Consider the following 111,264-nt stretch of genomic DNA (forward strand, 5'->3'; position numbering starts at 1 on the left):
GTGTGTGTGTGTGTGTGTGTGTGTGTGTGTGTGTGTGTGTGTGTGTGTGTTGTGTGCCTTCAAGTCATTTCAGACTTATGGTGACCCTATCATGGGGTTTTCTTAGCAATATTTGTTCAGAGGTGGTTTGCCATTATCTTCCCTTGAGGCTGAGAGCATGTGACTTGTCCAACGTCAGGTAATAGACTTTGAGTGATGAGTCAACACCTAGGCAAATCCAATTCATCCACTGATTCTATTCTAGTCATCCAAAGCAAATGCATATATCTAATTACTGTATATACTCATGTGTAAGTCTAGAAATTTTAGGCAAAAAAGTGACCCAAAAAACCTGAGTTGACTTATCTATGGGTCAATGTAAATACTGTATTTTAACTCTTATTAAAAAAGGAACTGTCCCCTGGTAAAAGTCAAGAGTGTAATCTCTCCTGGAAGCACTGCCTTCTTTGTACTCTCTATCTATTTAGTCTTTAGTGTGATCACATACAGTTATGCCTGCTGGAATTTTGTAAATTCTTTGTTTTCCTTTCCTTTAAATCCTTTGTTACATGCCCTTAAGTCTTATTGTCAACTTAGCCATGGGTCATATCAAAATCCATAATTTTGGCCCCAAAACCTGCCTTCGACTTATACATGAGGTCGTCTTATAGTCGAGTATATATGGTATGTATGGATATTCAATACTATACATTTGGGAACTGAAGGAAACTGTAATTTTGGAGGACAGAGTTCTTCTCTGGGGAACAATGCCTTCATCCCTCCCTCTCCTAAGATACATCCATGCACCTGGCTCTTTCCCATTACACAGTTATAGCACTAATAATTAATAATAATAATAAATTTTATTTGTATTTTTCCACCTCTCCCAATGGATCGAAGTGGGATTACAACCATTAAATTGCCTTATAATGACAATATTATCTAAGATACATATTATAAAAACTGTAAATTGTCTAAAAATTACAACAATAAAAACAATAAAAAATTATTTCAAATATTCTATTACGACCAGAAGTGGGATTTTCTTCACTTCTTTACAGAAGGTCAGGTGGGTATGCTTGCCAGAAGAGATCCATCTTTAATGCCTTCTTGAAGGCATCTAAGGTGGTAGTAAAATGGATCTCTTCCAGCAGGTTGTTCCATAGCATGGGGCCCATGGCTGTATATGCTCTATGGGAAGTAGTTGTTAATCTGACCTTTGGATAATCTAGTAAATTCTTCCCAGATGTTCTAAGAGTGCGGGGCGGATTGTGTAGAGAGAGGCGTTCCCTCAAGTAACTCGGGCCCAAGCCATATAAGGCTTTAAAGATAATAATCAACACTTTTGTACTGGGCCCGGAATCTAATCGGCAGCCAGTGAAGCGATTTTAGTACTGGTGTTATGTGGTCTGACCTAGGTTTTCTGGTGACCGGTCTGGCTGCTGCATTTTGCACCAGTTGAAGTTTCCAAACCTGGTACAAAGGTAGCCCCATGTAAAGTGCATTATAGAAATCAAGACAAGAGATTACCAGTGCAAGTACCACTGCTTCAAGGTCCTTTTGGTCCAGGTAGGGTCCAGTTGGCGTATCAACTGAAGTTGATACCAGGTACTTCTGGCCATCACATCTACTTGAGATGATAACTGTAGAGATGGATGCAGAAATACCCCCAAACTGCGAACTTCGCCCTTTAGGGGATGTGTGACCCCCGTCCAAGACAGGTTGACAAATCTCCAACCCTGGACCTTGGGTACCTATCACGAGTACCTCCATTTTCTCTGGATTCAGCTTGAGTTTGTTTTCCCTCATCCAGCCCATTACTGACTCTAGGCAGGCATCCAGAGGACAGATACCATCCTTAGTCACTGTATCAGTCGGAGACATAGAGAGATAGATCTGGGTGTCATCGGCATATTGATAACACCATGCTCCATGTCTCCGGATGATCTCTCCCAGAGGCTTCATGTAAATATTAAATAGTGTGGAGGATAGAAAGGCACCCTCAAGGTCGCCAGATGTCAGCTCTTTTTTACGAGAGCAGCTGTTCTCCAGCCTCACCATCTGGAATCTGCCCGAGAGATAGGAACGGAACCACTGGAGCACAGTGCCCCCGATACCTAGCTCCCTCAGGCATTCCAGAAGGATACCATGGTCGATGGTATCGAAAGTTCCACTTTAACTGCCATGGTTCCATCCTATGGAAACCTGAGTTTTGCAGCTGTTGTTTTGTGCCTTCAAGTCACTTCTGATTTATTATGACTACCTATCATGAGGTTTTCTGGGGCTGAGAGTGTATGACCTGTCCAAAGTCACCCAGTGGGTTTCGATGGCCAGGTGGGGAATCAAACCCTAGTCTCCAGAGTCATAGTACAACAATCAAACCACTATAACGCACTAGTTTTATTGGAAATAAGAGCTTTAAGCAAAATACATTGGCATAAAATATGCCTTTTGAGCCATGCAATAAGGCCTGATAATTTTGTTGAAACTGAATTCAGTACTAGAGCTGAAAGAGGTTTTTTCCACTCTCGTTTTATAGAAAGGTAGTATATAGGTGTAAATAAATAAATGTTATTTATTTATTTATTGCTTTTCTTCTGGAGCATCCTCCAGGATGGCTCACAAGACAAATCAATCAAAAGCTAACTATACTTTTAAAGTTAAAAAATCATCACATTAAAAGATTATAAAATGATTAAAAGGCATTCTAAAATTAAAAGTAAAGCACACATACCCATGAGCAATAACACATTGAAAACTTGCTTAAACAGAAAGGCCCACTTATCTATATATAATGTTATATTATATGCAGCATTCTCCTTAATGTTATATTATATGCACCAGGAGCCCTGGTGGCACAGTGGTTAAATGCTTGTACTACAGCTACTCACTCACAAACCGCAAGGTTCAATACCAGCAAAAGGGCTCAAGCTCGACTCAGGCTTGCATCCTTCTGAGGTTGCTAAAATTCGTGCCCAGATTGTTGGGGGCAATTAGTTTACAATTTGTAAACTGCTTAGGGAGTGCTTAAGCGCACTGATAAGTGGTATAGAAATGTACTTGCTATTGCTATTGCTATTTATAATTCTATTATATTAAACTATATTATACCTTGTTTGTTTTTGAACATGAAATAGTGCTCATTTATTGTGAGCAACCTATCGCATTCAAAGGATGAAGAACTGAAACAGCCTTGGATCCTGTATGGATCCAAGGTGGGATATAAATCAAATAAATAAATAAATTTAACCATGTCTGTCCAGAAGTACCACCACTGAGCTGAATGGGGCTTACTCTTAAGTAAGTGTTCATATGATCCTAAGCATTCTGGTTCTATAGTCATAGCTGTGTCTTCCCCAATTAGTCATCTCTTCCACCCTCACAAGAGCCACCCATATTTCAGCAACCCATCAGATTAGAGTTGGTGTTTCACAATTGCTCCATTTTGAGTATCCTGCCAGCCAGTGTGAGGAATTGAGGTGAAGAGTCAGATTTGATTATAGATTTCAGTAATTCCCAGAAGAGCACATAGAGAGGAACACCTACTAAAGAGCTCCTCCTTGCCCCTCCTTAGCATTTGGCCTAGGGTTCCACAATCACTTGGAGCATTTCCATTCTTTGATGTATGAGAGGGAGGCACAACTACTACAGCACTTGTGCCTTGATGATATTCAGCCACTAGCAATTTTTTTTGTTTTGAATAATCTGAGGGAGCATGTTATCCAACTCATATAACTATTGCACAAATGTGTTCTCTCTTGCTTATGCACTTGCGCGTGCCACGCACACACACCAGGCTGTGCTAGAAAAAAAATCTAGCATTCACTTTGAAAGCTTATTTTAATCCTCTCTGCCCTCTGGAGTATTACATGTACACTATAAAGCAGAAGTAGTGAGTGTATGGTCTTTCATTTTTGGTTGCACTGCAATTCCCATCAGCCTTAGTCTACATAATGGGGAGGGATGCTGAGACTTATTCCTCATCCCTGCTATGATAGGTAGAGGTGGAAGCTGTTGTTAAGAAGGGAAACAACAGACTCTTGACTGCAGTAAAAGTCAGAGATAAAGCCATGTTAGTTTGAAATATCAATAGGCAAAGAGATCTTGTAGCACCTTTGAGACTAGAAGCCTTATCACATGACAAAAGAAAGCCGAGAGGCCATGAGAGAGAAGCAGCTTTCTCCTTGCTTCTTTGCATGTTGCTGAAGCACTTCAGTTCTCTTCCTGAGGTAGACAGTTGTAAAAGCATGTCTTTTGTTGCCCTGAAAAAATCCATTTGGCAAAAGGTATGCTTTTACAACCAACTTCCTCTGGAAGGAGAACAAAAGTGCTACAACAGCATGTGGAGAGGCAAAGAGAAAGCCACTTCTCTCTTGCTGACTGTTGTCTCCCTTTCCTTATACAATAAGGGCCTAATTGTGTGAAAGAAGTTGTAACACAAGCTTTTGTAGACTTGTCTACTTCCTCTGAAGCATGACCAAGGTTTTGAAAGCTTATGATACAACCTCTTTCAGATAGTCTCAAACTGCTATATGATCCCTTTGCATGAAGTAAAAGTGACAAAGACAATTTTTGAGTCAGGTAGATTTGTACAGCAGCTTAGAGCCTCAACAGACCAGCATAAAGAGCCAACCTTGGGGCGGAGTGGGGGCATGCATACGCATACCGGCCACACTGACACCAGCCCCATGCTGCTCCCACGCTGCCCAACTGACTAGACAGCAGGCAGCATCATGCCATGTCTTGTGCTGTGCTGAAGAAACAATGAAAAGCTGCCGCCGCCGCAGCAACTAAAACACCCTTTCCATGGCACAAAAAGGAGCTGCTTTTTTGCAGCTCCTTTTTGTGCCGTGGAAATGCTAGATTGGGACTGCAGTGTGTAATTGCTGCAGCTCCGATCCAATGACAAAAAAGGCGGGTGCAGGCTGCCCCTTAGGATCAATCTGTTCAGCCCCTTAGTTACCACAAAGAGGACATGGGTGTGCATGCATGCAGATATTCATTTACACCAACCATCTCATGTATTAGAGCATCTGAATCTCAGTCTTCACCGGAAAATATATCTGAATATCATTCCCTCTAAAATTTCAGATTTAAACCAGCAAAGGTGTGGCCAAGTAGCAGCGGGCTGCAATTAAGATGGCAAAAATGAGGAAGAGCACATTTTCTTGGAGAGGCTGCGGCAGTTTGCTTTTTCCCAAGCCTACTGAAAAAGTCAAGACTCCATCTTCCTCTCCTTCTTTCCTCTGCTGTGTTAACTGAGTACAAAATATTTTTGCACTTTGATCTCAGATGGCAGCAACTGAAGTAAGCATAGAACAAAGGGATAAAGTAGGAGGAGAGAGAAACTGGGACATTTTAGAAGCAGCTGGAAAAGTGGAAAGCCAGAGGATTAATCAGGACTGTCCTTACCAAACCAGGACAGTTGGAGATTACAGAATATCCAGCATCAACTGCATTACTCTTAAACTAAGAGGCAAATACTTTACAAATGTGTTTGCTGCAAGAGCACTCTCAGTTCGATTCAATGCGTATTTATTTGGAAATAACCCTCACTGAGTTCAATGGTGTAAGAATACCCATGCTGGATCAGGTCAAAGTCCTCTCTAGTCCAATACTCTGTCCACAGAGTAAGTGTGTTGCTCATGGGAAACTTGTCAGTAGGACACAAGTGCAACTGAACTCTGTTTAACAATTATTTTCCTGTCAGTTTGCCTCGGTCCCTCATTTAGTTGCTATTTTCTTCCTACAAGTATACATAGGATTGCAACTATCAATTGGAGAATAAATTACAAAGATTAAACTGTTACAGACATGTCAGCTAATTACATGTAGTGCTAAGTGCATTCTAGGGAGAGGCCTCTATTATTATTATTATTATTATTATTATTATTATAGCACTCTAGATTTGCACAGCGCTATACATAAAAAAATTAATATATAAGAGTAAACCTGCCTATGGCGTACAATCTAAGAAATAGTAGGATAATACATATAAAATATGTAACAATATAAGAAATAGTTCAACAAAACAGGCAACAAAAAGAACATCAAATAGCAAGTGATAATCACACAATGCCTGGGAAAGCTTCTCTGAACAGGATGGTCTTCAACTCTGTTTTGAAGCTGGTTAAAGAAGTGATGGCCCTTGTGTCTCGTGGGGGAAGAAGGTTCCAGGAGTGAGGGGCAGCAAGTGAAAAGGGGTTTGCAGAAGTTCAAGAGCTGTGTCAAATCCTCATGTATGAACTGAAATTATGGATAAAGCCCACTCACCATGTATGGTGGCTCAACAGAAGATGGATAAATTATTCTTGAAACACAAAGAAATCAAACACTTGGAAGGTTTGATTATTATATAATTGATATATGACATGTTGGGCCATGTTTGACAGGTTCCATATTTTGCAGGCTTGGACTTGATCTTTGTAATCTTGTAATCAGAGTAGAACACCTGTGCAGACCAAACACTTACCAAAATGTGGAGCACAATTAAACCTACTTCACACCGGACTTTCTTCTACTGTATTTAGAATTACACCTCCACAATCCAGAAAAAAAAGTAGCAACTCGGCGATGTGATGTCATTCCATTCTATTTATTTGTCAGAAAGGATGCACAAGATCCCTTATGGGGAAAAGAATGCCGCAACAGACATATGTTAAAAAGGAAGGATTGCTGATGGGAAATATGAACAGGAGGTGGCAGACATGACAAGTAAATTCCCAAAGCTAAAGGAGCAGGGTTAGGGCAAAGTAAGGCAGGTGTTTCGTTTGGCCCACTTAGAAGATGTGTAATAGACTAGACTGGTTTTGTCAATCTTTAATCTCTCCCTTGCAAACTAAATCCTTATCCAGTTTCATAACCCTTCCCCTCCTGGCTCCTCCTATTTATTGCTTCAAAGCTGAAGGTGTGCTCCTGCTGTTCCCTACGCCCATCCCTTGGGAAGGGAGTGGGTCTTTGTTCAGTCATCACAGAGGATTTCTGAGTTCATAATACACTTTGGAGGGATGGGCTGCGAATCTGATTAAGGGCTGGGTTTATAAAGGAGTCCTGGTGTCATATTCTCATGAGATAGGATTTCCATATGCTACTTGGAGCTCTCTACAGCTAGACTTCTGCAAAGGGTGTTTGGGGTCTTGTGTTTTGTTTTTGGTTGGAAGTGAATTGCAAGGAAGAAATTTGCCACATTGAACCAGGGAACCAGATGGTTTCCAGGGTGGGTGGGTTGTGGGCAGGGGCCGGGGAGTGGAAAAGGCAAATGGTGTGTCCTTGGTGGGGTGAATAGGAAAGCAAGGCTGGATGCTATTGATGCAAAAATGTACCATTGTGATGTGACAGCAATAAACAAGAAAGGTAATTTCTCTGGAAAACAGGGCAGGGCATGTGTTGTGGGCATAGGAGACAGGATCCAAAATTATTAAAAAGAAGGAAAGTCCCAAATTTTATTTCTGTTCCAAAATTTTGTTCATCCCAAAATATTTTCTGTCTAGTCCTGTACAATCAGGGATTCCTTATACCAGCTCCTGAGGGTTGGTTTATTTCGATTGCTTGGTAAAAAGAGGGATAGAAATAAAAATTTTATTTATTTTATTAACCCAGTATAAAATCAGAAGGAACAGAAACAAAACCAGAGACTTTTTAATCAGTCTGGATGCTCCCTAAGTACATTCTTGCCCCCACCATCTATTTCCACACAGTCAGGTTGGCTCTCCACTCATATTCATGCATCAGCTGCATTTACAACAAAAACAAACAAAGAAAAACAAAAAAAGGCATTAATTCACAGTATCAGATATTACATAAAACCAGAGCTGGGAAAACCTATATCTTTTGGAGGGAATACACCCACCCACCCCACCCCCCCGAATCCCATAGTCAGCATGTCCATCTGTTTGAGGCTGAGGGAATCTGGGAGTTCTAGTTCTAAACAGTAACTTTTTCAAGCATTACAACAAACACCGTGCAGGTTTGAAGTCCACATAGAAATTTCTTTCCTTGGCATTCATGTGTTTATAGCATGTACCTGAACTATTGGCAAATATCTCATCCTTGTCATGTGCCATGGTTCCCCCTCCCCCCCGTTTGTCATCTGTATGTTGGTTGGAGAAATTTCTTTTAAAATATAAATAACTAGGAATTCATATAGCCCCAAAAATGCATGGAAATACCCAGCTAACTAACTCCTTGCCACTATGATTGATTAATCTTTTTGCTAAACTAGATGTCCCATGTGGTTCCTTCCACTTCCAACATTTTATAATTCTATGGTTCTTTGATTTCTTATTGTTTTCATGACAGTAGAATTGGGCTTAAATGCCCTAAAGGCACCAGATCCTGTTGTCTTGGAAGTTAAGCAGGATAAGCCCTGCTTAGGATAGGAAAACACCAATGAATATCAGCTGCTGTAGGCTATATTTCAGCAGAAGAAACTGGCAAAACCACCTCTGATTAGTTTTTACCTGAGAAAACCCTATGAACTTCATGAGGTCACCATAAATTGACAGGCAACCTGCAGATACACATACACACATGCAGCAGTGGTTTTTAGCCTGAATATTGCATCCCATAAAGCAGTGATAGTGAACCTATGGCATGCGTGCCAGAGGTGGCACTCAGAGCCCTCTCAGTGGGCACACATGCTGTCGCCCTAGCACAGAGTTTGCCAGAGTTTCTTACTAGAAAGCCAGAGTGACGTGGCACTTTGCGATAAATAAGTAGGGTCTGGGTTGCAGTTTGAGCACTCGGTCTGTAAAAGGTTCACCATCACTGCCATAAAGTATCCTGTGAGTGTTTCTTAACATGGGCAAGTACTTCTGTTACTTCCAGATTTGTGGCTTACAACATGCCAATATTCCAGTCACACACACCTTGCGTTAGTGATACCATGTAGAAATATGCTTGTGACCATGGCTCACCATGTCATGAACTCTCATCTGGAAACCATTGTTCTTAGAAAAACTAAGGTAGTTGTAGTTATTTTTAGAATGAAAGGTAAGGGGGGGGGATATAAAGGTTATGTGTCTTCTGTTCCTTCAAAACATTCATGTTCTCCTAATTGCTACACAATATATTTTCTCTTCTGGTAGTGCTGTTATGCCCAAGATTGTAAGGGCAACCTGTTTATCCTGAGAGCGTGTGATGAGAACCTCTCCCTCCGTGGACCTATTCACAGCAAGGCTGAGAAAGACATTGAGACACCAAATTTGGTTTTAAACACCATGCATGTAACATTTATTGAATCACACAAGTAACACAAACATTGATTATCAAGAGCTCTTTCACTCACACATTCATACAATACTTACACACACTTTCCTTCCGCCGAACATTGATCAGTTGTTCTCGAAGGCTGGGGATGACACCATTGCCGCGGTAGATGCCAACAAAATGGAGATGAAAGTCCAGGGTCTTTATACTTTTTCTTCTCTCTGGCTTTTGGCTGCTGAAGTCTTGCAATATTGCAGCCCATTACTCAACTTCCTCTATTTGGGAGGACAGACAGGTTGTTCAGATCAGTCCGTGTTCAAAGCAACTCGTTCTGTTCAAAGTTCTCCATTGTCCTGTCAGTTCCTCATCATGGCGACTCAGGAGATAAGGTTCTTCCCGGTCATGGTTCGTCACACCTGGACGGCACCCCGCTTCAGCTTCCAAGTTTCAGACTTTCCTCGCCTCAGTTGCCAAATACCTTCGTCACATCAGTGCTTTGCGCGGAACCATCTTGTTTGTTCCTTTAGCTATGTTTAAAGCACAATTCCTTGGTTCTTCGGTTCTTCAGCTCTGGGTTTAAGTCAGAGCTCACTCATTCGTCTTACAGTGCTGCTTACTCCAGATATAATTTCATATAAACCAAGGAAATTTTCTACAAAGTTGTGCAGAACCATACAGAGGCATGCTTGCAGAACATTTAATAAAGTCCTCTATAGCAGTTGTTTGTAACAGAGCTGCTTACCTGAACAGGTTGCTCACCTGTAACAGTGTTTCTTCGAGTGGTCATCTGTGAATTCACACAAATGGGTTATTCTGCACCTGCAGATTGCCAAGAGATCTTGGAGCACCCCTGCCACGATTGTGTCCATGTCATGCAAGACAGAAAACCTCTATCAGGTGACACCATCTGGACCAGCTTGGCTTTTTCAACAGCAGAACTCAGCCATTGTAGCAGGATCACAGACGACCTTCGCACCCCATCCATCTTCTTCCCCCACAGACAAGGAGAGTAAGAAGATAGACAGTTTGACCAAGAGGTTTTATGCCTCTGCAGCTCTGGACATGAAAATAACCAATTATGCTACATGCATTGGAGCCTATATTCAGCTCTTGATGGAGAAGACGGACCCGACCATCAGCGAGCTCCCTGATGACATGAAGAGACTGGTTACTGCCCTCCATAATGAAGCTCACTTGGTTGGAGGTCAGCAAATTATCTCAGCTAGGCACTCCACTGATTGTGCCTCCAAGATTTTGTCGGGATCTATCACCCTCAGACGCTATGCTTGGCTTCCTCTGACCTCACTCCACAGGACAGATCGGCCATAGAAGACATGCCCTTTGACAACTCTGGGTTGTTTAACCAAGAGACTGATGAAAGGCTTAATTTCTGCTACAGGATGAAAACAGCAGCAAAGAAGCATGGCATATCCTCATCCTCAGCACGGTCACTGCGTCAGAGATACAGTTCTCAACGCCCTTGTTATCCTCCACACCAACACCAGCTGTATCAACAGCAGGAGCGTCAATACCAAGCTTAGGACAGACCTGCCCAGCGTCAGACTTCCCAGTCTTCTTCTGCCTCTTCTGATTTCCGACAACCTTCTCAGCCTAGATACCAACAAGGCTATAAAAAGGAGGACACTTGAGGCAAGAAAAGATATTGAAGTGTTCCTGCACACTCCATCACCATCTTCGGTGATAGGTTAAAGCCATACTTTAACACCTGGGCTTCTATCACCTCTGACTCCTGGGTCTTAGACATTGTTCATAGGGGTTATGCCCTTGAGTTCAAAGAGCTCCCACCCACTGGAGCTATTCTTTCCACCGTCCCCTCGGACACCCTTCTCGATGAAGTGTGTACACTCTTGACAAAAGGTGCCATTGAACCCATAGACCGCTCTCGGGCTCGATATTGCTTTTTTCCAAATACTTCACCATCCCGAAAAGGGACTCCGGTCTTACACCCATTTTGGACTTGCGTCAATTAAACACCTTTATTGTTTATCGCCATTTCAGAATGGTAACTCTTGCGTCCATTTTACCACTCTTACAGAAAGACTCCTGGTTCGTGACTCTAGATTTGAAAGATGCCTACTTTCATATTACGATTCAAGAAAACTATCTGAGGTTCCTTGCCTTCACCATCGGGACCAAAATGTTCCAATACAGAATTTTGCCGTTCGACCTCTCCACAGCTCCGCGAGTGATCACAAAAATGCATGGCACCAGTAGTTTCCTACCTCCATCAACAGGGAATCACAGTCTTTCCCTACCTGGACGACTGGCTCTTCACGATTCCATCCTGAGATTCAGAACATCCACTGTGCTCTGCCTCTCTTGGACTCCCTCAGTCTCAAGATCAACTTGGACAAATCAAATCTGACTCCTTCCAAACAAGTCAGATTCATTGGGACAGTTCTTAACTCCAAGACTTCCATGGCATATCTGCCACAAGACAGGTTCCAGTCCCTTCACTCAGCGGTCCAAGCATGTCTTCCACGAAGACGCATACAGGCCCATCTTATTCAGGTAGCCCTGGGACATCTGGCCTCAACCACTTTGTCACCCTGTGGGTGAGACTCCATTTGAGACCGTTCCAATCCTGGTTCCTTTCTGTGTTCGATCCCGTGCGGGACTCTCCCTCCAGGATGCTCACCGTTCCGAGACCAGTTCAAAGATCACTACGGTGGTGGCTACAGCCCGACAACATGTGTATCGGGATGCCTTTCTTGCCCCCGCAGCTGGACATCACTCTCACGACAGATGCCTCTCTTCAAGGTTGGGAGCCCACACCTTGAACTTCACCATCAAGGACACGTGGACGACAGAAGGCTGCCTTCATATCAATGTAATGGAGATGCTGGTGGTGGAGAAAGCACTCGGAGCCTTTCAATCACTCCTCTCTGACAAGGTAGTTCTCTTACTGATGGACAAATCAAACACCACCGTCATGTACTACCTCAACAAACAAGGCGGCACAAAGTCCCAGACCCTGCTGGACATCACTCTCAGAATCTGGGACTGGTGCATCAACCACAAGATCCTTCTCCAGTACATACACCTGCCGGGAGAAGAAAACAAACTGGCAGACCAGCTCAGCAGATCTCCCAATCCTTGCCATGAATGGCGTCTCCTCCGGACATGGTTGCCCTTCTTTTCCAACTGTGGGGACAGCCAACGATCAACCTCTTTGCCTCACCTCTCAACACACAGTCTAACGTTTTGTTCTCAAAACTGGGCTCCAGGTTCATTAGAAGATGCCTTCCAGCTCAAGTGGACAAAGGGACTGCTTTATGCGTTCCCTCCCTTCCCTCTCATCACGAAGGGAGTGGCAAAGATGACATCAGACCACTCTGACACAATCCAGATCACCCCGTGGTGGCCAAGGCAGTCCTGGTTCGCTCCTCTGTTGCATCTCTCCCCAGGGACTTACCTCTAGCTGGAGTTCCGTCCCAACCCACTGTCCCTACACAACAGTCTAGTTCTTCATCCCAACATGGAGACCCTCCCATTGGTGGCATGGAGGATCTTACCTTAACATCGTTACCAGACAACATTAAAGATGTAATTTTGGCATCCCAGAAGCCTTCAACACAGAAGGCTTACCAATACAAATGGGACAAGTTCCTTGCTTTTCTTCAGGACAAAGACATCCCTCCATCCCGAGCATCAGTCCTGACGATCCTGGAATTCATGATGTCCCTAGCAGACGCGGGACTCTGCTTGACTTCTATCAAATGCTTCCTCTTGGCCATCTGCTCTCGCTACCACTTCGAGGGCAGGCCTTCTCTTTTCAAGGACCCCTTGATAAAGAGGTTTCTCAGGGGATTCAACAATCTTCATCCTCCACCCTTGGTACTGACATTGGCATGGAGTTTGGACTTTGTGCTTTCCTGCTTGGCATTCAAGCCTTTTGAACCCATGGGCACCATAGACTTGAGATTGCTGACCTGGAAAACAGCTTTCCTTGTGGCCATCACCTCTGCTCGCTGGGCGAGCGAACTGTGTGCCTTATGGGTTGACCAACCTTATCTTCGTTTTAACAGAGACAAAGTGGTCCTCTGTACCGATATCAACTTCCTGCCCAAGGTGGTGTCGGCTTTCCACATGAACCAGGACATTGTGTTGCCAACCCTGGCCCCGAACCCAAACACCAGCTCCATGCCTTGGATGTTCGTAGGGCATTGGCCTTCTACCTGGACAGAACCTCGGGTTTGAGGCGCTCCGAGCAGCTGTTTGTTTGCTACTCGGAGGCCAAGAAGGGACTACCTATGAATGCACAGAGGTTCTCGAAAAGGGTAGCCAGCACCATCCACCTCTGCCATGAACTATCAGGTAGAACTCTTCCAGTTCGGGCCCATGCAATGCAGGCGGTAGCTGCATCCTCTGCCTTTTTGACTGGGATCTCTTTGGAGGATGTTTGTAGGGCTGCTGTCTGGTCCCAGCCACTGACTTTCATCAAACATTACAGGCTGGACACCAGAGCCAGACAAGATGCAGCCTTTGGGAGGGCAGTGTTGCTTTCTGGATTACATTGACTAAATGTTGTTTCTTGCTTTCACTTTCAGGTGAAAGTGACAGTTTAAACAGTTTGATGACTGACTTATGCACTGCATATGGTCCACTTACATGTTTGACAAATGACAATGACAAGTGCACTTTGATATGCATATCTTTATTGTGGTTAATAAATTCAATTGTTGAACTTGACAACCTGTGTCATGACATTCCCTCCTCCACTGACCTAAGCTTGTCAGTCTGAACCCAGTGATTCGCAGAGACCATGAAGAACAGGTTGCTCACCTGTAACAGTGTTTCTTCAAGTGGTCATCTGCAAATTCACACAAACGTGCCCATCCTCCCCTCAGTGTCCTGCTCACTTTGCTAACTTTGCTGTTGCACCTTGCACGGCTTATTCGGAACTGGAAAAGAGCGGGACCGTTAGGGGCTATATATGGGGTGGGCGGAGCTACCACCAAAAAGTTGCAAACTAACTTTTACCCAGAGATTCTAGAAGTTTCCGAGCATTCCTGTGCAGGCGCAGAATAACCCATTTGTGTGATTCGCAGAGACCACAAAAAAGAAATATACAATAGCAATTGTGTGTGGAGGAATTAAATTGAACTTCTGGCTATGTCAAGGAAGTTCAAAAAACAGTTCATCTTTCCTGTCCACTGGCCACTCCACCCTTCAAATGCCAATTTGATGTGAATTACCAAACCAGTTCTGAAGACTAAAACCATTCCTACCATTCAAATGTGTGACACTTGTCCATTCTGGAAACAGTTATGCTGTAAGATTTTTTTTTTTTAAATCGCACGTTGTCCAAAATATATAATGCAACAAGAGATGGGAGGCACGGAAGCACCATGGATTTTACTATTGTATTGTGTGGATTCAGAGTGAGATGAAACTGTAGCAGGAAACTAGTCTACTGCAGTGTAGACTGTTCCATACTGTTGCTAAAACTATGTGTTGAAATTTTATGCATAGAAGGCCTAGAAATAATTCCATATGAAATGTAGCTTGCCCGGAGCATGTAGTCTGCTTTTATTTATTTTTTTAGTGGCATATAAATGTTTGGAAATACTGGTACCTACTAGACTAGAAAACCTTCTATGCCAGGTCCCATTGTATTGTTTATTTGTAAGTGGCCTCCATGTGCTGCTTCTTTTCCCTCAGCTTGCTCCATATGCTCACTTCCTAGCTGATTTGATGGCTGTAGGACTTTGACTTGGTTAGTAGCTGGTCTAAAAAGAGTAGAGATGCGAGTGGCAGTGATCGGTATCAGTGGAGGGAAGACATGAAAATAGGGAAAGGTAGTGGTTGCCAATGGAGTGTATGGAGCCACAGAGGACATAGGGCAACAAAGAATGATAAAGAGAGGAGGGAAAAGAGAGGACTGAGAAAACTAGTACACTGGTACCCCGGGTTACGAAATTAATTCGTTCCGCCGCCGCTTTCGTAACCCGGGATACTTCGTAAGCCGAATAGCCCATAGGCGCTAATGGGGAAAAAGCCGCGGCTGTGCCGCGGCTCCATTTAAAACAGCGCCGGGGTTTTTTCGTAACCCGAAAAAACCTTCGTAAGCCGAAACAATAAATCCCTATGGGATTTATTCGTATCCCGAAAATTTCGTAACCTGGGTATTTCGTAACCCGGGGGACCAGTGTAGATTCAGCAGGAATTTATTTTGGCTATTAACTTGGGAAAACGTAGTACGGGCTGGCCTTATCTGTTGTGGGATTAATTTTAGAGTAACATGTTGAGAAATGATGTTTGAGAAATTAATTGGCTTTTATAACATTAATTATTTCATCTTTGATTGATTGATTGACTTATTGAAGTGGATGTTCAATTGGCAGCTAAAAAGAGTGGGATCAAAGGACTGGTTTTATGTTACTAGACTCAGACTCCATCAGTAGATGGTTATCTAGCAGATAGAATCTATCTTCTCAGTTTCCTGGACCACGTTACCTGAAATGTAGTTTCACCAGTTTGGCTTCTGTGAAATGGGTGTTTTGTTGCAGTAATAAAACTTGGGAGAGGTCATACTGTTATGGCAGTCATTTTGAGACTGGTTATAGCTTTCACCTGCAGCCATTTTGTGCAGACTTTGGAAGAAACACGGTACAAGCAATGTCATGTTACTTTCAAGGGTAATGAGAAAGCAATTATGTTATTTTTGTGAGATTGTAACATCTAGTAACAGCAATTCCTTTTAAAGTTGAAAAAAATAACTTGTCATTTCTAAAATGCTGCTGCAGGGGTCCCTAGGGTTGGCCATGATGTATTTTTAAGTTTATTTTTTTAAAAAGAGAAAGCAACTAAAAACTAACACAGCACACTTCAATAATTAATGTTAATGGGTTACTAATAGCTGAGTAGTGAATTATTTGTCATAAACAAGTAGGTCCTGATATTGTGGCTGTGACCACCATACTCTGTAAATATTCTAGATGTGGCCAGGACTAAAAAAAAGTGGGGACCATGGTTTAGTGCTACAATAACTGAGTTTGTGAAATAATGCTATCCAGCCCCTCTGCTCCTGATGATCCTGATGATATATTTTTATTCATGGTTATCAGTGTTGTAATTGGCAAAACTGTCACTAGCTTCAGGAGATAGCCTAACAACATGTCAACATGTCACCTACCTAAGCACTACAGTTACTGCGAGAAGCCAACATCCAGTAGTTATCACTGATTGACTGCATCAAGATGCTGTAGATACAGGATTTTCTCGATAAGATTTGTTGAGAGGAGTTGCTTTTGCCACCCTCTCATGCTGAGAAAGTGTGACTTGCCTAAGGTCATCATGTGGGTATCCATGGCCAAATGAGAGTTCAAAGCCTGGTCTCCAGAGTCACATTGCAGCATCAAACCACTACACCATGCTGACTTTAAATACTTAGCACACCATCCACCTCTTCTTTTAGACAGAAACTATAGCCTTCTTTTCAAAATGTAATATTTTAACTGCTAAAAATACTGATAGGTATGAATGAGTTAAAATCAAATACATCTGATGAAATAAACTCAGTGTACAAAAGCTTATGCTAGACTTCTTTCTCTCAGTCAATCTCAGGTGATTGCCTTTCTCTGATGCTGAGAGAGCATGACTTGCTCAAGGCCACCCAGTGGATTCCATGATTGAAGAAAAATTCAAAGTTATCTGTAATAACTTTCTTGTTTTGCTTTGTAATAAAGGCATAACAGTTACAGTTCAAAAGAAATGTAGGGAGTAGAAATGACATGATTCTTTTGTTGTAGTTAATTAGGCTTCTAATTACTTGTAAAACTGTCTTTAAAGGTTATTTGAGAGCATTTTAAAGGCATTGGGAGTTTTAGTTGATCATCTCATTAATCCAAAGTAACAAAAAGGGTAAAAAAGAATACCACAATGAGCCACTAAAATTGCTCTGCAGTACTACAAATTAGCATAGTAACAAATTTAAACAAATTAGCAAGAAACTTTGAGGGCTTTTCAACAAGTTATATACTATTCAACCTTCCAAGATCTAGGAGAATCCAAGCATATCCTAATAGTTTCCCCACTGTACATATTTTTCTGGCCATAGACATCAATTTTAGGACTCTTGGCTCTTCATCAAGACCTGAAGCCATCCTAGCACAATCTGAATGCTAACAGACCTAGGACTCCATTACTCCACTCCAGTGGTGGCCCAAGGCAAGTGGACAGTTCTGTAGGAATACTGTGTCTTGTTCCATTTATATGTTATCTAATTGTAGCCCAAAGGGGAAAATCTGGTAACCCAGTGAAAGCTATTATATTGCTTGTCCAACTGCTGATATTAATCTAGACTATTATTTCAGGTTCTGCAGGTTTGGAAGAGCCCTTCCAGGAAATTGAGCTAGATTGCTCCTCTTATGAATCATTTTATCTGGGAGAGGGATCCCAGGGAAGAACACCCAAACTTGAAAAACAGTGAGGAAAGGTTTAGCTCATGTTCAAAAAGAAGTATTTGAATCAGTCCACAACCCAGACATCTTGTAGGGAGAATAGTATGTCCTTGGTCCCTACCATGCCTGTACTCAATGCATCTATGCCTGTACTATTTGAGGCAGGTGCTCCACGTGGTCTTGTAAATACAGTCTGGATTGTTTTTTGGAGGAAATTACAGTGCTCTTTATTACTTCTTAGTTGCCTTGGTCAAGATATGTGACCTATTCAATAGGCAAACTGCAATAAGAACTGGTGTTAACATGTGAGGTGAATTTTTTAGCCAAACATGCTTAAGATGCCACAAGGTCTTTGTCAAGTTACCATAATTGTGCTTATAGACAGGAAACAAGATCCATTGTAAAGAACAAGAAATATTTAAAGGCATGTTTTAAGAACAGGATTGTTATTTTACTTTTCCAAACCAAACAGCTACTTAATATTAAGGATATTTCTCTTATTTTTTTTAATTAAAAAAAACACCATGAGAATGTTAACACAGTGTAAACCATTTTATTTTATTTACAGGATACTTTTTTCTTGCTTATAAGCATACCTGGTGTCATTTGAAAGTCAAATTTTTCCATGGCAGTATGTACAGAATAAAATATGAACTAAAGGTGACTAAATTATACTACTGTCTTACCAAGTTTCCCCCAACAACAGTATCTGAAAAACAATATGCTGACTATACCTGATGGAAAAAGAAAATAATACATTGAGTCTTAAAGATAAACACAGCTCTCAATTAGAGTGTGGGTTAGGAAAAAAGTCAAATTGATTTTGCACTATTTTTAGATTGCAACAAAAGATCTTCCACATCTTCATCTTTCAAGAATTTATGAATATTTTCATGTCCAAACATTATAGCAGGGAACCAGCCTGATTGCCATGTGACTGAGATACCAATACTGGTAAAGAAATGTTGAGGCAAATCTTTACTTTAAAAGGCAAGACACCTTTGCTAAATAAAGGCAACATTTGCCTAGAACAGTACTCCATATTTTAATTAATACATTTTAAACTGAAGTTTACATATCACTTTGCACTCCATGTTTTCTGATTATCAGAATTTGCAAAAGCAGAGACATCCAAGCCTTCACCATTGCTGCACTGCTCATATAAAGTCTGAAATTAAAAAAAAATCAATCAGATGTAATCTCTTTCAAACCACTTTTCAAAACTTTTCAATATTGGGACCTTTGACTTAACCCACTTCTTTTCATCTGTAGATGAAACAGAGCCCCAGTACAAACATCTAAACCCCACGTTCACTATGCCCCTCTTTCCCTAACAGATATCATTTTCTCTGGTCTATTTCCTGCTCTTGCCATTACCCCTTCAGTGGTGAAGATTAAACTCAATCTACAGTAACTGAAAGACAAAAATTATTGTTGTTGTTTTACATAGGCAAGCCCAAAGTGTGACAAAAAACTCTGTATTTAAAACCCTCTGAATTTAAGATACCGTATATACTCAACTATAAGTTGACCTCACGCATAAATCAGGGGCAGGTTTTGGGGAAAAAAATAGGGATTTTGATAGGGTCTTAGAAACCTTCTTCTACCAATGCAGCCTAGATGTCCCCCTCAGGAGACAGCTGAGGTGGGAAGGAAGCTAGAGAGTTGAGTATCCACCCTTTCGCCCCTCTGCAGCCCAGCTGTCCCCTCGGAAGACAGGCTGGGGATGAGGCTTGGGGATGAGGGCTTGTCTTCTCTCCTCCTCCCCACCTTGGCTGTCCTCCATGGGGCATCTGGGCTAGGGACGAGACTTGCAGGGCGAGGCCTTGCCCTCCCTCTTCCTCCCAACCCTGGCTGTGCTCAGACATACAGACTGACAGACTGGGCATAAGGCTTGGGGGACAAGGGCTTGTCCTCTATCCTCTGCCCCAGTCTGGTTGTCTCTCGAGGGACAGCCAGGCTACGGATGAGGCGGGGGGGGGGGGGGGCCCCCCCCCCCCCCCCCCAGCCCCGCTGTCCTTTCAGGAGACAACTGGTTTGGAGAAGAGAGCATTACTGTACTGACCTGTGTATAAGTTGACCTAGGGTTTTTGGGTCAATTTTTGGACAACATTTTCACCTTACACACAAGTATATATGGTAGTTCTCTTGATTTGGGGGGTTCTTCATGCAGGCAAGAACTAAGACTGTTTTAGCTGTATATCTATGCTCACAATTTAAATCCGTACAAAGGTTTGTGTACCTACTGTGAACTGCCAATAATGAATACTGTTCCCCAAACTACTACTGCACATGACAAAATGCAAAGATCCCGCTGCTTTTCAACAGGCATTCTTCCTTAATTTTAGCACACTTTATCTTTGCTTAATCTCAAGAACTGTACCTGTGGCTTTTTATTTGAACAAGCTCTCTTAAGGTCAGATTCTGGCAGAAAATGTGGCACATAAATCCCATTGCTAGTCCCAACCCATTTATCAATAGCTGTCTCAACACTTATATAAACCCCACTGATTCAACAGCAACTCTATTTGGGACTAGCAGTTGGACGAACACCAGCAGTTCCTATGAGTAGATGACAATGTGGGTTTCAGCATACTGTTCATATTCATATATTGTTGACTCAAAAAGAATGTATTAAGTATGTTCTTTCCCCCCCTGAAACTAGACTGAAATTATGAAATAGTTTCATATGTCCCCTTCTTTTTTAAACTCCTTGGAAGCAGCTAACCTAACTGAAGAATGAGAGCTGCAAAATATTTTTGGAGAATGAAAGGATAGATTTTCTGAAGTAACACTTAACATCTTCTACAAAGAAATAAATGTACTTTGCCAACTCGATAGTATTTAAACCACTAATAAATACCCAAAACAACTTAATCTTTACTCTCTGAAGTTGCCAGCCACAGATGCTGACAAAACGTCAGGAAGAAACTCTTCTAGAACATGGCCACAAATCCCGAAAAACCCACAAAAAACTATGGATGCTGGCCATGAAAGCCTTCAACTTCATAACTTATTCTTGTTTAAGCGGGTATAAGGTTCTGCAGGTTTAGTGGATTATGTTTCTGTAGTGGGCAAAGTGGAGTATTTTTTATTTTATGATGGTGTAAATTTCATTTGATTTGTTTCCTTATTTTTGAAGGCTTTCTGAGCAGGTATCTTTCCCCTCCTATACCATGCAAATTTCTTTGGCATTCACTATGCATATATCACACCACTAACCTCCCTTCCTTCTAAGACCCGTCACTTTAGCAAAAATGCATTTCTTGATCCAGTCAGTATTCCTTACACCCTTCACAACTACGCAATCCATAATACCATTCCTCATTATATATTTGCAATACCCAGTGGCCACACAGTTCTCTTGTCCAAACTAGACAGAAAAAAAGGCATCAGTTCTATATTCCCTAGTGCTAAGGGTTCACAGACATCAGGTTATGAGAAGCAATGCTACTGCTTAAAATATTACTTACTCTAGCAGCCCTAGAAATGGAATTTGGAGAGTTCAAGCCAACAAGATGACCAAGGATACGTTTCATTTCCTCTGTTGTTCCTTTTTTACCTGAATGCCCTAAAAGAATTTAAAATTTGATTATTCTTGAAAGGTACAGAGAGTGTTTTTCTGCTCAGCTGTCAAAATCAAGAGTATAAATAGAGAAAAATAACTTTTATATAAAAGAATTTCTGAAATTAAGTGAAATCCACTTAATGTAATAAAAAATTACCTGTTTGTGAATTAGCTTGGATATGCACATAAGGATGAACTAACAATTCTGCAACTGATATCCTTTGTTTAGGATTCCTTACCAAACAACACTGAGGGGAAAAGAAAGGTAATTTGGGATGAATCTGAAAATAAAACCTAACGAATTTTCAGTTTTTGGAATTATGTTATAATTACACATAATTTAGTTTCAAATTTTACATATGATTACAACTATTTTACACAACAAAAACTCTTTGCTTGCAATTTTAACATGGACTGGATTCAATAACCATCTACAGGACAGGACTCAGTTGACACACTATGTAAATTAAAACTGCAGTTATTTCAAGTAACTTGGCTTAGCTTGGCTGATTGTACCTCAACCTATTAAACCAAGTTAGTCTTGCATCTTCTGCCCACAGACCTTTGCAATCCCTCATGTAAGCTGCAGTCACATAAAAATGAATCTAATTCATCGCCATTTGAACTAAGAACAATTGCTTTTAGCACTGGCACAAGCCAGGACTTTGACCAACTTCTAATGATAGATCATGGATTGTTCTGAACATGGCAAGCCAGGTTTCCTGGTTTGAATAAAATAAAAATTTATGATTCAAACTTTCAGTTTTACTGTAGTTCATAGAAAATTTAACAGCTAATGATCTATGTTAAACAGGCAAAAGGCACATGCACATCTTAATGTAAAATGCTGAGATAGGATTGCCTGAACCAGGACAATGTATTCAGAGTAGCTACCACTGCTAGTGCCAAGGAGGGCAAAGTTCTAAGGTGCAATGGCATACTAGGGAGGAAGGTATTAGAAGAATGGTAAGGTGAGTACTACTATTGCATTAGAACTGACCTCCTACTAAAGTTTCAAAAGACATCTCATTTCCAAAAACAAGGAAGAAATTATGGAGATTGCAATTCCTTACTTCTTGTACACCAGGCTGGGGAAACTCAGGCCCTGAGATCTAATCAGAACCTCAGGGATTTCTAGGGGGTGACATCCTCCATTAAGACACAATTTTTGTTAATCACTCCTCTCCCAATTTGTAGCAGGCTGAAATGTCTCTACTAAGCCTTAAAATTACTGACAGTAAAAAGCTTTAGGCTAAAATATGCTTTTAGTTTTGAAATGACTCTTTTGATTTTGGCCTTGTGCACCGGTGGTATACAGCCCCTGAGAACTGTTCTGCAATTTAATTTAATTCAACCTTCAGGATGAAAGCAGCCCCCAGCCTTGTTGTATATACTTTCCTGTACAGCATGGGTAGAGAGGTCATTCAATTCTGAGAAATAGGTGGCCTCCGGCTCTGGACAACTATGTAATGACACCAACGACATCATTGAGCAGAGGACACTCCATATCTGGTATAAGATCCCAATCTAATTAACAAGACTTCATGCACCCAGTGCACAATCCTGTACATTCCCTTCTGTTACTGTCAGACTTTCTCCTCGGCATCAACAAAGAATTTTAAAATCTGATTACAGTGGGCAATTTTTGAGTAGTAGTCAGCATTGGTAGTGCTTCCCTCCCCAGCAATGACTCCTCCCTATGCTAACATTAGGCTCTGTAAACACATGAATGCAATGTGTTTTTGAGGGAAGCTGGGGGATCTCTTTAGCTTTCATCACAGCTGCTGATAGAAAGAAGAGATTTTTAAGGCCAGGAGCTAGGGCTTCACCTGCTTTGGCCAACATTTCCTTATACCCTCTAGGTATATGTGTATAGTGTTCTCAAAGTGCTAACGAAGTGAGACAGCAAACTGCTGCAATTTTTTTCAGCAGCCTTTGCTTAGATTACAATGGAGTAGAGATGTTAACCAGTACAGAAGTTGACTACAGCTTTAGTCAACTACTGTACACAAATGTATTTTTAGTATACGCATGGTTAATGACTACTTTACTTTTATTCAATTTTACACCATCATTCCTTCAACTTTCCTCCCTCTGCAGACACAGACTCACATGACAACTCTTTCACGTATGTCATTTCCCTGCATATGAAAAACCTGATTGTGAAGACCAAAAAATCCAGTGTAATTTTCTATATTCATCTAAGTTATTTAACCACGTAAACCGCCACTGGCAGTTAGAATTTGTAGCTGAAATGCAGGTTTGACTCTTAAGCTAAGACCATCTGCAGCTAACCCCTTCAGTACAATTCACTTTTATGATATAAATTAGCTATACTAGAGTGTGATCTTCAACACTATATATTAGCTACTAGGAAAAGATGTATGTGTATCTGTTTTTCAGAATCTCACATTGGAACTAGCAGAGAAGAGCCAAGAGGACGATTAAGAAATATATGATGCCACATATTTCTCAACCCTTCAAATGTAATCAGCACATAATTTATAGTTTGTGATTTCATTTTTAAGACATCAATATTTTAAAACTTAATGCGACTTAAAGTGCCATTTTAGAATAAATGCAAGATGTAAATCAAATAAAGAAATATGTATATGTGGAAGGGAACTCAATACATGTAGAGGTACATGAGCTTGACTCTTGAAAATCAAATGATGAGTAAAATTTATGGAGCACAGACCTATTAAACTTCAGGGTTTTTTTTTGGGGGGGGGGCTTGACAGGGAGAGATAATGGGGCATAGGACAGAATAGAGGAATTTCAGCACAGAATAAGTAAAGAGATAGTACAGGAAGATCTGGTTAATCTAAACGAATATAAGTCTCCAGGGCCAGATGAACTACATCCAAGGGTATTAAAAGAACTGGCAAATATAATATCAGAGCCTTTGGCAATAATCTTTGAGAACTCCTGGAGAACAGGAGAAGTCTCAGCAGACTGGAAGAGGACAAATGTTGTCCCCATCTTCAAAAAAAGAAAAAAAGAGGATCCCAATAATGATCGTCCAGTTAGTCTGACATCAATACCAGGAAAGATTCTAGAGCAGATCATTAAACAGAGAGTCTGTAAATATTTAGAAGGCAATTCCATAATCACAAAAAGTCAACATGGGTTTCAGAGAAACAAGTCATGCCAGACAAATCTTATCTCTTTCTTTGATAAAATTACCAGCTTTGTAGATGAAGGGAATGCTGTGGATATAGTATATCTTGATTTCAATAAGGCCTTTGACAAAGTCTCCCATGACATTCTTGCAAACAAGCTTGTAAAATGTGGGCTAGACAAGGTAACTGTTACATGGATTTGTAACTGGTTGACAGGCTGAACCCAAAGGATGCTCAACAATGGCTGCTTTTCATCCTGGAGAGAAGTGACCAGTGGGGTTCCACAGGGGTCTCTCCTGGGTCCAGTGCTATTCAACATCTTTATCAATGACTTGGAGGACAAAATTGGTGGTATACTTATCAAATTTTCAGATGACACCAAATTAGGAGGAGTAGCAAATACCCCAGAGGACAGGATCAAAGTTCAAAATGACCTGAATAGACTAGAAAGCTGGGCTGAAGCTAACAAAATGAAATTCAACACGGAGAAATGTAAGGTAATGCACCTAGGGCGGAAAAATGAAATGCACAGATACAAGATGGGGGACACCTGGCTGAATGAAACTATCTGTGAAATGGATCTAGGAGTTCAAGTAGACCACAAGTTGAACATGAGTGAACAGTGTGATGTGGCAGCTAAAAAGGCCAATGCAATTTTAGGCTGCATCAATAAAAGTATAGTGTCTAGATCAAGGGAAGTAATAGTGCCACTGTATTCTGCTTTGGTCAGGCCCCACCTGAAATATTGTGTCCAGTTCTGGGCACCACAATTCAAAAAGGACATTGAGAAACTGGAGCATGTCCAAAGCAGGAAGACTAAAATGGTGAAGGGTCTGGAAACCATGTCCTATGAGGAACGACTTAGGGAGCTTGGGATGTTTAATCTGGAGAAGAGAATGTTAAGAGGTGATATGATAGCCCTATTTAAATATTTTAAGGGAGATCATATTGAGGAGGGAGCTAGCTTGTTTTCTGCTGCTCCAGAGAACAGGACCTGGAACAATGGATGCAAGCTCCAGGAAAAGAAATTACACCTCAACATTAGGAGGAACTTCCTGACAGTAAAGGCTGTTTTGACAGTGGACCACACTCCCTCAGAGTATAGTGCAGTCTCCTTCCTTGGAGGTCTTTCAACAGAGGCTGGATGGCCATCTGTCGGGGATGCTTTGATTGTGATTTCCTGAATGGCATGGGGTTGGACAGGATGGCCCTTGTGGTCTCTTCCAACTCTACGATTCTATGTCCCCTTTGCAGGATTTTGGACAGCTCCTGCCCCTGCCAGAAGCCTGACTCTCCTCAGAGAAACTTTTTTGGAAGGCTACCCACAAATTGGGGGAGTGTGGGTGGAAAGATCCCTTCCCACAAACTTCCTTCTGCTCATGTTTTTTCCATACCAAAAGCATTAAGGAGTTAGAAGTTATTTCATAGTTTTAACATATATTGCAGCCCAAATCTTCCCGAAACTTTTTTTTAACTTTATTGGGCCTGGAATGTTTTAAATTTTTCCTGTTTAATTTCTTTTTAGGGATTGATTAATGATTTTATGTTGGGGGGAGGATTGGGGTTTGGGGGGGTTAATTGTATTTAAAATTGTATGTGATTTTATCTTGATATTCCTGTAACCTGCTTTGATTCTTTCAAGAAAAAACAGAATAATAATAATAATAATAATAATAATAATAATAATAATAATAATAATTGTAAATGATATCATCAGAATATCAAAAGTTACCTTTAATACATCCTGGAGATCTTTTTCTGTAATATCAGGAAATGCTATTTCATAATTAGGATCAATTATGGCATGAAGTTTTGTGATCTGATTTGTTATGTGTTGAAATGGAGTTCTTCCATAGGTCATACAATATAAAATGCAGCCTAAAGACCAGACATCACTTTTTGGACTGATCTGAAAAGAAAAGGCAAGGAAAATATTTCTCCACACAATTAATACTATGATTTTAATGTTCTTGCTGTTATCAATGTGATCCATCTGATGCAAGAGAAAATAAATTAGGCAATAAAGAAAGCAGCCAGATCAATTAAACCTTTTGTGACTATACCTGTTGCTAAATACATTATCTGTAACAACAAGTAAGGTCACACTGAGAAATATACAACAATATGAGAATGTAAATGACATTTCATAAGATCATTGCTTTTAAGGCATATCATTTGCAACAATGAAGGACAGGTTGCTTCCCTGTAACTGTCATTTTTCAAGTGGTTATTTGTGAAATCCCAGGAGAGGCAGGGCACAAGAAGGAAGGATGGGTGGGGTTGTGTGATTTCATAGATGACCATTTGAAGAACTACAGGTAAGCAATCTGCCTTTCTTCTTCATGGTCTCTGTGAATCACATAAATGGAAGACTAGCAAGCTACAAACCACAGTAGGAGGGAGTGTCATGCCACACAGGATAAAAGCACAACCCTCCCAAACGCAGCCTCCATCTGTGACTCTGAGTCCAGAGCATAGCAAGATATGAAAGTGGGCAGTCTGGACCATGTGACAGCTTAGCAGATGTCATGCAGAGGAATCCCATTCAGGAATATAGTCAAGGCTGCAATCACTTTAATTGAATGACTTCTCACTTGGGCAGAAGACGGCTTGCCTGGTTGCCCATGTAGACACAGCAAGTTGCTACTTCATAGACAAGTAAAGGAAGAAACAATTCTAAAGCCTAGCACCCTACAAACATGCAGGCAGTTATGGGGGTAAAAAGGAAATGCCTAGCCTAAGGATGGCAAAGTTAATCCTTTTGCAAAGGGTATAGCTTTACAACTCTGCTGGCAATGGTGATCACCAGCAGAAAGACTATCTACCAAGTACATAATCTGAAGGGAAAAGGAACAACACTGCGCCCTTGCCTTATGCGGGGGATCCATTCCAGACCTCTCCGCGTAAGGCAAATAGCGTGTATGCTTGAGCCCTATTGAAACCAATGGGGCTTGTGCATGACGTGCAGCGCACACGCCATTGTAACCCTGTTGAGCGGCTTTCAGCATATATTAGCTTTAAGTGTTTCTTGGACCATTAAAAGAAGTGCACCAATGCAGGAGGGTGCAAACCCCTGCAGCCTCTAAAAAAACCTCCCTGTCCCACAGATCTGACAAACCAGAAGGTTCACCAAGCCACTGGAAGTGTCATGATATGACTGCAAAGAGACACTTAACTTAAGAGAGAGACAGAAACTAGACAAGGTCACCAGTAAGTCGAATACATGAATGACTGTAGCATCATTGGAGAAATCCTCTGAAACTCAAACCATTCTGATAACTCAATCCATTTATAGGTGCAAGAGCACTAAATAAACTTCTGATCACCCAACTGTTTGGGACCTAACTGTTATGTTTGCTCCATATCAAGCGAAAGAATGATACCAACAATCGGACCATTCTATGTGAAGCAAAAAGCTGCTGGCAGTTATTGGAATTTGGTAGGGTCTATATGGGATGAGAAATGGTACTGACAATTGACCTGCATTATGGAGAGGATGAAAACTTTTCCCTCTGCACAGAGTGAAAGATAGTACCAGTGATCGGTCCTCAGTATGGAAGGATTGAAATATTGTGCCTCCTCCATACCTCAATGACAGGATCGCACCAACAATAGGCTTTCGTTGGTCTCTCGATATTATAGACCAATCTCTTCCTCTATTTCCTCTGTATGGAAAGATGGTATTGATGATCAGCTTTCAGTATAGGGAGACCGATCTATTACTTCTCCTCTGTATGGAATAAGAAGATGGTACCAAGTGCAGGCTCTCAGTATGGGTAGAATAACCCCCTCCTCTATTACCTCTGTATGGAGAGTAGGGATGGTATTGGAGACCAGCCCTCAGTATGGAGAGGCCAACCTGTTACACTTGCTCCATATATAGTGAGAAGGAGGTACCAATGATATACCCTTGGTATATAGGGACCAACAACCTCTTCTGTTTCTTCTTAATGAGTGAGAAGACAGGAACTAATGGATTAGCTGGGAAGCAAGCTGGTAGGTTGCTCAGAGAGTGGGTGGGGCTACCATACAAACGCTTATGTAATAGCTCTAGAAGGTTCTGAGGATGTACTTCACAGGATAACCCATTTGTGTGATTCACAGAGACTACAAAGAAGAGCAATTGATTTATTAAAACTGTTTAGGATCTTCATGCACTGATGAAGCATCGCACAGGAAATGGAAGACACTGTTTAAAAACTCCTTCACAATACCTTGCACTGAATGAACCACAAACTGGTCATACAGGAATTTATACATTTAAATTTGCATAATTCTAGTGGTTTAGCTCCTAAGCACTCTTAGCCAGAATCAGCTTTAGCAGTATTTCTGCTCTTAGTATTTCTGAATCACAGGCTTCCTAACATGACCATAATGAATATGTAGTGTAGGGTTTCAAAACTTCAAATACATGAATCGCATGAGGCCAGCTAGAACTTTTGTAAGAACTACCAGGATAATCATCACAAACAGCCTTGTACAACACATTAGGAAGTACGTGAAGTGAAACTTTTTCAGGGGTGCCAAGATGATCTGAGAGGATGAGTTAGTAATCCTTATATTGCACATCGAACAAGAAGAGATAAGATCAAAGATTCAGACTTTTAAATAGGTCTCACTAAATTTATGTGTCAGGTGGGAAACTTGCCATCTAAAAGAACCTACCCATATATACTTGACTATACGTTGACCTCATGTATAAGTCAAGGGTAGGTTTTGGGGCCAAAATTATGGATTCTGATATGACCTATGGATAAATCAAGGGTAAAACTTAGGGGGCATGTGACAAATGATCTAAAGGATGAAGCAAGGAAAACAATGCCAAACAACTTACAAAATTCCAGCAGGCACAACTGTTTGTGCTCATCCTAAAAGCTGGATGAGAAATAGATGGGATGTCAATGCTTCCAGGTTTGATTATGCTCTTGCTTTTCACCAGGGCATGGCTCCTTTTTAAATAAGAGTTAAAGTACAGTACTTATATTGACCCATGGATAAGACGACTCAGGTTTTTGGGGTCAATTTTGTAACTCAAATTTCTAGATACAGTATCTGCTCAAAGATAATCTGATTGACTAGCTTCCCCACTCAAGCAACTTGTCCTGCAAACCTAATCCAGTGCATGGCATTCTTGAGTTTAAACTTGGGTTGCATGCCCTTCCCCACAGACAACTGTGGGATTGGCCATGCTCAATTGAACATCCTTTGAATAATACCTAGGTTTATGGGTTGAATGTGGGGAAGAGAATTTCTCTAGATCAGAGAACCTGTGGACTTTCACAGGTTGCTATATCAATTCCCATCTATTCCAGCAGCACACTCAAGAGTTGGGAATATTGGGAATTTTAGCTCAGCAACATCTGGAGCAGCACAGATTCTGTAACCCTGCACTAGAGCTTTTGCTTCAGTTCCTATCATTCTGGATTAAGTTCCTCCTAACTGTAAAACCTGCATCTGAATTAGAATAGAAAGCACCCTTAACAGCATGTTTCCAGGTCACTACAGATGTATGGAGTTTATCGCATTGACCTTTCCCATCCTTCTCCAGCACCTTGCAAAGAATGGGAAAATCACATTCTTTCAAAAAGTGAGGGAGAAGTCCTGATTGGGTACAGGGTGCCATGATTGGCTACGGGATACCTCCTGCCTGGGCACGGAGGTGTGCAATGAAATCTGTGTTTAAAACTTCTCATCTTACTCCTAGCTAGGGAGGAAAGGATGGGAAAGGGCAGTGCGATAAACTCCTATCTTTGTCACCTATTACCAAGTAAACAATAAGCAGATTGCCTTGTATCATAGGATATTCGTTATGATATACATCCAAACTAGCAACAAAGGTGCTTGGTAGCAATCTGGCCAATATGTTCTGGAGCTCTTTCATCTATCAATTAACCTCTTTGGAGAATTGTCTGCTGATGCTGGGCAATAACTCTCACAACATAAAATGTAAAAAGGAAGAAATTATACAACTTTATCTTAACTGGCTTTCCAAAATAATAAATGCAATGTTTGGTTTGCCTCAGTGCTACATCCACAGTTTGGGAATGATAATACTGCCTGCTTTACAAGAAATATTTAGAAAATGTATTCACAAAGCTTTAAATATTGTAAAGTACCAAAAATGCTGAACAATAATTTTTGGATCTATTGATTAACCCAATTCAATATGGGTTACTTCTTCATTAGCTTCAAGTTTAAGACAGATAACAAGCAGCTTCATCTTTTCAAATATAGCATAACCATACAATAGCATAATAAAAATAAGAATGATGGTCAGGTTGTGTTTGAAGAGTTTGTGCTTTGTTGACTGCATGCAGCTTAAAATATGTATATCACTATATTTCAGCATTTATCAAAAACCCTTAATTTATCAAAACCCACATTTTTTTTTTAAAAAAGGAGACCTGGTGGTGCAGTGGTTAAATGCCTTTACTGCACCTACTTATAGCCACAAGGTTGTCAGTTCAGTCCCAGGGCTCCAGGGCTGACTCAGCCTTGCATCCTTCAGTAGGTCGCTAAAATGAGTACCCAGCTTGTTGGGGGCAATTGGCTTACAGTTTGTAAACCACTTAGAGAGTTCTAAGTGTACTGATAAGCAGTATAGAAATGTATTTGCTATTGCTATTTTTTTTAATCAAAAACTCTTAATTTGCATCAAGTTGAAAGAGGTTGCATTAAATGTTTTTAAATATTATAATGCTGTCATTTAGGACTCTATAGATTTTTTTCTACACCTTTTCACCAGGATGTGTCTCAAGCAAAGAATGCATGGACAATGAAACTGCCATCTCCTCCTCTTCACTGCAAGCTGGCCTTCTCCTGTTCCCTTTTCTCACTGCAGTCCCCTGCTATTTCCTGCCATGTCACTTTACCTGACTCCATGAGATGATTCTGAGAGGGCACAGGGATGTGAAGGACTGAGAGGGGTTTCCTTTACATAAATGTTTTCACAGTTCTGTTGGCATTGGATATAATCTACTGAATCAAAAATCTTTGCTTTATACAGGAAAAGCCTCTATACTCCAAGCTTCAATATTCGATGTTGCTTCTCTTGTCCCACCTCATGACACCACCTTTACCTTAGTCCATACTAGTCTTTTCTTTTCAATCATAGTGAGATTTATTTACCTTTGACCTTGATTTGCCATTTTCTCCACTGGAAGACATGTCTTTGATTGCCTCTGGTGGCATATAATTTACAGTGCCAACCTAAAAGCATTAAACATAGGATTAAATACATTTAACTGACAAAAACAACATTTTTAAAAACACAATTTTATCAGTCCTCTCAAACCCATTTTAAAAGACATGGATTGCAACAATGTAAACAATAAGAGTTTCAGATAATTCATTAGAAATATTTAGTACAGACAGAAATCAGTCTGGGAAAGGACAACAAGACTTGTGAACAGCAAAAAGAGAGAGTTAGGAAATAAATGAGTAAACTAAATATATAATAAGTAAGTTTAAAAAGTTTCAGATCAAAAAATCAATAGTCCATTTATAATAAATGCATAGGCTGTACAACTTTACAGCATAAGATGTGTGTTGGGGATGAATTAGTGGAAAATTGATCACCTTTCAGTAAAACAAGCCTTCTATAAAACAAATGTCCCAAACAAGCAAAATTCTCCAGGCTCCTCTTGATATCCACAAGCTCTGCCGCCACTCTTGCATTAAAAAAATACTGGTGCAAACTCACTTAAGACAACTGTATTATTGTACTGATGCTGAATTAACACATTCCGCAATAGACTCACCTGTGAATCTTTAACAATACTAGTCACATCCGGCTGCATTTGGTTGGCAATACCGAAGTCTATTAATTTTAGCATTCCATCTACCAACAGGAAGTTTGCTGGTTTGAGATCACTATGAACAATACCTGGAAATTAAAATTTGCAGTAACTTCAGAATCAAGTTGAGACTATCTTCCAGCTCTGGTTTACTCTTGTCTACCTTCTCCTGGTTTTCCAGTTTCAGCAATTCTATGTAGGGTCATTTGACTCCAGTTACATCACAGGGGGATAACTGCAACATGCCATATATACTCAACTATAAGTCAACGTCGTGTGTAAGTGGAGGACAGGTTTTGGGGACAAAATTAGGGATGCTGATATGACCCAAGGATTAGTCAAGTGTATCCCTTCCTCCCCCTCTGCAGTGTTGTTGTCCCTTCGGAGGACATCCAGAGGACATCCAGGCTGAGGACGGAGGGGAAGCAAACATTTCCCTCTCACGCCCTTCCTCAGCCCAGTTCTCCCTTCAGAGGACATCTGGAGGACAGCCAGGCTGAGGAAGAAGGGGAAGCAAACGTTTCCCACCCAAGCCCTTCCTCGCCCGTCTCTCCCTTCAGAGGACATCTGGATGACAGCCAGGCTGCGGAAGATGCACGAGAAGCAAGCCTTATTACCATATTGCCCTGTGTATACCTTGACCCAGGTTTTTTGGGGTCACTTTTGGGGCATACATTTCTCAACTTATAGTCGAGTATATATGGTACTATATTGGGGAACAGCTCTATTCCTGAATGTCATTTGGAAACACTAACTGAAGCAAAATCCTGTAATTGTTTGTTGCATTAGTTGCCATTTCATTTCTGAAATTCACTTCACTTCTGAGAGTAATTCAAAGTGCTAGACATTAAATGGCTACCTGAGGTCCTGTTTCCTCCTACTTGCTCACCCTTAAGGTTGGCAGTAACGTCCTTCTTATGTGAGCTGTTGCCTTCAGAGGCATGACTAAGGGAAACGTGAGGCAAAGTCCTCTTCCTTTTTATGTTCTGTGGCAACTGGATACTTTTCTTTAATAAAAGCATTTGCCTCTCTTGTTGTTTAATTTTATTTACTAACTTTGGGCCCAAACAGACAGGCCAAAATAAAGCTACTTCAGGTCACTTTGGAGGTATACAGTTTAAATGATGCATGCATCCTAAGAGGCCAGAAGCCACCCCAAAGCCATGCACTTAGTCCTAAGAACTGGAGCACAGCTTTGGTGCAGCTTCTGGCTTCTTTAAGATGTGTGTGTCATTTAAACAGCACACCTCCAAAGAGACCCAAAGCAGCTTTATTTTGGCCTGTCTGTTCAGGCCCTTAGTTTTGATTCTTTGTGTTTTTGCCTTTGTTGCTGCTTTTAGCTTGTAAATATGTTTTAAAGATTGTTTCTGTGTTTTATAAATGTTATAAGCTACTATCAGCATCTCATTTTATGAAAGCTGAAATAAAAGGCACCATTTTTGTTATAAAATGTAACTAAATGCTATACTTGAAATATTCCATGTAACTGTTGAAAAATTGTGGATATGGTGTTTTAAAAAAATCTGTCACTAAGAAAACTTTACACATCTTGCACTGGCAAGGAGACAAACATGCTTCAGACTTCACACCAATGGCAGTGAATCCCTTCAACATGTAAACACAGATTTTAAAACATACATTAAAATATACTTTGCATGTCTTATTGAGATTGGCCAGGAGGTATTTAATTCAATTTTTTAATATCACAGAGAAATTTGAATTTTCTTGCAAGCAAAGCTGGACTCCTGCATGCAGATATAACTGTGAAGATGGAGAGAAATAGAAACAGGTGAGGCTGGTGCAACAAAGTACTAGAATTAGCTCAAAAGACGTGTTGAAGTGAAAATAGGTGAAGGAGATCAGACCCAGAGACAAGCATAATCAGAGGCCATGAACTGTCCACACCACTGATTGTATTTTACTTTTCAAATAGTATTATTAAGAGTCCATTAAATGTATAAAATATACTGATTAGTGTAGGGATGTATATGTATGAACTTCCCTTGCTTCCAGTGTTTTCTCCAAATATGACACTTAGGCAGAGAGAGAAGAAAAGCTTTTGCCACACCTCTGCCAAAGAGGCTCACTTGGGCTCAATGCTTATCATTTTTCAGCAAAGAACGTTGAATTCCCTCAAGATTCATATAATTTTAATTAACCTGGTTTTATAGTCTGCTATTGCCATGTTATGCTTTTAGCATTTCACTATTTTACTGTTGTCTCTGTGATTGTAATAACTGCTTATATCCTAAGTTGCTCTTGTGAGCAGCCATGCTGAACAAAATAGGCTGGACAACAATAAAAGTGTTTTTAAAAGATACCATGTTGGTGGATTGTATGGACAGCTTCCAACATATTTTTCCAATAGCTCTTCCGCTCCCATGGGTTAATTGTCTTTTTCTTTTTAAGCCAGCTGTTCAGATCAATATTTCCACACTCTAACACCATATAGATATTCTTCTCCGCAATTTCACTAAAACAAGATTGTTAGAAAAAGGAATTGATATTTCAGAAAGCAAATACATTTATATTTCATTTCATTCAATAGGGTTACATGATGGATCTGTATAAAAATTTACTCACTAGTCATAAAGTCGAATGATCTTATCACTATGTTGCTGAAGTTTATTTAAATACGCAATCTCATTTTTATAGCTTTCTATAGTTTGCTGATCTGCCTCTTCTAGATTCACATATTTGATGGCAAACAGCTGCTTTTTTTCATCAAGTACTTGGAATACCTGGGCATGGGGGACATATAAAGACATTCTGTATTTATTTACTTTCAAATGCATTTCCTATATTTACATAAAACACTTGGATTTTAATGTGTGAAAAAAATGGAGATAGTCATGGAGGACAATATATACACATCCTATATGTATATAAATACATGTAAATACACATACATTTATAGACAAGTAGATTGCTGATTTCATTCTGGGAATTTGTTCCCATTTGAATTAGACCTAGAAGGATATGTATGTATCAATCAGCAATCAAATATCGCATATCAAGTTAGGTCATTTTGGAAGGAGAGGATTTAAGCATACTGTCACTTTACATGCTGTTTTGTACCTCTAATAACAAATTTGATTTTATTATCACAAAAAATAATTAATTCTGAATTAATGATAACTTTCCCTAGGTTTTCAATTCAAAGACATGGAAATATTTAATTAAAATTAAGATACAACAGCTTTGGAAAATAATGACACTCAACAATATGAAAATATACTTCTCAGGGTTGCAATCCTATGAAAGCCTAATGGATAGCAAGCCAATTAAGCCCTGCAGGTGTGACTTCTGAATAAACACGTACAGCTTTGTATTGGGAGTACTTAAGAATCATGGGCATGACTCAATCTGTGAAAATGTGTTAATAAAAAAAATCAAAAGCTGAAAAACTAGTGAAAAGTAATTAGAACAGGTTTTTCTTCTTCTGCACGTGTATCCCGACATTCTGTTTTTAGCATTTGTAAGGAAGAGCATTACTGAACACAACTTGTTGTAATTAGTTCTGGCATGATGAGACTGAACACATTTACTCATCAGGAATATCTGGGATGCCAATTTCTCAGAGTAAATTTAGGAATGTGTATGTAGTGTAGTACACTGGAACCCATGATTATGGAGCGATACTTTATTTCCTCAGATGCATGGAATGATGCACTGGAAATTGGACAGTCTTGAATCCAGATTAGATGTACTGAGTAAGTTTGGCTGGACATAGGATATGAGGAGGCATATACCATCCCAAACTGTTTAGGAAGTCTGAGTAATTACTACAGTGGACCCTTGTTATACGCTGGGGTTTGGTTCCAAGATCCCCTGTGTATAACAAAATCTGTGTACAGTCCGTCCTCACCGTACGCGGAGGGATCCGTTCCGGATCCCTCCGCGTAAGGCGAATTCCACCTATGCTCAAGCCCCAATGGAAACAATGGGGCTTGTGCGCGGCGGCACAACGGGCGCGGCGGTGCGGGCGCGCACAGGGCGCAACAGGCACACGCGCCCATTCAATTGAATGGGACGCGCCGCCCCTTCTGCCCCGCACACGGCCCGGGGCTTGAGCGCATATGCACAATATTTTTCCAGTGCAGTTCACATATTTAATAGCTTTATCCCCTTCCCTTCCAGCAGCATACTGAGCACATTCAAATGCTCAGCAAACCACAGACCCATCTGTTTATTTATTGACACCTAAACCCAGCACTCTGATTTGTTTTTCCTTGAACAAGAGGGTTTGAACCCATGGGCACATTCTTAGTGCATTTTTCTAGCTTGGCAGGAAGGAAACAAGCAAATTGATGGGGAAAAAATAGAAGGTATCTCTCCTGGTTGCAGTGTGAAAAACCTGGCAAGCTACATCCTGCCTCATTCGGCATAATGCATCATACACTGTAGGCCAGGATTCTCAAGAATTCTGGTTTAGAATGACATCCAAGCTCAGTTAGTAACACAGTTTAGAACAAAGTCAGACTAAAAGTAAAGCATACAGCTTTGCAGCTGATCCCAGTTAACTCCTAAAAGACTGAATAAAAATAGTTTTGAGTGTCTCTGAAAAGAACCAATAAAAAACACATGAACCGCTTAAGAAAGCTCATTCCATAATTAGAAGATCTTGTTTCCTTACGGAAACCAACCTAGAGAAAAACTACATCAGCTGATCTTAAAGTCCTGATGGGTTCCAAATGGGAGATATGAAAATCCAATCCATGTAGAGCTTCCCAAGTCAAAAACAAACAAACAAACAAACAAAAAACTGGCCTTATTAGGTCTAGAAATAGTCCCCCACTATGAACCAGCTTCTACAGGGAGTGAGTGAGCCTACCTAGAACCAGAATTTTGTAACCAACCCACTAAGCTGTTATCAACTTTGCCCTGTCTAAACTGAATTTCAGTTTACTCTCTTAGGATAACCTATATTGCCTACCCTATATTATTATCTTTTATTGTAGCCCACCTCGATCTGTAGAGAGAAGCGGGCTAATAATAATAATAATAATAATAATAATAAATTTGTTGTTGTTGTTGTTGTTATTATTATTAGCCTCTCACTGTATATGGGGTTTCATATTTGATATCTATCATCGGGCATGTTTTTGAAAGGTCACAATGACCTGAACAAACTAGGAAAGTACACATGCGAAGAATCATACTAAGGACCTAAGGACATGTGGGAGACTCACACACTATTAAAATACACACAAAAGGGTGTGCTGATCAGTTCCCCATGCTTTTCCCATTTTCTCTTGCAGTAGAGACAAAGGGAGTCCCATCGCAAAAGCAGCTGAAGACCACCTTCCATCCCACCTCATGTTGTGCTGCTATTTACTCTTTCTGTTCAATCCAGGGATTGTCTCAAATCTAATCAATCAATAAATCTTTATTGCTTTTGGCCAATGGCCATTGCAAAAACCAAAATAATAAAACAATACACATAATATTTCCATAAAAATCAATATACAATGAATTGTAAAATCTAAACAACGTTAAAGCCATCAGCCAATCTGGCTCCTCTTGTCCATTCCAAGGGGAAATCATCTAGCTTTTGTTACACAATGTCGTAGTAACAAGCACCTGTTGAAGGTATGAAACAGGATATAAACATTCACCCTAATCATAGCTACTTTGTCCACAGATAGGGGTGCTGTTCACAGACCTGGGCTCTGTTCAACAGATGAGGGTCCAATTCTCTCTGTCTAACTCTCAAATGCTATCTGAGCCAGACTCCATTTACCATGGGTCCCTCTTCAAGACTGTTAATTATTGCCATCTTTAAATGCCAATTCCTCGCTATCCAATCTTCTGTTAGCCTTGTATGGTTCTTAAGGTTGCATTGGTTTTGTATGTGTGCATGCAAGCTTGCACATTTCTAAATAAAAACCTTTCGGTTTACTGAAACTGGAGTCTCTCTGCAGTTAATACTGGCATACAAAGGTTAAAAGATCCCCTCTCACAGGCCTCATTTTTATTTCCTCAAAATTTCAAAGAGACACCAACACTGATGATGAGGCAACGTCTTCTTCCCTTTTAGGATTACAATTTTCCTCGTCATCTTCTATCTATGATTATTACTGCTGTTAAGGCCTAAACTGCTTGTTCATGTTACTTTCCCATTTTGTCCCAGAAAGGCTTACACATTTAAATTTTTACCTTACTCGATCCTCCACTGCCTATTTGTTTCAACACAGAGTAACATTTTCCATTAACAACAATGCATTCATTTGGTGGTGCAGAAGCTGAAATCTGAATAAAAAGAATATATGTTAGATGCCTTCTTGATACTGCCTCAATGCTTCATTCAAATGTTTCTGAAGTTCTACTGATCTATGCGTACAATACCACATTAAAAATGTTAAGATATTAAATTATCTTGTACAAAGACACCTGATAGGAAAAGAAAATCCCTATATATTGCATGCTAAGAGAAAAACTTACTTCAACACCTACTATCTCAATTTACTGAACAATACAGTGGTACCTCGGGATACGAAATACCCAGGTTACGAAATTTTCGGGATACGAAAAAATCCCATTGGAAATCATTGTTCCGGGTTACGAATGTTTTTTCGGGTTAAGAAGAAAATTTTTGGTGCTTTTTTCGGCTTTTTCGCACGAAACGCGGCTTTTCCCCATTAGCGCCTATGGCAATTCGGCTTACGAAGGCTTTTCGGGTTACGAAAGCGGCCGCGGAACGAATTACTTTCGTAACCCGAGGCACCACTGTACTGCCAATCTTGGAACAGGAAGGTAAAAAGTTGTGTATCTCTAAAATGCAAGAAAGCCAGTAACACTGGGAAATCCCAATTTACATATGAACTATGGTGATGGAATAGATCCAGTCCAATAAGAAAGGCTTCTCCTAGCATCTGACAATGGATGAGATGGTATAGTGGACAAAAGGGGAGAGGGGGAAATGCATGAGAGCTTCTGAAGGATTTAAGGACCCTGTGTTCACAAACTACCACTTCTGTGAATAGAAGGGAGACATAGATGCACAAAACAAACACAAACTACAGATGTAGCTAATAATATCAAAAAGAACAATCCTCACCGTGCATAGCAAAAACTTCATACCACCACCTGTGCTCTCCTTAGCTAAGATTTTTTACTTCCCAAATAACTTAAGCTATAGCAATATATATTAAGTTTCCTTTTACTGCTCTAAAATGTTGCACAATTGTTGAATCAAGCCTACCACTACCATCCTGTTTGCTTCTGTTACGGTACTCGTCAATGAAAAGCTACAACTATTTCTGAAATCAGCGCAAGTTAGAATCTATGTTAGATAATCCTTAACTACTTACATCTCCAAAATAATGAGTTGTTATGACATCTATTTAATTTTTTAAAAAAATTTATTATCTCATCATATACTTTCAAAAGGAATTATTTTGGAAAATTATTACCTGTAATGCAGTCTGCATTTGGAAAGGGGTTTTTGGAGTGCAAGGCGGCAGATATGAAAATTGGTTGTACGGTGTGGTTGCCCTTCCCGCAAGAAGAAAATCATTTGTTACGACTGGAGTACTGAAACTGTCAGAAATATCAGTTGTTACAATCCTTGTGTACAGACAGGGCTACACTCCTTTTTATTCATATATTTGTTTTCCTCTAAGCACAACAGTGTAAGCTCAGTGTAAAACTTTAAAGCTTGCTTGAAACATTTTATAATTTGTTCTCTAAAAAGGTAGTCTACTTCATTTAAGTCTGAGATTTCGGCTAACACAAGTTGGGGCTCCTAATTGGCACTGAGACTGCTTTCCTAATTCTGCTGCCCTGTGAATTATATCTGTTTCTGTTCCAAACCATTCTGTTCAGAACAAAAGAAGTGTTCCAGTAGCAACTTTATGTGCAGAGGGGCTATGTAACTGGATAGAGACTATCAGTGAAATTCTTATGCTTTGGCTTGTGTGAGCAGAAGTGGTTTCCACCTTGAAAATAACCATGAGACAAAATCTCTGATACTTAAGCTTATATAAAGCTTATACCTTTGCTAAACCACAACTATTTCTAGAATGTCTTTTGTTAAAGACCACATGTTTACTATTGATTGCTTTTCAAAATTTTAAAGAACATTTTCATGTGAAGGCTAACATTACCTCTGAGATATATCCCACTTCTGTTTTCTTTTACAGAACGTATTTCATGCAATTATTAAAATGCATCATCTCTTTGTCTGTTACAGAATAGGTAACAGTTTGTTAAACTCTAGAAAAACCAATTTCAACAGAAGCCTACATGTAAAATCAAAACTTAAAATTTAAAAAAAGATTTATTAATTTTTAATTAAAATTTTAAAAAACCCACACACGCATTACCAGGTTATATAATCACGCAGGGTTTTGTTGCTAGGTGTTGTGCCAACATATGCCTGACTTTTTCTTTTTGAAGCAGTCTCTGGTGGCGAACATCTTTGCAAAGGTAATTCTGGTGGTGATAATCTTTTAGAAACTGGAAATGCTGGGCATTCAAAACTTGACCTTTTCCCCTATAAAATGGGGAGGGGGATATCAGCTGGTTGCAAATGAATATATACAATATAAACATATTTCCATTATTCCATATTTAAAAAATAGAATTAATAACTTATTGTTTCCCAGGTAATTATTATATTGCACATTAGTCTTGTGAAGTTTATTGGGTATCTGGCCAAAAGTAAGCATTCCTTTAGCATTTATATAAAGTCATTACGCATACTACTGATTAGTAGGATATTATGAAATGTCAAACTTAAATAAAAGCTCCAAAGCTATTTCTTTCTTTAGTCTATTTTTATAACAATTATTTTCACAATACTACTTTCATTTAGTTCTAGCCTCACACAGAAGTGTAGGACCATAAGACAATAAATGACTTGCCAGCTAATCACACGTTGTCAATATCAGGTTTGTTAATTCATTTTAATGATGCCTCTCTCTCAAGTGTAGTTTTGAAAGTTATATATCAGCTGCTTCCTATGTAATAAAAGGATGGTTGGAATAAATCCAATCCAGTTTAGTACACTCCCTGTGCAAAGCTAACAGTTTGAAGAGATACACAGTAGCTACATCAGCCTGTAAACCCAGAAGGTCAAGATGGGCTTTTACATTTCATTAACTACTGTTAACACCAACAATATTATCAAAAAAGTACCAGTTCATTTAAGTTGAAAAAAACTTTTTAAAGATCACCTCTGAGTTTCTGTTATGCAATGCTTCAGGATGAGACCATTTATTTCTCGATGGAAAACAGTGCAATTTGGACTGTTCATTTTCCTTTTGGTCATCTCTCTTGGAAACAAAATTCTGCAGTTGCTTTTCTAGACAGTTTGACTCTATGATCTTTGGCTCATCATGTTGTTCTTCCGTTTCTGAAACAATTTGACTAGTTATCAACATAGAAATGGTAGAGGTCCTGGTAGGATATCATAGAAAGTCAGTCAGTAAAAGCAGCTGAACCAGGCAAGGAATACATAAGACTTATGGTGAATGGACTAATACATGTTGGGTTTTTTAGAAACCACCCTTAAAATAAGAGGGATGAATTTGGCAAAGTGACCTTTTGCAAATGTCCCCAGTTATGAAACAGGAGACCTAAAATATGAAATGGGGTAGTTAACAAGAAAATATATTGAAGACCACAGGCTAAGAGGTAAGTCCCAACTAGAGTAGATTCATTTAGTTTATGATTTAACACCTATGGAAATATCATTGATTCAATGGACTTTCATAGATGTTAGTTATATTAATCAGTTCAATAAGACTTTGAGACTTGCAACCAGATTTAACTCTGCCTTTTTTTATGATTCCTGAATGTTTTCCTGTTTGTTTATCTCCAGGATAGGGTAGCGCATACCAAGGCCATTTGTGTCCACCCAAAGTTCCTGCAACCCCTCCCCAATTTTGGGGGGTAGTCAAAATAATTGGAGCATAAATGGCCCTAAGCATACCCAAAACTTCTGGTGCATGATGTTGGCCATTTCTGGGTATCAAGTGAAGTACTTCCAATATTTTTGGACCCCAACTGATCCCCTCCCAATAAACTGTCCAGTCACCGGGGGGGGGGGGGGGGGAGAAATGCCCCATCTGAGCCTGGAAAAGATGAAGGGCTACAAAAGGCAGCACTAAAACAGATTGCACTGTACAGAATACCAAAGGGTGACAATTTAGTCTTCATTTCCTTCTGGTTCTTCTATCAGGTTTACCTTATTGTCTACTAGGCTGATTATGCTGTGAATACTTCTACACTCCAGTTCTGAAAGGAATTCACAAATATCAGCTTTGAAGCCTACTAGAGAGCACCTTTCTTAAGCCCAACACTATACATAGGTTAAAACAAACCTTTTCTTTTAATGGTGCAACTGGAATCATATTTATTTTTTAATGTCAAAGATGAACTGGTAGCTGCTTCCAAGCTCTCATCATCGGACAAGTGAGGTTCTACTAGATTTCTGCTTGGCAAACACTACATAAAAAGGAGAAAACTTTTTAAAAGGTCAAAATAATCCAAGATACAGATAAAACTGTAGTATGTTATTAACACTGACTAATTTCAGGGCAAAACAGATGGCAGGTAAGGAGCAGCTTCTGGCCACCACTTTGCTCACCGGATTGGGGCCACTGCAACGGCATGGCAAGCCCCCAACCTGGCCTTTTCCTGGTGCAAAAAGGAGCAGCTTCTTTTTGCACCAAGGAAAGGGCACCTTTGCCGTCACAACAGCATTTCTTCAGTGTTTCTTCCGGGAAGGGTATGTAAATGCTATGCCGTCAAAATGCCATGGATCTGCCGCACGTGCGGTCAGCTATGCAGCATTCTGGCAGAGTGGGGATATGCTGTTGTCCTAATGTCACGCTCCCAATCCGCCAGGAAGCCGGCTCTTTTTGACCATCTGTTTCGCCCCTTAGTTGCTTATTTTATATACCATTCATGCACATTTCCAATTTGCCTTATTGTAAAGGCTAAGGACAAACCGCAGTTTCCCCTTCAACTTCAGGGTAGGCTGCTATTATACCTATGTTTCTCACATGGGAACAGTAAATCAGTAACTGAGCTAGAAATCTCATTCAATTCAATTTAATTTTCAATTGAAATCTTCTTATGTGTTTATTGGCTAAAATCATCTTGCCTTTAAGACTGCAGTCTTCTTCGAATATGTCTTGTCATTGCCTCCAAGTTTCAGAGTCCAGAAACACCACTAAGGTTTTGATTTTATCTCAGACCAATTTATCTGTCACAGTCTACAAAGGTGTTTACATCTTGAATAAGTGCAGCATTAGCTTCAGAACTGAAAGAGAAGTGGCCCTGATATGGCCTACTCATACTAAAAGTCACTGTTCCAGGTCAGTAAATCTGTACATACTACCATTCTATAACCTGTGTGGATAAACCACACTAGCTAATTTGAATGGCAACACAGTTCCCAGATTGTAATTTCTCCAGCCCTATTTTATCGCCTTCCTTTATGCACAACATCAGTGTACTGTGAAAAGTGGTTGTTAGCCATAGAATATAAACAATTAAGTGAGCTGCAGATCACTAAGATCTAATATAGTATATGAGCTAAGATTAGAGCATACTGGAAGAGCTGTGTTTACATCTCACCTTACTCAACCATACTCACAACCAACAGTAGGGAATGTGTGACCCTCCAGATGTTGCTGGGGTGCAAATTCCATCATCTCTTATTACTGGCAATGAAATGATGGGAACTGCATTCTAACAACATCTGGAGAGTCACATATTCCCCACTCCTATCCTAAGCACCATTTAGATGAACCATCTGACAAGTTCAGCTGCCATACAAGTATAAATATATGGAAGTATTGCAATAATCAGGAATATAATGTAAAATACTTTGGATACCCTACTAGAAGAAAGTTAGATCATTAAATTGGGACTTCATATTTCAGAATTTTTAGTTTTTAGGGGGGGTTGGGTTTTTTTGAGGATGGGGTTGTTTTGTTTGTTTGTTTTTGCTTTACTGTCAACTTTTCTTTTGGTCCTTAAAGAAATTTTCTTCAATACAGATTTTAAAAACATCCCAAATAACTTGTGTAGTTCAACACAAGTTATTTGGGATGTTTTAAAAATCTATATTGAAGAGCATTTCTTTAAATACCAAAATTAAAAGGCTGTAAAGCCACAGTCAATAACTTATATCATGTGTGGGCCAGGTACAGGTTTCTAGATGTCATTAGCCTACAAATTCTAGAAACCTTGGTCACAATGGCTAATGATGAAGGATGTTGGGAGTTTCAGTCCCACATCATCTAGAAGGACACACTTTACCCATCCCTGATTTACACAAATCACTTGTTTCAAGGTTACAAACATGCCCTTAATTACACAACATTACATATTCTGTAATATCTTCACTCATGCAGACAAATGTTGCTGAGAATGAGGTGCAACAGGAAGCACACAAAAGACACAAACTGTGTTTCACATTTTACTAATAAGGTTAGAAAAATAGGCAAAGGTTAGAAGCATCCAAAAGGGCAGGTTGAGGTTTTTCATCTTGGAAATAGAGAGAAAAAAGTATGACTCCACACAGCCAAAGTAAAGGCTGAAAATGAGATGGAGAAAGTATCACTGAGACTAAGGAACACTGATACAACCAACACCAACATTGTTTTTTCCACTATGGAAGAATACTGGAGGAACTTGAAATAACAAAGGGAAATAAAAAATCCATTCAACTGTTAACCTGAGTGGGCTTGATCCAGAAGGGTGGCTTAAAAACATTTGCATTCTTGTATAGACATAATATTCTGACTGAAATCAGAAAGCAGCACACACTTTCTCTCCTTTCCAGTAAAAGCCTTTAAAAAGCTGAGGGAACGCTATTCATTAGTCAATAAAGCTAAAACAGGTCCTACTCGCCATTTGAAGTCCACAGGTCATACTTTGCCCAGTATGATGAGCAGAAACAAGCTAAACGTCAACCTACTCACAGGCTATTTTTTCCCCACTTTAAACTGTGGTTTGTAAATTGCAGTAATAATTTCTCCCATTTCCTTAACTCACTTGATATACTTTATCAAAGAACTTTATGACAGAAACAGCATATACTGTAATGCATTCTAAATCAAAGATTTCAAAAGTGGAATTTTAAGCAACTCACATATTTTGTCTTATGGAGTTCTCTCCATGATGATATGCTAGCCAGTGTTGCCAACAAGCCTTGAAGATATTCCCCAGAATGTTTTACAAGAATTCCCCAATATTTACCGGAATATTCAGTCAAAACCCCCAGAAAGAAATTAATTAAATTCCCAAGATTCCAGGGAATTCCCTGAAAATTGGCAATGTTGATGCTAGCACTTGGTGTTAAATCTAGACCATATAGTTAAGATTAGCTATGGTTTTCTGAAAAAAAAAATCCAGGTTCATAAACTACATTTTAGAACTGGTTGTTTCAATAAACTATAAATATGGCTACCTCTGTGTGCGTGCACACATACCTGTGCCTTAATGAATTTCATAGGGTTTCCCCAGGCAAGGAATACTCAGAGGAGGTTTTGTCAGTTCCTTCCTCTGAAATATGACCTACAGCACCCAGTACTGGTTGGCAGTCCGCCACTCAAGTACTAACTAGAGTTGACCCTGCTTAGCTTCCAAAATCAGACAGGTGCCATTAGGGTATATAGGTCCTCTCATTTGTCAGTATTATGACAATGCTAAATTATTGTTGGTTAAAAACAAAAGGAAAAGCTTCTGCTGTTCTCATGGATACACCAAGGTAGAGATGAGAGGGTATATTCTAAAGATATAAGGCTTTTCCAGGCTTGTTCATGTAACACTAAAAACACTGTCTTGTGCTTTATGTTGAAGATGCCGTGATACATGTCTACACATTTTTAAAATACATGGAGTCACCATCATGTACTATACTGTATGATGAATAATCAAGAATTTGTAGGAATATAAAGAGACTCAAAAACTTTGTAAATATAAGCCCTACTTATATTTCGTCATGTCACTAAACTTCAAAATCAAATAGCTCTTCTCCATTACCCATATACAATCTTCACACCAACAACTATTAATATTAAGCAATTTAAATTACCTTCACATTCTGTGGCAGATATGACTCACTTCCATTTGATTTTGTTTCATATGATGGCAAATGATTCAGACTGGTACTAGATATTTGCCTGATTTATCAAAACATTGATAAATGGTTAAAACAAAGTCCCAAATGTAAAAATAATGACACTTAAGAGTTTAGTGTGGAAAACAAACCAAATACAAATGAATAGCCTTTTTTTAAAGGAAATCTATTTTACATGACACAATATTATAAAAGGTGATTTGAAATTATATTTTAACAGCTTATAACAATTAGAAGACTCCATTAGGAAAAAACAAGAAAAAATAGTGAAATTTCCCAGTGACTTATAAGGCAGATGAAAATACTATTAATAGGAGGGGGTACTGAAAAGTTCTTCACCTGACCCACTTCCAAAATCTGAGCATAATTTTGGCACTGTAGCTTGAAAGAATGTTCTTTTATATTGTAAACTGCCAATTTGCAGTCATAGCTCTAATTTCTAAAAAAAATTCACATCATTGATAGAACCATGTCAATGAAAAGTGTGGAATTTTCAACTGCTAAACTCCCGATCATCATGATGTTCCTGTTCCTACAGAAGAAAACACCAAAGAAAATTCATGAAAGTATGATGCAAACAATGAGTGACAAGTGCTTGTCATACTCAACTGTGAAGAAGTAGTGTGCCAACTTCCAGTGTGGAGATTTTGAGATCGAAGATGCAGCAATGTCTGGGAAGCGTTCAACAGTGTCAGTTCCTGCAACTGTTGAACGTGTTCATGATTTGATTTTGACAGATCAAAGTATCTCAGCTAAAACAATTGCTGAGACACAAGAGATATCCCAGGAATGCACTGGGTTTATAATTAATGACTAGTTGGCTAGACAGGAGCTGTCATCCAAGTGGGTGCTGAAATGTCTGAACACTAATCAGAATGCTGACCACTCTGGGGATGGTGAAAAAAATCCGGGGGGAGGGGGCAGTGAGGACAAAGGGGGTGCCAGGTGGGTTTCAGTCAAAGTATTGGCAGGCAAGAAAGGCAAAGAAAACCAGCAGCCTTTAAGACCATGGTGGGGATGAGGAACTAGGCTATATGTGGTGGTGGTGGTGAATTGGTGGCACATTTGGGGCCCTCCTTAAGCTCTGTGAGATTTGCTAGGACATAGCTGGCAGATTAGAGCTGCACCACTCCTCCTACTTTCTTTTGTGGGACAGGCCAAGAGAAGAGATAGCAGAAGAAACAATGTTTATGTACTAGGGGAGGGTGGAACAGCCTGAAGCTATATAAGGAATGCACATCTCTGGGGAAGGAGAGGCAGTAGCAGCTAGGGTCAATTCTTTGAAAGAGCCCTTCACCTCTCTCGAACTGAGAGTTCTTCCTCGCCAGGGAGAAAAGTGAGAAGCTGGTTGCCCCCCTATCCAACCTGGATAAGGACTGAGAGTCTTTCCTCATCAGGCATAAGTTTCACTTTTTACACCTAGTCAACTTGGAAGCAGCAGTGACTAAAAAGCCCCTCACCTGCACTGGCCTTTGCTGCAAGGCTGGCACAGGCAAGAGGGAGGAGAAGGCCTGGTTCACTACCACTGCTGTATTCAAAAATGATAGACTAAAGTGGAGGAACAGTGGCAAGCTCAGCATGGGTGAAGTAGACTACTGCAGAAACACTAGATCTAATATCAAGAAATAGGGGGCAATGGTGCTAGGGTTGTCATGCAAAAGGAAAGGGGGTGGTAGCCCAAAAAAGTTTAGGGACTACTGCTCTAGGTAATTTCCTTCTTGGTCGGGCCAAGAACATTTCATCATATTGTTTGTCCTGGTATTGCTTTGAAATGGCAAAATGAAAAAGGCGATGAGTACCCTTGTCCAGTTATCTTGTGCCCATTTTACTCACTAGTATTCCAGGAAGCTGAGGGCAATAAAACAGGCTTGAGGGCAGACGGCAAATAAGCACAGTGATTTTGTTCGCGTTTTGCTTAGAAATACATTCTAGGTGTAAGTATTAGCAAACAAATGTAAGGTCCCCAAGGTGAATGCAGCTTTTGAGAGGACAAAAGATACTCTCTGCAGCTATTTAGTAAGCTCAGTATAACTATACCTTTTGGTAAAAGGAGGAATATCCTTCTTCAGAGAATCATCTGTATCATCACTCTCACTGTCACATACTAATTTGACAGGAACTCTTCCAAAGGTGCACATCTAAACATTGAAACATAATGACTGTAATGTGTACGTTTGTAAAGTAGGGTGTAATTTCTTTAGTGGAAAGTGCAATGTTTCTGCCACTTGCTGGAACCATTTTCATCTTTGCACAAATGTCAAACCCAAAATTTTGTTCCGACTTATTGAAGCCTTTTCACAAGCTTCTTTACAAGTTCTTCTTCAAGGCACTGTACAACTTACTAGTTTATGTACTGCTTGTGCTAGTTCAGCTCATTGTTTTCTTAGTACCTGGGTAACTACTAAAAAACACTGCCTACTGCTGTACTTTCTGCAGCAGCCTGATGTTGGACACAGTCCAATAGCTATAACACAAATAAAGATGTATTTACCTGGTTAGATTTGTTTAGTTGCTTCAGGGGGTTGCGTCCACTCAGGACCAATTCACCCTCTTGAGGAGAATTATTTTTCTGCCTAAAGAAGAAAAGTTTAACTTTTCATTTGTACCAAGGTAGCTGAGAGCACAAGAAGAATTCTATGCAATACAGTACTTTAATTTACTTACCCAGGGCAAAAGTTAGGAATATTGGCAGAAATCTCAGAAGCAATATTGTTTTTTCTATTCAGGACATTTCCAACTATATTGTGAGAGCTTGAAGCTGTAAGTACATAATTTATTAGGAGACATACATACTATTTTAGTCATAATAAAAGTATCAGAAATTGATTATTTTAAAAGTTGAACAAAACTATGAAGTTGAATGGTTGGTACCTACCATGAATGATTATTCTTGGATGATAGAAGGAACAAACCACACACTCTTGGGTTATTCCTTATGCGCCAGCTGACTTGGCAGGCATCCAAATTTCAGTTCAGTCAGATCCATCCCTTGCTTACCAGTTTACTTTTATAGCCTTTCCAAACCCAACCACATTTTGTCTGGTTTTCTTTTAAAGTTATGCAGACACCTTTTGGAAGAGGGTGGATTGCTCCTCCTATGATCGTTCACAGTACGTATGAACCGCTCATTTTCTGGATTGATATGAGGAGCAATCCACTCATTCCCAAGCCCCAAAAACATCAGGTGGGTGCTGCTGACACATATTCACCCTACTGACCGAGGCAGCATACTGCTAAGTCTCATCAATGCCCATCTATACTTGCCTATCTTGCCATGGTGCAAGACCTCCTGAATTTTGTTAAGGGACTTATGTAATTTATGTCCCCTGTGCTGCTGGGAATCCATAATATCCTGCACCCAGAGTATCACTGCCCTGGCAAATACTGAAGTTGCAGTAGAATTTCTGATCATTAAAGCTGAAGCCTTATGGGCCTTCTTTAGTACTGCTTCAGCCCTACATTCACTTCCATGGCTCAGGAACTCCATATCTCTTATCTCTTTTTGAATAAATACTGTATATACTCATGTATAAATCTAGAAATTTAGGTTTAAAAATTGACCCAACTAACCTGAGTCGACTTATCCATGGGTCAATGTAACTACTGCATTTGAACACACACACACACACACACACACGGTGAAAGGCAAGAATTTAATCTGCCCTAGAAGCACTGACTCCATCCTACTCTTTCATCTACCCAGCCTTTAGTATATGCACTAATAGTTATGCTAGAATTTTGTAAGTTCTTTGGAATTGTTTTCTGTTACTTCATCCTTTATTATATGTGCCTAAGTCTTACCCTCGACTTGTCCATGGGCCATATCAAAATCCAGAATTTTGGCCCCACAACTTGCCCTCGACTTATATATGAGGTCGACTTATAGTCGAGTATATACAGTAGGTTCTAGATAAATAGTTACTAAACTATCAGTCTTAGTATTTAATAGGATCTCTCATTCTAAATGCATTACTCATCTGAATATGTAACGGGATTTCTGATTTTGGTAATGGTCTTTTTAAAACTGCTGCTACTATTTGATCAGCATTGTCAGTTTCCTGATCTATTCCATGCCAAACCCCTTCTAAACCTAATGTTGCATCACCCTCTTCAATACACCTCTAAACTCCTCAACTCTAAATAATAATAATAATAATAAAGTTTATTTGTATCTCGCTTTTCCAAAACCTGATCAAAGCGGCGAATAGTTTCAGATATGGAAAGTGCAATACACAAATAGGTTGTGTATTGCACTTTCCATATCTGAAACTACATCTGAGGATTCTCCTCTACACTGCTATCAAGTGTTTGATGCACTGTATCTGCTTCCTCAAAATCCTCCTCTGTCTGATTCAACAGTGATATCCTCATCCACATGCTTTATCTTCTTTGTGCACTTCTTTCTTTTCTTACTGATGAGTTCTGCACAACCTGTTATTGTCTTCCTGTTACTATCTTTATTACTGTTTCACTTTCTGTTTCTTGTCTGCTTTGATTTAAGGTACCATGTTAGAAACATATTCGGTGCTTGTGCACTTTCAGCTTCATTGTCTGGAGCAGCTTTAAATATTTCCTTATTTAACAAATTCATATTGAATACCCTTTTTGACTGAATCATGTTCTTTAAATTCATTTGTAATAAGTAATTCATCATTAAAATTCACTGCAGTCAAATTCACTGGTTGGTCCACTGGATTTAATACAAATTCATTGTTAGTCTTAAAAGCAGAATTTCTCTATGTACTGCCTCATGGATTGGCGATCAGAAATATAATTGGGTTGCTGTGTAATCAGTACTCATGCATGGATTCATGCATTGATGGTGTGGCACACTCAACGTCAACACCATTAAATAAGCTAAGAGGTATCCACACATTTCATTTTCCCCAACCTGACTCCTTTCTGTGCTGCTAGTAAAGTGCTGCTACTGTACAAAGGCTACTTTTGACTGACCAATCAAATTACTTGTATGCCTGAGAAATCTGTGTTTCTAACATGGTGCCCTGAAGCAGTCAAGAGAAAAGCTCCTTAGTTTTTTGTGGGTTTTTCGGGCTATGAGGCTGTGTTCTAGAAGAATTTTATTCCTGACGTTTTGCCAACAGCTGTGGCTGGCATCTCCAGAGAATGCTGGAATGGAAGACAGTGGGGTATATACACTATTGGCTGAGAGGAGGTGATTTGCATGTTAATCTATGTATAGTTCTGTTGTTGAATGGTAAGGCCTACAGGGTGTCCATTTACTTAATGATCTATTGTCTGCTGGGAAAAACCCCTCACCCTGGGTGGTTTTCATTTGCATTTGCTGAGTCATGACTTTGGTGTTCTGAAGAAATTCTGGACCATGCCAACAACTATCAGGTCAGAATGCACAGGGGAGCCATTGAAACCCATAAACACCTGGACAACTTCAACAGAAAACAAACAAACACTGAAAGTAAACAAAGTCTGGCTACCAGTCCTGAAGAACTTTGTTTGCTTTCAGTGTTTTTTCTTTCCTGTTGAAGTTGTCCAGGTGTTTATGGATTTCAATGGCTCCCCTGTGCATTCTGACCTGATAGATGTTGGCATGGTCCAGAATTACAATGCTTTCTAACAACATTTTATGCCCAGGATGGTTTATAACATGTTCTACTACTGCTGCTTTTTCTGGCTGATCTAGTCTACAGTGTCTCTCATATTCCTTGATTCATGTTTGAACATTATGTTTGGTGATCCCTATGTAGACATCTCTGCAGCTGCATGGTAACCAGTAAATTCCTGCAGCCATGAAAAGGTCTCTCCTGTCCTTCACTGAGCACAGCATTTGCTGGATTTTCTTGGTCAGTTTGTAGACCATTTGGAGGTTGTGTTTCCACAACAGTTTCCTTATTCTGTCTGTGACTCCTTTGATGTATGATAAAATACATTCCCTTTGGGTGGTTGTTTGTCTTCACTCCCATGGGTTTTTCTGGGTCTGGCAGCCCTTCTGGAGTAACCAGAACCCAGTCTAGGTGCTTCAATTCATCTTCCAGGAAGTTGGGACATCAGGAATAAACTCTTCTAGAACATGGCCTGATACCCTGAAAAGCTCATTAAAAAACTACGGATGCTGGCCGTGATAGCCTTTGACTTCACATCAGAAAACCTCTTTTTCAGAAACTTGAATTCCAAATACTGCTTTACGAGGAAACTCATGTCTAACAGCATTACACACTTTATATCTTTTAGGCTTCTTAACCTCTTTGTCTCATGAAATCATCCTGTCTCTCTTTCTCTTTTCTTTTTCAGTGGAGGAAAAGTTGCTAAAACTCAATGTAATGAAAATTCTCTTTAAAGTTGCCTTTTCCTTATACCCACTGACAGTAACCAACATCTGTCACTGAATATTCTTATTAATTTCTGGAGGCATGAGCTGTTGGGTGACAATCAGTAAGCTCACCTCCAAGCCTAGTGTGGCTTTCTTTTTTGTTTTATCTTGAATAGAAGCAGCATCCCCTTTGTTCACCTCGTTCTCTATTACCTTGTGCTTTTTAAGATTTTCTAACATTTTGTAATTGCCTAACTCTAATTTGAGCATTTAAATGTGAGATTAAGGAAAACGCACCTAGCTGGCAGGGCAGGAAATAAATACTAGCAAGCAATGGAGTGAACAAATCTAACAGAAAAGAATTTTGGACTCCTGCCTTGAGGAATAGCCCAAGTGCATGGATTCTTCCTATCAATCCAAATAATGGATAGTATTCTCATTTTTTGATGTATGGGGAAATTCAACAGAAAAAGATGTTCTCTGTATTAAAGAGTACAGAATTCAGCTTTTTGTAGGTCTTTTGGCTACAGAAACAAGTTTGGAAACATTTAGGCAATGCCACAGTCACTGGACTAAAAATATCATAAGCTGCTATGTAGACTGAACAAAGGATCCAGTGGTTGGAGCCAGGTTTCAGTGCCATTTATAAGTCCTTAACTCTAGCCATGAGTATCATGATGAGAATTAGTTAAGAAGAGTAGCAAAGTTAAGAAGAGTAACTGCCTTGATCTTATTGGAGAGGTGGGGTAGAAATTATTATTATTATTATTATTATTATTATTATTTCTTCTGAGGTAGGCAAATGACAAATCAGGCTTGCATAATTTATATAGAATCTAGCTTCTCTCAGTACATGCAGTTATAATTACTTTAAATCATCAAGTCTGAGACTCAAGGTAGTTTATAAAACAAATACAGCTAAAAATCACAACATATCAAAGTTAAAAATGTAACTAAACTATGAATAGAAGCAAAAGCAATTAAATGCAAATTAAATGCATTAATCAGTTCTCAAAGCTGTTTCACCTGTCTCAATAGGCATTTACTTGCTTACAGAATGATAGGAAGGAGGGCACTGGTTTAACCTCTCTAGGAAAGGATTCCCAGGTGCTGGAAGCAACCACAAAAGACCTGTTTCTATGTTCCCACCACATATAGCTGAGGATGGTGGACAGAGAGAAGGACATTCCCAGAAGATCACAAAACATGGAAAGACTCAAATGTGAGAATCTGGTCATTCAGATAACCTGGACCTGAGATGTACAAAGGTTTATAGGTCATAACCAGAACTTTGAACTGTACCTAGAAATGGATCAACAATTTAGTGAACTGTGTGCTCCCTTGTTAATAGCATGATCTACACAGCCTGAGTATGACTGAATATAAATATTGAGCTCATATCTTTTAGTTATGTACTAAACATATTCAAGAACTGTATGTGAATGCATATTACATATTCACCTAGGAGAACTGAACTGCCCCAGTCTATTTAATGTGATCCAACATACAGATATCAAGTAGACACAATTACTAACTTTACCCTTTCCAGCCTTTCCACCATTTTTGCTCAAGTAGAATAAGAGCATGGTAACAGAATGGCATATGCAGAAAACCTACTACTCCATCTTCATGTGAAGCCAGAAATGGGCTAAGGAGCCCACCCTTTTTTCTGGTTCACATTTCCAGAAATAATCCAGTTTGAGAGTATTTTAACTGCCCTGACTCAATGCTAGAGAATTCTGGGAACTGTAATTTTGTGAGACATTTAGCATTCTCTGTCAGAGAGCTCTGGTGCTACAACAAACTACAATTCCCAGTATTCCCTAGCACTGAGCCAGGGCAGTTCAAGGAGTCTCTAACTGGATTATTTTTGTAGTGTGTCTTGGACCCATGTTGGTGATGTCATAGAATAAATTATTCCTGGCCACTGATGATACATACTAGCTGAGATTTTTACATTGTATTTGACAATATGCTTAAGCAACAAAGCTTTGTGCACAATAAAGTGAAAGCGTAAAGGTAAAGGTAGTCCCATGACATGAATGTCTAATCATAACCAACTGTAGGGGACTGTGTTAATCTCTGTTACTAAGCCGAAGAGTCAGCATCGTCCAAGGACTGTTCCGGTGGTTATGTGGCCAGCATGACTGACTGAATGCTGGTACCTTCCCACTAAAGTGGTACCTATCTACTTGCATTTGCATGCTTTTAAACTGCTAGGCTGGCAGAAGCTGGGAATTAGTGAGAGGAGCTCATCCCATCATGCAGCACTCGGGGCTCGAATTGCCAAACCTCTGATTGTCAGAAATGGCATCTTAACAACTAAACCACCACATCCCTAAGTGAATCTTAGTCCAGTTAAATTACTTTTCTGTGAAGAAATTAAAATGGTGAACAATTTCTCTAAACAAATACAGCCAAGATGTTTATGAGAACATATATTTTTTCAAACTATAGGGCATGTCTGTAATGTTCACTGTGACATAAAATCCATATACATGCCTGCACAGCAATATTTTTGCACACTAAAGTTTAACCTGAAAGCCAAGCAAGTATACTATACATAAATCCTTTAATTTTCATTTTTTTTAAAAATCACAAAATCTCCTTTACTGTATGACTCACCTGATAAATTTTCTTTTTCCTCAGTAGAAAGCAGGAGCTTTTTGCGTAAGCTTAAGTTTCTTAGAGCAATTTGCAACATCTCTAGTGGTAAGGCTCTAGATTCCACACCCTTTTCAAGCAGCTGTTTAGCCTTTTTTACATTTCCTAGTGAAATAAGAGAATTATGGACATTGCTTTCCTGTAGTACAGAAAATTAATGAAGAACTTGCATTGCTTGAGCCAATGTAGTAAAGCCAGAAGGCCTAGAATTAGGCAAACTAATGGAATGATTTCTTCCAAGAGCAAAATCTAGTAGTGTACACAAGTGTTCAGACAGTTGTGGCTGTTATTTCTTCAGTTACAAATGATAATTTTAAGAATCATGTAAATAAAAACATTGGAAATACATCTTAAGCCATGAAATGACAATTAACTAAAGGATTTTCATTAAATTAAGCATGCAACCGACCACTAGTTAATTCAAATTTAGAATGATTATACTTTTAAAAACACAGTATTAGATACTTTGAAATACAGAATACAAATTGCAAATCCACAAATAATCATTAGTAAGAATTGTCACATGAAGACAGTTTCCAACCTTCTTAAAAATACAGTGTGCCCACGTCATTTCAGTTTACGCTGAAAGCTGCACTCCAGAAAAGGGAATGACACACATGCTGTGCTGTGCCATAGGCACAAATCCTATCATTTTCAATGGGGCTCCACCATACACAGTATTTCCTTTATGAGGGATGAGGTGTGTGTGTGTGTGTGTGTGTGTGTGTGTGTGTGTTCCAAAAGAGATCCCGTGTCTAAGGCCACTCGCCCAAAGCCTTAATTTTTCTTCCAATTATTCTTCTGATCCAAAAATATACAGCCTACTTCTGTTCCCATATTCTAAGGGATGGTTTACTAGTTAGAAAGAAGACAGTTATTTGAAAATGCAGGGTGAGGGAAGGACAGTAAGGGATTGAATAGGAAGGGAAATTACAAGTTGGCTTTTTTCAGACATAAGGGTTGAACATGTGTAGAAAAGCTCTATTTCACATTCTATTGCCCCAAAGAGAAAATAAAACACATTTAAGTCGAGTTGACTCAACTGCTCAAGTATCTGTGTCTCTGGAGGCAGTGGCGTCACAAGGCTTGGTGTCACCCAGTGGGGTAACTCATGGTGTCATCCCACCCCCATTGACCTCCTTCTCATTTAACACCATTCAGAATCCTTAGCAATGCTTTTTTGTGCTAATGTTACTCGTAAGTTGTAATTCCCACATACCACTGAACATAATGCTAATAGTTGTGACAGAAACAATTAGCAAAATTAAAAATTATACCTTCAAATTACAATATCATATGCACAACCTAAATGTATTTACATATACATAGTGAAGATTTGGTGTAAATGTATTTTTAAAGAATTTTTTTTAAAAAAATTAATTTTTTAAAGTTAAAATTTAAAATTTTATTGAAATTTTAAATTATAAAAATTCTGGGGCCTCTCCTTTCTCCTCCCACTGAGCTTCACCCAACTCCCAACATCTCTTAAAGCATTCTAAAGGGAAGCAAATGAATGCCACAGCCCATTTCTCTCAAAAGGTAGGTGTTTCAGGAGCAGTTGTGTCACACACCTCCTTAGAGTGCCACCTGGTGCGGTTTGCACACACACACGCACACACACACACACAGAGACGCCACTATCCAGAGGAAAAATGAGAAGTAATCAGTTGCAAATCTGACTGAATTTTACAGCAGAGTACAAATCTTGTAATGTCCTATGAGAATAGGCATGACATAACTATTTAAATTTCAAATGTATTTCTAAGACGATAATCAAACCACAGCACTTGTCTATCTTGTGGTACCAAGATAAGGCCTGGGTCAGGATAGAATTATGTACTTTCACTAGATCCCACTGTTTCTGACAGAATAATGTCCCTTTTCTCTTGCATGCTGACACACCCCCCATGAACCACAGATATGTGCTCCAGAGTTTGGGGGGGGGGGTTGAGCTTTCTTTTGCACCACACAAAAGTGCAGAAAGAATGAGGAAGAAAATGTTCCTCTTTTTATGGGCTGCATATGTAACTATTATGTTGGATCTTGGCCCTGACAGAAGATCATAATGGTATAAATTCTAAGAATCAATGGAAAATCAAAAATATTGTGGGAATATATTCAGTATTCTATTAAAGCAAGAGTGGGCAACTGTGGCTCTCTAATGTTTTTGGACTGTAAGTGTCCCAATTCTTCATCTGTTACTATGCTATCTACAAACTAATGGAAATTATAGGTCAAAAGATTCTGGAGAATCACTGTTGCCCACTCCTGCTCTTGGGAATCAACACTGTTTTCTAAGAAGTATCAAACCAATGCAATTGTAAAATGGCCTGTAAAATTGTAAAAGGTAAAATGGCCTGTAGATATACAGTGAGGATGGACAAATAACTGGCAAGCAAATTTGTTTCTACATACCTTGTGAGAGTTCAAACTGTGCAAAGGCTATGTGGACAAAAGCAAATTTCTTGCAATTCAGTCTAGCAAGATGGAACTGATCACGAGCCTCTTCTGGTTCTTCAATACTGAAAAGAAATGATGATACATACAGGAAGAAAATGTGTCAATAAAAAAGGAGCACAGCAGAATTGACGACCGTGAATGCTGTATTAAGGGGGTAAAGTTCTGGAAAAGTACATTCCACTACAACTGCCATTCTGACTGCTACCACTTCACAACAACATTGTATTAAATATTACAAAGGCGGATCTAATAACAACAACAACAACAACAACAACAACAATATTTATTTGTATCCTGCCTCTCCCTGTATTGGGTCGAGGCGGGTAACAACAAACAAAAGAACAATAAAAATGCTACACAGCAAGTCACAAGTAAAAACATAGCAAAACCACTCTAAAACTCCCTCCCACCCCAAAATGTTAAAACAACAATTCTCAATAAAATGCTCCCAATAAAATCAATCACGATCACAGTCCGATGGGAATGGCTATGCAAAGGGAGAAAACATTCCGGGGAGGTCAGTTAGGGAAGGCCTGCTGGAAAAGATCCATTTTTATTGCCTTCTTAAAGGCCTCTAAAGATGTTATGTGACGGATCTCCTCCGGCAGGTTAGTTCAGATTTTTGGAATGCTAGAAAGCTACCTTACAGATATGGTGCAGAGATATACTAATACAATAATAAGTAGCTATAAAACAATTTTAAAATTATTAACTATAATTTCAATGTAACCCAATTTTCCCCATGTACTGTTACTGTTGCTATGTGGGATCAAGTCTGCTTTGATCTGTGGCATCTCTGTGAATGAAACACCGTTATTAATGCTGTTCAGGCCTTAGAAACTCAGGCCTATGGCTTCCTTCAATGAGTCTATCCACCAACTTCTCCACATGTATAGACAACTACCATGCCAAAGAATGAAAACAGACAAGAGTGTCCTCTATTAAGAGACAGTAACGATGTTATGCTGGAGAGCCATGGCAAACTATGGAGGAGGCTGCTATTGAAAGGAAACAGCTACAATCAGGCAAGGAACAGCAGCTATTAACTAAATACAGTGAACCCTTGGTTTAGTTCGAAGAACCCCCACGTATAACAAAATCCGTGTATGCTCAAGTCCCATTAAATATAATGACATAGCAAAATGGTGTCTCTTATAAAAAAAATGGAAAATCAAGGTTTGATATTTGAAATTTGTACTTTTTTTAACATTTTCAAACCGTGTATGCTTGAACCTGTGTATAAAAAATCCGTGTATAAGATGGGGTGACTGTATGACACTTGTAAAAGAAAATGGGAAATAATTATCTTGGAAAGTTTTAATAAAATTCTAGTACTTACGCTTTCAATTCTGCAAATCTAACTAGAATATGAGCGTAACTTTCATTCTGGCTGTATTTTTCTGCAGATAATGATGCAACTGCTTGGCTATAACGGCCAATTAATCTATTTAATAAGCTGGTGTCAGTCTGAGGACTGCCCTTTTTCTCTAATTTAAGCAAAAAATTCATCCAATCTTCAGGATTATTTGTGGTCATCATGATCTGATTAACAGTTCCAGAATTATCTGATAAAAAAGAACAAAAACCATTTTTACTATACAGAACAAGATACAAAAATTTCAGCCTAAGATTGAAGTAGAAGCTTCTTTAGACTAGAAAATTAGTCTACAATCCACACTTTAAAAAGTTTTGTTACAACATCCTGATTTGTTACAATTAAAATAGGGAAGCTAATTTATTCTGACCCAAATTTGCCAAAACTACTTCTGTTTTGAAAGTGGAAGTCTTTTCTTGTTCATCCTCCAAAACCGATAACTTCAAATATCTCCCTAGCCCAGGAAATGAAGTTGGAACAACATACAGTCAGGTTATCATTTTAAAGCTAAATATTTCTTTATTCTTGAACACTGAAGATACTGTGGCTATCAAGTGGCAAAATTTGTTAATTTGGGGGACAATGAATGAACAGAAGACACCAGTGTTTGACAGACATAAAAAAAAATCTGCTACTTTTTCGGCTATATCCAGGTAACAATAGCTGTTATAAGACTGAAATTCTGTTAATATTGCTTGAATAGAACTAGCGGCTATTAGAGTATTTTGTTCCTGAAAAATCTTGGGCACCAAATGATATGCAATACGGCTGTCCTACAATGGCAGAAATCAAACAGAACTTTAGTGGGCACCACTTGCTAAGTACATATGGTTTACCCTGTCTTTACATGTCACGGCATGACTATCCAAATGGTTGGAATTTAATGCAGCTTCTCAGCAGTGGTTCCAAAATAAGGTCTGAAGGAAAATTAGCAAAAGAAAAACTCTTTAATCCTACAAGTAACACATTTGACTACAAAGAAAGTTATCACTCTACTTCAAGATGTAAAGTGGATAACATGATATAAAAATGAGTCTCAATAGACATAGTGTCTATTGTCAATAGCATACTCAGTAGACTCAAAGTTACTCAAAGGTAAGTCCAAATGAATTTAATGGGGCTTATTCCAAAGTTCATACACATAGTAATACAGCCTAAATCATTCTTTCCAAGTGAAAAGAATTCAAGAAGTACCCAGCTGAAACCATGAGTGAAAAATCTGAAAAAAGTATTATGGATAAACTGTACCAATAGCACAGATTCCTGTATTAAACATAATCCACCAATGACATTCAACTAAAGAGTCTTGAAGAATTCGTGTACAGTGCTACCTCGGGTTACGAAATTAATTCGTTCCGCCGCCCCGTTCGTAACCCGATGCATTTCGCAACCCGAAAAAGGCTTTCCGTTAGCGCTGGAAAGCCGCGCGTTTAAATTTCGTGCCGAAAAAAATTTTGTAACCCGAAAAAACCTTCGTATCCCGGAACAGTTTTTTCCAATCTAACTTTTTCGTATCCCGGAAATTTCGTAACGCGATCAATTCGTATCCCGGGGTACCACTGTACCTTGCTTATTTGTAGACAAGAGGTTTCTAAGTAATTTAGTTGTTTCATATCTGGAATTTTGTGGAGATAATCTTTTATTAAGATTGTTTGCTTCTTTATTAAAGATACCTATTATTCCATCAATGAATCTTAGTTGTTGGTTCTTCAGACTTTCTATCTTAATTTTAATGAAATGGGTTATATTAGTTGAGGCAAATCAATCTTTCTACTCTTATTGAGGTTTTTGTAAAAAAAAAAAAGATTTATTAGAGATTAAGCCTGTGTTACATGGTTTAGGATAGTGTTAAGGCAAGTGTTTTTTTGTGGGGGGGGGAGAGCGGGAAGGGGGGGGGGGGGGGTGACTAATGACTGACTGAATGTTTGAAGTGATGCATATGACAGAAAGAGAAAGAGTCAGTCAGAGATATGATTTAGTTAAGAGAACTGCCTGAACAATGGAGTGAGAAAGTTTCTGTTTGCGGTCAGTTAGAACAATTAATTGGGTTCAGCTAGATAGGGAAAGAGTTAAGGGACAAAACAGACCAGCAGTAAGAGCCAGGTTGGGGGGGGGGGGGGCATCTGAGTGCAGCGTTTAGATGCTGCACAATCTGATGCCTCCCCCCACGCTGCTGGGAAGCCACACAGCTGACTGCACATGTGGCAGCTTCACGGCATTTCAGCAACAGAGCATTTACATGCACTGCCTAAACACTGAAAAGGGGGGGGGGGGGGTGGCAAGGATGTCCTTTTTCCACCCTAAAAAGGAGCAGCATTTTGCCACTTCTTTTTGGGGTGGAAAAACACTGGATTGGGGCCACAGCATGTGGCTGCCACAGCCCCGATCCAGCACACAAAGGGGCAGTGTACCGCCTCCCTTTAGGGCTCTGTTTTGGCCCTCAGTCAGACATATGAGAATCAGTTAGGATTCAGATGAACCAAATAAGTAATAATAACTACCACCGAATCTTAGAATTAGGGATGTAACCATAAGCATCTGTATACCAAGCAATCTTTAATTGTAAACTGGACTTTTGTTTAATAAACTGTTCTTGCATTGCACACGTTACTTTGAGAAATGGTACAATAGTAATACTAGAGTAGTGGCATTCAGGTACATGGTGTCTGTGAGGTTAACAATGGTTCACGGGTGGTGGTGTCCAGTGGAATTATTACCAGAATGAAGTCTCACACGGGAACCAAAGACATCTAGAAGGTCCCCACATTTAATGACACACCAGTAGGAAACAAAGAGAAGTACACAGCCAGCTCAGCCAAAATGGCTTGCAGAGCTAGTGTTCAAAATCAGGCCATACAATTTGATAAAAGGCAATAGTTCTCCATTTATGACTGTTAAATGAAAGGATAAGGGTACAATACAAGAATTCCTAAGAAAGGAAAGGCAAAATATACAAAATAATCTGAAGTAGGGTGGTACGTAATTTGGTACAGTATAGATATTTAAGAAAATTAAGAAGAGCAAATGTACCCTCTTCCATTGAAATTAGCCAATTCAAAGGAAATTTGGTTGTGTGTTATTTTATATGATTTGTACTGCAAGAATGTTATATGCTAATTTTGGAAAAGTAAAATAGTTCCAAAGGTAGAAGATTGGGTATTGAAATTACAAGAAGTATTAGAATTAGATAAACTGTCAAGAAAATTGAAGCATGAAAAATCAGATAAATATTTGGAGGAATGGAAACAGGTGTTCGAGTTTATAGAAAACAACTGGGGTCCTTTGACAATCAGCCTTTCGAAAGACTGGTGATTGAGTAAATAATATGCAGTTCATTGTAAACATGTGGAAATTGTTAAACAGCAGATGAAACAAAGGTATTACGGCAGATATTATAAGTAAAGAAAGATATTTACTTCTTTATTTTTTTAGGTAATAGGACTTAAACAGTCGCTAAGCAAAACTCACTTGGAGGAATGGAAAAATCCCCTGTTCAGCAGTATCTCTCTTTATTTCAATTTATTATTTTTTTCTTTGGAAAACAAGAACTAGAATAAGAAATATGAACTATATGACAAAATAGTAACCCAATAGTGTCATGATAACCAGGTTAAACTGTAATAGCAGGAAGCTACAACCTTTTATACACCATCAGATATAAAATTACTTGAAAGAGACTTACTTTAGGAACCATTGGTATTGTGACAGCGAAGGACAATTTAAATGATGTATTTTTCTGTACATATAAGGTGTACAAAGGTTTTGTGTTTGTGAGTCTTTTTTGTGATATTTGTATATTTTTATGTATTTGTAATAAACTTTCAATAAATAAATAACGAAATTAGCCCATTCAAGATGCTTCACTATAAAAAAGCACAATGATGGGACAATTATTTAAAGGTAAACATGAATTATTGTGGGAAACAATTCTTACTATTTAGTTAATCATTTGAAAAATATTACATACCTGTTGTATCCGCTGATACCTTATTAAGCTCATCTGTAATGTTGTCTTCATTTTTATATTTGCTTTTTAGGTCTCTAACTCTACTCATAATAGAAGCGACAAACAGGCCTTTTTCACTTAAATTTTCTTCCTGCATTTCTAGAAAAAGAAAAGTCAAATTTAAGTAAAAAATAGTCATCTAAAAATCATGAGCTTTCAAAAAAGATTTTAAAAAACAGATTCTTTCAATATCATTCTTTCCAAGAGTTATGGCCAGAGTTATCCTATATAGTGGGTCCACCGACCTGGTGGGTTAGCCATCCACTGATTGGATCTCCCACGGATCTTCCCCACCCATATTAGTGTCCAGGGTGAGTTAACCAGGTGTATACATGCTGCTGCCCATATGGCCTTGAGCTTCCATTTTTTCAGATCTGTGGGGAAGGCCCTGAAACCGAACCCCCACGGAGGGAGAAAGAGCCCACTGTATAGTAGTTCAACAAAAACAAACAACAAACCAAATTTTGCTTGTTTAATGTGTTTATTACCACCTATCATACATACTGGGAAATATTGAAATCAAAATGATCTGTCCATCCATACATTACTTAATTTATATCTCACCTTTTCTCCCTGGGCTAGGACTCAAGGGTGCTTACAAAAAGATAGGGAATACAGTGGGTCCTTGGTCTCATTAAACATAGTGGGTAGTAAATGGTGTTTTCTTATATAATGGCCAATTAGGGTTTGTGCTTTTTGGAATTTATAGTATATTTAACATATTTTCAACAACGTGGATGGTTGTATCCATGGGAAAAGATTCATGGATACGGAGGACAACTGTAAATTAAAACACACACAGTTAAAAACATACAAAATAGACAAACAAAACAGTATTAATAAAAGATTAAACCAATTAAAATCTTACTTTAAAATAGATTAAAACAGTACGCATCTAAAAGCCTCTTTTTGTTAAAATCAGTTTCCAAGGCTTGCTGGGGGGGGGGGGGTCTTAAAGAAAGGAAAGCCAAAGAAGAATACATCATAACTTTCTTGGGGAGGAGTTCCCCAAGGGAGCTGGGTATGTGTTGCCTGGAGAAAAGAAGGTTGAGGTGATATGATAGCCCTGTTTAAATATTTAGGGATGTCATATTGAGAGGGAGCAAGCTTGTTTTCTGCTGCTCCAGAGACTAGACCCGGAGCAAAGGATGCAAGCTGCAGGAAAAGAGATTCCACCTCAACATTAGGAGGAACTTCCTGACAGTAAGGGCTGTTCGACAGTGGACACAATCCCTTGGAGGTAGTGGAGTCTCCCTCCTTTGAATATTCAAACGGAGGCTGGATGGCCATCTGTCGGGGATGCTTTGATTTGGATTTCCTGCATGGCAGGGTTGGACTGGTGGCCCTTGCGGTCTCTTCCAACTATGATTCTATGAAAATATGGTGGAGCCAGAGAACGCATTCTCCTGCAATCCCACCCACCACGCCTGTGAAGGTTGTGGTAGAGAGAAAGGCCTCCCTTGCTGATGCTAAGCAGGGGTAGGCAACCTTTTTGAGCCGGGGCCGGGTTGCTGTCCCTCAGACAACTGGGGGGCCGAAGTCATAGGGTGTAGCTTCCAACCCCCGGGGCGGGGCTTCCACCCCGGGGCGGGGCCGCCTGCCGGGGTGGAGCCACCTCTCTCTTGGAGCCGAGCTTCCATCCCCAGGGGCGGAGCTTCCACCCCAGGGCCAGGCCACCTCCTCTTTGCCAGCCCCTGATGGGGCCCCCGGCCTGTCCGAGGCCGGGAAAGAGAACCAGCAGGGACCGCCAGCGCTGGAGCCTCCCCGTCTTTGCTGGCCCTGACGCCAGGGGCCCGCTGCCGCCATCGGAGCCCACCTGGAGGACCCAGCGAAGGCAACGGGCCTTCCAGGGCCCGCTGCCGCCGTCGGACCCCTCCTGAGGACCCCAGCGAAGGCAACGGGCTTCCCAGGGGCCCGCTGCCGCCGCCAGAGCCCTCCTGGAGGGCCCCAGCGAAGGCAACGGGCCTCTGGGAGGCCCCACTGCCATCACAGGAGCCCTCCTGGAGGGCCCAAGGGACAGCAAACTGGCCTCCCGGGGGCCGCTGCCGCCGTCGGAGCCTCCTGGAGGCCCCAGCGAAGGCAACGGGCCTCCAGGGGCCCACTGCCGCCATCGGACCCCTCCTGGAGGGCCCCAGCGACGGCAACCAGCCTCCCAGGGACCAGCTCCCGCTGTCAGAGGCCCTCCTGGAGGACCTCAGCGGAAGCAACGGGCCTCTGGGAGCCCGCTGATGCCGCCGGAACCCTCCTAGAAGACCCGCCGCGAAGGCAACGGCCTCTGGGAGGCCCGCTGCCGTCACAGGAGCCCAGCAGACGCTCCGGTGTGCGCTCCTGGAGCCCCGTTTGGGCTCTGGAGGCGCAGCGCGGGTCTCCCAGAGGCCTGGTGTGGCTGCTTGAGCCCGTTTCAGGCTCCGGAGGCCGCAGCGGGCCTCTTAATGGGCACGCGCAGTTTGCCTTCAAAATGGCGGCCAAGCCGCCAAAATCGGCGGCGATTTCAGCAGCAGGAGGGACCGGGGCCAGCGAAAGGCGCCGCGGGCCGGATCCAGCCCGTGGGCCAGAGGTTGCCGACCCCTGTGCTAAAGCTTGGGCAAGTCATATGGGAAGACAGCCTTTAAACAATCTGGGCCTGGCCCTACAGGGTTTATAGGTCCAAAACTAGCACTCCAATTGAGCCGAGAAACAGACTGGCAGCAGTAGAGCCATGCAACAAGGGAGTCGTGTGCTCCCTGTAACTAACCCCATTTAGCCATTGGTTGCAGCTCTTTTGACAGTTGAAGTTTTTGAATGCTCTTCAAAGCCAGCTCCACAGAGTGCATTACACTGATCCAACTGTGCTGCACTAGGCATATGTCACTGCAACCAAGTCAGATGGCCAAAGTATAGACCATAGCTGGCGCACTATTTTAACTATGCAAATACACTCCCAGCCACCACAGAAACCTAAGTGCAGTGTCCGCGCGGTATACCCATTCTGTGGACCTGCATCTTCAGGATGAATGTAACCACATCCAACATAGGCTGGCTCTCTGTTTCCCAATCTTCATGCGCCTGGGTTTTGTTGATGATTTATTTAAAATATTAAGTTTGACATTAAATTAGGAAAATATTATTTATAGGCCAGATATAGAACAGATATCTGAGTTTTCTTTTTAAATTAAATACAATACTTTGTATGTTTCCACAAAGCCAGTTCAGTAACTTTTTCTGAGGATGTGACACAATCGTTTATACATGCATATGCCAGTCAGCTGGCAGAACAGAAAGTTAACAATCTATTTATGACATATTGAAATGAGAACAGAGGTTGCAACACCTATAATCTGTTGAAACAGTATAAAGCCACCCTAAAGAGTTGCCACATTTGTCCACCCTCAAATCATGTTAATCTCGACCTCTGGGGATAAATTAAAGAGTATACAAAGCAATCTGTCTTTAGGGAAAAAATGTGCATTTTCTTTTTTAAAAAAATAACGGGTTCAAACTATATTTTGCTAGAAAATACTCAGTAAAATACTCTTTTCCTTATGAGCCTCAGTATCAATAACAAAATATAATTATTTCATCATGTAGGACTCTGGAAAACCAGGATTCAAATCCCCACTCTGCATGGAAAACCAATGGGTGACTTTGGGTGAGTCATACTCTGTTTTCTTAAGAGAAAGGCAAGGTAAAACCTCCTCTGGATAAATTGTACCAAGAAAACTGTTTGACAGCATTGTCATAGACCAAAGTGGAATTGGAAGCAAATAATAAATTACACACTTTTCTTTAAATTGGACATTAAAAAAGTAGAAACAGTGTGTGAACTCACTTCTTCAACTACTCAGTTACCATGGAGCATTTTGTTAGTTTTGCGGCATCTCAAGATTTAAAGGAATTGCATTACTACAATAGCACAGTAGGGATACTAATATATTATTAAACCTTTTTTCACCCAGTTACAATCCTGTGAGAGAACAGCACTATGCCTGATGGGTCTGTACTCACAGTATCTGCCGATCTGAAGCAGGAACCCTTTTCCACACACCCCGACTGCTTGATATAAAATCCTTAAAATTTGACCCAGAAAGCCCAGCTAGAGACCTTCAGCACCAATACAGTAGAGTGGGGTGGCGAGGGTGGATCAGCAGGAATATGCTCCCTTTTTGCAAACTACATTAAAAGATATATATAACTGAAGGGAGCTGTATTTACATTTTGGTTAATAAACATAGTTTTCCTCATACCAGGGATTGCTCCTTGATTTTCTTCAAAAATGTCCTCAACCCAATAATTCTGTGATCTAATTTAACGTTCTGCATTAGTTTTCAGGAACCACTCATTCCTTCACTACATCAAACCTTCACAATAGCAGGGAATACTGAAACTGCAAACACTTCCACTAGTTAAGAACCTGATGGCAGAAGGCCGACAAGAGCACACACTTGTGATGAAAATTCAGTGCAAGGGTCCCAGTTTTTCACACACAAGTCCAGTGATTGTTTTTTAAAACTTTAACACTTTAGCAACATGAGCTCCAAATAAACCTTCCTCCATGTTTTGTTCTTTGACACAACCCTATCCCAAATATTTATCACATTACTTGATACAAGGGGCATATCTCTTATAGTAACTTCCTTAACTCAGCATTCTCATTTTGTCTGTTTGAAGCTGGGAAGTGACAGCAGCTCAATGCAACAGGTCTTGACTATCCACCATAAAAAGGAGAGTGGTATCCTTATACCCAAGTGCAATGAGGGCAAACAACCTCATGGATTGACACTTCTGAAATTTCCCTACTTAGTACCAGCTGGCATATCAAGCATTAATGAGCAAATTTCTTTTCAGAAAGTAGCCGTGGAATCACCACTTCTTTCAGCAGACATCCAGCAGGCTGTTTTATATCCAGCCCTCTGGATGTCATTCAACTTTAACTCACAGCACTTCTCCACTGGTTATACTGGAATGAGGTGATGGGAGTTACAGTCCAACTCTTCTTTGCACACTCTGTCTTACAATGTAATTCTGCTTCAAATGTTTTTGGTACAAGGTCTGCTGGAAGACACATTGCTAGACATGAACTTGAAACTTCCAGTTGGGAGCTCATTTTTTTCAGAATTACTGTATACTGGTTGGAAAAATCCAATATACCCATGTCCTTGACATATTGCTCTGGTGAATGTCTCTTCCCTATATTTTTTGGATTTAATCTACTGAAAAGTATTTCCCCTCATATCATCCATTCATATTGTCCTAGAAAGGGTAAGTTAACAACTTACTCCAGGTCCTTTTTGTTTTTCATTATCCTTACTCCTTCCCCTGCTCTTCTGAGATAGTTTCCATATTTCTTGTATATACTGTTTTGCCTCTCTCTAAATAAGCTATTTCTGATTTAAATTCTCAAAACCTAATCTTGTTTTCCTTTCTGGCAGGCTTACAAAGATGTTCAACAACCATTTAACTCATCATTCCAGGCAGAACAATTCATTTCAGAGCCAGCTCTAACAAACAGTGGCCTATCTATGGCAGGAATAGAGCCAGAAGATGCAGTAAGTACCAGAATGATTTCACTCACCCATTGTTCTTCCAGGGAAATTCATACTGCATTATATTAGGTTCACACTTACATTAAATACATGTATCCAAGCAGTGTATGCGAAAAACATCAACAATTTCAAACTTGCTCACCTGTCGTTATAGCTTTGAAGCCTGCAAATAAATAGCAAACTGTGGCGGGTTATAGACCTCCCATTTGGGGCGGGCTGCACCTGCCCCTTTCCGCGCTGTATCGGGGCCTCAGTGTGTAGAGCGGCAGCCGCTGAGGCCCCAATCCACCACTTTTCGGGCTGCGGGGAAGCGGCAAAAGGCCCCTTCCCCACAGCCTGAAAAGGGGTGTCCTTGGGGCTTCAAGCCCCAAGGACACCCCGCGGCGGCAGGGAGGGGGAGAAAGGAGCCGCTTGGCCCTTCTCCCTTGCTTTGCTGGGTGCAGCCGTCTGAACTTATTGCAGAACTGGAGGAAATTGTTAAAAGTAATATCCGTTACAACAAAAATACAAAGATTATAACTTCATTAAGAAATGAAATCAGTATTTTGTTAGAACTGATGGAAAGATTAGGCATCTGGATACAATAACAGCACAGTACATTTCTGTTGCACTGTAACAAGCGTTTGCAAATCACTGTTCAACAAATTGGGCCGTTGCTTTCTCTTTTTGTTGGTTTTGACTTAGGAATTCAACTTACTTCTTCCCACCTTTTTTTTTTTAAGTTTAGAGAACAAGAAATTAAACCCAAAGAATTCAGGATAATGTCTGAAGATACTTTGTGCAGTAAATTGGTTGAACTTAACAGATCTGTCTGCTGAACTGGTGCGGTCTAGGAAATCTATGTAAACCATCGAGCTCTTGGATGTAATGAATGGGGGATATAAAATAAATAATAAACTAAGGCTGCATCTGCACTACAGAAATAATGCAGTTTGACACTGCTTTAACTACTATGGTTTAATGCTATGGAATTCTGGGAATTGTAATTTTGTGGGATATTTAGCCTTCTCTGTCAGAGCTCTGGTGACATAAGCTACACATCCCAGGATTCCACAGCACTGAAGCCATGGCAGTTAAATTAGTGGCAAACTGGATTATTTCTGCAGTGCAGATGAAACCTAAGAATTCTGTTTCCTCTTGGATCTTTGTACATAACTGCAACATGTCAATACAGAGTTATTTGTAAGAGTCACAAATCAGTAGCAGTTATGGAGTGTAGCAGTTACTCTATGGGTTGATAGTTCTCCAGCTGACAACTGCGTTGACATTGGGGAACAGAAAGGTCTAGAATGATTGGCTCCTGAGACAAATTTTTCTACCACCAGGCAAGACATAGACAAACTCACTGAATTTACAAATGGTGACTCTTCCTAGAATTGTTCTCTCATTCTATTATTATATTATGACTCTTCCTAGAATTATTCTCTCATTCTGTTACTAAACCAAAAAGGCTAGCAAACCATTTCTAAAAGCCTGCCAGAACAGAAGGATTTCACTCTGAAGCCTGCAGTAGCCACCAAGAATGCTCAGCAAACATCTGGGAAAGTGCTGGGACAAAAAGGAAGAGCCTCCCCTCTAGGACCGATGAGCCTGGGAAAGCTCATATTGGAAAATACAGGCTTACATGGCCTGGTAAGGGGTGGCCTTGGGGCTTCAAGCCCCAAGGACACCTGGTGGCGGCAGGGAGGAGGAGGAGAAAGGGGCCACTTGGCCCCTTTCTGCTCTGTGTCACTGACGCAGCCATGTAAAGGCTGCGCCCAGTGACGCAAAGGTGGAAGGAGCTCCAAAACAGAGCTCCTTCCGGGGCCGCGGAAAGGGCGCCCCAGGCGCCCTCGCACGGCCCCACTACGTCACTTCCGTGCCACCCCATTTGGAGGTGGTGCAGTCGTGACATAGCAATGGCAGCCCCCGTGTGGAACAGGCGCCGCCATTTTGTGCGTGCTCCGTGCGTGCTAGTGTTAAGGGCATGTGGAAGTGACGCCACTTCCTAACCCTAGCACGCTCTTGCGCAATCCTAGTACGCGCAGAGCGCGTACTTTGTGCACATCTGTAATGTGCCTTTGTTTCATCAACACAATTAATAAAAATATTGTATAAAATTACCTTCATGTTTTGTGTATAAATGAATTTTGTGTTTAGACTTGTTTAAATATTCCAAAATAAAAAAGCCAAAATTTGAAACCCTTCTTGTCATTTATTTTGGATAAGGGACACTCAATTTAGATTATGCTTGTTATTTATTTCAGATCCTAGACTTCAACGAGCAAGATTTTGGGAAACCATTGCATTTATTCAGACTCTGATCTTTAAAGGTCACTGAAAATAAACTCACTGTATGCACTGAAACAAACCAAGAAGTAATGGTTATAAAAACCATGTGTGGGATTTTTTTTGTAAATAGCCTTTTTAAGGAAAAAAAATTGTTACACTGGGCTTGAGCAACTTGCATCCTCGCAAGTGAATGACAACCTCCCTCAGGCGTTGCAATTCTAGATAAGATGCTTATAAAGTTCTTCTTTTACTAAGGGCCCATACAGACAGGCCAAAATAAAGCTGCTTCAGGTCACTTTGGAGGTATACTGTTTAAATGATGCATGCATTTTAAGAGTCCAGAAGCCACACCAAAGCCACACTCCAGTCCTTAGGACTGGAGCGCCGCTTTGATGCGGCTTCCGGATTCTTAGGACGCACACATCATTTAAACAGCATATCTCCAAAGTGATCCGAAGCAGCTTTATTTTGGCCTGTCTGTATAGGGCCTAAATTTAGCTTGGTGGGTCACAAATTGAGCAGTCTACATTAGATACTGAAGGTACTGCCCAGATCTACTGGGAGATCAAAGGTAATTTTTACCTCTGTCTTGAATTCTGGGATTTAGCCAAAAATTATTTTGCTCTAGGCAGTTATGAACGAATTTAATATGCTGGCTAAGAAAGTAGTATGCACAATTGTTTCAGTACTGGCTTGGCAAAGGTCATAAAGCCTACCACAGTCCTATAAAAAGTATCTCCACTGCACCTTGAAATGGCACAATTGGAGGTAAGCTCCCACATGGCTTTCAAACATTTATGAACACCACTCATACAGCAAAAAATTCATCACAGTCTAAGGGAACAAACAATCTTAAATAATCCTTTCAAAATAATCCCAAAGGAGCAAGATTGCAGATAGCTGGCCACTTAGATTTACCTTTACCAATCAAATGTTTCCCATACTCTCACCTAAGGAGAATTAAGAAACATACATACTACTATACCATTGACTCAGTTCCCCAAATCTCACTCGTGGGGGTGAGAGCAAGACTCAGTCATTTGCAATTACAATATCCGAAAGTTATACAACCTCTCCCAAAGCCAAGCAAGGATTTAGCTCAGTTTATTCCACTGATTGTACTGGATAATTTTTTTTAAAAAATACACTCCCTTGCCTTCAAGCGATATAAGCATCTTGAACAAATACAGACTTGCAAAAGTTTGGAACCAAGCAAGTGCTTTTAAAAAACTAAACTGGCACGTATCCCAGTAACACTCTCTTTTCTTTATGCCAGGATGCTTAGCATGCTGTTACAAAAATCATAAGTAATCCTGCAGCACAGACATCCTACAGCATAAATTTGCATGGAGTAAACCCTAATTTGACAAGTACATCAAGTGGGAAATAAGAAGGCTTCCCTCAGAAACTGAAGTCTTGTTCAAATGCAGTGAATGTGAAAGAACATAAACTTGCACAAAGGAAATGCAAGCAGAATATTTATGATGCAAAAAAGAATTTTGAACAGCTTATCACTAACTGCATAAAAAAACAATGTAAAACATCTCTAAAAATAAGAGCAGGAAGCCAGCCAGAAAGACAGTTAGATGCTTGGATATCAATGCAATTAAAGGCATTTTGAAGAAGGATAAGGAGACTGCAGAGAAGATGGTTTAATTTATCTTTGCTACTGAACAAAGTTATCCAGTTATCAGCCTCTTCAATATACGTCTCCCACATTTCTCTTTACTTTCCCTACTTCCCAAATGACCTTCTAACATGCCAAAGGAAAGTTACACAATTAGAAAATTTTTTGACCTAGATCCCCAGGGGAAGTAGCTTACTGTGATCTGAATATTGTCTTTTAAAATTGTTGGTGGAGATGCTTTATCGCATGTCTTCCATGGCTACAAGGACACGATGGTGGCAGCTCCTTCTACCCCCCTCAGCTCCATCTATTAGTTGAAATCCACCACTGAGAATCCAGATGCTAGGAAACTGGAAATAGTTCCTCACTGAGCCCTTTACTAGGGGCAATTTTAACCAGATTTATTGTTTCTCGGTCTGGTTAACACCGTGTTTTGCCAAACAAAGTGAAGTCAGTCCGATCAAAATACCACTGCTACCCCTCTAGATGTTATTGGATTGCAACTCCCAATGTTCTTCATTATTGGCTATGGTGGCTAGGACTGACAGGAACTGCAATCCAACATCATCTGGAGGACCATATGATTCTCACCCGATACTTGATAAAGACTCCTCAGCAACTGTAGCACTCAGAGGATATTAAGAGAAGCCCCCTTATGGACTTAAAACAATTTAGAAGCCAGGAAACAAGCAGTAAGAATAGAGTATACACTCACATATAATTCTAGAAATTTTAGTCCAAAAATCAGCTGAAAATACCTGGGTCGACTTATCCATGGGTCAATGTATTGTACTGTAACTCTGATAAAAAATGAACCACTCCATTCTCTGAGTAGAATGGCAAAAGGCAAGAGCTTAGCCTATCCTGGGAGCACCTAAAATAAACACCAACCTGTTCTACTCTCTTTGCTGTGGTCCTGTTTCAGACTTTTTGGAAGGTCTGGGTGGGAAAATGGCAGTTGTGGCAGCTCTTTGGTGCTTCCCTCCAAAGAAGCAGTGAGAGGAATGCGGCTGTGAAGGATATGAATAAGGCATTTGTGTATGTTTGTCTCCATCAAGTCCCATGCTTCTGCTACAAATCATTCATTTGCAGGACACCAGCTCTAAGGAAACCACTCATCTGACAGTATTGTGTCCTTTAGGGAACTACAGATCTACAGAGGCATTATGTTCTAATATGGAGTATTAGAAATATTGTTGGGCGCTTCATCTTATGGCAAATCTATAACAGCTAACAGGGTTTTCTTGGCTCTGTGTGGTTGAGAGTGGTTTTTGTTTTGTTTTGTTTTTTGCCTAAAGTCATCCAATGGGCTTTCGTGGCTGAGCAGGGATTCAGACCCTGGTATCCAGAGTCAACATCCAAACCACTACATTATGCTGGCTCTCTACTTTTAGGGACCACTTTCTTGATAATACAGTAACTTGATCATATCACTGTATCTCTTTGTCCAAAGTTTGAATTTTTCCTCAGTATTCCTGGTCAAGATTCCAAAGGAGCAGAAATCTTTAACTTCTCTCCCTTTACTTCCATAAATGCCATTAAGATAGTGGAATCACCATTGCTAAAAGAGTAAATCACCTCCACTACTGATCCTGATCAGGACTGAATGTGCAGCCACCAACACATCTCTTATGGTTTTCAGATTCCAAGAAGCTACCCATCCCAGTATAAAATGCACTCAGGGATGTACCTGGATAGAATCATATATTTCATTTGTGCACTAGATATCAAATAATCCACAAAGGTAGCTTTCTTCTCTACTTGGCCCACGCTCTCTGTTGACAGACATGTCTGATCGACCCTAGTTTCTGATTTTGGGGGAAAGAAAAACTAGGACAAGCAGATTTTTAACCTCCAAACCAACTCCTTGGGATTCCAATGGAGATCACAATATGAGACCAAATGTGAACATTCCACTTCTGTCTCTGCGTAGGATGGTGGTGGAAGGAGAGGGATGACTTCCTAACCACCATCATCCAAGATCCTGGCTCCCATGCCAGTATAAGAACAGGTGTTCTTCAGTCATCCACACCCTCATTCTCTGAAACTAATGGTCTAAGTCTGTCACTTGCTTCCTCTTCAGGTGACCAGCCTAATTCCTATCTTCTACCCACATATGGTGATCATGTATATGATTACACTATTATCAGCTGAGCATAATATTGCTTGTGCTATTCATTTGCGAAGAAAAAACCTTCCCCTCCCTGTTGTAGTGAAACTATGAATGTCATATCCTTTTTAGAGTAGAAAAATTGGCATCAGAAGCTATTTGGGGCTTTGAATATCAGCATGTCTCTGGTCTAAAACACACAGCAGATTAACCCAGTTTGAGACCACTATAACTGCCCTGGCTCCATGCTAGGGAATTCTGGGAACTGTAATTTTGTGAGACATTTAACCCTCTCTGTCAGAGCGCTCTGGTGCTACAACAAACTACAATTCAACGGATTCCCTAGCACTGAGCCAGGGCAGTTAAAGTGGTCTCAACAGTCACTGAAACCTACTTGGTTCTGTTAGGCAAATCACACTCTTTCCACCTAAGTGGAAGGCAATGGCAAATTGTCTCTGAATAAATCTCGTAAAGAAAGTTCTATGATAGACCAGAGTAAATCAATCAATTAAGGTTTGGGGAAACAAATAGAAATCCGATGTCATCAGCATGTTGGTGCACTGTGCTACCCCACAGCATTCTCAACCAGTATAAATCAATCTCATTTTGGAATGCTGCTGAAGAATTCCTCTCTTTCAAACCAAGGCAATGCATTGATCTAAAAAGGATAACTTCTTGAAAAACAATACAAGAGGTTCTGTCTCTCCCCCATGAGATTGGGAAGGAAGCTTCCACTCCTACATTTATAGCTCCTACTTTCATATTATTTAGCAGGGAGGGAGCAGAGGAAAGCACTCTGGATAACCACATACAAATGGAACAAATGGAGATAATGTGACAAAACTGACTAATTACACTCCAGTCCCTGTTCTGCACTCTGAGAAAAGCCTGAGAGAAGCTCTTCCATCCTCTGACACTCAGATAAGAAGTGGGAGTTTTTAATGCTTTTCCCAGGGCTCCATCATAGTATACCATCTGTTCAAACAGTAAACAACTTAAGTTATACTCATGGAGTGGACTTAATCAAATAGATGATTTTGTGCACCAGAGATAAGACATGTTCTGGCATGTGCTAGACAAATCTGAAGAGGAACACATGTAGTATAGGAGTCTCAGAAGTCTTTGAAACAAAATGGGAGAGTTCGAGTGTACAGTTTTAATGGAAAACAAAAGTACAGTACGCATAACAAATCTAGTGGAATAGACAGAACCAGTTGTGTGTTGTCTTTTCAATACACAAAGAACTAATTCTAATTGCCAATCCAACTAGAGTACTGTATATACTCATGTATAAGTCTAGAAAATTTAGTCAAAAATTGATCCCAAAAACCTAGGTTGACTTATCCATGGGTCAATGTAAATACTATACTGTACTTTAACTCTTATTAAAAAGGGAACCATCCCCTGGTGAAAGGCAAGAGTGCAGTCTGTCCTGGAAGCACTGACCTCCCTCTATTCTCTTTTCCATTTAGCCTTTAGTGTCAGCCAAAACAGTTATGTCTGCCAAAATTTTGTAGGTTCTTTGGCATTGTTTTCCTTTGCTTCATCCTTTAGATCCTAGTTGCACATTTTACCCTCGACTTATCTATAATTTTGCCCCCCAAATGTACTCTCGACTTATATATGAGGTCAACTTATTCCATGTTGGACATACCAGTTGAGTTTCCATTATCCAAATTCCAAAATACTCCAAAACCCAAAACTTTGTTCATGGCTGGCTGAGATAGTGATACCTTTGCTTTCTGATGGTTCATTGTAGACAAACTTTGTTTCCTGCACAAAATTATTTTCAAAAACTGTGTAAAATTATCTTCAGGCTCTGTGTATAAGGTGTGTATGAAACATAAATGAATATTGTGTTAAGACTTGGGTCTCATCTCCCAAGATATCTCACTATGTATGTAGATGCAAATACAACTATTCCAAAATCCAAAAAAAAAGCCAAAACTGAAAACACATCTGGTCCCAAACGTTTCAGATAAGGGACACTCAACCTGTAATTGGAAAGGGAACTGACAATAAAACTCTCTTTATACAAATCCAGATCACATCTGGAATATCATGTATATTTCTGGTGTTTGCACCAAGAGAAAGGATATTGTAGAGCTGGGGAAAATACAGAAAAGGGCAACCAAAATGATCATAGGACAAGAGCAACTACTTTATGAGGAAAGATATATTTACGGCTGTATAGTTTAGCAAAACTGCAAGAGGCACAGTTGTTGTTGTGTGCCTTCAAATCATTTCCAACTTATGCCAATCCTAAAGTGAAAACATGGGACTTTCTTGGCAAGTTTCTTCAAGAGGGGGTTTGCCATTCACATCTGAGGCTGAGAGGGTATGACTTGCCCAAGGTCACCCAGTGGCCATGACCCACTCTTGAATCCTCAAACCACTGTGCCATGCTGGCTCACGAGGGACACGGTAGAGGTGTATTAAATGGCATATGATATTGAAATGACGGTAAGCTTTTTACCCTCTCATATAGTATTAGAGGCTAGCTAAATGCTGGGAGAATCGGCACACCTAAGTGTCTTTGTCACACAGAGTGCATAATAAAGTGCAGGATTCACTGCTGCAAGAGGAGTATTCCCAGGATATTAAGGAAATACTGTAACCTGAAAGTCAGCTACCATGAAAATCGCATCTGTGATTCAAATCTACAATGACCTCATTCCCTCTTATTCTGTAGGGAGTCAGCCACTCTTGGGAAGTAACTAGCCCAAAAGGGACTGTATTTTGTATGGCGGGGGACAATCCAATCCCCAAGCAAACAGATACAAGGCAGCTTGCTAGTTCGCATACAAGAGGTTTCACAGGCAGCTGAGGAGGAGCAGGAGGGGCTGGGGGGCAATGGGGGGAAAGACCAGCAAGGAGGAAAGTGAGCCACTCTGGCTTTCCAGATGCTTCAAGACTTCAAATCCTACAAACCACCTCACTGGCTACTGTAGTTTTGTGGGATGTTTAGCCTTCCCTGTCAGAGAGCTCTGGTGACACAACAAACACAACAAACTACAGTTCCCAGGACTACATAGGATGGAGTGGGTCAAACTGGATTATTTCTGCAGTGTGGATGCGGCCTAAATAACTCGCAAAACTACAGTTCCCAGGATTCCGCAGCATTGAGCCACAGCTGATAAAGAGGTGTCAAACTGGGTTATTTCTCCAGTGCGGATGCAGCTCTGCAACTACGCTGTGGGATTAATCCAGTTAATTAATTAACCAAGGCCGTGGAATCCTGGGATCTTTAGTTTGCTCTCTGGCAGGGAAGGTAAAATATCCCACAAAACATGCAATTCCCAGAATTCCATAGGAGTCAGATATTTGCCCTCCTGTGCCAGAGGAGTCCCAGGACTCACAGCATGGCAGTTAGAGCGGTGTGCAACTGGATTACATGTGTGTGTGTGTGTATATACACACTCATCCCTCCATATTTGCGGCTTTGACATTTGTGGATTTAATTATTGACGGATTTGATCAATATGTCCTCTCTAGGAACATCTAGGTCCTCCTCCAGTGCAACTCTATGGTCAACTTTAACTAAAGGTTGCACTGAAAGGCCTAGAAATCCCTAGAGAGAAGACTCCTCTAGGCCTTTGTAGCTCCTCCAGGGCAGTCCTATGGTGAATGTCTAGCAAGCATTGGCCACAGAGTCGCACTGGAGGGCCTGGAGATGCCTAGAGAGGCGTCCTCTCTGGCAAAATCATCACGTCTTTGTCACTTGCAGCGAACATGGAGGGACGAGTGCCTTTCTGCTGCAGCCTCGCAGGAGCCGCAGAAGGGAAAGCAAAACGCAAAGCCCAGCAGCCTCTGACAAAACGGGGCCGAAGAGAGGCGGAGGACACGAGGGGAGGCTTGAAAGAGCTTTATACTGAAGGAGCCACTGACCTCCGGCCGACGCTGAGTCCGTCTCTCCTGGAAGCCTCTGCCGGAGGGGGAAAAGGAAGGCAGCAATGGAACGGCTCTTTCTCTGTTTGAATTTCGTCGCAGGAAAACAATGGCGACGCTGATTGGATTGGGGAGACGTCAAAAACAGGCGCCGCGCTCCTGATTGGGTGAGCCGCTTGATTGGCAGCCGAGCGGGCCTCTCCTTCTCGTCAAGCCGCAGGAGGGGGAAAAAGCTCCCGCCCCTGAGAGTCTTCTAGGAGGGAGAAAGGGAGGAGCGAGCGACTTTGATTGGCAGCCGAATGGGCCTCTCCCCTCGCGCCTCCTTCCGTCATCAAGCCGCGGGAAAAAGTCTTCTGGGGGGAGGGGGGAAGAGAGCGAGCTGTGTGTAGTTTGAAGAGGCGCATCAACGGCCAAGGCGCGAGCGCCGTGACGCAAAAGAGAGCCTCGGCCAATCACGTCTCTCCGTTCAGTTCATCCTTTGGGGGTGGAAAGGGAGGGGCTCGAGCGCCCTGACGGTTAGGCGCGTGACGTAACAAAACAAGAAGCGGAGGAAAGAGGCCTGGGTTTAAAAGGGCGGGAAACAGGTCCTTTTCCCCTCATACCTTTTGGGGCTGAGGAAGGCCTGTTTTCTATCCCGTTTTTTAAACTCTGGCCTCACTGCTCCCCTTCATGTTTTTTATGTTTTAAAAAAATAACGAGTTTTACTTGAAATTAGCATGTAACTTACAAAACAAAACCAAAAAAGGACAAGAAACAGTAATATAGCACGCATAAAGAAATACAAACGAAACCATTTCCACAATGACCTAAATAAATAAATAAGATTGACAAAAGTGCAAAACACACTGCAGAAATAACCCAGTTTGAGACTGCTTTAACTACTCGGTGCTACAGAATCCTGAGAATTGTAGATTATTGTGGCACCAGAGCGCTCTGACAGGAGGCTAAACAAAACTACAGTTCCCAGAATTCCCTAGCATTCAGCCAGGGCAGTTAAAGCAGTCTCAAACTGGATTTTTTTCTGCAGTGTGTTTTAGACCAAAGGCTGTGTCTGCACCGCACAAATAATCCAGTCTGACGCCGCTTTAATTCAGGGGATTATAGTACTTCATTGTGGTACCTGAGCTCTCTGACAAGAGAAGTCTAAATGTCTCACAAAACTACAATTCCCAGAATTCCCTGAGACTGAGCCAGGGCAGATAAAGTGGTCTCAGACTGAATTATTTCCACAGTATGGATGCAGCCATAGAGTGCATTTGAAAGCAACTGATTACCTTCCTTGAGAGATGTACAGTACTGGTATATCTTACATTTTCAAGCAATATAATCCAAACTCATTTGAAGCCGCTTTAACCGCCCTAGCTCAGTGCTAGGGAATCCTGGGAATTGTAGTTTGTTGTGGCACCAGAGCTCTCTGACAGAGAAGGCTAAATGCCTCACAAAACTACAGTTCCCAGAATTCCATAACAATTGAGCCATGGCAGTTGTGCCAAACTGGATTATTTCTGCGGAAGTTTCCCCCTTCCCCATCCTCCCCTTGACTTCCCACATCATTACTATTATTATTTTATTATTGATGGTATTTGTACCCAACCATTCAGCCCTAAAGGTTCTCAGAGCGGTTTACAATTATTATTATTTTAATAAACATTTTAATAATGTTAACTGCTTTTTTATTTAACATCTAAAATAACTCCTTTCTAACCCGTGTGTGTGTGCACATGTATGTATGTTTGTGTGGTTATTTTCACTTTTTTTTTTTTTTTTTTTACTAGAACAATGCAAATAACCTCACTCACACATTCCGGGCTTGTTATTCACACAATGGAACCACATCTTTCTGAGAGCCACATCACTCCGCATCTCTGCGAGTTCTGTTGCTCACATGTGTGGGCACCCTTCCTTTGTCCCTACACCTACTGGGATCCCTCAGCCACACAGAGGGGGGTCAGCATCCCTTTTTCTCTCCCCTCTTTTTCCTCTCTCTTTCCCCTTTTCTACCCAGCTGTGGCTGTTATACTGGGGAAGAGGTGGCGCTTTCCCAACCACATTGGCAATCAATGATGTGAGTGCATTCAAAACCCGTTAAAGGCATGGAGAGCTTTATCCCGAGTCTCTTGGGGTCTATTGGCATCATTGTTCACACAGCTGACAATGCAAATCTTTTATAAAAAACCTGGGGGAAAGCCCAGTGTTGATTATCCTGGGGTAGCAGTGCCCCCACCCCCCAGATTTAATCAAGTGCCTTTAGGGTGCATGTGAACAACAAATATTCGTCCCGAATTCATCCTGGATTACTTTTATTGTGTGAATAATCCTGTTTCTCCATTTTTAGAAACAAGGCAATTCTTTTAAGATGTATCCCCTATCTGTGCAAGGCTGCAAGCCACTTTGTAGCTAGAATACAGTGAAACCTCTGAAAAGCCTCTGTACTGACACATGTGATTTAGGTGCTGTAAAGGTGAAACATGTTAATATTATGTTAATTTTTTACTTTAGCTTTTACTTTATTTTTTTTTTTACTTTATTAATTAGACAACCATTATACTAATCATTATGAGAATGTGTGTATATACATATGTGTATATATATATATATATATATATATATATATAATTCAGACTAGTTTCATTTATCTGTGGCACAATAAATACTAGAGATAATAATAATATTTATTTGTTATTGTTTTATAATTTATTCATTATTATTTATTAATTTATTTCTTACCCACCTCTCCCCAACATAGATTAAAACACATAACAACATTAAAATGCATAAACGTAGGACACATTAAAATCCCCCTACCTAAAATTAAAATATCCCAATTTAACATTCTTTGTTAAAAATTGACTGGGTAGGCCTGCCAAAAGAAACAAGTCTTTAATATTGTAAAGCTTCCACGTAATCATCAAGAACATCTCTGATTTTCAATCTCATTGAGCAATTATAACTAATGTTTTAATTACTGTACTTCCACTACTCCCTCACTTTCTCAATAAATTGAATTAATGTTCTAGATCAGGAATCAATCTTAGACAGGTTTTTAATTTGAAATTAAACTGCAGGATTATATGTCCTAGAGTTCCTTAGTTCACACACTGACATTTTCATATAATCATAACAAACCCGAGCCACTGATTTCACTAACAGAGAGGAGCAGCTACTGTATTTATGCTGGTACATTTACAGCCTCTAGAAAATAAGTAAACAAACTATCCTTAATAATCCATTTATAAGCCATTTATAGATATATGTTACTGGTATTCCGTAATTATTGTTTTAAGAATTCCAGGTGTTTCTAGAAGAATGCAAATAATTGTGGTTTGTTATTAAAATATATCCATCTTGACATGTGTTTTTTAGAATAAATGTATATTTCTTAAAGGTGTGTGGCATCTTTGCTGTCATGAAAATTCATTCTGTAGCTCATTACCCAATGAAAAAACACCTCTTGTGGATCACTCTTCTGTTTCCTCCTGAATCAGATTGCCTAATTGTCAAGGTTCTTCACCCCACAAATCCATGCTGAAAATTTCCATAGTTCTCTTCATGCACATTTAAAAGATATTATAACCTTGTCAAAATATAACCAATTAAGTTAACCAAACATCGAAGACCACGGCTGCAATCCATAGTTTTTTGTGGGGTTTTCAGGCTATGAGGCCATGTTTTGGAAGAGTTTATTCCTGATGTTTCGCCAGCAGTTGTGTCTGGCATCTTCAGAGAATGCTGGCATGGGAATGAGTGGGATATGTATACAGTGTGACCCTTGGTTGAGAGCAAGTGATTTACATGTTAATCTCTATATTGGTTTGTTGTTGAATGACAAAGCCTTAGGGTGTCTATTTAATTCATCATCCATTGTCTGCTGGGAAACACCCTCACCCTGGATGGTTTTCATTTGCATGGGCTGGGTCTTGTTGGTGTTTTTCAGGACTGATTGCCAAACTTTGGCACGGTACAGACCAGCAGGGAATTGCCAGCCCTTTGTACTGTGCAGTTGCACCGCAGCACCCAAACTGCACAGTGCAGCTGCACAGTAAAAAAGAAGCCGCATCATAACAGGGATGTAGCCGGGGGGGGGGTCTAGGAGGTCCGGACCCCCCTTTCCATTAGATACAATGAATGGTGTGCGCCGCTGCGCCACCGTGTCCGAGTCTCATTATAATGGTGGCACTTAGTCTGGAACCCTCCCTTCCCAAAATCCTGGCTACGTCCCTCATAAGGGCTGCGTTGTAGCCCTTAAAATGCTGCTTCCTGTTGGAGACATGTGGGCACATAAACACCCACACATCATTCATACAGCCCCCGTGTGGGCAGTGCCACTCAAAAATGGCACCACCTGCACTACTATCACCTCCACAATATTGGGGGATATATTTTGGCCATACCCATAAAAGATGCATTGTTTATGCAATAGTGATAGAATATAGTTTCTGGGGTTAATTCTGCCTTTAGTATTAGCTGAGAGTTAGGTGGCTATTCATGGCAGAGTGTAAGTACAGTCGGCCTCCATATCCACAGATTCTACATCCATGGATTCAACCATCCATGGCTTGAAAATATTCAAAAAGACAAAATTCCAAAAAGCAAGTCTTAAAATCACAGAATCATAGAGCTGAAAGAGACCATAAGGGCCATCCAGTCCAACTGCCTGCCATGCAGGAATACACAGGCAACACACCCTCAAGAGATGGTCATCCAATCTCTTTAAAAACCTCCAAATATGAAGACTCCATCACAATCCAAGGCAGCATAGTCCACTCTTGAACAGGTCTTACTGCGAGAAAGTTCTTCCTAATGTTGAAGTGGAATCTCTTTTCCTGTAGTTTGCTCTGGGTCTTGTTCTCTGGAGCTGCAAGAAACAAACTTGCTGCATCCTCAGTATGACATCCCTTCAAATATTTAAACAGGGCTATCATATCACCTCTTAACCTTTGCTTCTCCAGGCTAAACATACTTAGCTCCTTAAGCCACTCCTCATAGGGCATAGTTTTCAGACCCGCCACCATTTTGGTGACCTTCTTCTAGTCAGACTCCACCTTGTCAACACCTTTTTGAATTGAATTGTGGTGCCCAGAACTGGAAACAGTATTCATTGTCAAGTGAAGCTTGACCAAAGCAGAATAGAGTGGAACCTTGATTTTGTCATTTTATTATAGGAGACACCACTTTATGCCACCATTGTATGTAGTGGGACTTGAGCATCCACAGATTTTGGTATCCATGGGGGGTCCTAGAACAAAACCACAGTGGATACCAAGGGTCCACTGTACCAAATTTGTGTGTTCAGTAAACTAGGCATATGAGTCTATACAGCTGAAGCTACAAATGAACTGGCAACTATTACTATCCACACAGAATGATAAGAGATAGGACCTTGACCTAGTCTGATCCCCTTGCTAGCAGTCAAATATTTGAATGCATCTTTCCTTTCAGCCTCTTGCATTGAAGAGCAGCTGCAAGCACCCTGTTCACAAGTCATGGCTTCCATCCATTTCTAGGCATGGGATAAGTTGTGCGTCTGTAGGAGTATCTGTGAAGGGAATCAGAGACAACCATGAGTCCCGTCCTGGCGCCAAGCTATTTATATGCTGATGCGATGATGAGCATTTTCTGCCTTGGGCCAGAGTATCACATCTTTTTGCTCAGTTTTGTAGCCCTGGAGCTCAGCTACATTTTACTTTCCACCCAGTTTTACCTCATGTAGCATTTAAATTGCCAGACTTCAAAGCTGTTAGAAGCCGCTTTATTTGGCCAGCACAGACTATCCCTAAGTCTCTGATACCAGGTATTTGTGAGGGAGTGGGAGAGGAAAGGGAGCAGTACTACCTCACTATTGTGCTAGTACTCTTGGCAGAGCCTCCACCCTCATTGGGGTGGGGAACTGCAGTAACTGTAACCAGACATATCCATTCTTCCCTGGGAGTTGCAATGGAGCTGCATGTGTTTGGGACTGTTCAGCATCATGAAACCAGGGCATTGTCCCATAAGATCAGGGGAGACATGAGTGTTTGCCAAGTGTTGCATGGTTCAAATGGAGTGCCTGACAAAATTTGCATGCAATTGGGAAGCACTGTTCCCAGCTGATGAGTTTGTACAAAACAGCTTCTGTCCAGAAAATACAGCAGAATGTGAGCACATTACTAAAACATCTGTACCCAGCATCATCTGGAGTATCAAGAGTAAAGTACTGTTAAGAAGTATTGTTAATATGAAATGAAGAATGTTTTTGAAAAAAATTCCTGGGACAGCAGTGAACAATGAAAACTTAGACTCTGGAGGAAATTAAACTATTTTATTCTAAGGTTATAATGAATATGCTTTGTCTTTCAATTTTCCTCAAAGAAGCTGTTCCAAATACTAGCATGTTTATATATTAGGATAGTATATACTGTATCAGGATGTGTCAATAGATTATAGATTATTTGGAATCATTTTACTAGCACATAGCTACAGGACAATAAGGTGGCAGTTAATAAGTTAAATACAGGATATTAATCCAAGGGTCCTGAGAGGAACTGTATAAAAAGTAAGGATGTAACTGATCACTGCAGTCAGCCCTCCATATCCACAGATTCTGTATTCATGGATTCACCCATCCACAGCTTGAAAATATTTTTTTTTTAATCCAAAAAGCAAATCTTGATTTTACCATTTTATATAAGAGACACTATTTTACTGCCCTATCGTATGCAATGGAATTTGAGCATCCACAGATTTTAGCATCGGGGGAGGGGGGTCCTAGAACCAAACCCCAGAGGATACCAATGTCCCACTGCAATTTTCCTCTTTAAAATAAACAATGTGTTATTTTAATTATTTTCTTCCTGCTCAAACCACACAGTTTTCAGAGCCTATTCACAATTGAGGGCTTATTCTGCACAAAATTTGTATTTGCTTATTTTGCTCGGAAAACAGTATTTTATTTTATTTTATTTTTTGCACAATAAATATTATTTTATATGCAGAAATAGCTGTTTCCTGAATGGAAATGCTATTTTCTGTGCAAATCAGCCAGGTGTAATTTTTTTTTTTAATGTACAGAAAATGTACAGAAACTGGATATGTGAAATGACTGACTTGGGCGGAAGGGAGGGAGAAACAACACAAAGAATGTAGCAATTTTATAGATATGTCCATTGATGTTTTTTTAAATAGGTAGGGGGAACATGAAAGATCTGATAAGATTAGAGGAGGGGGTTGATTTCATAAAGGTTGAAAAACAATTTTGATATTAAAATAAACTCATAGTGATTGCGTGAAATGAATGGTATTTACTCTTATACCACAAAATATAGACTTCATACTTGGTGGTAGTAACTTCCAAGGTATACATTTTGGCCTGAATTTAACTCTTTTGTGAAGGTAACTTTCAGCCAAGGCAAATATTCTTCCCTTTCATGTATGAGTTGTGCCTACCTTCATCTAGTTTTTCTCAACACCACAGAGGAGTTTAAACTCTGGATTTACACTTGTCCCTCCATATTCGCTAGGATTAGGGGCACAAGACCCTCGTGAATATGGAAAACCCACAAATAACAAAAACTATGTTTTTACCTGAGAGGAGAGGAATCTCTAGGTCCTCCAGTGCAACTCTACGGTCAACATCCAACAGACACTGGTCATAGGACTGCACTGGAGGAGCTACAAATGCCTAGTGGAGTATTCTCTCTAGGAATCTCTAGGTCTTTCAGTGCAACTTTTAGTTAAAGTTGACCATAGAGTTGCACTGGAGGACCTAGATATTCCTAGAGAGAACATATTAATAAAATCCATGAATAAACAAATCCGCAAATACAGTATGGAGGGATGATTGTATATAGAATCATAGAATTGTAGAGTTGGAAGAGACCACAAGGGCCATTCAGTCCAACCCCCTGCCATGCAGGAGATCACAATCAAAGCATCCCCGACAGATGGCCATCCAGCCTCTGCTTAAAGACCTCCAAAGGAGACTCCACCACACTCTGAGGGAATTTGTTCCACTGTCAAATAGCCCTTACTGTCAGGAAGTTCCTCCTAATGTTGAGATGGAATCTCTTTTCCTGTAGCTTGCATCCATTGTTCCATGTTCTAGTCTCTGGAGTAGCAGAAAACAAGCTTGCTCGATCCTCAATGTGACACCCCTTCAAATACTTAAAGAGGGCTATCATATCACCCTTTAACCATCTCTTCTCCAGGCTAAACATACCCAGCTCCTTAAGTCTTTCCGCATAAGGCATATGTTTTGCATTCTCATTAGCATCATCCTGACATCTTGGCAGTAGAATACATTTTGTTCTGAAAAGGTATCAGAGCCATAAGCTTGGAAGTCTGCCAAGAATTAGGAAAGTGACCTGCATATCTGCAATGGGGACAAAATGATTATACACATGATTCCTCCACTGAATAAAGAGAGCCTCTCCTGTGGAACTATGGAAGCTTGTGAATTTCTGCCTACCAAGTTATTACTGAGCCACCCAACCCAAAAGGATGCCTATATTATTTCCCCTCACCTTCCCACTAGGGCCCTCCTGGTAGTCAAGGTCTGCTGTCCCAGCCCAGGATTTCCTCTGCCCCATCTCGGATTCACCCCTTTTCACTTGCTGCCCCTCACTCCTGGAACCTTCTTCCCCCACGAGCAATAGCCATCACTTCCTTAACCAGCTTCAAAACGGAGCTGAAGACCATCCTGTTCAGAGAAGCGTTCCCAGGCATTGCATAATTCTCACTTGCTATTTGATGTTCTTTTGTTGTCTGTTTTATTGAATCATTTCCTGTATTGCGATGTATTTTATATGTATTATCTTACTAGACAGGCTCCTTCCCCACCACCACTCCCTTCTCCTTTTGTGTCGTGTCTTTTTAGATTGTAAGCCTGAGGGCAGGGAACCGTCCAATTAAAAAGATTGTATGTACAGCGCTGTGTAAATTTACAGCGCTTTATAAATAAAGGTTAATAATAATAATAATAATAATAACAACAACTGTAGTCTGGTCAGATTGTCTATCTTCTACTTTCTATCTGTTACTTGGAAAAATGCTAATAAAACATCTTCTAAATATACAGGTATATGATTTCTTCCTTCTTTGGAGGTTTTTAAACAGAGGTTGGATGGCCATCTGTCGGGGGTGCTTTAATTGTGAGTTCCTGCATGGCAGGGAGTTAGACTGGATGACCCTTGTGGTCTCTTCCAGCTCTATGATTCTATGATTTCCTATGTTTTCTGGTTGTGTTCAAAATCTTAGTCTGCTGACAGTAAAACTGTTTTTGCTCTGTGGTTTTTGTATGCGGCGTGGTTGCACCCTAGGTTTTTAAAAGTGCTTCAGAACCTTTAGAGATACATTTCAGCATTATAAGAGTTGACATCTGCTTGTCTAATGAAAGTTTATCTCCCCCTCCTGTCATCGGCAGCCCTGTTACAGCACTCCTTTCTTTACAGATTGGGTTCCACACAAATTTATACACGAGTTTATAGGAAGAAGGGGTGAATTACATAAAGATCCTTTGATCATCTTACTAGCTATAGTACCCAGCATTGCACTGGAGAATCATTAACCAACATTAATTGAGGTGTTCACTTTCAACTGTGCTGGAGTATGGCCCTATCTCTTTGGATATTCAAATGTTTTCATATTGCACATCAATCACAGTTGCCCCTGAGAGAGCACACCTCTCACAATTGGCCACAATGTACGCTACTCTATATGAAAAAAATATTTTGAGTGGCCTGTAACCGCCCCTCCAGTGTGTGTCACATATCCTGCATTTTAATTTCAAACATACCTTCTATGTTTGCTTAAAATCAGTTTAACATTTTCACATAATACAGTAACAAAGAGGCAGCAATGTAATTTATTCATATGGAGGTTTGAATGGGAGAAGACCAAATGATATACCTCTGTGGCAAATGTAATAATTGCCACTAAAATCCCCAGCTATAACAGATTTTAGTAGATCAACCGCAACCCCCTTGGATCCAGGAGAGTTTAGGATGGGGTGATGGGACTCTCTGTGAACAGTGATAACATCAAGTGGATATGGCAAGGCTTTACCCCACAGTGCCATTTATGCAGATCTGTCAAAATGAAAAGCTTGGCTAAACTATACCCTGTAACTTGTGCCCTAGCACAACTTGCTCCCTTCCCCAAACCCTGTTTAGGTTTTCCTTGCAAGGCCCCCTTTTCAAAAGAAAGGGCAGTCTCATCCTTTGGAGCAGGAATAGGAATTGTGCAGCCCTGCAGATGGTGTTGGATTGCAGTTCCCAGCAGCCCTAGGCAGCATAGCCAATAGTGAGGAATGCTTGGAATCATCTTAAGGGCCACACACCCTTAAGTCCCACCAAAATACTAGATAGGAATGAGTGTGTAGCTCATCCAGGAATTATTAAGGTGTTATGGTAAGGTATTTCATTGTGTTTAAGAACAAAATATGCAGCAGGGACCTCAAGAAGCAGCAGCTTTCTTCCTATCTCATAACTTCTAGTTTTTACCTAGGTAGATGGGACATTGAGCGCTGAAATACTGTGCTTTTTTCCACTTTGATTTCTAGATAGGTCTTTACCATCAAAAGGCCTCACATCAGTTCTCACTAGCTCCGTTCATACCAGAACCATGAGTTTAGGGCTCTTTCATCTTCTTCCACTGTCTACACCAATTACTTCCTATTTCCTGCAAACCATACTTACCTATTGTATCAGAATTTACCCTGCAGATTAGAAGTTGAAGCAGGTTTATAGTTTGAAAGGGCAACCATAGTTTGCTGGTTTGAATAAGATGGCAAATTGCAGTTTTTGCACTAATGAATTTGTACAAATGTCTAAGGAGATTATCGCATTGGCTGTCTTTTCCCAATCTGGGCATGGGCTGAGACCAGGCTAGGACTGTAGACTTTATCACAGGGGTAGGCAACCTTTTTGAGCCGGGGGCTGGGTTGCTGTCCCTCAGACAACTGGGGGGCCGAAGCAAATAATAATAATAATAATAATAATAATAATAATAATTAAATATTTTTTTAAAAAATTAAATAACTAAATAAACCGGGACAGATGTAAGACAACATTTTCAAATGGTGGACACTTTTTTTAAAAAAGTGGAGGACACGCAAAAAAAAATTGCTGATTTTTAAAAAAATGTTAATATAAATGCATGTTTCTGAGGCGTCTATAGACAATTGCCTCCCTTGCGCCTGCACGCGAAAGGCCAAAGGCCCCGGCGGCAATCGGGATAATCATGGGATAATCACAGTTTAAACTACCAATTTTTCCCTTTGTGATAAAGACCTGTGTCTTATCACAGAGTTCTGTGCCAAATCGGGACTTCTCCTGTACTTAGCTAAAAATGCTTCTTTTCCGTTCTTAGCAAAGTAATGGGAGATGTTCCAATCAGGTACAGGATGGTTCCAATCTGGGCACGGAGCTGTGCAGTAATACGTGGTCCCAGCCCGGTCTCAGCCCATGGCCAGATCGGAGGGAAAGCAGTGCAATAATCTCCTAGGGCAAACTTGCATAATGCCAAACCTGGGGCTGGAGTTGCATGTGAACCAGGCCCTTATTTATTCTCAGAAATAAATCCATAAAATATGAACACCTGCCCGTCAATTGCATACACCTAATCCTAAACACAATGTCTAAGTCGTATTGATTCTTATAAACTTTTGATGTGTATTCCAGTCATTCCTCACTTACGGTGACCCTAAGGCAACCCTGTCATGGGGTTTTCTTGGCAAGTTTCTTCAGAAGGATTTGTCATTGCCATCCTCTGAGTTTACATGGCCAAGCCAGGATTTTGAACCTTGGTCTCCAAAGTCCTACTCCAACACTCAAACCACTACACCATGCTGGCTCTGTAAATATAGCTCTGCACTTTCTTAGCTGAAGAATATTTCTGTTGTTTGACCTGTTTCTTCACCATAATACAAAACAAAGTCCAGCTTTAACTCCAGTCAAGGAGGGATTTTAGCATTACCTTTAACTTCAGGAAGGAATACATCAGAGATATTATGAGGATGTCCCAACAGTCAGCTTGGAACTCTGTAGGTTGTTGTTGTTTTTAAATACAACTAATGTTAAGATATTGTGGATTGGTTTGTCAGGATTAGGCTTTGTGGGGACATTGTGGTGATATTGGGAGACTACTGTGGAATGAGATCTTTCATTTACAGAGTGTTATTTAGCATCTTCATTAAATTTCTGGGTGAGATCAGTCATTCAGAGATAAAAACTGTGTTTTATCTTTAAGCTAATGACATCCAGTTCTACAGTATCTTGTAACTACCATCTGTAATGTTACCCAGTTCTACCTGCATCTTCTGATCCTAAGGAAGATGTAAACATTCCTACCTGGTACTTTGGAATAAATTTCAGACTGGATGTGGACAAGCAGGTTTAGTTCAGGCAAGATAGAAATATTATTCATGGGGAACGATGACCCAGGAGTAGGCTTCCAAGCTATTTTGGGGGGCATATACCCCCTCTAAAACTAGCTTCATGGCTTTATGGATCTATTCTAGATGTCTCAATAGTGACAGTGTGTTGTGCCATCATTGCACCCTTGTTGTTGTCATCATGTGCTTTCATGTCATTTCTTAGTTACACAGTACATGTTTCATTACACTCCAGTGCAGACAGCTTCAGCTTTATTGAACAAAAGTTAGTGCTTTGTTGTTGTGTGCCTTCAAGTTGTTTCTAACTTACAGTAAGGCAAACCTATCATGGGATTTTCCTGGAAAGATTTGTTCAGAGAAAGTTTGACATTGCCTTCCTCTGATGCTGAGAGAGTGTGACTTGTCCAGTGTCACCCAGTGGGCTTCTGGCCAATCAGAATTTGAACCCTGCACTCAGATCACTACACTGGATCTCTTTGCACCCTTACTTAGCGCAAAAGTGGGCTAAATGCAATCCACAACTTATTTTCTGCAGACCTCTATGTTCCCCAGAATTTCTCTTTTTAAAAAATTGGGATCACAGTGTATATTGCAGATTGTATTCTAATAATCTAATCTTGATGCCACTAAACTAAATGCCGAAACTGATCTCGGTTTTTTAAGACAACAGTGGACAATTGAAATGGAGTTGCCCAGCTGCTTCAGAGTGATACTTTTACTTTTGTTTGGGCACGTTGTTAAAAGTTACATACATAAAATTAGTTACATATGTAAAGTAGATTAAAAATTAGCGGAAATGTATTAATATCATTAAATATTTTAAAATTCATTAAACTGTCCCCTACTTGATAACTTTTAAAATTATTTTTAAGTAAGCCTTAGATATTTTTAATTTGATTTTCATATGATATTGATAATAATACTGAACTAAAATTAACTAAATTGACTAAGATATCAATTATTCCATTGACTTTAATGTGTTTGTTTCCTTCTCATGTTGACAGTAGTTCATTTAGCAGTTTGCCACCACATCCCAGCAATAAACTGTTATGCCTTGTTTTAAAAAAAATCTCGGGAAAAGATTTAGGCCTATAGGCTTTACTTTCCCCACTCCTGAGTAGCGTAATTGTAAATGTGACCATTGCCTCAAGGATCTTAAGAAGATTTTGTCAATCATAACTGTGATTGAAAATTATATCTCTGTCCTCTCCCTTTGAATCATCCATGACAAAAATTTTAAAAAAACATTCAAGGTCATTTGGGTTAATAACCCCCTAACTAGTAGGTGACAAGTGACTCCAGTGTGAACAATTCTGCCCTCATCACATCATACAAACAATTAAATTGCCAACCATCTTCAAATAATTTCAAAACCAAAGGCAAATGTAATCGTGTGCAGCTTACACAATCAACAGCCATCCCTCCCCCCGACTATATTGCTACAAGCCACGTACCTAAAGGAAAATTAGATGACTACTAATGCATAAGTCAGGATGCAAAAAGTATTCTTACAAACAAGTACACACCTTCAGGTAGCAAACACACCCATCCAAGTTGGTGTTGTAATGATAGCACACACCTGCAGTGTAAGGCAGCAGAGAGTTGGACTTGTTAGGTAGAGATCTGACCATACATGTTACAATGATTTCAACACAACACCATGCAAAGAGGCATATCCTTACACTCTGACATGTGTATCTTGCAAAAGTGTATTCACCACACCTAGTGAGTGTTAGATATTGTGATACTAAAAAAAAAAAGTTGTGATACCACTTTAACCAAATACTCAAAGCAAATTTCAAATTAATTCACTACACTTGAGCTTAGCCAAAAGCATGAGAAGCAAAATTAATGGACTGTATACAATCAAATTGTAGAAATTAAAATTTAGCATCATTCATATGAAGTTTTTGAATGGCTTATGTTCACATTCAGTAATAGCCTGATGCTGCAGTTATGATCCATCTGTGGCTGTAGCTTTTATAAAGTGAGGAAAACCCAGTGTTTCTCTTTGTGTCATTTGTCATTCTCAACTGTGATGGGAATCCTAACTTTGAAAAGGCAAAAAGCTAAGATAGCAAAGCGAAGCGAAGTCTTATTCCAGAGCCACTGACCTTTCCTGTTTCAATGTGTGGGCCTATCTTTAACACTGCAGAGTTAGGTGTACCTCTTCTGCTTCACCCTCAGCCCTGGCTAGTATTGTTAGATTAGAGCAAAGGCCTATTTATCCAGCAGATGGTTTTCCACTGTGTCCAACCAGATGCTTGCAGGCCTCCCACAAACAGAACATGAAAGTAACAGCCTTGTTACAACAACACTCAGTTGGTGTCCAGCAACTGGCGTTCCTCTAATCCTGGAAGTTGCAGCGACTTTTAGTAGCCATTGATATAGCCTCACCCTGCATGAATTTGACTAATCTTTTGAAACCATCTTTGAACCTTATCACACCATGTATATTCTCATAGCAGTAGTTTAGTCCTGCTTTTGTCTAAGCCTTATCACACAATATCGTGGCTCTCCTCCTGCTTTTGTTCTGTACAGACATTGGGAGTGTAATTTCTTTTTTCCCCCATGATGTAAATAATTAGTTATTGATTCCCTTTTCTGCTACAGTTCAGTAACTAGTTTGAGTGCAGGAGTCCCCTTCAATTTCATTATGAGAACAATAAATTTTCTCCCCCTTGAAAATTCCCAAGGAAATCACTAGCAGGGAAACCTCAAACTACTTCTGATGGATGGACAGAGAAAACAAGACTTCCCAAGAGAACAGTTGTGTCTTCTATGCTCTATGCTTTTCAAATAATGTTCAGACTTTTTCTTTAAAATTGTACTGTATATAAACAGTTTGCTGTTATAATGCAGTAACAGTACATTTGATATTAACCATTAAAGCCAGTATTCAGGTGCTTTTACTTCATGAGACTGTTTTCTAAAGGTCTCTCCACTGCTTTCCTGCAATATCACACACCACAGAGTTATCACCACAAGGTTACTTTAAAAAAAATGATTTATTGTTATCATTCATTCATTCGTTTAAAGGTAGCAGCATAATAACATTATGATGCCATGCCATAATAGCCTTATCACAGCTTAAAGAGTAATAATGAAGTGGATTTTATACACCCAACATGAAACAACTGAGCAGTGTAATAAGCATTTTTGTTTTTCACAGCAGAAAGTTATAAAATATGGCAGTAGCAGGGAGTCCATTTCTCTTCCTGTGCCACCTCTCACAATGAGAGATTTGGATTGTGATGGGTGTGTCATAATGATGTCAAGTCATAATTGCATTATTACAGCTATATTTTTTTTAAAAAAAATTGAGGCAAACCAATCATGAAGCACAAGGTGGGGCAAATGTGGTGATAACAGCATTAGTGCAGATGAAAAAATGTGCAAATCACACTATTACAGCACAATGTGGCAAGCCTGCAATACACATTATCAATGACCTGCTATTGTTGCAAGTACAGCTGCAGCAGTTTTTGAATGGTATAATCCACCATAAGGACATGGTGTGATAAGCTCCTTTATTAGTGACTATTGCCACATTCAGCCAAAATGAATTCCATATCTTAAATTATTTCCTCTTTGAAAAATAAAAACTCCTTCCTTTATGTACACTCAGTCTTCCATCACTCAGCTTCATTGGATATCTCTAGGTTTTAGAATTAATTATACAAGAAAGAGAGAAACTTCCATTTGTCCCCTTTTAAACATTTCACAAATAATTTATATATCACTATCATATTTCCCCTTACTAGCTGCTTTTCTGAATTTAAAAGCCCCCAAATATTGTGACCTTTCCCCACAATAGAATTATTCCAGGTTGTGGAAACACTTTCAGAAGTGTGGTGATTGGAACTGTACACAGGGTTCCAGGTTCAATCACACAGTAGATCTGTATTACATTGATCATTTCATTCCTTCCCCCCTCCTCATGATCGCCAACACGAAAATTGTCTTTTCCCCAATAACCATGTGCTGATGTTTTTGTTGAACTTCTAAATTGCTTTCCCAGACAGTCGGTACCTGCTCAAACCCCATCAGCATATATGTGGAGCAGTGGCATTTCATACTCAATAAGTCTGGTGGGGCCATGAGTCATGAGGGGTAAAGCTAAGTAGATCTTATTTTCTATTCTTATGGATCCTCTAGATTTGCACTGATAGATGGGCATCTTTGTCTAGAAATTAAACAACTGCTACTGTATGAGGGGTTTTCTTAATCTCTATTGGAATTCCACCAATAAAGAACACATTCTAGGAATTGGCAACATGCGGTCAAGAAGAAGAAAAATGTTCATTTGCATACAGACTGCCAAAATAAAGCTGCTTCAGGTCTCTTTGGAGGTATGCTATTTAAATGATGCATGCATCCTAAGAATCCGGAAGCTGCACCAAAGCTGCACTCCAGTGCTTAGGAATGGAGTGTGGCTTTGGCGCAACCTCTGGACTCTTAGGACCCATGCATCATTTAAATAGCATACCTCCAAAGAGACCCGAAGCAGCTTTATTTTGGCAGTCTGTAACAGGCATTGCTAACCTGAAAACTGAAAAGAGCTTGATCATTCTAAACACTGTTTGGTAAACCATACAAGCAACAGTACTATGCAGATTTACTCAGAATTAGGTTTGCCTTCCTTACGGCCATAACCTACCTCTGTTGAAAAACACATGTATGCAAGTGCAGGGATGCATAAGCACATATACCAGGAGGCACAGATGTAATGCACTAACAGTGCTTGTCTTGGTTATACTCCAGTGCAGAGATTAAAACAAAACTAATGTTTTGTTGCTGTGTACCTTCAAGTTGTGTCCAACTTCTGGTGATCCTAAGGTAAACGTGTCACAAGGTTTTCTTGGCAAGGTTTAGAGGTGCTTTACCTTTGCATTCCTCTGAGGATGAGAGAATGTAACTTGTCCAAGGTCACCCAGTGGGTTTTCTTGACTGAGCAGGCGTTTGAACCCTGGTCTCCAGAGTCATAGTCCAATACTCAAGCCATTACAGCGTGTTGGCTAGTACTACAGCTTGGTGGAGACTTAACAGAGCTACGATAGTTGTTACAAACTTGGCCTGAGTTCGGCTTCCTTTCTCCAGAGTCCTATTGAAATTATCTTGAAAAGGTGTTAATTAGTAAAAGCAATGGTTCTCAAGAGAAAAATAAGGCAAATTTAAATAATCTTCATATTGCAGTTGCTTTCAACTCCCAGTTCCCTCCCCAGTTTAAAATATAAAATAGCAACTGTAGGATGCAGATTTTGGGGCTGTGCAGACCATCCCTGAAGGGGTGGCCTGCAACTGCCTCCATCTTTGCCAGATTGGGGCCACAGCAACCGCACGCCGCAGCCCTGATCTGGTCTTTTCAGATTCTTTTTGTACTCTGGAAAGGGCACCGTAGCCACTGGCACCACAGCTTTACAGCACTCCTTTGGTGCTTCATCATCTAATCACAGTGCCAGAGGAGCGCCATGACACCATGTGCCATGTGGTGCAGTGCACAGCATCACATCAGCCTGGGGACCTTTCCAACCGGTCTGCACAACCCCTTAGTCACAAGTAGAACAAAACTTTTAGTGCATACTTCCTCTCATTTACCCCAACCATCACTGCTGGCCCTCTCGGTCCCAGCCTACCATTGTTGCTGATCCACACAACACAAATGATCCCTCTAAAGAAGGTTACCTGCCCTCTAACCTTTGCTCCTTCTGGCCTCCCTCAGTGTAAAGTCAAGAAAAACAAAAGGATCAGGCATGAAAACCACAACTTCCACATTCCTGTTTGTTCCTGTTTGATCTCTAGTGTAAGGGAATTCCACAACCTGGGAGCAGCCACAAAGAAGGCTATCTCCTGTGTCCTCACCAACCTCACCTGTGGTGGTGAGAAGATATTTCTGCCTATGAAGACGCTCTTGAACCTTAAAAGTGGAAAAACAATCCATTTGTACAGTGGTCCTGGAGACATAGCTATGTCTCTGTTTTCACCTCCTGAAAATATAAATGTTGCACAACATCATAATATATAATCCTAAGTCAGTTTACAGTGATGTAAATACGTACCTAACAGGGGGACAGTCAACAGTTCTATTAGTTTTCAGTTGAATTAGTTTTAATATATATGCTGCTTTCGTTCAGTTTTAACATGATTTTACAGTTAACTGATGATTTTGTGAACCTCTACTACACAGAAATATGTTTTCTTTTGTAGCCACCATGGGAAGAATGTAGGTGGTAGTGGAATGTATTTAACAAATAGATAAAGACTGTTTAAATAAGCATGCCCAACAGCAAATTACCATGTGACCAACAAGGTGCGGCTAACACAAGACTGGATTGAGGGACTGACTGTGATGGACTTGCTGGCTACAAGCTACCTAGAAACATGTACCCAGCAGAAGAGCCTCAGGACAAATTTTCTGTCTGTGAAAATCAGATGAGTAAGAAAAGGATATCCTCTGAAGAATAACCTGAAGAGGAGGAAGAGTAGAATTGTTTCTATTAAAAATTGCCATTCACTGAGTTCCCTCCCTTTTTTGTACATTATTGTCAAGACAGACTTTGTAGCATTAACAAGAAGTCCTTGCAAAATACTTTTTTTACCTACAAGCACATAAAGAATAATACCTAAACCCAGCTATTAGTCCCAGGCAGATTTGACTCACTAAAGTGACTAAAGTAATGGGAACTTGGTAAACTGATTTGCACATACAGTAAATACAGTACACTTGCAAGTAGATGTTTGTTTTATTCTTTCCTATTATAGGCGGGTTACACACCGCCATTTAGTACGTAATGAATACGTACTAGGGTTAGGAAGGGGCGGTGCTTCCGCACCCCCCTAACCCTAGTACGTATTCTGTACGTACAATATGGCGGCGGCCGTTCCACACGGCCGCCGCCATATTTATGTATTGGACGCTGTGCATCCGCACGTGTTGCGGCGTCTATGATGTCGTGAGTCCGCCCCTGGCGCCTCGCGACATCATAGAGGCGCCGCTTAAAGAAGCTCCATTTTGGAGCTTCTTTTTTGGTCCGTGCGGGAGCCGTGCGGTGTGGCTGCTGCAGCTCCCGCACGGAGCAAACGGCGGCGGCGGCAGACTGCCGCTTTGGTCTGTAACCCGCCATAGTTTATATACTCTTGGTAAAATGAATCCCCAAAAAGCCCTTTGACTAATTCAAAATGTCTTCCTTGCCAAAAACCAAAACTGTTGAATGTCATAAAAGAGTAAAAAGTGATATAAGGAAACAGCATCAATTTGTATCACATAAAAAGCAAGTGCTTGCAATTGAATTGAAACAAAATGGACCAAAGAAGCTGCCTCTGACAAGCAAGGAATGGTAGTTGAACTATATTCGTTAGTTCCAAGTACAGGTGTTTGACTATCTTGTCTGTTAATTTGAATGTCTTGACTTAACCAATAAAGATTTATAAAAGATCACACAGATCCTGTTGGTAAATTCTGGAGTTTGGTTTAAAATATGGACAAGGATAGAGAACAGAAAGAGAATTAGGTGAGTGAATCACCTATTTTCCATTTTTAGGCATTCAGAATTTGCCAGGCAAAAGTAAAATCACAATGAATGTCCCCACAACTTACTCATTCACTACAGCAAGGTCTTCTGAAGACTTCATGCATTTCCATATTTCTCTTGGGACACTGTATGTCTCAAGATCATGAACCAAAATGATGTTTCCCCCTTACCTACATTGTTTTGAATTAAAAATAAGGGCAAATTCTCATAATTTTGAGTATCTGAGGAAATTTTTTTTGCTTAGTGTTACTGTTGTTTTGTATTGGCTTAAGGCAGTGATGGCGAACCTATGGCACGTGTGCCAGAGGTGGCACTCAGAGCCCTCTCTGTGGGCACACATGCTGTTGCCCTAGCACAGAGTTTGCCAGAGTTTCTTACTAGAAAGCCAGAGGGACGTGGCACTTTGTAATAAATAAGTGGGGTCCAGGTTGCAGTTTGGGCACTCGGTCTGTAAAAGGTTCTCCATCACTGGCTTAAGGTATGGAGTTGGCATCAGCCAAAATACTGGTTATCAGATGGTCTAAAAATAAAGTAACAAAATAAATAAATAAAAATGTCAGCTGCAAGGTTTTAGTTTAGGGTCTAAGCTAAAGTATATTGCTTGGTCCAGACGGGTCTGGATTCAGCAGATCACGAAGTATTTTTAAACCACTCTATCAAATATATAGATAACATATGCCCACTCCAAACTAAAATGGCACACAGACTGAGACACATATGCCAGAAAGGATCTTCTAATCTTGACAACAGTACCTGTCAGCAGATTTGTACCAATGGCATACATTCATACACACTCTCTTTCAAATGTGGTTTGGACAATAAATACACAAGAATAAAATGAACAAAAGGTCACATTGGGGCTATTATTATTGTATGCCTTCACATTATTTTTGGTTTATGGTGACCTAAGGTGAACCTATCAGGTTTTCTTGGCAACATTTGTTCAGAGAGGATTTGCCTTTGACTTCCTCTGAGGCTGAGAGAATGCTCAAATCACTACACTACACTGGGGATTAGCTTGTTGGAAATAAGAAGGTAGTTATAAGACTTTATGTATGAATACTGATTCAGGCACAGGACAGACGGCCCCAAAGCACCATGCCATCACCGATTCTAGGGTTAGGGACAGCACACCAAGAGCATGATCCCTAACCCTAGTACGGGGCAGCGGCGGACTAATGGTGGCGTCCCATGTACATGGGCGTCCCTCTAGGTTCTTTTTACTCCGAAGGGACACCGCACAGTTTGGTGGCTGTGGTGTCCCTCCAGAGGGAAATAGGCCGCCAGCAGGCTGCCCTTTTAGGGCAGTCTGTCCTGGACCATAAATACATCAGTAACAAATAATACCCAGTATATTAAATATACAGTTGGCTCTTCTTATACACGGATTCAAGCATACACAGTTTGAAAATGTTCAAAAAAAGTATAAATTTCAAATAACAAACCTTGATTTTCCATTTGTTATAAGGGACATGATTTTGCTATGTCATATTTAATGGGACTCAAGCATACATGGATACTGCTGCTCCCATTGATGGTTGGCTGATGTGGTATTGTTGATCTTCTGGTCAGTTTTTAACTTGTATGTTTTTTGTTTGTTTGTTTGTTTTTAATTCTGCATTGGATTTAATACTTTTTTAAGGAGGGGAGGGCACCAGGGATTTTATATGTGCTGTATTTTTAACTTTGTTAGCCGCCCCGATTGTTCTAAGAGGGGTGGGATACAAATAATTTATTATTATTATTATTATTATTATTATTATTATTATTATTATTATTATTTGTTATACACGGGGGATCTTGGAACCAAACCTGAGCATGTAACAAGGGTCCACTGTATAAGGCAGAAGATCAAATGGATATCATACAGATCCATGACCAGAACTTTGATATATAAGAGTTAGCTCTAGGACTATGTTTGGTGTTAAGTCCTGTTAGGCTTAAGAAAACCAGGCTTTGGCCCCATACAGACAGGCCAAAATAAAGCTGCTTCAGGTCACTTTGGAGGTATGCTGTTTAAATGACACACGTGTCCTAAGGGGCTGGAAACCACGCCAAAGCCACGTTCGGGTCCTAAGAACTGGAGCATGGCTTTGGCACAGCTTCTGGACTCTTAGAACGCTTGCATCATTTAAACAGCATACCTCCAAAGTGACCTGAAGTAGCTTTATTTTGGCAGTCTGTATGGGGCCTTTGACTATGTTGCTCAGCTCAGCATTAGTTGAGTAATAAGGATGCTGTTGTGGTGTTGCAGATAATCAAATTGGGGTTGTAAGGATTCTGGGACAGTGAGGGGAAGGAGGAGAAAATGGTAGGATTGAAATGAGAAAATTCTTTATTCTGTAGTTGTTTAATTCCAGTCACATCAAAAGCAGAATGGTGAGCCCATGTGGAAGCATCATAGCAAAATGAGTGAGAAAAATGGTTGGGATTACTTCTTTCTTGACATGCACCCACAGAGGTCTCATGTGTCTGTTTCTGTTTCTCCATGTTCCCCCATATCTTTCCAAGGAACCATTTTTGTCTCATCAAATTCTACTAGAGGCTTAGGGGAAACAGAAAGGAATACTGATAGGGACAGGGAAAATAAGAAAAAGTGTTTCTACTAGCACATTAGGAAATGGCTGCACTTTAAGCACTTCTGACCAAAAATGATAAAAGACTCTCATCATCAGCCCATCAAGAGAAAAGCATAGGGAAAAGATTTTCAGAAAATAAAATAGAAGAAGATGTGTTTTCAGGAATTCTGATGAACTGACCTGAAGACTCCAGGGATGCAGAGAAATCTGTGTGTTTGCCACAGAAAAAGACCTTTAAGCAAATCTTCCTGATGTTCAACACCAAACATTCCTTGCTTTTACTTTGGCAGATGTAGGAGTTTGGTTACTATAAATTAATGTTCAGTGGTAGAAAGGATCTCTGGGAAAAAACCCAGCTGGCAAGGCTTAGTTGTGACTATTAATTGCACTATGTTATTTGCACCATGTGTAACATTCATTGCACCACTTCATTCCAAAGATCAGTCTACAGAGAAACCTCTGGTGACCTGATGGCTTTCATCACCGCACTGCACAGTTGATACAATTGTTTGGGTTATTGTAACACCATCTACATGAGGCTGCCTTTGTCTGGAAATGCCAGTGGTCCAAAATGCTGCTGTCAAACTGCTAGCCAGGGCCGGTTACAGGGGATGTAAATCCCATGTTGCAAAAGCTTCACTGATTACTGGTTTGTTCCCTGGAACAATTCAAAACACAGCTATGCCCTGTATAGCTTGGCTCTGGACTTTCTGAAGGCCTGTATCTCCCTATATGAATCTACCTGGGTTTTGAGATCCTCCAGGTGTGGTTCTTTCAGTTCCACTGTTGTCACAGACATGTTTGGTATGGACACAGAATAGAACTTCTCAATGGCTTCACCCAGGCTGTTCAGTTTCCTAGCCTTGGTTGGCCCCTTCTTTGCTCACACTGAAGGGAAGGAAGGATATTTATTTAAATAATAAAGTTCGACAAACATTGCAACACAGAGAAAGTTCACATCTTATCTATCATAATGAGACTGAGAACAAAATGTCTAATGTAAGCATCAATGGCAAGGTAGTTCAATATGATCGTGTGTGACTAGCTGGAGTCAATGCTGGAATCATCCTATTAAGTAGAATAAGGTTGCTCCGAGACCCTTGTTGTATACTTTTATGAAACTAAATGACACTAATTCCAGAAAGCAGTGACTCTAGAAACCTTTGCCACAACTTGTTTTTTTTTACTAGAGGGATGAGTGTGAAGAACATGCACATCATATTATTGTTTGAAAATATGCTACACTGAGCCACCCACCAATATTTTTGGTATAACTTCTGAGGTGCTAAGCTCTGAAAGCTTCAGAAATATACAGCAAAGATACTACAATGGGACTTGGGGATCTGTGGGGGATCTGTTCCCCCCCATGTCCCAAATGGTGGTGTATGCATGCAGCTGTTCTGACATTAGGGACAATGGGATTTCCCGTAAGCCTCCATTGTCCCCAATGGCAGCATGTGCATGTGGCCACACTGCCATTAGGGACAGTGGGACTTCAGGTGAAGTCCCATTGTTCCCAATGGTGGTGTGGCTGCATGCACGGGCACGGACAACAGAGGCTGTCCCTAATGGATGCACAGCAATGTGAACAGGCCGCCATTGGGGACAATATGGGCTTGTTGTCCACGGATGCTTAAATCCATGAATGGCAAGTCCACATACTGTATATCGAGGTCCCACTGTATTGGGTAGCACTGTGCAGACACAGTGATGGCAGAGAGGGAAGTTTGGTTATTGGTTTTCATTTTTGGCACACACACACACCATATTTCAAATGGCTATATGCCATGTTCACTCAGATTCATCCTAAGGTTTAATTATGCTTTGGTGGTTTGTTCTTGTGGGGAGGTGGGAGATGTGCATATTCTTACAGCTTTTATATGTGCAACTCATCAATAAATCAAAAAGTTGCCTACTGGCCAACTCTAGAAGAGTATACAAAGAAATTAATGCTTCATTTGGTCTTTCAGTTTCCTCATGCTACTAGTCAGCCATGTCAGCAATAAGGAACCAAAGCTCCAGAGTTGGCAGGGACATCTGGCAGTCTCATTTTCAGAATGAGACTAACTGATTAATCTCCAGGGAATGAAGTTTCCATCTTTCCAGAGGAGAACCCTGCAACACAAATATACAGGTTTTCCACAAAATGATATACATTCCTTAATGAAACAATATATGTAACAAGTCCTACCCTAACAGTGGATCATAGTTCACTGACCTGGACAAAATATTACTTGACTGTGCAGTCTACAAAATGTATTGGTTCAATAACATGGTGAGTAATCCCTCCCTGATGTAATAAAAGCCATGAGGTCCATCACATGGGAAGCTGGTTTTAGAAACCTGTGGAATATCATTACCACTGTGAGCTCAGCCAGGGAGTCTGCTGGACACTTGTGTGGGTGGGAGACTAAAGGAATCCTGCTTTTGATCCATGAACCTTGTCCTATGTCTTTGAAGATTGTGACAGCTAGTAAAAGAAAATGCCATCTACTGAAAATAACAGCCCTCTTCCCTACCCTTTGTCTCAAAGTAATGGATCATTAAAAGGATCATTAAAACCATCTAGTTTACAACATATTGTAGCTTCATGTACCAAGTTGTCAATCATCCTGGCATTAAACAACAGCAACCTGATGTGCACTCCATGTACAGTCTTTCCTAGAGTTAGTACAATGAAAGAGAGACTTTAGAATGAACAAGCTATCTACACTGTCCAAAATTTATTAAGTAGTTTCAAAAGAAATTACACCTTAGAATCATGTGCAATGCTTAGAATAATGTGTAATGCAGAGTTGATTCTTGGTACTTTTTTAAAGATACTTTGTAAAGATAAAATAGGATTTGGCTAATATGCTGTTATTGACAAAAATGAAATATTAATTTCTAATAACCTAATAATTTTGTTAAAATGTATTCATTTTATTGATATGGAAAAACTGATACTCGAGTAATAGAATAGAATCACAGAGTTGGGAGGGGCCTCATTCAGTGCAGGATCTCCAGCTGAAGCACTGTCAGCAGTTAGCTGTCCAGTCTCTTTTTGAAGATGTCCGGGAGACCCTGCCACCTCTCTAGGCAACTGTCCCATTGCTGACCTGTTCTTTCTGTCAAGATACTCCATATATATATGGATGAGAATGGCTCCGGGGAAGGGGTGCACTGAGGTGTTTTTAGTATAAAATAAGTAAAGCATATTTGGATATGAAGAAATTGTAACACTTTGTATTGTAACATTTAATAATAATAATAATAATAATAATAATAATAATAATAATGATACTCCTTTTAATGTTCAGTCAAAATCTACTCTCCTGTAATTTCAAATCATTAGACCTGCTCCTACCCAATGGAGCAGAAGAGATCTGCCCCCTCCTCTCTGTGACAGCCCTTGAGGCATTTAAAGGGTACAGTATAATCATGTCAACTTTCAGTCTTTTCTTCATCAAGATAAAAATGCCCAGCTCCTTCAACTTCTCCTCCTTTGTTTTGTTCTCCATAACTCTTACCATCCTTGTTGCCTTTCCCCGAACCTGCTGCAACTTGTACATGTTGTTTGCTTTCAAGTCATTTTCGACTTATGGCAACCCTACGGTGAACCCATTGTACATTCCTTGTTGTTAACTGCCCTCAAGTCAATCTCAACTCATGACGACCCTATGGATGAAACATCTCCAAGACCCCCTGTCCTCCACTGCTCTGCTTAATTCCTGCAACCCCATACCCGTGACCTCCTTAATAGAGTCCATCCATCTGGCATGTGACCTTCCTCTCTTCCTACTTCCCTTCCCCTTTCCCAGCATTATTGTCTTTTACAATGAGTCCTTCCTTCTCATGATGTGTCTGAAGTACGACAGCCTCTTGGCTTCCAGGGAGGTTTCCGGCTTGATCTGCTGTAGGACCCATTTATTTGTCCTATTGGCTGTCCATGTGATCTTCAGCACCCTTCTCCAGCAGTACATCTCAAATGAATGGATTGTCTTCCTATCATTTTTCTTAACTGTCCAGCTCTCAACATCCATCCACTCTAACAGGGAATACAATGGCTTGTATGATTCTAACTTTTGTGCTCAATTGTATATCTTTGCATTTTAGAAATTTTTCAAGTTCTTTCATAGGCACGCTCCCCTTTCTCAATCTTCTTCTGATTTCCTGACTGCAGTCTCCATTTCTATCAATGTTTGATTCCAGGTATGGGAATTCTTATGATATTTCTATTTCTTAATTGTCTAGGTAGAAATTATGAAGGTCCTTGATGGTCATTATTTTTGTTTTCTTTTATGTTCAACATTAAGCCTGCCTTTGCCCTTTTTTTCTTAGATTTTCCTTAGTAGGTGTTCCAGGTCTCTGAGGTTTTCTGCTAGTACAGTGGACCCTTGCCTTGCATGGGGGATCTGTTCTGTCCCCCCCCCCCCGATGTAAGGCAAATAATGCATATACTTGAGTCCCATTGAACATGGGCGCACACCCCATTCATTCTATTGCAGCACGGCTTCAGCATAAGTTGAAAGCCACATATAGTGCACTCATATATGGTATGGGTACACTGTACTATGGTGTTGTCTGCATTTCTTAGATTTTTAATATTCCTTCCTCCTATTTTCACTCCTCCTTCTTCTGTATTCAAGCCTGCATTTCTTATAATATGTTTTGCCTACTAGTTGAACAGATAGGATGAAAGGATACAGCCTTGTCTGACCCCTTTGCCAATTGGGAACCATTCTATTTCCCTGTGTTCTGCTCTGACAGTAGCCTCTTGTCCTGAGTACAGATTCCTCATCAGGACTATCAGATGTGCTGGCACTCCCATGTCTTTAAGGACATTCCATAGCTTTCATGATCTATGCAGTCAAAGGCTTTGGTGTAGTCTATACAACACATACTGGTTTTCTTTTGGAATTCCCTGGTGTGCTTCATTAGCCATCATATGTTTGCAATGTGGTCCCTAGTGCCTCTTCTTTTCCTGAATCCTGCTATAAACTGCCCCTCATTAAACATTACATCAATATGATGTACATAATTCATAAAGACAATTGACAGTTTAAAATACAGAAATATCCTATGTATGTTGGTTACCTCTAGAAGTTCCTACACTGTTGTTTGTTGAAAAGTTTTTATGGACATATATTAGCTGTAACATGGAAATTGTATCTGAAGATGCTGGAGATTTTCAGACTAGCGCTTAAGCGCTGGTAAAACACAGCTAAAATGTTTAGGAAGAGCACGTGTGTGAAAGCCTGACGTGCTTCCTAAATGGCAGGGAATCGTTAGCTCCCCTCCAGCATTGCTGAGTTGTTTGGGGAGAGGCAATTTCCTATGAATGGAAGCTTAATGTTAATAGGAAATTGCCTTTCTCCAAACTATTCAGGGATTCTGGAGAGGAGCTGAGGATTCCCTGTAGGAAGTGCATCTGGCTTTCACACACACACACACACACACACACACACACACACACACCCTAAACGTTTTAGCTATGTTTTACCAGCACTTAAGTGCTGGTCTGAAAATCTCCATTGTCAAGTATTCAATTGCATGATGCAATCAGTTGTTGTATGGCTCTCATGTGAAAGAATATCTTAAAAGCCACAGACCAAAAGCTGTTGGAGTCTCCTCTCAGTGCCTCTCTGTGACTTCACACTCTGTGTCTGTACCAACCTTTTCAGGTTCATTGGTAAGAATTGCCTTTAAGAGATTCCTGCAGGAATCAGTGCCAAGATTGAAGGGGACTCAGGAGAGCATGGATGTCCCATGTTGGAATTGGCTGCTCAATCCCAAATCTCTTACACCCCAGGTAGATCTCTTGATACTGATTCCTCCTACTGAACCTCAACAATGGACTCACAGAAGGCATAAGAAGAAGAAAAAAAGAGGAAGGAAATTGATGTCTCTTGCCTTTGTTCCCAGGTGCCAGGACCAAGACAGCCAGTCCCATCTTCTCATCCTTCAGCCCATTCAGAGACCCATCACCAGTGGACACGGTACAGGGAAGTTTCTGTTCCCATCTCTATTGTCTTGATAATCCTCAGCCCAACTGGAAGATAGCATCTGTGCTTCAGTACTAGAGCAGTGCCCACAAACTCTCCTGGTGGGCACAATATCAGATGGGAAAATCCTTGACTCATCCTCATGGATTACAGCTCACTCCTCTCCTCTGGACCATACTCAACATAGTCTACCATCACCACTTCAAGAATGGTACTCTACCCTGGATCCATGCTCAATGCACCACTGCCATCATTCCAGCAGGTCAAGCTCTGGCTGTTCTACATAGAATACAAATGTTTCAGAATGGTTTCTCTCAGCTCCATCCTTCTTCTGATGCAGGGAGACTGGTTTGCAACTCTTGACCTAAAAGATGCATATTTTCATACTGCAATCAGACCATCCCACAAATGTTTCCTCTATTTTGCAATGGGGAAAAAAGAGCTTACTGCTTTTGCATCCTACCTTTTGGCCTTTGCACCGTGCCATGTGTATTTACAAAATTTATGGTGGTGGTGGCAGAGCCAAGCAAGGCTTGTCACCTTGAGATATTTCCCTTTCTCATGTACAGATCAACCATGTTTTGGGAGTTCCTCATATCATTGTCAGACAATGGCATTTCCCTCTCATAGATCAAATGCTATCAGTGTTTTAACTGAGTATGCAGAATATTGGAAAGCCTTCCTGCTTTCCATACCTCCTACTTAAAAGATTTTAAAAGGAGTACAGAAATCTCCATCCCCCTATGGCTGGCTTGACTGCTCACTGGGGACTGGAACTGGTTCTCTTCCAGTTGTCAAAAAAGTCCTTTGAATCATTATATGACATGAGATTGCTTACTTGCAAGACAGGCTTTCTGGTAGCCGTAACATCAACCAGAGGGCAGGGGAACTATGTGCCCTTGGGGTCGACCCCCCTTATTTCCATTTTCACAAGGAAAAGATGATCCTCTAGCTTGACATTTTCTCCCCGAGATGGTTTCTGCATTCCAGTTCAACCAAGACACTGTTCTGCCTTCCCTGATACCAAACCCTACATCTGACCTTGATAGCTCTCTCCACTCCAAAGATGCTCAACAAGCACTAGCATTTTATGTGGACTGTATGGCTCCTTCCCAGAAGTCCCAGAGACTTTCTCTCTGCTGTTCAACCAACACAAAAAGCCTGCCAGTCTCTGTGCAGTGTTTCTCCACATTGCCACTATTCAACTTGCCTATGCTGCATAGGCCACATTCCTGAGAGGTGTCCCCTTACAGGATACCTGCAGGTTGTCCACTTAGTCCTGGTCTTCGACCTACTACAGCCTCAATACAAGATCCTGAGTGAAGACTGCTTTTGGGAGAGCTGTCCTTTTCTCCTGCATCATATGACTCTCCATCCTCCTATGGTGAGTAGCTTGCTAGGCTCCCTTCTGTGTGTCACAGAGTCCACAAAGAAGGGTAGGTTGCTTTTTTGTAACTGTAGCTCTTCGAGTGGTCATCTGTGATCTCACACAACCCCACCTATCCTCCCCTCTTTGTGCCCTGCTTCTCCTGGGCTCCTTGGCTGCTGCTTCAGCATCCAGGAAATTGATTTAGTGAGAATTGCACTGGACACACATACCAAGGTGGAGAGGGGCTACCACCAAAATACTAATTTCCTAGCTCTCGAAGGTTCCAAATGATCCACTGCTCAGGTGCAGATAACCCACAGATGTTCTCTCAGAGATCTACAGTTAAAAGCAAGCAACCTATCCTTCCCTTGTTGGAGGACCAGTGAATCTGTTCTATCAACATAAAAGGGGCTACCGTGGTGCTGAACCCTATACCAAGACTAAGATTCAGAGCAGATTTACCACCCCGCTAACTTGACAGCTACCAGCCACTAATATGTATATTGGACTAATATAAGCTGCTCACATCTTTCAGGTGGCCTGGTGAGAGTGGGATAGAGTGTGGGACGCAGGAGGAGGAGCTACTAGTAAGGAAAGTGGGAACGTCATTCATTAGGAAGAAATATGAACACAATACCAGCTCCACTCATGTCACTATCAGTGAATCTACTTCCGTTTGATGTTGTGTTATTTACCTTAATGGTATATGTATTCAACTGAGAGATTTAAGTATGCTGGATTGCATACCTCAGATAAAGGGTTATCAGCTTGGCTGTAGAAGTGAATACCAGTGGACCAAAGACTGTCACAGCCATGGTAGTGTTTCATTTTAAAGCTGAATATTCACAACACGCACATTCTGTTTATGTCTGTGTACATTTGGAGGTAATTCCTAAAGCCTGTCTCTCGCTGGTTTGTTCTCCCACTGGAGGAAAAAACATAGAACAATTGCACAATTGTATACTCATTCATTCATATATACTCATTCATCATGTACCTAGGACGTTAATAATGTAGGAGGTGAATCTGAGTAACCATAGCCAGCCCCCACACGTATCTTGGGACATAACTTTCAGAGGTCTCTAAGCTTCAGTTTCTCTGAGAGTTCAGCCTTAGCACTGTAGATAGAGCAACACATCTCTTGCAGCTTTTCCCAGCAGTACCTTCTTCTCTTACAGGGCTGTAGGTTCTCTTTTTCCCAGCATTAACACCGTAAAGATGAGTTTCAATTATTCCAGGCTTAGTATGTAGGTAAAAGTTCTTGTTGCGGTGTGGCCAACTACATCAACATTCAGTCATTACACTTGTTCACTAATTACATGGTGCAAAGAATGAGGTGAGTGGTTGGGTCCAGGAAGCAACAATTGCCTAATTACAAGAGACTACTCACAGTGAGTATATGTTACCTTCAGCATTGGAAGTAGTGCATCTGTGAGCATGTAACTACAGAACATGAGTGGGAGGGTGCTATTGTATTGTATGCATTGTGTTGTATTCATGTCTTGAAAGGCACTTCTTGGAGACATCTAGCAGGCCACTGTGGGAATAGGATGCTGGGCTATATAGAAGCAGCACAGTTCTTATGCCTGGTCCTGGCTTCCAATATAAATGTTCCTGGACAGATATCGTATTTCAACAGTTATTGTGGTCTGGCAACATCCAAGTTAAATTACTGTAATTCTATCTTTGAAAACTTCAGATATTTCAGAATTTAGCAACCAGATGGTAAACCACACTGATTTTTTTTTTAAAAGATCTTCACTTGTTTTTAGACTGCAATTCAACATGATGGTGATAACCAATGAAATATTAAGTTACCCATTAAGTTGGAATTTTACAACATAAAGAAGCAACTGAATCAATTTTTTTAATGAAGTGATTTACTAAAGTTTTTTTGCAGTAACCTGTGTTATTAATTAATGAAATGCAAGACAATCTAAAGAGCTACCTTTTTTTTCCATTTCTCAGCTGGTTCTTTATTCAAAGATTTTTGTATAACCATTTCTTGCTTTTTGTTATTCCTTTGAGGTTTTGGAATTCCAGTGTTTAAGTCACAATATTCAAATCACTTACTTTAATGTATGATTTAGTTGTATCCAAGGTTTAAAGCTTTCAAATCAACCAGCTACAATGGTAATTTGGAAAAGGGTGGTCTTCTTTGCAGCCACATAGTCCTCCTCATCTGTCCCAAGAAATTGCATTTTGAGCTATTATCCTGGGAGCTCTACATGGGAATCAGTAAGCTAAGGAAAGGAGGAGGGAAAGGAGATGAAATTATAAGGAAAGAAAAAAGATAAATCAAGAGAAGCATTGGGGTGGCCGAGAACTGGAGTTTTCAAAAATTTATGTCTGTTCCCTTCACCCCAAAGCTCAAAACAAAGATGGAGGGGAGAAGAACTAAAACCATGCATAGTATTTTTCTTTCTGGCAAGGCCTTTATTACAGGCTTAAATATAAACTTAACTTAAAAATTTAAATTTAAATGACAATTTGACATAACCTTAATTACATCCCCCCTAACATAAATGCAATGAAATTAAATGTATTTTAGTTCACTTGTTATTAACTGAACACTTTAACTCTTTTCTACTAGCTTTTATATCTCTCTGCAAGGAACATATCCATGGACAGAAGGGGTATATAATAAATATAATCCGGCACAGTGTTTCTCTCTCTCTCTCTCTCTCTCTCTCTCTCTCTCACACACACACACACACACACACACATATACACACACAATACCATCCCAGGTCCTTGTCTGCAGTGTCTCTTGTGTTTCTGACTGAGCCAGCCAGAAAAATCAGCAGTAGCAGAACACATTATAAACCAACCTGAGCATAAAATGCTGTTAAAATGCAAATAAACATTAGCCAGAGTCAGGGGCTTTCCCAGCAGACAATGGATCATGAATTAAATAGACACCCTGAGGCCTTGCAACTCACCAACAGACTAACACAGAGATTAACATGAAAATCATTTCCTCTCATCCAGGGGTCACACAGTATATATACACCACACACCTCCA

General features: G+C 40.3%; 1 protein-coding gene across 1 annotated transcript; it reads right to left on the reverse strand.

Annotated features, from left to right (window-relative positions):
• Positions 1 to 18,140: 18,140 nt before the first annotated feature.
• On the reverse strand, positions 18,141 to 78,685 carry LOC121917392 (dual specificity protein kinase TTK-like). The gene is made up of 22 exons (XM_042443335.1): positions 78,409 to 78,685; positions 62,952 to 63,089; positions 58,949 to 59,174; positions 57,565 to 57,671; positions 55,111 to 55,254; positions 48,864 to 48,957; positions 48,691 to 48,772; positions 48,237 to 48,337; positions 46,155 to 46,242; positions 42,427 to 42,550; positions 41,278 to 41,456; positions 40,426 to 40,595; positions 39,514 to 39,640; positions 38,258 to 38,350; positions 34,682 to 34,839; positions 34,420 to 34,571; positions 32,063 to 32,187; positions 31,431 to 31,511; positions 26,035 to 26,211; positions 21,338 to 21,428; positions 21,086 to 21,183; positions 18,141 to 18,780 (listed from the first exon to the last, which is right to left on the reverse strand). Exons 2-22 carry the CDS (start codon positions 63,085 to 63,087, stop codon positions 18,691 to 18,693), a joined length of 2,643 nt encoding a protein of 880 aa, XP_042299269.1. The 5' UTR covers positions 63,088 to 63,089; positions 78,409 to 78,685; the 3' UTR covers positions 18,141 to 18,690.
• Positions 78,686 to 111,264: the final 32,579 nt, after the last annotated feature.

This window comes from Sceloporus undulatus, unplaced genomic scaffold, assembly GCF_019175285.1.
Source record: "Sceloporus undulatus isolate JIND9_A2432 ecotype Alabama unplaced genomic scaffold, SceUnd_v1.1 scaffold_16, whole genome shotgun sequence".
Taxonomy (NCBI): domain Eukaryota; kingdom Metazoa; phylum Chordata; class Lepidosauria; order Squamata; family Phrynosomatidae; genus Sceloporus; species Sceloporus undulatus.

What these genes read in the sequence shown, in the direction of transcription:
- LOC121917392 (XM_042443335.1), bottom strand. Translation starts at nt 63,087, where the DNA reads ATGCAGGAAGAAAATTTAAGTGAAAAAGGCCTGTTTGTCGCTTCTATT. An exon ending in GCAGTGGAGGATCGAGTAAG is followed by an intron (nt 34,840 to 38,257) that starts GTAAAAATTTAA and finishes CCCCATGCCCAG; the next exon opens with GTATTCCAAGTACTTGATGA. An exon ending in CCATTTCTAGGGCTGCTAGA is followed by an intron (nt 18,781 to 21,085) that starts GTAAGTAATATT and finishes TTTTAATTTCAG; the next exon opens with ACTTTATATGAGCAGTGCAG.